Source organism: Cavia porcellus, unplaced genomic scaffold (genome assembly GCF_034190915.1).
Source record: "Cavia porcellus strain 051 isolate PalLab524CR breed Dunkin Hartley unplaced genomic scaffold, mCavPor4.1 scaffold_7, whole genome shotgun sequence".
In the NCBI taxonomy this organism is placed as follows: Eukaryota; Metazoa; Chordata; class Mammalia; order Rodentia; family Caviidae; genus Cavia; species Cavia porcellus.
The window spans coordinates 75,395,498-75,517,393 of NW_026947490.1; the positions used below are offsets into that span (position 1 = coordinate 75,395,498).

The 121,896-nt window shown below is 41.8% G+C and overlaps 1 protein-coding gene, 1 long non-coding RNA gene and 1 other non-coding gene across 9 annotated transcripts; 2 read left to right on the top strand and 1 right to left on the bottom strand.

Annotated features, from left to right (window-relative positions):
- Nucleotides 1-51,719: 51,719 nt before the first annotated feature.
- On the bottom strand, nt 51,720-115,649 carry Dse (dermatan sulfate epimerase). 7 transcript variants are annotated; one of them, XM_063253868.1, is made up of 7 exons: nt 114,923-115,053; nt 106,847-106,993; nt 87,845-88,313; nt 61,160-61,413; nt 58,622-58,861; nt 56,331-56,538; nt 51,720-54,271 (listed from the first exon to the last, which is right to left on the bottom strand). In XM_063253868.1, exons 3-7 carry the CDS (start codon nt 88,258-88,260, stop codon nt 52,516-52,518), a joined length of 2,874 nt encoding a protein of 957 aa, XP_063109938.1. In that variant the 5' UTR covers nt 88,261-88,313; nt 106,847-106,993; nt 114,923-115,053; the 3' UTR covers nt 51,720-52,515. The 7 variants fall into 7 exon arrangements, with proteins under 7 accessions (XP_063109938.1, XP_063109939.1, XP_063109937.1 ...); XM_063253869.1 differs by lacking the exon at nt 114,923-115,053 and adding an exon at nt 114,591-114,728; XM_063253867.1 differs by lacking the exons at nt 106,847-106,993; nt 114,923-115,053 and adding an exon at nt 115,514-115,649.
- Nucleotides 81,622-86,751, top strand: LOC106026922 (uncharacterized). The gene is made up of 3 exons (XR_001200522.3): nt 81,622-81,859; nt 82,718-82,798; nt 84,173-86,751. It is a non-coding gene; the product is annotated as an uncharacterized LOC106026922 (long non-coding RNA).
- Nucleotides 115,650-119,398: 3,749 nt separating the features above from the next.
- On the top strand, nt 119,399-119,535 carry LOC111755830 (small nucleolar RNA SNORA2/SNORA34 family). The gene has a single exon (XR_002790384.1). It is a non-coding gene; the product is annotated as a small nucleolar RNA SNORA2/SNORA34 family (small nucleolar RNA).
- Nucleotides 119,536-121,896: the final 2,361 nt, after the last annotated feature.

Here is a 121,896-nt window from a genome sequence, read left to right on the forward strand (position 1 = left end):
GGTACAGATGCTGTCGCAAACTTTATGGTAATTCCTCAAATATTTTTTAAAAGTAAAATTACCATATAACTCAGCAACTTCACTTTGGTTAAATACATCCCTAAAAAATTTGAAAGCAATCTCAAAGAAATATGTACACACCCATGTCCGTATCAGCATGATTTGTAATTCTAGAATATCAAAGCAACCCAAGAGTCCATCAGTGGACAAGTAGAAAAATGTAAGTAATGTAAATAAAATGAAATCACCCTTCTGATGCTTATTGTAACACGAATGGATCTTGAGCACATTATGCTTCATGAAGTGTGGCAGTCACATGTAATACCACTTGTACACGTAAGACCACTTGTACACGTAAGGCCACTTGCATGCAGGACCCAGTAGCCCCACCTGAGGAAGTGGAGGGTGGGCAGGTGGGTGCCTGGCATCGGGGAGTGGGAAATGGGGGATTAACATTCCATGAGTACAGAACTTCAGATCTCCAAGATGGGAAGAATTCTGGAGACAGATGATGCTGATGGCTGCACAATGGGAATGAACTTGGCGCTGCTGAAATACACACTTCCAGATAAAACATTAAAGAATGTGTATGTTAATAGCAGTTCATTATGCTCATTTTTCTCTGTATGTATAATAATCGTAATATAATAGGAAGTAGAAAAGCAATCCTTCACTGGAATAATTGATCCATATCCGATGGTATCACCAATTTCCATACTGTCTTCCCGTGGTCTACAAGGGAGAATAAGTCCCCTATGATGACAAATAAGGCCTCCTGTGACCTGCCCGCTGCCTTTCTCTCCAGCCCTGGCCTCCCGTGGCAGGACAATGCTGAGCTGGTTTGGTTCCTGAGATCCAATGCTGTTCATGCCTCTGGGCTTTTCATATGCTGGTTCTTTTTTTCTGAAATGCTCTTCTATTTCTTTACACCTGGTAAACAATCTACAGTCCAAGAACCTCTTCAGGAGCCATGTTCTATAAAACCTTCCCCATCACCCTTCTCCTACTTTTTAGTTAGTGGATGTATACCTTCCCTCAACCCATAGGGGCCTGATGCAATGCCCAGGGAAATTACTGCTCAATTATTTTTCTGGCATGTGCATGTATTCCTTTTAACACAATCTCACCGCCTTATAATTACTCAGTTGCAGGCCTTTCCTGGCCTCTAGACACTGATCATGTTATGAATATTTGGTAAGTCAAACTAATTCTCACTTTAAGTTTTTTGAGTGACACTGCAAATGGAAGAAAAGACAATGAAAGAAATTATCAGGCTGGGGGTGTACCAAAAAAAAAAAGATTATCAGTGTCTAGGATACTTTTGCACATTTTAAATCAATAGAGAAAACAAAACAGCCCCCAGAACTGACTTCTGGAGTCCTGAGAGATTCTGCCTCATCTCTGAACACTAACAGGTTCCTGTCAATGAGCCCAAACTGTGGCTCTGAAGTATATTTTGCATCCTATCAGACAGCATGGTAAGATCTTACGTGGAGGTTAATGTCATGTAGATATTCTCTTCTTCAGATGTAGTGATCATGTTTGGAGCCCTCTTTATGATAACTGGGCATTGCAAAAGTTGCAAGGTACTGATTAGGAACCCGGCAACATTGGTAACAGCTTTTCCACACCTTTCTGGAATTATTTTAGTAGTACTCTTGTTTTTCTTTTCTTTTCTTTTTCTTTTTTTTTAAATTTTTTACTTTTTTATTTTTTTAATTCAATTTACTTTTTTACAATGAATTCATGGGAATAGTTTGAGGAATAAAATCAGACTGCGAGCCTGCACTCCCTCCCCACCCCCGAGCTCTGCTACCTCCTGCTGGCCCTTCCTGTGTGTACCAGCACCTCCTTTCACACTCGCGACCAGCTCTTCCTGTGTTTGTTGCAGTTCTGTCAGAAGTCTGCTCCTGCTCCTGCAGCCTTTCCTTGGTATTTGGTGGCAGATTCTAGTTTCTGACTTCTGCTAAGGAAGATGAGGCCTTCTCACCCACAGCCTCCACCCCAACCACACACAGGAAACCTTCCAGCCTCTCATTTCCCATTAGGCTTTCACTCTTGTCTTCTCCTTTTAAGTGAGTTGCACAGCCTAGCACAAACAGAAGGAAGGGATTAACCTCCACCTCTTGAAGGAAATAATTTCAAAGACTGTCTTAAAATTACCACACACCCTTTACGAGATCTCAGTCAGTTTCCAGTAGAACCTTGGGGACTCACAATTTGTGAACACTGCAAATGTCTTCCTCTCTAAACCTTGACCTCTACAGCTGGTCTTGTCAGGGAACAGCTGGTTCTGTCATCGCTTGGTAGAGTGATTTCCTTTACCTATTATCTTCATGATTTCTTTCTCTTCTGTCTACCTAGGTCCCTACATCCTTGATTCCAGAACGTCCCATTCTCGGCATGTTCTTTTTTCCAGGAAAATACATACTCCATAGGTTTCTTCAATGTACAGGAATTAGAGCCTATGAAAGTATAATCATCCAACTTGCAGTTATCTTCCGGGTATTTACTGCCATTTGATTCTTTATTTTTGATCTGTTTCTTTTATCAGATAAACTATGAGATTTTCTCCCTAAATTTACTCTTCTAAAAATGCATCTCAGTGTGGATCTGTATTCTTCCACCATACTGATCGCCTGATGGAACCTTGCAGTCTGGAAATTCATACCTTTCCACTTGGGGAAAACTTACAGAATTATTTCTTTAAAGAGTCATTATCACATCCTGCCTACTTACCCTCCAGCAGTGACCACCACTCCCAAAACTCTATGTTAAAAGAGCACATACCTAAAAGAAGTTATTCACAAAAAGTATATATTGTAGAATAATGTATATCCATATACATGTACATTTATATATACACATTTATAACATGGTATATATGCAATGAAATGTTCATTGAAGAACATGAAATGTTCAGGTGAGCTAAATTTCAAGCACCAGAAAGTAGGTGGCTGTGTCCTAAGATGGATATTTCAGATTGAGAGGAACCGGGAAGTGACTCCTAATTAGTAGTGAGTCTCTTTGTTGTTACTGACCTACACTGAATAAGGAGGAAACAGACAGGCAAACAGACCAATAATGAACACAGACAATGAATCCGCATTCAAAACTACATAATGCAAACAGTAAAAGGGAACACAAAGTCCAGGATAAGATAGATGCGTGTAGGAAGCTGTGGAAGCCGGAGATTGATCCTGCGTGGGTGTGGGAGTGGAGCAAGCTCTGTGGGAGCAATGAGCACTCTCCAACAAGTTGCTCCAGCCCAGAGAACACTGAGCCCTAAGGAGATCCAGGAAATGGGTTGCTAAGCAAAGGGTTATTATGTTACTTTATCTTGCTAAATGTATAAATATTCCTACTGTGGTTGAGCAGTTTCTTTCCTCCCATGAGGGGAGAGGGCTCCCCTGACCTCAGCTTTTGTATCTTTTCTTTATTCCCCCATCCTCTCAGTGTCCTTCTGTCCAGGAGCACCTAGAGCTTCAGCCGGATGCAACAGAGTCCTTGAGGAATTCTATCAAGTGTTGAATAAAGAATAAATGCCTGTCACTTTGCAAGTTCTCCAGAAAATGGGAGAGAAAGAATCACTTTCAAACTCATTTCAGAGGACAAAAATCACCCTGAGAATACAGAAGACAAAGATGTGTTAAAAAACAAACTGAAAACACCTTGCAGGCCAATATTCCTAATGAACACAAACAGGAAAATGCTTACATGAGCAAATTCTCCAGCACGTTCAAAGGCTCCACCGCCACCATCTATATCAGGATTGACCTCAGCTGTGCCAGAATGCTTGTCATGCACAAACCATTGTGGAATGTGAAAAACCACGCTCTTAGAATCAAGTGTAAAACCCATAACACCTCCGTACATTTGGAAAAAAGCATTTGAAAAACTTCAACGTAGCATCACTGTTTCACAATAAAACCTGTTCATGCTGTGTACAGAAGGAATGGACCTCAGCATAGTAAAGGTCCTGCATGACAGACGCACACCTGATCATGTGCTCAGGGGTAAAAGCTGAAAGCTTTTCTGTTAAGGTCAGGACTGAGACAAGGATGTCCACCTGGCATCTTCTATTCAATGCAGCACTATTAGCTATTGAAATTACCCAGGAGAAAGAAATTAAAGACATGCAGTCAGGAAGCAGAGAAATTTATCTCTATTTCCCAAGGACACGTACTTATACAGAAAACCTAAGACTGCAGTAAACATCTGTTAGAAGTAACAAATTGAGTGAAGTTTCAGGGTACAAATTCTGCATGGAAAAATAGATTTCATTTCTATGTACTTTAATCTATCCTCCTCAAGGCAAAGAAAACAACTGAATATTTAATCACCTCAACAAGAATGAACACACAGGAAAATTTAACCAAACTCATCTGTTGCCTGAAAATTAGGGGACACTGACCAATGAGTGAAAGGTGAAGTGTTGTCATTCTGGACTGAAAGAATTAATACTGTCATGATGTCCATGCTACACAAAGCAACCACCAGAATCAATGCCGTTCCATTCAAATAACCATGACATTTTCTTATAACTAGAAAAAGCAATCTGAGTATTCATAGGGAGTTACCAAACACTACAAAGTATGTTTCTTTATCTACAAAAGACCAATGGTAGATACTCGATTTCGAAGTACATTATAAAATGAGAACAATCAAAACAGTCTCATTGTACGACAACAGACACACAGATAAACCCAATAGGCCAGATACCAATATAAATCAAATCCTGCTTTCACTGATAGAGTGTTTTGTTGTTGTTGTTGTTTAACAAATATATTTTATTTTGTCTTTACAGAGTCTTCCTTTATATCTGGCTGGACTTAACTCTGTAGTTTAGCTTTTATCAGGAGGCTCACTTTTCTTCTAGACTTTTCCTGTGGTTCTTCAGGTAAGAACGTCAAAGGACACCTTAGAGTTGATCAAGGCTTAATCCTCAAAACTTCCTGTTAAGTGAACAGTAGGACACTAACTCCACATCCCTCCACTGTCCTGTCACAGAGAGTCCAGCAGGGGTACAGTGAGGATGGAGCAGGAAGGCACACGGCTCACCCTGACAGAGCCCCAGAGCAGGACTTCCTGGACAGCTGCCCCAGCATCCTCAGGGCCTCCTCCTGCACCTCTTGAAGACCAACACTTCCTCCCCACAGTGGGGGATGGTGGGAAGGTGAGTTCTGCTCTCAGAGCACAGTGTCTTTAGCCATGTAAGGGTCCACGTCTTGGACAGGCAAGACTTGCCCTTGCTCAGCCTCAGTCCGATGCTAAGAAAATCAAGCTCATGTCATGGCTGCAGGGTGGAATGGGGTCTCTGTCGTAAGTGTCCGCCCTGGCCAGGAGATTTCAGAATCACTCTGTGGGCTTCAGCATGATCCTAAAGCCGGAATCCAGCGGTGCCCAGGGCACTGCAGAATGCTCTTCACTGCGACACTTCACAAATCAGTATTTGCTTCTCAGTCGTGGGGATTGAATCAAGACCTTCTCACTGAGCTACATCACCAGGCCATTTAATTTGTTTTTAATTTTGTCACAATCTCACTGAGCAGTTACATTACCCAGCCTAGCCTCAAATGTGTGATCCTCTTGCCTCAGCCTCCCAGAATACTGAGGTTACATAAATGTACCACCTCACCCAGCTTCACTAAGCAGTTTGGAAAGACAGACTTCAAAATCTACTGCTATACCTAGGTGACCACCTGTGACTTGTGTCAGTTTGGATTCTCTGACAAGATCAGGGTGGTTTTCCCAGACTGTCCAGCTACTTGCTGCCCTTGGGCCAGAGTGACCTTCATTCCAAGGCTGCCTACCTCTAGGTGGTGACCTCAGGCTCTGCACTGACCCCCTCCCTACCCTGGCCCTGATGTACAGAGACCCCACGTGCTTTCCCACCTTTCAGCAAGGTGAGCTGGAGAGTGAGCAGGACGGGCCCATCCCAGGGAGACTCAGCCCCTTCTAGTCCAAAATTCCTGCATGAGGGTTAGGAGCTGCCCACAGCCCCATGCCTGAGCCTGTGCCCATGAATGCTGCAGGAACCATCTGATCAGTCCCTGCACACAGCCTGCAGCTCATGACCTGCATGGGGCTGTCACAGGCTCCCTCTATGACTGTGTACAAATTCCCCAGCCTTGCAGTTAGCTTATGGGCTGAGCACCCCAGACTCTGAGCATCATGTGGGCTGGGTGATGAGAAGGGATGTGGCTGAGTTGGGGTCCCAGTGGTCTTACAGGTCAGAGTACTGGTCTCCATGAGCAAAGGCTTAGAGAGTGGCCTTGAGACACAAGCCCAAACACAAGTTCCATCTGCATAGTGCCCCCTCTGGTCTTTAGAGGCCCTGATAGGTGGTCACCAGGGGAACTGGTGTCAGGGCCACTCAATAAAGGGTTCACTGCTCAGCTGAATTCTGCAATTACAGCAGGAATTCCTGAGGAAATGTGAGTCCCAAATGCATTGGCAGAGATGCACCATCCAGCCTTTTGGCCTGGGTCTGAACTGCACGGTGGTCAGCACAAAACTAGAGGACAACCTGCTGCTTTTGTTAAGAAGCTTCCTGAGCACACAAGGAACCCAGCTGCCTGCAAGTCCTAACCAGGGCCATGACTCTAGTTCCCAGCAGAAAACAAGAGTAGAGGTGGGGGTCGTCTCAGGCCTCAGAATGAAGAGCCGGGGCTGGGCACCCCAGGTTAGGGGAGCCCAGGGTTCCAGGAACCACAGGTGAGAATCAATTCCACCTAGGGAGCCTGGGGCTCATGACACCAGTTCCCAGGAGGGCCAGCTTGGCTTCCCCATCAAACCTGCAAACGCTAGGTGCTGTTCTGAAAACTCTGGGAGACCTGCATCATGCTCAGCCCTTGGCAGGTGGGTCTTGTTCTACTCTCAGGCGATCCCAGAAGACAGGGGCTTAGGAATCACAAAGGTGGGAAGGTGAGGCCTTGTCCCAGTCCATCCATTCCAGCAGGCTGTGGCTTTGGGGCACCCGTGGCTCATCAGAGAGGCCATGAAGACCCCTCGGTGACTGGCTGCATCTGGGCCTGGGAGTCCCTGACCAAGGGTGCTATGGGCAAGGCTGTGAGCAGGAGCGTGACCCTGCCCAGCCCTCTGGGCAGAGCCCACCCTGCAGCTCAGGGCACCGCCTGTGCTTCCAGAGGCCAGTGTGTCCCTGCACTGCACTCATCTCTACCAGGCCTTAGGGGAGTCCTGATGGTTCCCTCTGTGGCAGCCTGACAGCCCAGCACCTCTGCCTTAGGACTCGCTTGTTGCCTGGTTTGACCAAGCACACAGCCATCTAGAGGGCAGACCCAGGATCCCCTGCACACAGAACGGACAGTCCAGTCCTTCTCATCATGCTCCAGACAACACCCCACAGAGTCCCTCCCAAGATGCCGTCTTAGGGTCACAGCAGCTCGTTCTGCCCTGATCCATCAGTAAGAAGTTGTTTACTGTGCTGAATATGTCCGAGCTCTTAGCGTGTTGATTTTCTCACTCTGACGGGGAAAGTAAATTAGGTTTGTCGTGCTGATCCCTTCATGGAGAGGAGATGGTAAGTGGGACAGATTCCTTCTTGCTTTTCTTTCCCCTTTGTCCCTTAAGGATGTTTTAGGGTCATTTCCCTCACATACACATCACCCTCCCAGTGAGCCTTATGCCAAACCACCTTCAGGACAGTACCATGAATCTGAAATTAGTAGGCTGCTTAATACGCAGGTTTTATTTGTACCAGGAATCAGACTCAGGACCTAGGCTTGCCAGCAAGGCAGCAAGGTACTGTGCTGCTGAGCTGTATCCCTAGCCCATACACAGGTTTTAGATCTCAATATTATCAGCATTGTGTTAGGAGGTAATCTCAGTTTTGTCCTAGATACATTGATTTATAAAATGAATTTCAGTTATATTTAGATAAAACAGTGATAAAACAGTGAAGCCATAATGCAGTTACCCAACTTACATAAGCAACATAGGGTGGTTATGGATGGTTTTTCATATTCAAGAAACAGGCATGGAATGTCAAAGGAGCAGAATAGACATCCTATAGAGCCACACGTATATGGAAGATTGAGTTTTAAGAAACGTGAAAGGCAAGCCAGAGGAAAGGGATAATCTTTATTACAAGTATGCTTGGACACATGTCATATATAGGTGTGGTTCAGGAACAGCCATACAAAATGTGTGATATTTGATCTTTAACGCTTATGTCAAGGTTAACTGATTAACTCCAAATTGGTCAAAGACCAAGTATGTTATTGTTTATGCCCAGATGTCCTCCCAGACCCTCATGCAGTGTTAGGTGTAGACTGCATGACGCTGGGATTAAGGGTGGGCGATTACTAAATCAGTCCACTGACTGGTTTTTCCGCTGCCCTAATCCCAGTAGCCTAGATAGAGTGTAAGAGAGGCAGAAAGATGCTGTTAAGGTCCCTTGTTGCTTTTGCTATCTTTTGGGTGCCACGAACTGTTGTTCTCTGTGACCTCCCTCTGCCAGGTGCCACCCTGCCTTGGAGCCAGATGAACTAAAACCTCTACAAACCATGAGTTAAATAAATTTCCCTCCTTTAACTTTGGGTGTTGGGTATTTTGTCTTAGAAAAGAGAAAAGTAACTGACACAATATGAAACCTGAACATCTAGCGCCATTTTGTTAGAGCTTAAACGTAAAACTACCCCAAAACTCTTAGGTGTTTGGAAAGTAATTAGCTTATGTGGGTCCTATACTTATCAACAAGTTCACCACTGATGAGTTTCCTGGATGAATATGTTAGGAGGTAGGGCTTTGATGGAGGTGGGTCCTGGGGTTGGGATCTAGAAGCTTATGTGTTTGTCCCTGGCTCCTCTCTTCTTGTGTGCTTCTGGCCACCATGAGGTCAGAAATCTTCACCACCACTTCTGCCATGTGGGCATTTAGACTCACTCCACTGAATCTGAGAGCTAACATAAACCTCTCCACCTTTGAAATGCAGTGTCTGGTATGCTGTCCTAGCAACTGAAAAATAACTAATACACTCTCTGAGTGACAAAATCATTTTTCTCAAGGATTAGAGATTTCCCACAGACAACATCATAAAGAGTATCCATAACAGAACAAAACGGATTAGCTTTTATCAGAGTTCAGAACTGCCCCTTCAAAGACATTGCTACAAGAATGAAAGGATGAGGCAACGGTTGGGCTAAAAGATTTGAAAGGAGTATATCTGAGAAAAACTTCTTTCTGTACCAGAAAAGAAATAGGAAGCACCACAATGAGGAAATTTTTAATAATTGAAAGCAGAGGCATCGGGACTTAATAAGATAGTTCAGCAAGGAACACACCTACATTTATGTATTTATGTATTTATTTATTTATTCATTCATTTATTTATTTCCTTCTTTCTTTTTACATTTGGGTGAAGCAAAGATTACTTCCACTACACTTTTTTATTTTTTATTTTTTATAATTTCATTTAAAGAAAGACTGAACAAAACAGAAAAGAGGTAGAAATAATACTTACTTTCAAAGAAAAAAATAGTAAGAAATCACTAGTTGATGATTACAGATTGTCCCCTTACAAATAGTTATTCAAGATACTAAAGTGGAGCATATAAAGTGGGGATTCAAACAGTGAGACTGCAACCAGTTCTGTTCAAAAACTTAGAAATATGGTTATCAATCCTATACACTTAAGCATATATGCAGTTATCCATATCTTCAATTATGTTGAGACTGAACAAACCCAAGCAGGCTAATATCACTCTGAACAAAGAATAAAACCATTGCTGGGTTTCACATTACAGCACTCCAGGATCAGCACGGGATACTTTAGTGTCTCTTTTTCTTCAAAGTATTTGTTCATTTCATCATGTATCAAAGTATCAGTTCTCATAAACTGTTTATAGATTCTACACATGCATGAGTCTTAACATGTATTTCTATCCTTTCTGTATTAGAGGGAGAAACAAAACAAAGCAAGACAAAACAAAACGTATTCCTATAAACACATGAAACAAAAAAAGACATAAAACCACAGTACACGGAGTTATACCATGTTTACTGTGTTGTCTCTTGTTATCTTCAATAGAATTGGCTATATCATCAGACATGTAATTGAATATTCAGTACATAACAGCATTAATAAAAACACAACTTTGTATATAGTATAAAATTTCAAATACAGGTAGTAATCAAACCAGAATGGGTATCGTAGTGAATCTTGTCATCTTCAGTGTAGTTGCCTATACTCTCAGACTCAATACTATCAATCTTATCAGTTTTGAATAAAATCTTCTTCACTCTGTTTTCTGCTCCATTTATTGAGGCCTCTCTGCCACTGTTCATGGAATCCTAGTACTTTTCACTCTCTCTAGAATGCCCTGCAGTATTTTCTGTAGAATTGGATTGGTGGATGTGAATTTCCCAAGTTCCTCTTTGTCTTGGAAGCATCTTGTTTCTCTATTAATTTCTAGAGACAGTTTATCAGAGTATATCAATCTGGGTTGGAGGTTATTTTCTTTCAGGGCTTGGAATATTTCACTCCAGGCTCTTCTTGACTTGATGGTTTGTATCGAGAAGTCTGCCATTATGCTGATGGGCCTTCATTTATAGGTGATCTGTTTCTTGTCTCTAACAGCTTTTAATATTCTGTTCTTATATTGAATTTCTGGGATCTTGATTACTATATGCCTGGGTGTAGGTCTGTTTTGGTTGTAGGTGGCTGGAGTTCTGTATGCTTCATACATCAGAATATCATTTCCTTTTCCTATATTTGGGAAGATTTCTGTGAATAACCTTTGTAGTTCCTTTGTTTGTACCCCTGCTTCTTCATTCACAGTCTTTATTCTCAAGTTATAGATCCTCTTGTCGTCTTCGCCTTTGTATTGTTACTGTTTGTTTCCTTGTTATTTTTAAAAAGTTTTTCCTTTCATAATCCCACATTGCAAAATTGCCCTCCAGTTTGGATAATCTATCCTTAGTTTCTTTCAGGCAGATTTGCCATGTTTCCATAGAGTTTTTAATTTCCTGTTAATCTCTTTGAATCTGCTTCATGTATTCTATATATTTTTAAATTCTTCATCAAATGGTTCGCTCTTTTGTTTGGTTCCTCCCTTCTTCCAACTGTGTCTGCTTGAGGGGTGCTTAGTATCTCTTTTATTAATCTTCTTATATCTTGCTTTACTTGACTAAATATTTCACTTTTGAACTTGTCTATGAGGTCCTGAAGATATCTCTTTATGTCCACTGGTGCCGTGTCTGATATTGCATGTTTGCTGTTCTCATTCTCCTTTATATTTACCTGTCCTAGGTCAATGTTCTCAGGATTGGGACTGGGGGACTTTTTGTTGTTACTTCCTCTTCCCATCTTTTTTGTTTCTTCCAGGAGGCCTCAGTTTCTTTCTTTGTTGGTTACAATTCTTCTAAAGCACTCTGGCTGGGTGATCCTTCCCACTGCAGTTTGCTAGTGAGTTGCAAACAGGGGCAGCATATGCTGGTCCCTCCCCTCCAGATCAGTCAAGCTGCTGAGGCCTGCACTGTATTACTTTGTGCTGCCTCCCTTCTGGGTCAGTCAAACTTCTGAGGCTTCACTGCTTTAGTGTGCACCACCCATAGGGAATTGATTTCGGGTAACCTATTGGGTCTCAACCAAGTCACGTGACCCAGGCCTAGCTCACTCCACCAATCTCATTCAGGAAGGGAACAACTGACTGAATTCACTGTTGCCCCTTGTACTTGCCAGGCCCGCCTGGTCCCAGAATGTGGTCCACCGCAGCACCCCTTTCTGTGGAATGGCTCCACTCCCATTACTCACCACAGGTTGATGCAGGCTCTGGCCACCTCAGCTCTCTGTTCAGCTTGCCAAGCCCCTGACCTCAGTGTAACTGCGCCTCCAGTGAGTCGAAGCTGTGGGACCTTGGATGGCTCAGCAAGTCGCCTGCTGTGGTGGGAGCACTGAATAGTGTTTGATTGGTTCTTCTCATCTTAGTTTCTTCTTGGGATGAAAGAATTCGTCTCCCTCTGTTTGGGACTCTGTATTATGTTGAATTCTAAGTTGACTATCTCAGGGCGCCTCTGTAGCCAGCTGTTATCTATCTGCCATCTTTGGCCCCCCACACCTAGATTTCAAATAACCATATAAATGTTTGTTATCATAATCAGTTATCAGTTAAGTGGAAATGAAGTCTACATGGAAATATCACCCTTTACCTTTCGAGAAGGTAAAATTACAGTGGTCACATGGGTCTTGGTGAGGAATGAGAACCCTTCAAACTTGCTAGTGGTACAATCACCTCAGAAAGTATTTTTAAGGTTTATTTAAGAGTTAACCCTTATCCATCTTATGATTCTGCTCATCCAATCCTCAGAGTGATCACACAGAGACTTTACAAGGTCACATGCATCAGCTTCGTCTTCATTAAGTGAACCCTAAAACACAAACATCAGCAAATAGCTGAAGGAATAAACAAACTGTAGAACCTGTGCAATGAATTTCTATACAAGTAAATATAAAAATGCATCACAGAGTTGAAAGAGTTTTTGGCATGGTTAGAAAACAGAATATAAAGTAAAGTGGCCTTTATTTTAAGAATGCGGAGAGAGAACTCCCCGACCACTGAGGTCTGGCATTCTCTCTGCTGGACACATGGTGTGGGGACATACATATAGGTTAGGTCTGGGGTGAAGCCTAAGGGGCATTGCTGATGCACAAGTAGCTCATTGGAATTTATTTCATCCATAGGTAAATTGCTTAGGGACAGGGAAGGTGACCTTTCACCTCCCACCTCTGCAGAGTCCCCTTTAGGGAAAAATCCTTTCAGGGGTGACCTCAAAATAATTTTGCTTCTTTAAAAAATCAGAGAAGCCACATAATACCCTCACACAATATATACATTTTGTTTTGAAAACTATGCAACAAATGTGTGTGCAGAAATCAAGTTAGTTTTTGGCTGGGCACATAGTGGAACGTGATGTGAAAATATGGGTGACCATAACCTTGACAGTCAGCTTTGACAATTCATATATATATCTAGGAATCTGTCTATGGCTTCTGTGTTTTCTGTCTTATTGGTGCACAGTTCTTAAGTAGATATTGATGACCTCCTGGATTTTTTAAGAATCCAGATTTTACCCTTTTTATTCATCATTGCATCTATTTGAATCTTTATGCTTTTTTGATAAGGTTGGCTAAGGGCTTGTCTATTTTATTCAGTCTTCCAAAGAGCCAATTCTTCAATTTATGGACTCTTTGCATTGCTTTCTCACTCTTGATTGCATTGACTTCTGCTCTGATTTTGATAATTTCTTCCTTCAGACATGCTTTGGGTTTAGCTTGCTCTTCGTTTTCTAGAAGCTTGAAGTTCAACATTAGGTTATTTCTTTCACTCACTCTTTCTGATGTGGGAATTCATTGCTAAAATCTTCCCTCACAGGACTGCTTTCAATGTGGCCCATAAGTTCTAGTACATTGTATTGGCATTATCTTTTAATTCTAGAAACTACCTAATGTCTTCTTTAATTTCACCTGGTTGTTTAAAAGAGCATTAGTTAATTTCCATGTAGTTTCTTTTTCCATTTATTTTCAACTTCATTGCACTATGTTCTGATAATATGCCTGATAATAATTTCAATTCTTTTGCATTTACTTAAACATATTCTATAAACTAGTATGTGATCTATTTTGGAGAAAGTTCCCTGTGGTGCTGAGAATTCTGTTGTTGGATGGAACACTCTGTATATATCTATTAAGTCCATTTTTTCAAAGGTTTGGCTCAACCTTGATATTTCTTTGTTCATATTTTTATCTTTTTGGTCTATCTATTTATGACAGTGGTATATTAAGATTCCCCATTACAATCATATTAGTGTGTATTTGATTTTTTCATATCTGTTCATGTTTATGTAGTTGGATATGCCGGTAATTGGTGCATATATATATTTTGCCTGTGTCTCTTTCCCTTGAATTATTCTTTTCAAAAATATGTAGTGATGTTTTTCGTATCTTATGGAAGGTCACATATTGAAATCCACTGCTTTTGCAATTAGGATAGCTACCCCTGCTTTTTCCCAGGTTCTAGTCACATAGACTATTGTTTTCCATCCTTTGATTTTCGGTCTATGAATTTCTTTTTTAATTAAATGTGTTTCTTTTATGGATCGTATTGTTGGATCTTGTTTCTTGATCCATTCTTCCAACCTGTTTTTTTGTGATTGATGAGATCATTCATATTGATGGTGGTAGGTTTTTATTTACCTTGACATTATACTATTTTCCTGTTGTTGGTTTCCTTTCTTTTCCTTCAGTTCAATTGTTCACCTTGCCTGGCAGATTCATTTTATTGAGATTCTTGGAATTGTTGTCTTCATTGTCTTTTTCTAGAATGTCATTCAGAAAGTTTCAGAGGGCTGGTTTGGTGGTTATGAATTTCTCTAGGTATTCTTTATCATGGAAGTGTCTTATTTCTCCATCAGTTTTCAAAGATAATTTTGTAGGATAAATCAGTGTAGGTAGAAGATTATTTTAGGGCTTGAAATATTTTATCCCAAGCTGTCCTTAATGTAAGCATTTGTGTTGAGAAGTCAGCTGTGATTCTGATGAGTTTTCCTTTATAGGAAATTTGTTTCTTTTCTTTCATGGTTTTTAGTATTCTGTTCTTGTGTTGAGTTTCTGTAATCTTGACTATTTATATGACTTGGTATAGTTTTTTTATTTCTGATCATGACTATCCGGAGTTCTATATGCCTCATGTATCTGTATGTCAAATTATTTTTCCATGCTTGGAAAGTTTTCTGTTATTACTCCTGTGATGAGGTGATTTTTTAAAATACCCTTTGAGCTATCTTCTGATTTTTCCTTTATTCCAATTAATCTTATATTTGTCTGCTTTGCTTTGCCTAGCAGCTGTTAGACTGATTGTGTGTGTGTGTGTGTGTGTGTGTGTGTGTGTGTGTGTGTGTGCCTTGCTATAGGAGACAATTTGAGCAACTCCCTTGAATGTAGAACAATTGCTGTAATGTTGGTTCTGTGGAGACTGATCTCCTTATACTGATATGTACAGAGCTGGCTCTGCTATTTCCTTCTGTCTTCAATTGGCTCTAAGCTTGGCAAATAAGGCTAGCTGGGTAGAGGAATGTAATCTCTAAAGCCATTAGATAGTCTCCTCTTTCCTTGCATAAGGCTCTCTGTAAAAGATATGAGCCCAGCAGGATGGCAGAACCACTCAACTCCAGGAATGTCAACAACTGGGTATGAGCCTCAAAATTAAGAGATTATGAGTCCCCAGGGGACAAAAGCCTACGTATTAGAAATTGAAGCCACAGCCTCCAAAAACCATTCAATTGCTACCTTAATTGAATTATGCAAATTGACCTTCTGCATATCTTTATCTATGCATTTTGCAGAGATGCTTTTCTCCCTCCATGGCCAGCCAGCTGAAGTTACTCACATAATTCCCACCATCCTCACTGTCACTCATCCCTGAGCCACCTCCCTTCTTCACAAGATAATAAATTCTGGGAGAGACCTAGGATCAGGGCCTTTGTCTGCTCATCCTCACGGGGATTGGATTTAGGACCCCTTGGCTGCCCTTAATTTTGAATATGCCTTGGCATCTTTACTCTGGAGGTGAGTTGCTTTGGAGGTGGTAGACTGAAATTAGCTTGCCAGGATTACAATAACATCACAATAGGATTATAAGTACAACTTTTTGGGTTGTGAGGAAGACTGGAAAAGAGATTACAGTACTTAGATTACCATACTCCGCATTTAGGGTTACATTACCTTGCCTCTTTTAAAGAAATCTTTCATTTGATGATCACCAACTCTGTCTCCTACATTTTGATATTCCTTCTTTACCTGGTTTACTCTACTGTCTTTACTTTTAATCTTTTTAATCTCCTGGGTTTCAGTTTGAATCATTTTTTGGAATCTAGTTCTTTTCTATGTTGGACTTTCAGGGTTTCCACGTTTTTCCTAAGCGCCTCTATTTTTTAAACCTTTATCTACTCTAGACTCACTAACCATTTCCTTCATTACTATTATCATTATTATTTAATTATTTGCATTATGATTTCTGGTTGGAATTTATCAAACATCTTACTCCACCAGTTAGTTCCACTGCTATCTTTCCAGAACATTCAGCTGGGTGGTTTTTATTTTCTTCCACCTCAGTACCCTATGGATTTGCTTTGGGAAAGTTGGGAACTTGGGGTGCATTTTGCTTCTATGTTTTCTTGTTTGCTTGTTTTCTATCTCTTGTTTGTTTGTTTACTGTATTGAGGCTTGTAAATTGCTTATGATGGGTAGATTTTGTTTTACTAGTATCTGGAGCTCTGTAGGTGATGAGTGCTTTTTACAGATGGCTTCTAGGTATAACTGGCTTTTGTCCTTTGAGTCTGTTGCAAGAGCCTACCATTTCCACTTAAGGGATGAAAGTTTGCAGCTTGTTTGGTCTAGCGCCCAGTTCTTTGGAACTAAACTAGAGTATTATTTATGATCGCCAGAAAATCTAGGTATTAGCATTCAAGGAAGATCAATTGATCACAACTGTGCTGCCTTGGTTAAAGTAGTGTAATCAGTAATATTAATAGTATCAAACATGAATTGTATGACGACAAACTAGAAAAACAATTCTTGCCACCTTTAACCATAGATGCAAGATCAGTAGTTAAAAAAGAAAATCTAACACAAATCCCAAAATTATACACAGTAAATATGTACCCAACACAGCAGTTGTACCCCCTTTTACCACAGAGGGAATTGTAAGGTATAATTAACTACCCACAGGTTCACAGGGTGAATGGTAGCAGTACGGATGCCTAGGGAAAAAGAAAAATGAAATCATTATGCAAACCAAAGCAATGACAGATATGAAGACTCGGGTAGTATTGATGTAAGGGGTCTGGTTAGGAAGTAAAAGGAAATAAGCAGAATTAGACAAAGTACCAGTGAAGACCGAAGAGGAAAAGGCTAAATAACAGAGAGTGGTGCTTAAGCTAGAGGAAAAGAAAATAAGAAAAAATAGTAAGGGAACAAACTGAACAAAAGAAAGTGAGAAAAGAAGGGAGCGAGAGATAATAAAAGGAGAACCAATTCAAACAATTAAAACAAAGTAATGTTAAACAAGTTCGGGAACAAGAAAACACACAGTAAAACTCCAACCTCTACCAAAACAGAAGAAAATCTTAAAAACCAAAATGCACCAATAGAAGAACAAAAAACGAAACAAAGCAAAATTGAGTTACATGAATGGAGAAGAAGAAAATAGTTCCTGTGTATTTCCAGAAGAGTGTTTTCTTCCAAGGCCAGCATTCTTGAATCACATAAGTCGCATCTCTCTTTGACCCTCTTAGTCCATGAGCCTGTGTGGGGGTCACTCCGGCAAGGGGAACCCCCCTGTAATTGACTTTGCCAGCTGTTTTGCGCCAGGGAAGGTGTGGAGCCTTGACTTCTGAGGCTCCTGTCCTGGATTTCTTATGGCTGGGGACCAGTCCTCACAACCCTATTGTATATTCTGTGTCCCTAGAACCAGCTCCAGACACCCCACAATGCCCAGAAGAGATCCAGGGCCACCCAAGACTAAGGTGGGGAGAGTCTAGCAAGGCCCAGTGTGGGTGCAGGGGACTGGGTAGTGTCTGGCGGGCATCTGGATACTGAGCAAAGCAGGCAGATTCTTAATTCTTGCAGCTAACCAGGCCGAGGACTGACCTACTGTGCCAGGCAGGGACTGTGTCCAGGATGCTGGCCAAATGCACAGTGGCCAAGGTGGAGGCAGTGTGCTTGTGTTGATGGGTGCTGCCACAGTGCAGGGAACCAGGCAGAGATTAGAGCACCGCAGGCGAACCCAGCTGCCCAGGACTGGTGCTGGGTGTCAGACAGTCCCTGCGGGTCTAAGATCAGAGCTGGGCAGTAAAAGCTGAGTGTAGGCTCAAGCAAGCCGAGGGAGGGGGATCTGGAGACTCAGACTAGAACAGTGTTAGGTCTGAGTGCAAGTTCAGTGTCTCCCTTGGTGTGGGTGTGTCTGGGGGCCAATTCCAAAGACTCCAAAAGCTAGCAGTGGTCACTGTTCACCCCGCAGAGTCTGAGATGAGCAGGTGACAGGGGAGCCTCTCCAGTCATCCCTGACCACTCCCCGTGGTGTGTATCAGTGTAAGTGCTGTCAGCACCCTCCATGGCTGATGGGACCGAGGAAGCCTCTCCAGCCTGTGCCGTGAGGCTAGTGCTGGCCTCTGCTCAGGGTCCCCCAGCTATGCATGAAGCTCCGGGCTGTCCCCGCATGGGTGGTGTTGGAGGCCCTGCAGGATGTCCTGCTGGCTGTATCCCCTATGATTTGATCTACACATCTCTTCTTAAAACTGATTTTTTGTACCAAGGTGCACGTCCTTTCCCTCGGCCCAGTTACCTGTCAGTCTCTCAGATGTGACTCCTCCTGGAACTGTGTTGGTCATCCAGGCACTTCACCTTTGATCCCCTGAGAGACTCCCCAAGATCATCTTCCAAACCTTCCAGTGCATTTTAAATTCCTGCAACCATCTTGTTAACTTTTTTAGTATCATTCTTTCCTGGCTTCTTAATATAATGTCTCTTCTTCTATCTCTAAAATCATTAACGTAGATTCTACAGCACTGGTTTTCATATTTTGTTCAAATCTGGATATCTTTGTCTACTTACATTGTATATAATATAAGCTTTGGTGAGTGTGTAGATTATGACCTTTGACATAAGATAAATTGGAGAATACAGATGTGAGTCTCAGAATATGTCATTTTATTGATGTCTCTTCTTTAGAGGTGATGCAGTTTATTAGAAATGGCTCTTTTGACACATTGCCTGGAAAACCCAGGCCTAATAATGCTGACATTCTTCAAGCCAGATTGGGGGAAAGAGACAGAGAAGTAAAACCTCAGTGCGTACAATTTAACTTACTCTATTTGTTCACACAATTCTTTTGCTTCCAGCTAGTACCAATATTCCTCAGGTCAGAGCTGTTTTTGAAAAAAATCCTAACTAAAGATTAAACTCTGTCAAGGTGTGGAGATGCAGTTCTCAGCTCAGTGAGTGGGGCAGAGAACTGCAGGACAATTCTTTTTAAACTCCCAGCCAACTCTTTTACACTACACTCCACTCCCCTTCCAGAGATGCCCGGTGCTGCTAATTCCCGAGCATTTTGCAAGTTCCATGGTAAGAACAATGCAGCTCTTTATCACTGTCTATTTCTGACTTTGGTTTCAAACTCTCTGGGGCTTATTCTCTGCTTTCCAGATCCCAAAAGCTATGCTGCTTTTCCTTCTTATTTTTTCTGCTTGCCTTGTGCCAATAAAAAGCACGGTTTATAATTTTTGTTGTGGCTGCTTATGTACTTTTAAATCAATAACTTTAACATGAAGTATCTCTTGTCTTTCATGGTCAATAGTTATATAACGAAGTGTCATAAGCAGCTAAGTTAGATACAGTATCATAGGCAGTCAGATAGGGCTGGGCTGTCAAAGGAGCCAGTGCAGAAGACCAGTTACCTTGCAATTATGGGGGAGATGCACCTCCCATTAAAGACCAGACCTCAAGACAAAAGATAAATCAGTGCACCCACATCCTAAGGATAAACAGCAGGGATTGGTGTTCTAAATAGGTATCAATCAGCTTCAGGAAGCCAGAAGGAGCCACTAACCCAACCCTCTAAAGGAAAAGGTCCTGTTCTGCATTCATGCCTACTTGCTATACCACTCGCTTCCCCATTTGTCCCCAATTTAGTCAATTTTACCTAAGCAACTATACTAGTAATCTTATTGGTTGACCATAGTTCTGTCCCACCTCACACCCACCTTGCAATTTCCCATTTTTCCCAACCTTGGACTCACCTTGTGGTTTTGCTCTATAAAGTCCCCAGAAAAGACAGAGTCTTTCACAACCCGCTCAGGACACTTTGTGTCTCTCTTTCAGACAGAAGCTTGCTTTCTTTCAATAAATATATTCTGCTCTTAACTTCCATCGTTCCTAAAATTCATTCTGTGATTTTGGAGAACATGAACTCATACTAGATATCTAGCAGGTTGGGAGTTTCCTTCCCCTGTATCACAAGCATTGTTTGTAATAAATGTAAATTGCTAGTTCTCAAATTGGAGTGAGAATATAAAGAATCTAGAAAAAAATTAGGGCTTATTGTTGTTTTGTTTTCTTTTGTTTTGAAACAGGGTCTCACTATGTAGCCCAGGTAAGCCTCAAACTCACAATGCTTTTTCTGTCTCAGCTTCCTGAGTGCTGGCCTAAATACATGCTCCACCACACCCAGCTCAAGAGCTTAGGTTTAAAAACAATAAAACTATCATTTTAAAAGGCAAGCTCTACCGTACATCTGCAAGGAATTTAGGCAGCTTATAGCTGGGATGTGTGCGCCTTACAGCCCTGGAAAGACTGTGAAAATTCTGTTTGGTTTGAACAATAGCAAACACATTTAAAAATTCAAAACTGTGACCTTGTAAAATTCAGTCCTCTTAAATTGCATATGAATTGAATAGAACAGTTGGATCATTAAGAAATCTTGAGCAGAGCTGGAAGCCCAGAGAGGAGTTGGGGGGATTTTTTGTGGAGGACCACCTGACCAATACTCTTTGAATAAAGAGCAGTTAGCCCCACCTTGGCTAAACCTGACCCTGTCTCCAGTACTGATATGTTCAGAGCTGGCTGAGCTACCTCCTTTCTCCTCCCATTGGCTCTAACAATGTAAATAGGGCTGGATGAAATACTAATGTGTAATTTTTAAAGCTAGGAGACACTGGACAGTGCCTGTGTCTCTGCCCTTTAGCTCCCATCAAACCACGGTTGAGCCCAGAAGGATACAAAGCCACTGCTCCAGGGCTGTCAGCTGGGTTCCATTCTTAAGAGGCTATGGCTTCCCAGAGCAGCGAAGTTTGCACATCAGACACCAAAGCACCAGCCCCAAGACATAAATGCTACCCCAACTGTGACGTGTCTTTCTGCATACCCTTGTCTCTGCATATTGCAGAGATCCTTTCTGACTTCCTAGTAGCCTAGCTCACAGTACTCACGTATTTCCGCCATTCTCACAGCCACTGGTCCAGAGGACTAGAAGCCACTCCCTTCCTCAGAATTAATAAAATTTGGGTTAGGCTCTGAGGCAAGGCCTTGTTCCTCTGGGCCAGACTCAGGACCCCTTGATCCTGCATAGTTATAAATATGTGTTAGCATGTTTGCACTAGGGTGGTAGCATGCAATTTACTTGCTAGAATTCCAATACTGTTTCCATAGGATTACAAATGTCAACTTCCCAGACTGTGACAAGGACAGGCATGGGATATCTAGCTTCGATTTTATGCACTGCCCTTTCTCAAAGTGCTTCTAAGTATCTTTAAAGATGCCTAGACATGTGATGACCTAGTCTCCAAGAAACAACAAGAGTTTAATGTATCCCCGTCTACTTGTGTGGCCATTGAAGTAAGTTGTCCTATAACTTTACCATGTCTTTGAGTATATTCACATTGCCCTTTTAGAATTACACTATGTGATTTTAAAAGGTCGTGAAATAAAACAAACAACTGGTGTCAGTCTGAGGGTCATTATCTGAAATAGTTTCCCAAACAGTGGTCTTTGAAATATTAAACCTTACATTTTGGCAGGCATGCTATGAAAAAAGTTTTAAAAATTAATTGCCTCTTTTAAATTTTTCTCTTTTTTATAGGTAAGTAGGATATTTAGTCTATTTCTATAATTGTTTTTATTATGCCATAATCTGCCTGTAACAAATACAGTGGTATAGACCAGAGACCAACGAACATAAGAAGTAACCTGATTTATGAATATGTGGTCTTCAAGTAGGATTGATGATGCTTCTATCAAATTGCAGAAGCTGAGTTAGTTAGAAATATTATAGGCAGTGAGCAGGGCTAGGTCCCCAATGGAGCCATACAGAAGCCCAGATACCTTGCAATTGTGAGGGAAACAGACACCTCCTGCTGTGAGCCAGGCCTCAAGACAAAAGATCAAACAAATGCATCAGTATCCTAAGGACTGATATTCTAATTAGTTCCCTAACACCCCGAGGATACTGGGAGTCACCATCCCATCCCTCTAGGGAAGAGTCACTGCTTTCTAAGAATGCCCGCTTTCTACATGACTGGCTTCCCCATTTGTCCCCAGTTTAATCAACTTTACCTGAGCTATTAATCTTATCGGCTAACCACAGTTCTGTCCCATCTTATGCCCATCTGCCTTGTGAGTTCCCAGTTTTCCCCACCTTGAACCCGTCTCGCCCCATGATTTTGCTCTATAAAAGTCCCTGGAAAAGACAGAGCCCTTGGCAACCCACGCAGACCCTTCAGACAGAAGCTTTCTTTCTCTCAATAAATATATTCTACTCTTAACCTCTGTTGTTCCTAAAATTCGTTCTTCAATTTTAGAGAACATGAACTTTCAGACCTATAGTAGGTTGAAGTTTCATTCCCCTATATCAATAATCTGCCTAAAACAAATACAGTGTCATAGGCCAGAGGCCAACAAACCTAAGAAATCACCTGATTTATGAACGTGTGGTTTTCTGTAGGATTGATGATGCTTCCACCAAATTGCAGAATCTGTGATGATACTTTGCATATTAAACTTTCAAAGAAGTATTTGTGATACATCAAATTTTTCTTAATAAAATTCATGAAACTGGGCTGGAGATTTAGCTCAGCGGCATAAGCACCTGCCTTGCAAGCAGGCAGTCGTGAGTTCGATCCCCGGTACCGATAAAAAGGAAAAAGACCGAAAAAAAAAAAAAATTCATGAAACTTTGTTTTCCTCACCTGTTTGTGTCAGTTTTACTGCTCTCTTGTGGGAGACACTAAATAATTTTTAAATCTTCAGGAGGCATGAAATCACACTGGGAAGACAAAGCATGCAGCTCTGCTAGGACACGAGGTAGCATACCATCAAATGAGTTTGAGAAGTGAAGTCAGGATTGAAGTTGCGGAAAGCACGGAGGAAGAAGTGATTGGAAAGGGGGCTTGGAGATGGAGAACACTGTGGCTTTCACACATCTGTCATCACTCAATGCTCTGACTATTTTTGGTCTAAGCCATTTCTCAGGTTGTTTGTGGCTAGCAACCTTGAGAGGCGAGGAAAGATGTCCTTGGACCAGCAGCAAATTTAACCTCTACCTGCTATAACATGATGGCGTCCCAAGCCCAGTGTGTTCTCCAGGAGTCCAACTGTACGTGTACAAGGACCCTCACCCTTCCAAGTCATCCCCATAGAGCATACAGGCAGGGGAAACCTCCACAAACTTGAAGTGTATCTAGTTGCTCTGCTGCAAATAATAATCCAGAAGCTTTTGTCATGAGCCCCAAATTGTGTATCTTAGCCAGCTTTCATGACACAGTTACAGACTATTACCTTGCAGATAAAAGTAAAATCACTCCCAGTTGGGCATAGGGATCACGAGAGTAAACAGAATCAATGGAGTGGAGGTATGCGTCTGCACCTTGTCTGCTTCGAGCTGGAAATGGGTATGTAGAATGGTCAGAAGTCCTAAGTCAGAGGTTACACATTAGAGAAGAATGGAAAAATGAGGATGGGTAGTAGAATTTGATGTAGCTAGAAGGTAGATTTAAAGTCTTTGAACAACAGGCAAAAGAATTACAGATCTGCTTAGTAAGCCAAGAACCACCTTAAGCATTGGGCATACATGACAGCAAAATAGAGGTGGTCTTTCAACTTAAATGAACATACTTAGCTTCAAAATTCAAGAGAAGAATTTGGACAATAAAAAAAAAAAGCCATACATCAAGTTTTAAATAGGAAACAATGCAACCAAACCCCAACCTGTCACCACCACCAACCACTTCCCTTTGGTGACAGATTCTGAAAGCGATAATAACTCGTTAGCCCACAATAATTCTTTCATCGGGCACTTAGGTCCACCATGCTCAGGTTCATTTGCTCACTGCTGATCAAATCATTTATTTGCAGTATAAAAGGCTTTCTTCAAAGCCAGCTCTAAGGAGGTGGAGGGGCCCATCTGCCTCAAACCACCTGCTCACCTTGTGCAGGTGGGCAAGGGTCCTTTACAGTAAGGAGCACAGGAGGGGAGCACAGAGAGATGGCGCAGCTCCCCACACGTGCTTTATCATCCCCAGTCATCTTTAGTTCTTCCTGGAAGGGAAGCTGGGCCCTGGGCTTCCCGGGGTCAACATCTGCATAAACTATGCGTTCATCTGGGCTGAGGAGAGGGGTGGGGAGGCTGTCTAGACCCTAAGCCCAGGAAACTGTTTGTCTCTGGAGGACAAAAACAACTCAGCTTCTGAAACCCCATTTGGTGGTGTGGTTACAGTCTCATTTCCTGTTGATTTAACCAATCAGTGGTAGTTTCATATGCTGAATGCTGACTAATCAGCGTGTCTTTAACTTTATGAATTATACTTACATGCTTAAAATGGGACCAATTCACAATTCCTGCTTCTCAAATCCGCAAATTTCCTGAAAGCTACCACTTTTTAAAACTATACAAAATCAGCGTTTTTGTTATTGGTGGTGGTGCTTATTCACCAAGCCCAGCACCTTTTTTTGGCTAACTAAGCATCATTTCTCTAGTTGCAGGACAAGGGCCACTATAGTCTAGAAGGACCCCATCACTTCCTCATTGTTAATCAAACACGCTCTTGCCTTCTGTGAATTGCCCAAGAGGGTGAGATGGACCCAGTCATCAGATGACTTGGGCATTGTTGGGAATTTGTGAAGCAATTATTCTTTTCATTTACAGTAAAAGCCCATGTCTTTATAATGGCCCAAAGACCTCACATAATCTCTTCCCTCCACACCCTTCCTTCCCACTCTGACCCTGTGGAGCGCTTTTGTCTTCTAACTTACTATTCTCAGGACACAGGGACAAACCCTGGGTCCCTTCAAGACACTGCTCATGAAGCACTGAGAACAGTGAGTGCCACACCTCTCTCCACACTTCTAGTGTTTATTAGCATGCTTTCCTTTTTTTTTTTTTTTTTTTTTTTTTCCTTTCAGAGTGGATTCTTCTTTACGGCTCCGGATATTCACTTGCTTACTGTGCTTTACTGTACCCTTGCTTTCTCTCTCCCCAACTGCAGTGCAAGTGTCAGAGATGTCAGGAGCACAGCATCTCTTCTGTTGGTTCACTGATGTTTACCAAGTAACAGGAACGTGTCCAGAACATAGCAGGTCCTCAAATGTTTGTTGGTTTAAGTAAATGAAATCTGATGAACCCGTAGGAAAAAGACACACAACTAAAATATTAAACATAGACAAAAGGCTTAAATAAGTATCTCATAGAAGGGAATATTCAATTATTAGTCAATGTATGAAAAGAGGTCTACAGCCTTTGATGACTAGGGAAATGCCAGTTAAAATCACAGTGAGAGGTGTTACCCTATTATATGTTTACTGGGTTGACAATAAGTAAACAATTAGAAATATCAAAGATTGCAGAAGCAAAAAGCAGTGAGAACTCCCATGTAAATGGATAAACCACGTCTGACAATTATCTAACAAAGTGCAAAGTCTCCATGCACTTGTGCAACTGTCTATTCTTTGGAACAAATGCTGAAACAACACTTGTGCATGTGTGCCAGAGTGAGTGTTCACTCCATCCTTGCTTGTCAGAGCCAGAATCTGACGATAACCCAAGTCAGTAGTTAAATGGAAGACTAACTTGGGGTAACACACACACACACAGAAATACTACAGTCAGAACAAACTGTCCTAGGCAAACTATGGATGAATCCTTCAAACAAAAACAAACACAAAAGATTGCAAAGCAATCTTAGAGGATAATTTCTTCCTCAGAAAGATTAAACAACATGCAAAACTAAACACTAACAGTCTGGAAATGCACATGTAGGTGGTACAAATATAAATCAGATTAAAGAAATTATCATGTTCCATTTCTAGAGAAGAGAGCTGGAATTATCAGAGGTATGTGGAACAGAGGTTTTGGAGTGCTACTAACATTATTTCTTTCCTTTCCACGGTGATTTCACAGGTGTTTGCCTTGTAATTACTTTTTCAATTATATATAAATGTTTCATGTACTCTTTTCTGAGCTGAACACCCCACAATTTTTGAAATGACAATAAATTACCTGATTTTTTTCTTTCATGTGGAGCTTCTTAATATTTGGTTCTCATAGTGAAGCATTTAATGGGATACATCCCTTTCTTACTCAAGCCTCTCTCATTAGGTAGGAATATGAGATTATCAGTTCCACGGTCTATATTGCCATCCACAACAGATATTTGATAAATAAGCAATAAAGAGGCAGAGATAAAAATTAGATCAACCAAAGGCTTCACTCTTCAGGGAGGCCAAGATTTGACACACAGCAAGCACCGTGGGAACTCCATGTATTGGTGAGTTCTGAGATGTTTTCAGCTACACGTGGGCACATTGTTAATTCTACTTTTTTGGTGCTATCCTCAGAATTTGCATTTTTAATAAATTAATAGAGCATTGAAATGTCTGGCTGTGGCTTCAGATGGAACAAAGAGACCATGCTTAATCTCAGGCCCTCTGGGTGGAATTATCTTGTACTCAGTACAATGTAGAATCACCTCTCATAACAATATTTTTGTTGTTCTGCAAATATTAGTGGCTAATACTGTCTGACTAACTTTTAAGATTAGAATTTCAGGGCAGCACAAAGCAAAGAATGATTCTGAAGAGTTATTTGGTAAACCAGCAAGTAAATGCACACAGAGCATAGAAATTCCACTTGAACCAGTCCACTCTTCAGCCCATTTGGGTGCAGGTCCCAAGCATTAGTAAGCACTAGGGATCACATTCCCACCACGAACCCACCCTGCTTTCACAGTGATCTTAGCCACCAGCAGCTTCCAAGTTTTGAGATGAAATGTGACGTGTTGGGGGTAACTGAGAACATCTCTATTGCTTCTGCTCACAAAAGCACACGGACTAAGAAGGAAAAAGTTTGACCCAATAATAAAATCAGCGATGTGGCCATATTTAACCACATACGTCAGAGAGGAACATCTTGCTAGCTTTAGCTTTGTCATAGTGGACCACATGGTCTCAGACTAGCCATGTGACCTCTCCACCTTTAGATTTCTTACTCCTAAACCTGAGTGATATGTTTCAAGGGCAGCATATGAACTCATGAAAATGAAATAAGGTCACATATGCAAAAGAGTTTTCTGAACTTTAAATATCCACACTACTATAAGGGCTCCTTTGAATCTTTTCTAATTACATCATTAATATATATTATTCATTTGCCCCAAATCTGAAGATCAACGGTACATGTGATTTTGGAAAAAAGACCCATCTGCCAATATTAGACTCCAGAAGTGACCACATTTACATGCTTCACAAATGTATGTGTGTAGGTGTGGATAGCTCTGCGTGTGTGCACAAAAAGAATCATATCCTACCGACCAACAGAATCCTATGTGGTGAGTTCTTAACAGTGCATTAATTATATGCTGACACAGAACCCTTCTTGGAATATTTTATTCATATATTATGTGGAAATTGGGGCTGAGGATTTAGCTCAGCGGCATAAGCGCCTGCCTTGCAAGCAGGCAGTTGTGAGTTTGATCCCTGGTACCGATAAAAACAAAAAAGACAAAAAAAACATATATTATGTGGAAATTATGCAACATTTTGTAACCAATTTTTTTTTTTTATTAAGGAGAAAAAGGAAAAAAAAACAGAAAAAGGGTACAAGTAATACAAAATTTAAAAAATAAATAGTAGAAATCACTAGTTAATAGATTACATATTCTCATCTTAGAAATAGTTGTTCAAGTTACAAAATTGAAGCATATAAAGTGGACTTTCAAACAGTGAGAGTGCAAACAGTTTTGTTTTGTTTTTGTTTTTGTTTTGTCTTTTTCCTGGTATTGGGGATCGAACTCACGACTTGCCTGCTTGCAAGGCAGGCACTTATGCCGCTGAGCTAAATCCCCAGCCCTAGTGCAAACAGTTTTGTTCAATGATCCAAAAAACACTCAGTAATATGGTTATCTATCTTATACACTTAAACATATATGCAGTTATAACCTTTAGAGCACTTTCTTTTCTTTTCTTTTCTTTTCTTTTGTACAATGACAATTACACATTTTGGGTTTTATTACTCCCACAGTTCTTATTACTTTTTTTGAAGAGAGTAAAACCACATGCGACATATCAGAACAGAGTCAGTCAAATCAAAAGGATGGACATAATAGATAATGTAAAAACAAAATATAAGGTGATCAACAATGGTTACCATACTGCCTCTTGCTACTTTAAGAAGAATTGGCAGTTATAATAAAATTGAACTAAACAGTAAAGAATAAAACCAAAGCATTGGAGCGATTACAGGATTTAAAAAAAAAAATAATAGTCAACTGGAATGGGCACCATAATAATTCTTATTGTCTTTATAGTTATGCTTATACTTTCGAACTTGGTACTATCAAGCAAAGCAGAATAGAGGAAAATCAGTCAAAACAAGATGGTGAGGGCAATACAGGATTTCAAATCAAATTAATAGGAAATCAAAGTAGGTTACTATAATGTATCCTGCTATTTTTATTTATTTTTCCCTTAATTAAAAAAAGAAAAAGAAAAAAGTAAATAATTTTTAAAAAGGGGTATTGAAATAAAAGAGGGCATAACAACAGAACAGCACAGGTCAAATCATACCATCTGAGCAAAATAGTGTTTCACCACAAGATATCCTGACATAAAAATAGTTACCATAGTATCTCTTTCCTTGAAATCTTTGAGTATAACTTGGTATACTATAGCACAAACATATCAAGACATTATAAAACCAATCAAGAGAATGACATTATTACATGGTATTTAGAACCAATTAACAGAAAATGAACAATGGTTTCTATATAAACTCCTTGTCTATAAAAGTTTTTGCTTATATTATCATATATAATAAAGTCCAATAAGATACAACCTTTTAAGACCGATGGAGACAGAAGAATACAAGTTTGATGAGACTTCAAAACAAGATGATACTAAATCAGCACTAGCTATTATGATGTTTTGTTTTCTACAAAATAGCTGTTCCTACCATCCAATCTTCTCTGCCTCATTTCTGTTGAGCTCTTTTTCTGTTGTTTGTTGTCAGTTTGTCTTCTTCATTTCACTTTCTGCTCCATTCATTGTGGCCTCTCTGCCACTATTTCTGGAATCTTGGTATTTTCCTTTTTTAGACTATCCTGTAGTAAGTATTCTCTGTAAAGTTGAATTAGTGGTTACGAATTCCCCTAGTTCCTCTTTATCCTGGAAGCACCTTGTTTTTCTATCAATTTCTGGGGACAGTTGTGCAGGATATATCAATCTTGGCTGGAGGTTATTATCTTTCAAAGCTTGAATTATTTCCCCCCACGCTCTTCGTGATTTGATGCTTGTGCCAAGAAGTCTGCTGTAATTCTGGTGGGTGTTCCCTTGTAAGTGATCTGTTTTTTGCCTCTGATGGCTTTTAATATTCTATTCTTATATTGGATTTCTGGAATTTTGATTATTATATGCCTGGGTGTAACTCTTTGGGTTGTAGGTGGCTGGAGTCCTGTATGCCTCATATATCTGAATATCTTTACCATTTGTTAAATTAGGGAAATTCTCTTGGATTATTTCTGTGAATAGCTTTTGTAGTCCCTTTGTTTGTGTCCCAACTTCTTCTCTTACATTCTTAATTCTTAAGTTATAGATCCTCTTATCATCTTCTAACTTTTGTATTGTTGCTGTTTGATTTTTTGTTATTTTTAAGAAGTTTTTCATTTCATGCTCCCATATTACAAATCTGCCCTCCAGTTCAGATAATCTATCCTTAGTTTCTTTCAAGCTGTTATGCCAGTTTTCAATAGAGTTTTTAGTTTCCTGGTAATCTCTTTGAACCTACTTCATGTATTCTATGCTTTCTCTATTTTCTCCATCAAACAATTCTCCCCTTTTTTTCTGTTCTTCCATTCCACCATCTGTCTTTTCTTGGGCGGTGCTTAGCATTTCTCTAACTATTCTGCTTATGTCTTGCTTCAGGTCATTAATAACTTCATTCCTGAACTTGTCTATAAGGCTCTGGATATAGCGCTTTATGTCTATTGGTGCCATGTCTGCTATTGCATGTTTCTCAGGATTGGGGGCCGAGGACCCTTTCTTGTTGCTCCCTCTTCCCATATTCTTTGTTCCTTATATATAAGCGTATATAGGAGGCCAGCTTCCTTTCCTGTCAGCCACAGTCTGTTTGAATTGTGCCGGCTAGATGTTCCCACCCACTGCAGCGCACCAGGGAGACACAGACCTGGGCAGTCTATGCCGGGCCCACCCCTCCAGGTCAACCTACCAAAGACTTCACTGCTAGGGTGTACCTCCAGGCGCTGGGACCTGGGTTGGGCTAGCCTACTGGATCTCAGCTAGCAGCGTCTCACAGGCCAGGCACTCCCACCAATCCCACTTGAGAGGGGAATATGTGACTCAAGTCACTGCAGCATCTTGTTCCGGGTAGTCTACCCGGTCTGAGTATGAAGACCTTGCTGAAGCCTCCTTCTCTATGGAGAATCTGCTCACTCACTGCAGGTCGATGCAGGGCACGTGGCCAGCCCCGTTCCCAACTTCATTCAATGCTTCCCACTCTCCAAGCTTTCACGCCTGTCTCCCCGCTGTGCTGACCTGGATGCAACAGCAGCTGCAGGAAATTCAAATCGCAGTTTCCAGTGGCACGGGGTCTGGCTTCCATGCTGAGACCTTATCTGTTCCTGCTGTATCACCGGGATTGCATTTCTAGTTGGTTTCTCTTAACTTAGTTCGTTCCTGGGTCAGCAAAGAATATCCCCCCTTGCCTAGGACTTCCTGCCCGGCACCATTTCTGGATTTCAAGTGCGGTTTCTCAGAGAGCCTCCAAGGCTGCTGCCATCTATCCGCCATGTTCTTCCGGACCCCTGTAACCAATTTTCTCCCTCTGGGCTCTAGACCTGAAGACAGTGGGGAATGACCAGGTGTCGTTTATTAGAACAACAACAAAAAAAAGCATTCACTTGTTAATAGGGGTTTTCAGGGAGGACGCCAAGCAGTACCTACACCCCGGGGCTTAATCTAACTTCTGGCATGTGAACAGACAGTTGTCATCAGCAGGTGTCATGGGTGCTGTTTTTAAACCTGACAGGTATGTGAAGATTAGGATGTGTCCTTGTCACTGTGCCTAGATTTTGTCATTGGCACATTTTGTTAGTTCTTTGTTGTTTTGTTCCAATTAGTCAGTGCTCCAATTTCCTGAGTCTTTATCTTTGTGTATAAGGCAGTGTCCTTAGTTTACCTGAGCACTTGCCATTTGTCCCTTTATCACCTGGTCCCAGTTTATAGTAAATATTTTTCCATACACACACCACCACTGGGAAGCATATATTACAAAGAATGTGGTAATTTTATTTTTTTATTTCCAATTTTTTTTTTTTTATCGGTACTGGGGATCGAACTCACGACTGCCTGCTTGCAAGACAGGTTCTTATGCCGCTTAGCTAAATCCCCAGCCCCTCATTTTTTACTTCACAATTTTCTGTTATAATCTGTTAATCTGAAGCATACATATTTTTATAATAATTACTAAAGACTGTGCCAGAAAAGGGAGCATAAACAAACAAAAGGGAGAGAATACAATTCTATGAAGATCTAGGTATGACTAGTAAATCAGAACAAAGACTCTGAAAGCCAAGAATACACACAAGAAATACTAGCAGTTGAAATAATAAAAAGCATAAACGACAGTAGAACGGATGTGATTTTTCAAAAGAATTCTTTTAGGGAATGGAAAAACTGATTGTGGAGATCCTTCTGCACGTTTCTCGTTACACATAATCCTCAACAACAGGATACTTGGTCCTGCAGATGAGTTCCTTTGAATGGCTCCCTGCAAAAAAAAGGTCAAAGAAAAGAGAAGCAGGTGCAAAAGTCTGCCAAGAGAGGGAGATGTGCTAAACAGGGCCAGTGCTCAGCTGTGTTATGGTTTTGAGCTTAGCTGCCTATTTTTAAAAGTGCAGAAAGCAACCTCATATTTGAGGAATGGGCAGGAATGACAAACCAAAGAAAGACAAGTGTGTGGGGCTGGGGATTTAGCTCAGCGGCATAAGTGCCTGCCTTGCAAGCAGGCAGTCATGAGTTGGATCCCTGGTACTGATAAAAATGAAAAAAAAAAAAAAAAGACAAGTGTTCATGGTCATAATTTGCAGTTTTAATTAGTTTAAATTTTTTTATTTGTATATATTTGTATATATACTATTTACATTTATAATTATTTGTATAGCAGGGTCTTATTTGACTTCCGTATATTCTAGTAAAGCTGCATATGGACTGAAGTGGGGGTTCCCTAATAGTATCTTTTTAGACTATTTTAAATTTACTATAGCTTTAGAGTGTTTCCTCTAATTTTACAAACTAAAAACAAAAGTTACTGTCTATGGCTGTCCTTAAGTACTTCTCAGTTTTTGTATTTAAAGAAGCCTACCTTCCTTTTCATGATTACTCTTCTATAGTAACCATATCAGACCCATAACATGTAATATTTGATGGGGGACAGCACACTTGAATGAAAGTCCCCATGATTTCCATTTTGGCACAGCGCCCGGGCTGCAATGGGTAATGTTTAGGTTCTTAATGAGCGGTGGTTGCCAAGAATATGAATTTGAAATTAACATCAGATCATCAAGAAAGATCTGAAGTTCAATTGTTCTGTTACCATTTTGATACTTACATCTTCTATTTGAAAGAAAACTCTGAAAGACTGAAGTCTTGTTATTTAAGAAGGACGCCAGAATAGGGACATGAGACTTCTAGCCCACTTGTCACTTTACAGGCCTTGTTTTTGCATGGTGCTATTTGTTCAAAACTGAAATAAAGGGCTTAAGCTTTATATTTCACTTTCAGAGATGAAATCCCTTGTTCTGTCCAGGTGCAAGGCAGGACAGGGACCGAGTACAAGGGAAGTACTGACTCTTGACTCAGTCCTGGACTTTATTCTCTTATGAAACCTAAAACACCTGTCTTTGAAAGTTTCCGTAAGGGGACAGCAGTTCCAGGATCAGGAGTTGATGGAGACACTAGCCTTGTCCCAACAGCAGTGTAACCAGTGTTTCCCGGGTTTGCTCGGTGGCCGCTGTAGGTCAGCAAAGGCAGCCAAAGGCTCTGGTTTGCTTTCAGACTGGAAGAAACAAAGTAACAACAGAGTTCTTCACCCGGCAGAAAGGGAAACTGAGCCAGGGTTTAAGAAACTAGGAGGGTGGAGGCGGTCTAGGACAAGGCTGAGAACCAGTTTCAGTGAGAAAGTGAAAGCCTGGGGCCTGAGGAGCCCCAACCCCAGGCTATTCAACCCCTCGGTGAGGGCGAGCAGGGCAGCAGAGGCAGAGATTTCCATTCCCAGAGCGAGAGGTCCCGGGCTGATGAGGCCCAGGGACCCAGCTGTCACCGCTCAGACGCCCTGCAGCCAGTAGCCCTGCCCTTGCTCTGGCTCCTCAGTGTTACTACTTCCTGAGTGACAGCTTTCCTCCCCTACTCTCTAGGAACCTCAAAGACTATAAGAAAGTGGCCCTTCCGGTCCCTTCCACCAGACTGGTCCCTCTCTGGCCTCAAATGAGACCTGTCTTTGGCAGTGGGGCTTCCTTTTCCTCTTTTCCTAACAGTGCTGAGTCTTCACTCTGTGGCTACCGAGGCTGGGCGGACTGGAAAGAACTTGGCCTTGAAGTTGGGTACGTTTTTGTGTTTAACAAGTTAACTCCTCTGAGACTGGGTATCCTCACTTATCAGAGGACAGTAAAGCCCACTTTTCAATACAGAGATGAGGGCACTGAGTAGCCTTTTCTTACAGATTGAGTCCTTAAACAAATGTTCTTATCCTACACCTTTGGGACAGCCCCAAAATACCTACACTGTACAAAAAAAAAGGGCTCCAAAGCAATGCTCAGTTTTAGACCAAGGACTGGATTCATTTACTCATGACCTTTTCCTGCCTTAAGATCCAGAGCCAGCCTAGCAGGACAGTTCTTAATGCATTGCTTGCTGCTAGGGATTATCCACTAGGCTTATTTGGGGAAAGTAAGTAGCCTGTGGAACTAGCCAGTTGTCAGGGAAGTCAAGCAGCTTAGTATGCTTTCTGAGTTCCACTTCCCTTCTTAACCACTGATGCTCCCTCCAGCATTGCCTGCCACAGTACCTAACACACAGCACCGCCATAGTGATAAGCAGCTGCTTTTCTGTGTGAATAGAGGGCAGCGGTCATGAGGACAATTGGGGCACTTTCTCCGTGTGTAGTCCACACAATGCCAGGCACCCTGTTATCTCTCTGCAGGTCACAGATTTGAGCAAATAACTTCTGCTAGGACCATTATCTGAGAAACTCCATCTTCAAAGAAAATAATCTTTTCCCCTCCTATCACTAGACCTTTCTCATCCAAGATGTCTCTGTTCCCCCAAGATGTCCAAGATATTTTCTTTGGTCTGCAAACTTCCCCAACTCCACCAGGAACAAATTTCACTATTTCTACCACCATTGTGTGGACCACTTTATCCAAATCTTCCTTGGAACTGAGCCCTAATGAAAGGCTTTCTGTCCCCCTCCAAGTATTTATTCTCTTTATTTCTTAAAGTAAGGGTGGCTTGCATTTTCCCGAGTACCATCTACAGTGTACAAATCAGGGCTTTAACTCCTTGTAAAAGCTTATTCTTCACCTCTTCACTCCTCATATTTGTGTTCATTCTCTTTCTTTCTTCATGCTTTGAGAAAGTGACAACTTTCTTCTCTCTGGCTCCTGTTTCTTAGTCAAGGATTTGGTTTCAAATGGTTTTAGCTACAGAAAATTGTATCTATCTATTCATTCCTTCAACTGAATGAATTCACATGTTAGCCAGTTTATTAATGGGTTCATATTCATTAAGTGTTTACTCAACACCTAGGCTAAGCCAGCTGTCTATAAAAGGTGGCTGGTATTGCTGGAAACCCATACAAGCAGGTGTCCTGCTGTCCTTACATGTATAGCTGAGAAGATCTAGAATCTAGGGCAGAGGGAGTTCTAAAACCTATGCAGAGAATGGAAAGGGGTTGACATCAGAGTCCCGAGGAAGCATGAGCAGATGGCATGTAACATACATAACGAGGAGCCTGGAGGACAAATGAGCTTGGTCCCAAAGGCCAGGGAACATGAAGAGTGAAGCCAAGTGTCATATCGTGAGGACAATGCTGCAGGCAGAAGGTGGAGTGTAAAGGCTTCAAAATATGTCAGCTGCAGTTCACTCCCTGAAACTCTTCCAGACAGAGCTGCACCCCGAGATCATGTCCTGTCACCTCGTGTCTCTCAACACCACTTGTTGGGTTTCCTACTTCTGCACTCCCTCAACCACAGATTTCCCAGGGACTGAAGATCAGTCTGTCCTTATTATAGACCTTTATAAACTGAGAGTTTGGGTTCTGCCCACTAGGCTGAATTTTCCCCCAGGACCCGCATCATGCACCTACCTCGGGCCAGTGACTTATTCTAGTTCCGGGTCTATCAAAATTGTCCAGCCCTCAATACCCAGCTGTGTTCCAAGAGGATATGGTCAGTTCAGCCCCAGAGGAAACAGGCTAACACATGAATGGTATCGGAGAAGTCACAAATTCTCGTGAAAGTGGAATAATCCTGTTTAAGGGAATCTAACATGTAAAAGGACTTTTGAAAATTTGACTCTGATACTTTCATGATAGTTAACTGTTGTGTCAGTTTGAGTAAGAAACATCCAACTACCTACACTAGGCACAGTTCTGGGTGTAGCTGAAGGGAGAGCCTGAAGGCAGAGGACTCGACCTGGGTGCGAGTGGCACCAACCAAAGCCTGCGTGGGATGGAAGGGAAAGACAAAGGCTCACTTGTGTCTCTACAGAGGAGCTCCCATCTGCACCTTCATCTTGGATGCTGACTTCCAGCTCCTACCGCAGATCCTTCAGTCTCCTGATGTGGACACATGTGGGACTCGGCAATGGGCTTCAGGCCTCGCACCTCTGGCTGGATCCTTTGCAGCTCCAGCACACAGAGAGGCCTTTTGCACCCTTACACACGTGATTCTGCAAGTAGCCAATGGAAGCCTTGCAGATCCTTAGATAGTCATATATTTTATATTAAATCTGCTTCCCTAGCAAGCACTGACACGACTTTCTTCAGCCTTGTAAAAATGAGTGGGTTTTGCGCCTCAAGCACACTGGAAAACCAGTGGTTATGGGATGTTTGGTTTTCTTTAGAATACTTCTCTTCTCCACACTGTCATTATCAACGTCAGGAAGGGGTTTCAGAAACCACAAACCATTTCTCGGAAATGAAAGCAAGAAAAGTGTGGAGAGAGAGGTTCTCTGGATCAGAAAGTTCACTCCAAATGTCTTCCAATGAGTACTTCTCAAGCATCCTTCCCATTAGCTCAGATGGGAACTCTTGTGGTATTGTCCTCAGAATAGGATTCCTATAGTACTCCTAATTTTTTTTATTTAAAGAAAAAACAAAACCAAAACAGAAAAAGGGGTAGAATACAGAACTTCAAAAGAAATTAACGCTAAGAAATCACTAGTTGATAAATTACATATTGTCATCTTAGAAATAGTTGTTCAAGTCCCAAAAAGAGATTACCTTCCCACAGATTAAAAATTGCAGATAAACTGTTTATGTTAAGTAATGTATTTGAAAAATCAGTAACATGTTATCTTAATTTTTTAAAACAGCTATATTGAAATATAATTCATGTCTAAAACTCACCCACATAATGCATACAGCCTAATATTTTCATATGTTATTATTTTCATATGTTCTGAGAAGTAAACGTATGAAATCACGACATGCAGCCATCATGAAGTTTTAGAGCATTTTAATCATGTAAAAATGAAAGTTGATAGCAATTACCGGTTGTATTTGTCAGCTTCCCCATCCCTGGGATATGGTATCCATCACCTACAACCTAAAAAAAGGTAGGTTTAATTTGGCTCAAGTTTTGCAAGGATTCAGTGCATAATCAGCTGGCTTCATCATGGTGGACAAACCTGATTAATTCACAGCAGCCAGGAAGCCGGAAGTAGAGCACCAGGGAAGAGCACCCAAAAGTGCACCCCCAGGGATCTACACCCAACTGGGCCCTATCTCTTAACAGCACCTTCAGCTTCGAATATTGGGGCATTAATTTCAGATGAGTATAGTGCCCCGTGATCCATGCAACCACCTCTTCAGGAGTCTCTTAGTCCAATCAAGTTGACAAGTAAGATTGCCTACCACATAGCAGGTTGTGGTGGTGCATACCTGTAATCCCAGCACTGGGGAGGCTGAGGCAAGAGGATCATTGTGAGTTCTTAACCAGCCTGGACTAAAAAATGAGCCCAAGCCCAGCCTGAATGGCATAGTGAGACCCTGTCTCAAAAAGAAAGGTTGACTGGCAGATAAGCCATTCTGATTTCCCTCTCTGCCCCACCCATCCTCTTCCCCAGGCCCTCCCCAAGAATTCATTCACCTTATTTCTCTATACGTATGAAAAATTCCCCCTATCCAACTGTTATTAAACATTTTTGACCCACTTCTTTCTGTTTCCCATTCCCTCTAACCAACCACGCCCCTGATAATCATGATTCTACTTTCTATATCAGTGCCTACCCAAATTCCTTGCACATAAAGCTGCCATCACCTGGAATGTTCTCTCTGGTAGCTCTGTCTCATTCTTTAAGCTTCATTTTAAATGTTGCACCCTCAAAAAGGCCTTCTGTCTTAGACAGCTTAGGCTAGGTTGTGTAGCATAATAACCCTCAATCTGGGTGGTTCAATACAAAGTATTTATTTCTCACTTCAAAGCATATGCTTCAGGGCACCTGTTTTCCATATTACTTTGAAATTTAACATTTCTATCCCAACCCAAGCGCTCCTCACACTGTGCATTGTCAGAGTCCTCCAAAGAAACAGAATCAATAGAACATATAAAATTATGAAATGTGCTTAGTAGATTGGCTTACTGGGAGCAGAGGCTGACTCTTCCCCCAGTGACTGTCTGCAGAATGTGTGTGTGTGTGTGTGTGTGTGTGTGTGTGTGTACAAGAATTTGAGGCCTAGGGGCTGGGGATTTAGCTCAGAGGCATAAGCGCCTGCCCGGCAAGCAGGCAGTTGTGAGTTCGATCCCTGGTACCGATAAAAATGAAAAAGACCAAAACAAAAAACAAAAAACAAAAAAAAAAAACCAAGAATTTGAGGCCTTCCAAAGCCTGAATGCCTGAGGCTAAGAGCCCGAAGGCCTCCCAGAGAGTTGCTGGTGCAAGTCTGCGTTCAATGACTGAAGAATCCAGAGTCTGATGTGCACATGTGTTAGCATCAGCACGAAGTGCACCTGCTGAGGAAGGATGGAACATGAGCCCAGGATGCTCCCCCTTCTTCTGCCTTTTGATTTCTTTGTGTCTCCCCGCCTTTTGATGGCGTTGCCCACACACAGGAAGGCTCTTCCTACTCCCTTTGCTGACCCACATACAACTTCTCTGAAAACACCCTCACAGACCCACTCAGCAGTGGACCTTACCAATTTTCGGGACATCCCTCAATCCAGTTAACCTACATCATTCGAGATGGTAGGAAGAACACGAGACGGATGCAATTTTTAATTCCCTGCACTCATTAAACGCTTCAGCACAAGATGCGGTCCACCTTACTGCAAGGGGACAATGACAGAATCTTGCCATGTGCCACAAGGAAAGGAGTGACCTTGGGGCTGCTTTAGTAGATGCTTGCTGTTACCTTCTCTGCCACTGCCCCCAGCCCCGCCACACATGACACAGATACCTCTTCAGTAAAGACAAGAGTCCAAACTAGCCAGAGTGTATTGTTCACAGCCCAGGTTTTCATGTGGCTCCTCTTGGTTGATAGATCTATGAGCTAATAGTGACAGACTAATCCATTGTGCACAAAGACACACAGTGGAGGAACAGGGCTGGGACAACCATGAGAAATATTCAGAAAGGGGAAATGGAAGAGGTACCAGGCATTGACTGTTAGCAAGAAATATTTCCAAGGGTTTGTATTAATGGGCTTTAAATTGTAAAGCTTTATCAATTTTTGCCTTAGTGTTTTAAGTCTCAAGCCAGTCAGGATCTGCAATTTTGCAAGGCCCCATTTTCTGAAATATCCTTTTTACATTTGCTCACAAATTAACCAGTTCTTTTGGAGTTTACAGAGCTATATGAAAACAAAGTCAGTAGTAGCCAACATACACGAGGAACCTTTGCACCATCTTTACCCCAGAGTCACATTTTCTTTAGCTATATAATCTTCTTTTCAATCTCACACGGCGACTGGCTTCACCAACCTCTGTATTATACAAGGATTGTCATTTCTCTGGCCTCCACTGTTCATTTTCATGCTGCTTATCACTAGCTGCCAAATGCATGCGAAGATTTTAGGGTTTTTGTCATGGAAGTACCACACTTTGAATACCCTGGTCAGAATTAACCCCGAGGCTGCAGGCAGCTGCAAGAAAGGATGGCTTTCTCTTGTGCCTTGATGGCACAAGAAAGTAGGTGCGTGAGCACGGGGAGTCGAGCCTGCTGTGATGGTCTTTTGCACAGTGCACCACACTGTCCTTGATCTTTTTAACTATAGTGAGCAGTTTTATAATCTTTTATTTGCTGATTATGTTTCATTGTTATAAATCCCAAAAGGGCAAAAATCATGCCTGCTCAAATCCCTTTTGATTCGTCCCACATAATCGCACTTAGCACCTGAGCCTGAAGTCCTGTCACAGTTTTATGTGTTGGGAATAATGAGCAAAATGATGAAAGCGAACCTCAATTTTCTCTTCTCTTACTGAAGGCGGCAGTTACCTATTTCATATGGCTCAGCACTCCAGTCGGTTTGCAGGGGTCATGCCTGCCTGAGTGTGTTACACCGTGGCTCAGAACAGAAGGCATCCCAAAGCCAGCCTGTGACAAGCAGTAAACAGCCAACCTAGAGACCCAGGGCAAGACCAGGAGGAAGTCAGAGCCCTGCGGAAGGTCCCTGGTGCAAAGGAAGAGCCACACCTATGCCACCCACTTTCATCAGTCACAAAGCCAGGGTGGGGATGCTGGCGGGCAGGTGAGGCCAGCACAGGGAGGAGGCTCCGGCTTCCTCCTCCCTCCTTCCTGCACAGCCAGCTGCTTCTGACTTGTTTACTCAGCACGGTTGTCTCCTCTGCCTCCCCCGCTTCTCCACCGTCTTCCCATGCCCACACATAACTGATGACTTGAGAATTTAATTTTTTCACTTCAGCTGCCAAAAGCAATGAAAGGGCAATAAATATTTTTTTCTGTTTTATTTTTAAGTTCACTGAAGAGGTTTCACTTCCTTTCTGGGAAGCAGCGAACCAAGCCTGAATGCAGAGCTTGACTACTTGAACTCTACTTTGGGACTCTACCTGACCTCCTCCAGTGAAACCAGGCACCTGCCGTCTTCGCCTTAGTGAGCTTATCCAAGTTTTGCTACTTAATTACCACACCCTCAGTCCTCTCCCAGCTCCAGAGCTGTCCATGCAAGTCTTCCCAGGCTTTCCTGCCTCCCCTGACCATGAGTACTGGTACTCACTAAGGTTCAGTCCTTCCCACCTTCATTCCTTGGATAATCTCGATCCCACCATTAACTAAACGTGAGAATTTGGCAGGCAAATTGACATCTTCATCTTCAGCCCTTCCAGCAGTAATCTTGAACACAAAACAGAACTCCTTTTACCCCCAGCTTAATTTTTCCCCCCAAAATTACAGAGCCTGTTAAGGACAGTAGTTTTTCAAGCTAGAAAGCTTAGGGTCAGTAGCAGGACCCACTCTATTTTCTGTGCTGTATAGTTCTGCCTCAGGATGGCCCCTCAGTCTGGGTATCTCCCCACATGGGGCCAGGGCTTTAAATGTCTCTTTTCATTGTAGTTTTCTGCCAGCTAGTCCTCTCAGAATGAACTGCCAGAGATCTGACGGTGGGTCACTGCTGGTAAGAGTGCAAAATGGTGTGGCCCATGTGGAAGACCACTTGGCAGCTTCCTACAAAACTAAAATGATCTTACTTTATGACCCTGTGAATGCAATTCTAGGTCACTCCACAGTCGTCAAAAGCTTATGTTCACTAAAAAACTTGTAAAAGGATACTTACAGCAGCTTTAATGACAATTGCCTAAACTTGGAAGGAACAAAGTTATTCATCAGTAGGCAAATGGGTAAACAGACATGAACACACAGACAATGGACTACGATTCATCCTGAAAAGGACGTGGTATCCAGACATGAAAGGACATGAAGAAACTGCCTGCATATTACTAAGTGGAAAAAAAGACCCAATGTGAAAAGGCTGTATTCTATATAATCCCAAATACAGGGCATTCCGAGAAAGGCACAACAGAGACAGAGGGAGAAAGGAATGAATCGCTTAAGCATGGAAAAACATGTAGGGCACGCGTGCTCTGCATGACAGGGACTCGGAACCCAGCACAGTGGTAGATGGGATATCTAAGATGCTGAGGCCTGGGTTCACTCCTTAGGATGCAGACACAGAAGAAAAAAACAAAGAGAAAGAGGCAGAGAGGGAGAAAGAAAGGGGAAGGAGAGAGGGGGAGAGAGAGAGAGAGAGAGAGAAGGAAAAAAAGAGAGAAATTCTGGATGATACAACAATGCTGCAGCTTCCACTGTACATTCGTTGGACCCCAGGTCTGCCTAGGTTAATTGACTGGGACAACAGGGCCTTTCTGGTGGCCAGTATGGCCAACAGGGCAGGGCATACATTGTGGAGCACAGGGAGTCTATAGGAGAGCTCTGCTTTTCTCTGAATGTTGCTACAAAAACTGCTACAAAAAGTCCTTTAAAAAAAAAAAAACAATGTGCACCTATATTCACAGAAGCACAATTTGTAATAGCTAAATCTTGGAAACAACCAAAATGCCCATCGACTGCAGAGTGGATGAAAAAGATGTGGTATTTTTATATAATGGAATATTACTCAGCTATAAAAAGGATGATCTTGAGGTCTTCATATTGAAATGGAGGCAACTTGAGACTATCCTCATAAGTGAAATAAATAAGAATCATATTTATAAATATCACATCATGTCTCTAGTGTAAAAAGTAATAAGAACTGTAGGAGTAATAAAACCCAAAATGTGTAATTGCTATTGTAAAAAAGAAAGTGCTCTAAAAGATATAACTGCATGTATGTTTAAGTGTGTAGGATTGATAACCATATTACTAAGTTTTTGTTGGATCATTGAGTAGAACTGTTTGCAGTCTCGCAGTTTGAATGTCCACTTAGAATGCTTTAATTTTGTAACTTGAACAACTATTTCTAAGATGAAAATATGCAATTTATCAACTAGTGATTTCTTAGTGTTTGTTTTGGAATTCTGTATTGTTGCTTTTTTTCTCTTTAAAATTAAAAAAAAAATGAGTCTGCCTACACTGGAGGTATTGTCATGTGCATCAGGACAATATACAAACCATAGAAGGATTGCTCATAACAGTGGTAAAAAAATAACTAGTAATGGAGCGAGAGATGATAAAGAAACGTAACAAAATATCCAACAGCAGCAGACAGGCTAAGCTGTAACCTTAAACAAAAGAACACTATCCAGCAATGTCAATAAATACATATTGCTGCAGTGACAAATCTTTAAAGTATAATGTTGAGCAATGAAAACAGAACACAAAGAATATATTGTGTGAGTTCATTTATAAACAAGCAGCACACTAAACTCTTGAGGATGTGAGTGAACGAGCAGGCTGCAGAGGAAAGCCAGGGGAGGGCGGGAGACAGGAGTGCCGCCGATTCCTACTTTCAGGGCAGTGCAAGGGTACGGGCTTTCTTCATAATGCAGCTCCACACAGAGTATTTTAGCGTTTGTTCTGACTCTGGGTGGCAGTTCTCGGTGCTCTGGGTTGAAGTGGGTCACATGTGAGCTCTTTATCAAAGTGATCCGCCATACTCCCAGCATCAGAAGTTTAAAAAGAAGTCACAGTGTAATGGTTCTTCGGACGCCCACTGCTGTCCAGGCTCTGTCTCCTCACGACCTCTTCCTTTGCACTGCTGCACCTCGCAGCGCTCCATCGCCCTGTTCAGAGCTCAGCTCTCTTCTCAAACCCGGCAGCACTCACCACACTGCGTCACCCTCATTGCTCAGAGCTGTCTCAATCTAGGCTGCACGATCTTGGTGAGAATTATAATAAGATACAATAAAGAGTCCTGCACAGTATTAAGACTGTTTTCAGTTAAATTTCCCAAAAGATTTTTTTTGTTTTTAATTAGTCGACGTTTGTGATACTTATCCACTATATCCATGGTGGGCATCTGGTTCTCTTGTCACATTTTCTTCCTTCTTTTTTAAGGTCCCTTCCCCTCCTCTGTCCTCGGAGACATGCTAGAGGGCGCTGCTGACTCACTGGTCTTTAATGAGCTGCTGCATCTCCAGAACTAAACTTGTTATTCCTAATCTCACGGGGAATCAAAATGAATCAGATGGTAAGGAAACAAATGTCAGCCTTTTTAAGTTTAATAAAACAAAATAGTACAACTCAACCGTTTAATTGTGTAATTTGAAAATATTTTGGGGGAAATAATCCAGCAGCCAGATAGAGGGCTGATGATTTCACATCAGCCGTGTTAGCTCCTATGTTTCTGTTTCCCCATCCACACAAACACACACCTAGGAGGGGTCTAACAAGTGGTGAGAAAAGTCGATTTCAGGGATGCATTAAACTGCCCTGGAGCAGCTGTAAAGTGGGAAGGCTTCCTCTTTAGCATTCCTTTTGAATCTAGCCATCTGTAATCTAGCATTATGCATACATAAGAAAGAATGAAACTTGGTCACTTGTGGAGACATGGATGAGCCTGGAGGATACCTTGCTACACGAAGCACATCTCAGGTCCCCACTTTATGGGTGGAAGATGAACAGAGTTAGAAAGTAGAATCGATGTCAGGAGGGCGCATAGAAAGAGGATGGATACTGGGTACCAAGATACAGTTTCAAGTTCTAGTACGTGACAGCACAGGAGGGTGACTATACCTAGTAAAATTTTATTGTGTATGTCAAAAAAGCTATGAGGGGATTTTACTGCTCCAAACCCACAGAAATGATTAATATTGATATGATGGAAACACTAATTACCCTGATTTGGTCATGACACGTTGTACGTGTGTATTGTCAAACCACACTTTACCCCACATAAGTGTACAACTACTACGTGTCAATTAAAAAGAAAAAAAGAGGTTTAACGTCTCATCACAATTTTTAAAACTACCTAAAAGTGGGAAAACCCAATCAAAAAGGGAACTGTTAAAAATCTGCCAAATGGGGGGGGGGTCCAAATTGTAATTCTGCTTCCTGTTACACAGTGCTGTGTTAAAGCATACGTACGTGACAGATGATGGGCTTTGTAAAAATGCGCTGATTGGATATATTTCTAGCCTCTTTTTATCCCTATTATCATATTAAAAATTATTCCAGCCGAACATTTTCTTCTTAAGGCGAAAGTGATAAAGTAAGTGTATTTGTGTTAAGCATTAGTCACCTAGTTGAAAACTGCTGTTTTTTATGGATTTGATTCACTGCAACCACCTGAAAAGCCACAAGCGTTTATTCTAAGAGCAAATGCTGGGAAACATAAATGCCAAGTTACAAGATGGAGACAAAGAAATGAGTATATAATTTGATTTTACCTTTATGAAGGGCAAGCTGACCCTCAGTTTTGGCGCAAGGTGAAACTACAAACAGCAGCATCTAATATGCTTTCTGTAGGCTGTGGAGTGGTGCTCTAAGGCATTTCTAAATGTGAAGAAGCCCCTCAGGCTATCTTCAGTAAAGTTAAACTACTTTGATTAAACGAAACAAAACAAAACAAAACAGGGCTATTTTGTGAGAGAGAAGCTAAAAAACTGCAGCATTTAGTAATTTTAACATCATTATGCTTATAACCCAGTATTTTAAATGCTTATAGTTTGGCATCTTGAATACTCCAAATAATTACATTTTCCAATACTGTGATATCGCTTATTTGGGGCCTTATGCAACAGCCCGCTGTGTTTCTGGCCACACTCCCCATTTAGGCCCAGCTTCCTGCTTATTAGGCAATGCTGAACCTAATACAGTCAATAGTTGTGCAGACTGGACAGTGGTCCTGGAACTCTGCTAGGCATCATTAAGATGGTCATTATTAGTAGTATTGTTGTTACTATTATTATTGCTATCCTGGGTGCTTACACAGGGACAACACTTAGAAGCAGAAAATCGTGCCTATAAGCATGCATGTGTGCACTCTGAGGTGCTACACCCCACGTGCAGGTGTGCCTGAAAGGTGAGCCAAATAACCAACCCTCTCCCCCACACCACCTGCTCATGCCCTCACACCCACAGCACAGCGTCCTGTGCTCTCCGTGAAGCTGACTCACCAGCTTTCCAGTTTGTACAACATGAAGAGCTTGAAAGGTGTCTTTTTGGACCACTGCAGAAGCCTAGCAATAGCTGATAAGTGGTATTTTACAACACCCTGCATGAATGATACATTATTTTACTTGTACTTCAGTATCTGGGCTCTCTATCCCACCCAGGGCCACATAGCCGCTGTGGCACAGGTTCCAGAGGTGGCTCTGTGTGATGTTTGCAGAGCTCACAGGTGGCAATGATGAAACAGAGATCCTAAGCTTTCTCTGGGCCAAGGCTCACAGCTAGATGGGAGATTAGTGTGGTTAGATCTCTGTAATGGACAGAACTCTTAGTTCATGCAGGGTCTTATAACAAAAATATCAGACTAGGTGTTTTACAAATAATAGAAATTTACTTCTCACAGTTCTGGAGGCTGGAAGTCCAGGACCAAGAAGCTGGCAGATTAGGGTGAGTTCCCTGCTTTACCAGAGGCTGTATTTTCACTGTAACCCACACGGCAGAGGAAATGAGGGGCCTTGCTGGGGACTTTTCTGGTCTTTTTAAAAATCAGACTGCCAATCTCACTCCGGAGGGCTTCACCCTCAGAACTTAAACACTTTCCCAAGGTCCCGCTTCTATAATAGGAACTAGATTCCAACCCATGAATTGGGGGGAAGCAAACCATCAGTCTACAATGAGTTCAGAACTAAAGTCTTGGAGCACCCCTGAATCTGTACTTCCTTCATTTGGTTGGTTAATTCATTAAGCATTTCTGAACGCTGAATACAGTATGCTGTAGGTACAATCTAAGAGCCATGTATACAGCATGAGCTAGAAATGTGATCCTTTCCTCAAAAGAATGCAGTCAGTGGGGACAGACAGGGCAATTATTTTCACGATGTCTTTGTCTCCCGAGTGTGGGCCCCCCAGCAGCAGGAGTAGTAACAAGTGGTATTAACAAGTTTTACACTGTTTTTTTCAACTGACATTTCAACTTTGATAAAAATACTATGAATTCATCTTTCAAAATAACCACATTGTCCTTTCTTCTGTATTTCTGGATTGAAAATACAGAACTTTAAATATATATAGTGCTCCAAAAATTCTCCCCAGAACGCTAATAAATGACATGGATTCTTTCTTCTACCAGCAAAATAAATTCTACAGGGACTGGGGTGAAGGAGTTTAATCAAGAGAGACAATTAGAAAATCTCTTTTTACTTTAGGAGAGGGCTGTGATTCTGGATAAAAAAAAGGGGCCTCTAGTTATGAACAATGTAATTTTAGTATTCTGAGGTTTCCATTTTTTTAAAGGAAAAAGTGCCAAAATCAATGAAAATATTTTGTTCAGAAAATAATTTACAAATAGATAAAAAACTTATTTAATCTGGAACTAATCTAGGCAGGGTGAACAAACACACTGGAAACAAATTTCAGCAAGGCTTTGAGGATTTCCTGGCTTTACAATGGGATCGCCAGAGTTCCTGGAGAAGCCAAGGCTGACAGCCATGCACCTCCATAACAAACAGGATTCACAGACATATACATCTTAGGTTCCCTTGAACTGTACTCTTTCTGGTAAGGATTTTACACAGCATTCATTCCTTTGGTCATACATTTCACCTGCGGAATTGGCCTTAAATATTCTTTCTCCAAATGTAACCAAAGAGCTAATTAGCTTCTAATTTGACTGCTGAAATGGCCCCCAAGCCCGTTCCCCAATGTGTCCATCTTCTACAGAAACTAATTATTTTCCTTCAGTGATGCAGACATGAGTAAAGAGACCTTCCTTACTGGCTCATTACTTAGTGTCTCCAATGAGAGACAAACCCTGCCCTAAGGTAGGTATGGAACACAGGGTGCTATGTTTTGATTGTCTCCTCCAAATCTTATTTGGAAACTTTACTGCTGATATGACAGTCCTAAGAGGTAGATCCTCTAACAAGTGACAAGTCTCATTATCTCACAGGTGGGTTAGCTATGGAGGGGACTCTGGCTCCCTTCCTCCCTGTCTTGTCTCTTTCTTATCGTATGATGCTTTCTGATCTGTTATGGTACAGCAAGAAGGTCTCACATGGTCCCTAGATCTTGGGCTTCCCAGCACTTTTGACTGGGGAACCAAATATACTTAATATTGCTTATAATTTACCTAGGCTCTCATAGTCCTTAGAGCAAAAAAAACAGATGTGGGGAAACAGCAGAACTAATTCAAGGATGTTTCAAAACATGGAGATATGTGAGATCATCATCCCCTGCTTGGTCACTGGGACATATACCTGACACCAGCAACTGCATGGGGAGATTTAATTTGGCTCATGGTTTCAGTTCATGGTCAGCCAGCTCCAAGGCAGGAGCATCACTGGCACAGAACAGTTGCTCACTTCATGGTGGTCGAGAAGCAGAGTAGGTAAGGAGTAAAGAACCACATATGGACCTCCAAAGTCACAGCTCTATGGCCCATCCAGAAATGTGCTTCACTAACCCCCTAGGCTGCTCCCAAGCCACTCAGGTTGACTGTTGGAGACCACTATGAAGCAGCACTGAGCAGGATTAACTAATTGGCTTTCTATGTTTATCTGTGAGTCTGTCCTAGGCCTTGGCCCCTTGCCTGGTGAGGGGAGCTGATTCATAGTAAGTGAACCTCTATGCAGCACTGGTTCTGGCTGAGGCCTGGAGTGGCCTGTGAGGCCAGAGATGCCTCAAAGGGCAAGAAAAGGCCACAGCTGAAGACACCTTGGCTCCAGCACTAATTAAGTAAATAGAGACTGCAGCTGCAGGCATCTCACGCCTGCTGTCAGAATCCTTCCATAAATGTTATCTTGGAGATAAGATGAATTCTACTAAATTAGCATAATTTACTATTTGGGGAAGTCTTTGAAGTGACTCTCAACGTCCTGCTCATTTCCTGTGCTTTCCTCAGTTTCCCCACCTTTTGTCTTTGGTTCTAAAAAAGTGGGTTGATCCAGAGAACTGTGTCTTAGCCCTCAGAGTTGTGAGCTCAACTAAAGGCCTAAAAGAAAAATCATACAATTTGTCTCTTTTTATTTAGCCTCTGCCGTACACTCGTTTGGAAGACTGAAAGCTAGCAGGGCAAACAGGAAGGAAGCCCTCCAGCTCCCCATCTGGTACCCAGGGCACACGGTAGTGGGAAGGGAACTCCACAGGATTGGGCAGCCCCACGCCGTGGCATTGCTGGTTGCAGGCCACATGGCCACTTCCTCGGCTGGCTCTATTCAGACTTCCTAGAGGCTCCACTGCCTCCTCCCCTTAATGCATTCCCATCTCCCGGGCATACTGCCTGGCTTCTACGCCTTTCTTGAAACTCTGAGTGGAAGCCTCCTTGACCCCTAATCCTGAGGGAAACTGGGAGAGAGGTTCCTTAGGAAACTCTTGTCAAGCAGGGGTCCCTGAGCTTCTTGATGAGAAGTTTACACTTTTGACCCCTTGAACCTGTGATGGGGAGCATCTTGTTGATTCCTGAGATGCCCTCAAGTCCTCTTTCTTCTTATTCCTGGACAAATTACCTAGTTTCTTTGTAATGATGATAATCTCCTCATCAACTCCACCTCCTTTGGCTCCAATTTTACACATGGTTCTTTTGGGGTTAAAATTCAAAGTTTTCAATTTGTTTTGCTCTGCTTTTTACCCTTCATTCTCACTCTGGCTAACAGCAGCCAGCAGTACCCACACCATAGCCTGAGTACTGGGCTACTTCAGAGCCTTGATTAGGTAGCCCATCACCCCTAATCTCATCTGCCAGAAAGTGAAAATTTCTTTTAACACACGTTAGTCAGTGGGCAAATAATGAGTTAAAACATTCTTTCTAGTAACTTTAGGACACATGGTACTTAAACAAATGAGTAAAACCTTAATTACAAAAACAGTCCCTGAATAACATCTTCCATCTGACTTTACAAACAATTATTATAATGATCTCAGAAGAGTGTTCCTTCAGATCATGATCAGTCTCATAAACCACTGTGGCCGTTAATAAGATAATCAGCTACAAACTAGACAATTGCTTCTTACTGCACAGACAAGTTCTGTATGTTAATGATGCTAAAAACCAGGACCCAAAGTCTTGCCAACTCCCTGAATAACAGCTCCTATACTCACCAATGAGCTTGAAATGCTCCTTTCATGCAAAGCTACACTGAAACAGATCCCATAATTGATTACTCTGTTTCAAGGGAAATACGACACTGTTTTGACTCTCTTGCAGATACAAAGAATTCCTTAGTCTTATTCAAATATGCACAACTTTGATATAAAACACATCTCTTTATGAAAGCTATGATTTGTTTCAGCTTTATTTTTCACTTAACCATTTAAAATCACTGAACTTGAATTCAGCCTCGGCAATTTAGCAAGACTGTTTCCAAAAAAAGGGCCGGGGATGTCACTCAGTGTAAAGACCTAGAGAAATCTCCCCTCTCTCCCTCCCCTTCCCAAACTTCCTCCCTCTCTATATCAGATCTTTAAAAAAAATTACTTTTAAGACATGGTCTTACTAAGTTGTTAAGCTGTTCAGGCTGGGTTCAAACTTGATATACTCCTGCCTCAGCTTCCCAGAGTGCTGGGATTACAGGCATGTGCCACCACACCCAGCTAGAAATTTCTTTTTAAATGAAAAAAAACCCCACCATGTTCACTAGAAAGGGGGAAAACTCATGTAATTTTAATTCATTGTGTTTCAAGATTGATGATGACTATACAGTGGTACCTCAATTCACGAACCCCATCTGCTTTACCATTTGGGGGAAGATGGTCGTGTTTGTGTTTGTGTGGGGACGATGGCCCTGGTTCTGTTTGTCACCCAATACAAAGTTTGTGAACAGAAGCAAAATTTTGTTGAATACTTTTTGAGGTGGTTCGTGAACAACAATATAGGAATCCAAGCAGCCAAATCAATAAATTTGAAATTTAATTAGCTGAGCTCAGGACCACTCATGTACAGACGCCCGTTTCAAGAGTCCAAACAAGTGGTCCCGATCTGTAAAGCTACAGAGCTTTTAAACAGAGAACCACAAAAAGACATCCTGCTGGAAACAATTTAGCTAACATCTTACATTAATTTTTGGTTGACACCTGTATCCTGCTTCTTTGGTTGAGCAGATTAATTTTTCTCTTCTGGGTACAGCTCATTCTGCTTTTCTCATGAGACTTATACTGAGTAATTTCCCATTTTCCTGGGTCAAATACAGGGTATAGTCAAATGCAGGACTCAAGATGGGGTCAGTTATGCCAAGCTACAACACTTTTGAGAGCTGAATTGTTTGTGAACAGAAGCATTTGTGAACTGCACTATTACTGTGCTTTGAAAAGTTATTTCTAACATGAGGCAGTGCGTTAAGCCAAACTGTGCCATGGTGACCCGCAGTGGCCAGCCCTCACCTAAGCAAAACAAAGAGAAAGCTGCTCTGGACATTCACGCCCACTTTTCATCTCCACTCCAAAAATGCCTGAATTCAGGTTTGATCAGGTTTGCCTAGTAGCCTTAAGTAATTTTCCCTTTATTTTTCAACATTTCCTTTTGATCACTTCAGACAATTTTTCTTTTGGAATGAGCAAGAGTAGAAGAGAGGAATGTTGAATCAGGTTAAGTAAACAAAGAATCTGTCACATAAAGCAACTTTAAATCCTACTCAGAGCATCCGCGCAGGACAAACGGAAGCATTATTCTCTGGAAAACATTATTCTTTCCAACAGTGTGTAATGACATCCTCCCGAGGGACTGAGAGGAACCTTCTTCAGAAGTCATTTTCTGGATTCCAAGAATAATGAGTGCCGTCCAGTTAAAAGCCAGACTTGTGTCTTTTTAAAGTTAAAGAGGTTCAAAATTAGAACTGCAAAAAGGTGCTCACAGGAATCTGAGCTCTTGTTTTTTAATTACGTATGGATATTTCTGTGAATAAAGACAAACAGCAAGCCAGGTTTTTACACTAAACTTATAAATGAATGGATGTCTCTAACAGTGAGGCCAAATACACTTTCTATTCTTGAAGGACAATTATATCAGAACTAATATCCTAGATGTAAGATAACTTGTTCCGTCAGCTCCTTTGAAGCATATCAATTTCTTATGCTTAATTGTAAATGTGGATTTTGTTTTTAGTACTGTGTTTCTGTAACCTCCCAAGGACCTGACTCCAAATAACTCTGGAAAGTCAGTTTTTAAAAAAGTATGGTGTGACTTAAGAAATAAAGTTGGCTTTTTTAAAGTTGATGTTTAAAATGTTTAAACAATAAAAAGGTAAGGGTAGAGAAATTACTTCTTTTGAATCAAACACCACTTATAAGCTTATGCTTATGCAATCGGTCTTCAAAGATCTTGGAAAATGTGTTACATCTTGAATATAACAGAACACAGAAGAAGCACACTAGAAAAAATTATGCTCTATTTATTTAGCAAAATAAACTTGAAGAAAGTTTTCTATTAAAAAAACATAAGAATCATAGCCAGATTAGATTCCCCATATTCTTTGGTATAGAAATTCAGGATATAAAAATTTTATTTTGAAAAGTTTAGTCACTACATCTATAACAGTTTTCTATCTATAATTGTCTTGCTTATTGAAATACCAATGAATGCATTAAACCAACCAATTAGATGCCCGCAGAGACAAACATCCCCAAGCAAATACTCATTTGCATACTTGTTTGCTACTGACAACAAAGAAGTTTTTAATGATCATCTGCCATCCTTTTTATTAGATTATATGAATAATCACTCAGGTCCTGTATTAACAAAAGCTGTCATTCATTCTTTAAAAGTCTATATTTCTTACAACTGTGTGCTTCAGTCTTTTCCATAAAATAGTATCTGGAAATTACCAATAGCATTAAATTAATCATAATAAAACCCAGTTTTATCTAAATCTTTCTTTCTTTCAAGAAAAAAAAAAAAAAAACAGACTTCTTTTATCTTTCTAAAAGTAGTACCACCAGGACTGCTGAACTCCAGAAACTCCAGGGGACAATCAAGTTACTTTCCTAGCTTTGATACATTCTTGGCTTGCTCCAGTTCTGATTTCTCCAAGCCCTTTCTCATGCAAAAATATCTGCCCTTAATTTGTGAAAACAAATCTGAGAAAAAATTTCAGTAACTGGAGCAAGGATTTTTTTTTTTTTGCACAGACTCTTGGGATCACAGAAGGATCAAGCAGGTCACAGCTTCAGTGCTAACACTGCGACTGAGAGCAGGAGGAATACAGCCACAGTAAGATGCAACTGTCTATCAGGAGCACTGCGTAAAGACATCGTTGGCCTTGCAGACTCTGGGCTCTCTGGAAGTAAGTCAGCTGCATTGCCAACATGACAAAGAAAATTGCAATGTTCAGGATTAAGAACAGTCTCGTGTATGAAGCGGACAGAGACGGGGCTCTGCCATGAGTCGTGGCCGCCATCTGTGCCTGCCCAAACTGACCCCTGATCGAGCCCCCGTTTTTATGCTTTTCGTATGTTACATCTGCAAAATCTAAAAGGTCTTTCATTTCCTCATCTTCATCTATGGGGAGTTCTTTCTGGGCCAAAATCTGAGCTTTCTGTCGAATCTTTTTCTCATTGACTTCAATCTGTGCAAAAATATCAGGGACGGCATCCACGAATTTATAGCGTTTGCCTCCCCTTCGGCTTTTCTTTGCCTTGCTTTGCTGCTGCTGCTGCGATATTGCAAAAATCCTGTCAATGGCCTCCTCCGTCTGTCTCTTATCCGAAAACCTCAGCAGGCGCTCTGCAGTCTTCCGAAAGCTCGCTGTGTTCCGGACTCGGGACAGGATCTGTTTCTCCAGCAGCTGAAACACTGGCTTAAAATGCTGCAGGTTCTGCTCCACGATGGCAGCGTAGTCCTTCACCTCAGGGACACTGGCGCTCTTGAGGGCACAACTCTGGTCAAACAGGATTTTCCGGTGGTCTGCGATGACATGTGCAAAGGCAGAGGGCCCCGTGGCCTCCGCCGTCCACAGGTAAGTGGTGTAGGCATGTTCGCTGGTGGCGATGAACACATCGAGCCGCTGCCGGTCCCCATGGATGCTGAAGCTCTGCACCTCCACTGACGGCCCTATGAAGAGGTAAGCTGCCCTGGTGACGGGCCTGCGGAGCCGCATGGTGACATTGACGTAGTTTGTCCCATTGTAGGGATAGCCCCGAGGATAAGTCACTGAGGCAAGTGTTGCTTTCTCACTGTAGCCAGTATCGTCCATCCAGTACATTTTATACAGACCATCGTGCTGCCTGATGAACGCCCCGTGGACCCCATCTACCACCGTCTCCTCGAAAGGAACGTCCACATTGTGGAAGAAACTCGCTGCCGTCTCTAGGGTGCTCTCCTCCCCTAGGTGGATCTGGTCCACCAGCAGGAGAAGCTGAGGGTGGAGGAGGATCAGATTCCTCTGAATGTTCTTCAGCTTCAGCTGGGGGTTGTAAGCTCGCACGGCCTCTCCCCGGATGAACACCACCCCATCTTTTTCCACCGCTGCGACCACTCTCCCCTGACAGCTAGCTGCCAGGTCATGCTTGTATTTAGACCATTTGGATGAGCAGTCTTCAGTGACCTGACCTTCCCAGGGAGAAAAGCAGCTCTTGGACACCGCCGGAGCAAACATCAGAACGTTGTTGAAGAAGGTGTACTTGGGCCCGTAGAGCGCCTCAGTGATAAAAGGCACACCATTGGGGGCAAACGTAAAGGAGTTCTGGTCAGGATGCTCATGCCCCGCATTAAAATTCCTCCAGCCTCTGATCCAATCTTTGTATTTGTTTCTGTGGACAATGTCAAATATTGCACGTCCCCCAAGTTTCCCTGACTTGAAGGAAAGGAAAGACCGATTGATTTCTGCGGGCAGCGCACTTCCGTAAGTAACAACACCCCAGTCTTCGAAATAATGCAATGTGGGGGTGCCAAAATCTGGAGGAGGAACTGATTTCAGGCTGGCGTCATACCTATAGGGGTTAATTTTTAAAAATTAAATGACTTTCTGATGGAAGCAGAAATAACTTGCCAGAACTGTGATAATAAAAGCCGGAAGAAACAACACAGATGCTATGCAGAACCACCATCAGGCAGACAGTATCATGGGCATTTCTGAAAACACGCCAGGATTTGGTACACACAGAGAAAACCAGTGGTGAGCGGAAAGGAGCGGAGATTTACAACTATGGCCCTTGGGTTTGACACTGGACTGACTTTTGCTGAGAATCTCTGCCTGGACCTTCTTTACTCGGGAATTTCAGAGCTGACACCCAAAGTAGTGGGGCTCATGGATGTAACCACTTCATCTCCGTTTCTAGCTGAAAGTCTCCTATTCTGGTAAGCCTCATGCTAAGATGTGCACTCTAATGAGCCTGGAGTTACAATGAAGACTTGTTCTGTTTAAACTGATATCACTGAATGTTTGATTTGAAATCAGTTCTTTCTGGAAAAAGTCATAAATTAAAACAGGGTAGAACTTCATAGGTGAGATAGAATTTACAGCCAATTTCTCACCTAAGAATATAAACAAGTGAAATTCCAGAAAACTAATCCTGGAGGGGTCACAATGGTAGCTACCACTGCCTCGGTCAGATCCAAAGGTTCTGTGTTACTTTGTATATTATGCCATACTGTGTAGGTAACATTTTACTTATGGTACATGTTTAATGTTAAAATAATACAATAATCAATAATTAAATTTTTGTGCTAGGAATATACTTTTTTAATTGAGAAAATCTCCAAAAAAATAAAAATGTAAATGATTGTTTATTTTTGATTTGGGGTAACTGCTTTGAACTATCATATGATTTGCTGCTCAAAGGGAAGGTCGGTAGACTTGTGTTACTAACTCTTACACATTTTTGCTTTCCGAGTCAATCGCCTGCAGTATAGATAGTCTTGCATGTGTTTGATTTTAGCCGTTTGATCTGTTGTTCCAGAGTCTCAGTTTCAGAACATCAGAAATCCTATTTCTATTGAGGTACTGTGTAATGCTGGTATCACTAATGTGATTTAATAATCACAGACACAAACTGAACTGAACATCCTTCTCTTCATTTTGGTTGGTTTCATAGACTTCTGTAAGGGAAGATCTGTAACTACATTAGCCTTAGCATTAACTTGACTCCTCTAGTGAGCATTAAGTCTGGTTCTTTATTAGGAGAAATTAACACACCATTATGTAATTCCACTGTATCCTGGGAAGGAGCTGTTAACACAAGTAGTTCTTTGTTTGTTTTTTGTAAAAGCAATATTTAAACTGCTAGTTAAACCACAGACCATTTCTGCTTTGCTAATATTTTTAATTGTTTAAACTTTGAAAAAAAAGAAGAATGAAAAGCAAACTATGGAGAATTCATTTTGGAGTTGCTATAAATTTCGATATCTTGAAAAGACACCAAGGATTAAAACTTAACTGGTTCCCTATAATCTTGATTTTCAACTTATTGGATGCCAACAATGTATTTGGCAATACTTTCAAAGGAAACCCAAGCTTCTCCTTCTAGGCTTAAAAGATTATAGCAAAAAAAAAAATTATACGCTCCTTTGGTTATCAAAGTGAAGTTGTCAAACACTTTTAAAGACTCTCCAAAGTTTAGGAACAGCTTTGCTGCTTGAAGATTATAATTCTCCACTTACCAGAACAAAACAAAATATTTTGCTACTTTTTCTTTTTGATATGCTTATCAGAATAATTTGGTCTAAGTTTTGTGGGGGGAGTTCTTATGTGCTTTTAAAAATGATGTACCATCTAATCGTGCTAATTTATGAAAAAGTACAAGCCTACGACACTTCTAATATGAAAGAACCAAGAACCAAGCACAGCAATTAGATCTTAGATGAAATATTTTGAGCAGAGGTTCAAACACTGATAAAAGTTGCATTGAAGCTGTACATACATAGGTGATATGGGAAGGGATTGAAAAAGGCTTTAGATTAATTTTTCTTCTGAAACACAGAAAAGTTAGTGCCCTGCATGGATAGTTTTCCAGGTAGGATCTCTCTGGAGAGCGGCCCGAGGTGTCATACCAGAGAAACTCCGTGTGCAGAGTACACCAGCGCTGCCCTTTGGATGCGGTTCCCGGGCCCTCCAGCACCCGCTGCCTTCTGATTTGGTCGGCCAGCCAGTTCCCGCTGCCATTGCGCATGACAAATTTATCCAAGAACACCAGCTGGCTTTCTGGACCGTAAAACCAGTTGTAGTTTGAGTCTGCAATCGCCACAGTTCTTTGAAACCCTGGAGAAGGAAGTTAGAACAAATAAACAAGTTTAAAACTGAATACGCCTATAAAGATCTAAATAATGATTTCCAACTTACTTGCAAATTATGATCAAGTGTGTCTCCTGCATAACAGTAAACGAAAGCACAATGTCCACATTCTATACGTGCCATTCATTGTAATTCCCTGTGCATAAGTTTGTATTTGTGATACAACCGCTTGCTAGCAGTAACAAATATGCCACACCATTAAGGTGTATGCACACCGCCCTCCTTCCTCACTTTCCGGTGTGCACAATAGGTAGCATTCCATTTGCATCTATGCATGGATATCTTCTCATGGTCAGCAGCTCAACTCGCACTGCAGGCTAAGACCGTAACCTAAGGTGCTTCAGTGGGACCTCCACTAAACTGGGTAGTACACGGTGTATACAATTCCAGGTAGAAGCCTAATGCCCAGAACAGAGTCTGACAGCATGTGCTGCTGGAAGGCAGAGAAAATGCAAGGATCCTAAAGTCAGGCATCGCTACTGGAATAAGCAAGACTGGACATGCTCTGGGTACCCTTCAAAGGAAGATGCAAGAAAACTGTGAGCCAGAAATAATCATTACCAAAACATCTACCGGAGCAACACATGCATAAATACAAATAGAGAATGTAGTTGAAAATGGATTAATAAAACCGATAATTTATTTTAAAATGCTACCATGATTGTATTTACATTTAAATTAGTTAATGATTCTACTTTCGAATAGCTTAGTAAATGCCCTTCTAAGTAAATCTTATTATAAACTGTGAGATCCAAAAATCGCATTTTAGGTCTATGAATTCCTTGAAAGCAGAAGATGTTTTATTTCACTTTAAATCCCCTGCCTAGTACAATGACTGGTTTGTGCTCCAGTCATTCAATATAAGTTTGTTGAACTGATATGAGCAAATATCCTTACATATGCTCTTGTTAGAGCATATACGCAGTTTCCAGCTTAGGAAGTAGCCCACACGCAGCGCCTAGCAAAACTAAGCCTGAGACAGCTGGCTGTTAGATCTTAGCTCACATCATCAGGCACTAGAACTATAAAGCTTCCTTGCTTCACAGGTATGGCATTTGTTTATCAAAGACGTGCTACAAGACAGGCTTCTCCTACAGTCTATTAAGCAATAAAGTAACATGGTTCTTAACGTAAGTCTAAACTAAATCTGAAAAGTTTGCTCTGCACTATTTTTTATAACTAATCTAATAGAGGAAATTTTATCTAATCTATGTGCTACCAGCATGAAAAGATTTAAATGCTGGATTCTTTGTTGTAGGCCTACAATGACAAAATAAAAATTGTGTTTCCTGGGGGGGAAAATCTATCCTGGTGGAAACTGACCTCCTAAACTTATCTAATATTTCAATCTTGTTTTAGAAATGAGAGCTTCAAGGGTTTTTTAAAGAAAGAAATAAATAAATCCAGTTCTCTCCGAAGGCTAAACTACAACAGCAATATAAGTTAGAAGTTTTATAGCAACTCTTTTTTTTTTTTTGCTTTTTATATCCTGTACTACTTCAATCAGATAAAGAAAATATTAAAATTTGTGCATTTTATCTTTGATTTTTTTGGGTCATTCCTGCAGTGTTTGGGTTCAAAGCTAAAAATTACAACAGAATTGATCAAGAATCACTGAAAAAGGAAAACGGACAAATATTGTTTATATTTTATTTAGATGAATTAAAGTGACTTTATGAGCCTTTTATATATAAAAGAGAGAGAGAGTGTGTGTGTGTGTATTTTACCATTAAGGTTGTATGTATATAGATATATATACACACATATACTTTATATACATATACTTATACACGTACATAAAAAATGTAGTACTGTGGGGAATAGAAATTATATTTGATTATTTTCCAAGTTTTATAATACTTAAATCACAAACCTTCACGTTCCAAAATGTTCCAGCTATGTGGAGCTCTTGAATTCAATTTTCCTCTGTGTCATATGTATAGTAAAAAACAAACCTTTTAAACTCAGTATGACAAATCTCACCGACTTCCTTCTCTTAACTTAAAAACCGTAATTGTGTAACACTTTCCCCCTTCTGACGCTTACATACCTGGCAAGACAGTTCGATACATAAATGCAAAGTGGCGTTTAAGCCAAGGGTGGCCGAAGTGGTTGATACCGAAGTGCCTCTGCACGAGGAACAGGTACTGGAACAGAGACCTGGTGGTGTAGCTGCCATAGGCCACTCCTTCATAAAGGGAGCCATCAGTCACCTCTCGGAGCAAGACCAGGGATTTCTCCATGATGGTCAGGACTTGTTTGGTCCATAAATATGCTTCCTGTAGATACCCTGGGGGTAAAACACACGCAAACAGTGGCTAAGGGCACCCACCACACCGCCAAATGCAGCCCCGGACATTATCTGATCCGTTTACACTGTTACAAATAGCATTTTGTAAACCCTCACTTGCTAACACTGTAAATAATACCCTGTGAACAGAGGTCGGTAGACATTAAGAAGTTTCTGTATATAGGTTACTTATTAATTGACAATAAATCCATAAGTGGTAACAAGTCATTTCTCAAGTTTAAACAAAACTAGATCACCTATAAGATCACAAATCAAAGGTAACTTTGTAAGGCAGGATTTAGATCTTAAGACTATTTATTGTTCCTGAAATCTTAAAAGTTCTTTTTGAAGCCTCTTTGCCACACTGTTGCTGTTATTTTATAGGGTTGCAGTTATCTAAGAAATACTGTCAGTGCTAGCTGAGTCTTCTGTTCCTACTACCACTGTACCTTGTACCTTTCACGTTTTATATGCTTTTAGAGTCTCAGGGTCTGAAGAGGCAGCACAGTAGGGTTCAGAGTCCACTGAAATGGAGGGGTGGGACCATCAGCCAGGATGCCTGGCCTGCCAAAATGTCACTCTCTTCAGTCTCCCTAAAGAAACTTCAAAGTTCAAAAAGCTTGGTAAAATCTTCTGGACTTAGAAGTTTAAGCACGAAGGCCATAGCAACAATGCACATTTCCATAATATTTATGATGCCCACAGCTCTGAACGGAATCTTAACCCTTTAACAACCTGATTATGCTACGTGAACCCCCAAGTTACAGAACGGTTGATTTGTCCCAGATCTCAGGCAGACTATCCAAAAGGAACGAAACTTTGATCTAAACCTAGGACTTCAGATTTAAGGTTTGGCTGGTTTTCTCTGATTGTTTTTAAAACACACAATGCTTGCGGATAAAATAAAGCTCACTGCCTCCAATCTAGAGACAGCCCCATTGCTTCACTCCTAGAAAGGCGTGACCTCTACCAGAGCCTACATGGTGTGGGAAGTTTCAGGGTGCCTGGATCCCAGGTACCACAAGCTCACAGGACAGCTGTGTCCTCAGGTACAGCTGTACAGAGGTGACCATTAACTGCACTTGGGCTCCTTCCACCACCCAGCTCTACACTGGACATGGCCAGCCTAGGTCATGGCTTTCCATTTCCATTTTCTGTCATTTGGAGTTAACATGTCAGTCATCTCACTATCCCTCTGCCCTCCATCTCCAACGAGATTCCAGTGTGTCCAAGGCTGCTGTTCCCTGGATATCATATTACCCAAGGTTCCTTCTTCTTTTCGATTTCCTCGTTAGGTAGAATCTCCTAAAATACTGCAAACTCCTGTCAGTGCAAGGGACTGACACTGCTAACTGACGTCCTTTGAAGGTTTTATTAAGCACGGTGGCTGATATGACAAAGGACAAAGTTAGCTCTGAATAACATCTGTTGCTGAATAACCTACCAAATGCTAGTTTTATGGGGATATTAACAAGAGTTAAATGCCTTTAATTTCCAAACTCCAATTACGTATTTAATATTCTAATAATTCACTGTGATCTTAGAAGTGCTTCTCTTAAATATCTTAGTTGTTTGTGGATTTCCACAGGAACTGAAATTGAATTGCAAGGAAAAAAAGCAGTGTTGACAATTATGTAATATGTTAATACAAAGTAGTCACACAACCCACGAAGGCTGCTTTTATTTTCACTTAAATGATCTAGCCTGGTTGTTTTAAGTCTTTAATATTCTTTTCAAATAACAAACCACCCATGTAGCTTTCTATTTTTATGAGTACGTTCTACAGTCCATTTTGATCCCAACCTCATGGGGAGCTGGTGCACACAGACTAAATCCTAATTCATTTCTTTCCCTTTGCAGATTTTATTAAGAGTGGTGGCTGATACAGCAAAGGACAGAGCTGGTCTGAGTAACATCTACTGTTGAATAATTTATAAAATCCTTTCATTTCTCGATCCCCTTCACTTTTGTAAAAGACCTATTTTCCTACTTCCTAGTAGCTTTCTTTTATTTTGCTCCTTATTTATATTTTGGATTTTTCATATTCCGACCTTGTGCTGCTAGTTTATGGCCTGGACCGTCTAGGCCATAAGTAAGCAAGCTGCAGGTTGATAGAAAAAGAAATTGAGAAAGCAATATCCCTTAATTAGCTAAGAGGCACTCTGGTCGCACTTCATCTCATGGCCTTAGTTAGGATCCCAATGTGAACACATACCTAAGAACAGTCATGAAATGCTTTTGCACACGACATGCCATGACTGATACGGTGCTGCCCTGAATGCAATATGACCCACGCACCTTTGTTCATCAGAATGAGACTTCCTGTGAGCAGAGCCATGCAGTTGGTGGGCTGGTGATTGTGCAGGTACTGAAAGCCCCATCCTCTCCTGTAGGAGGTCTCATACATATATCCCGAGGCATTGGCAATCACTTCAAGAAACCGTTCCTGCTGCATCGTGCTCAGGTAGTTGTATAAGAAGTCATAGGCAGTGGCAAAGCCCACCAGGGAGTGTGCCAGCGGGACTTCATCCCAAGGAGCATCTTTCACCAACCTGCGGAGATGAATAAACCACTCAGCAACTGCACCAAGACTCTCAGCTTTCTCAGCCTTCTGACACACCAACTCCTCAGAACTACAGGGCACAAAGGATGACACCACCAACAGGACCCCAAAGCACCATTTTTCCCCACGAGACCCAAACAAAAGCTGGCCTCCTGTGAAAATTACACTCAGCGCTTTTCTCATCTAGGCTTTGGGCAACAGTAAGATTTTAAGAATTTTTACTTTTCAATTGCACTCTTATGAAAGGTAGTAGAAAATATTCAAAGCAATTTACAGCACAGGGCACATAATGGCGAAATTCCCTGGAGTCTTCCCCCAGTGCCCAACCCTCCCTGTGCATGTCAGTTTCCCATCCTATCTATGGTCAGTGGGACATCTAAGTCTGTGCATTCTCCATGTGGACAGACCACTGGTCGACACCAGGGTCAATAAGGTTGATTTAAGTGAGCAGAATCTGATTCTACCTCAGAATTCCTCTACCTCATTCTTTACCATAAAATGAACTGCACACGCTTGAAGATTCTTCAAACACCTTCCGGAGACTCCTGCAAGCTGATCCTCTGAGATGTACTGTATCATCATTTCCTAGGAAGCCTAATCTGTTTGACTCCCTACATTAATCTGCAAATATTTTAATAGTATGTGGCCTGTACTAAACAGGAAGAGAAAAAGGATCTTGCACAATCAGAACTGTAAAGAATTATCTGGAAAACCCTGCTCATCTGTTCAGGATGTTTTTTTGAGTGATTCCTAAGACAGAGAAACAAAGAAAGGATGGGCAGTGCCGGGGAGCCGGAAGAAACCCATCAGCTAGGGATTAAGCTCCACGTCCTAAGCTTTGGCAATCAGAGAGCCCTCACCCTCTTTCTCAGAATGTTTTACAATTCACAAGACAAAAAACAGAGGCATACAGGGGAAGCCCATACTTTGAAATATAATTATCAACATATATATTTTTTTAAAAAAATAATGTAGGTCCTGTATTTAGGTATTGAATACTAATATTTTGCAGTGAGGATACTATCATAATTTATAAATTTTGAGATGTTTGTAACAACTGTAATGCAACATGGAAATATCTGTGCTGTGACCTGTCTGTAACAAAGTTACAGGTTCTCTCAATATTACTGATGTTGTTTGTTTCTATTCCTGATAGGAAGGCATGCTAAGTGTTAGTTGGAATTAGTGAAAATTAAAATGAAGCATTTCTTCCCCAAATGAACCTCACAGACCCAAGGCACAGAATAGTTTTAAAATATTCTGAGCTCCTCTTCCAGACTACATTTTTCCTTTAGACGTTTATACTACTAACACCATCTTGGTGGGAGCATCCCTAGACGCCCTGTGAGAATTTCAACAAATCTTCCAACAATATTTTAGCATCTTCCTTGCCTTTCTGATCCCTTTAGTAAGTACATGTGCATGAATATACCTACGTGCATATATGGACTTACATATGTATCCCCTACTGGAATCTGTTTTACCAGGAACACAAGGAGAGTCTCTTTAACGGGTGTGTGCAGGGGTGATCAGCACACAGGAGGGACCCTGCCTACACTAAACCTGACAATGGCAGAGACTGATGCATTATTAGAATTTAAATCCTACAAGGACAGGAGGGGTCTTTCTTCTGCTGCATGCAAAACTAGATTTCCCACTGAGAACAGTTTCTATACATATTTTTGGAAAGAAAGAAAAAATGAAGAGACAACCCTATAAAACCAGGCAATACTATGGACAATGATTACATGGTCGTAATGAAGGCAGGAATGTGGAGGGAGACCTTTCCATTTAGAAATAATTACAGTACTCAGACCCGGCCCGCTATTAAAAAGACTGAGACTGATGAATTTCTAGTCCATTTTGTGACCTTGCTGGGGTACATACTGTGTGTAAACTGACAGTAAGAATGTGTATTAATTCCCTACTTCTGAGGGAGAAGCAACTCATATGCCCTGGGCTGGGGAATTGGGAATGCATTTTTCACAGATTTGTGCCTAGCCCTGTGTCACTATACTGTGTCATGGTTACCTAAGGGTGACAATCTATATACCTAGTCATAGCTGCTATCAATGATGTGAGATACACTGATCTGAATATAGAAAATGACTATTAATTTCTTGGCTTAGAGGCTAGGATGTTGGCAGGGAAAGCCATAAAGAAGTGCAATTTCCATGAACTAAACTGTAACCATAAAAGGAAGAAGAGGCATAAATATCTTTCCAAAAATCAGCAGTCCTATAAACCCAAAACTTTACAACAATATTATATAGATAGACTTCTTCCATTATTATAAATGCTTCCTGATCTATTACAGAATAAAACAGTAGACAGCTGTCTTGGTTACTTTTCTCTCATTGCTGAGACAAAATACTTGACACCCAAAATTAGGGAAGGAAATATCTATTTAGCTTACAGTTTTTGGAAGTTTCAGTTCATACTCAGCTGGTTCCAAGGCAGGGTGGCGTGGCTGAGGAGCAGCCATGAACGGCAGCCACAAGCAACAAGTGAACAGGGTAAAAAGACAAGGCATGGCTCCTTCCCTCCCTTACATTGTATGCTGCCTACCTGCCCCTCAGCAGGTACAGCACTCACACAGCCAATCCCAGCACTAGACAATAAACCAATCATGAATGCTAGATTCAGCTGCTTCCATGACTGCATGAGGCTTTGGGTAGACATTTAAACAAACCACAACATTCCAACCCTGGCCCCCAAAGACTCATGTACATCTTTTATACAAAAGGCATATAGTCCATCTGCAAGAATTGCCAAAGTCATTACAATTTCAGCATTGCTAAAAAGTCCAACTCCCAAGACTTCTCCAAGATCTAAGGTAACCTCTTAGTTGTGAGCCCCTGTACAAATGAAAACAAAGTTAAACATTTCCAGCATTTAATGGCACAAGATAGATATTACCATTCCAAACAGTACAAATGAGAACACAAAGGAATGGGACCAAAGCAAGTCCAAAATCCAGCAGGGCAAACATTAAGTCCTGGATTTCCATCCCAGCATCTGAAGCAATCTGGCTATGAACTCCAAAAGGCTTGAGTGACTCCACCCCATGACATTTCTGGTGTTATAGCTCCCATGGCTTCTGCCTTAGGCCTACTCTATTCACTCTTTGCAGCTTTCCTTAGATAATCTATAGTCCTGGCTTTTCCAAACTTGTGGGTTCTCCATTACACCTTTAGCTTCACTCACAGCTTCACACACTGCCCTCTGAGGGGCACACAGCCTGGCCTCCCCGGCTCTCTGAAACTGGGGTGGAAGCTGCCTTAACCTCTGAACTTGTGTATTCTGCATGAGCTTAAAACCAGCACCACATGGATGCTGCCAAGATCCACTGCCAGCTGGAGTAGTAGCCAGGATTTTCTCTCCTGGCTGTAGGGTCAAGTGCCTGAGGACCACTGAGCTCTCTGAACCTGATTGTGAGGAACAGCTTCTCTATGTCACCTCCATTCAGGAATCTGGTGCAGCCGCCACCATTTTGGAACCTCATGTGGCCTCCACTACTATTCTGGAACATGACGCTCTGTGACTTTTTCCTCAAACCAAAGTCTTTTCCTTTTGCAGTTTTGAGGCTGCAAAGTACAGAGGCCTGCCACTTTCCATGGTGCTCTCAGGCTTTTTTATTTTTATTTTTATCTTCTTTTTCAGCAATAGAGACCTCAGCTCTAACTTTGTAAGCTCACAACTTTATTGGAGCCTCCTTTCTGGCCAAACTCACAATATTTTAAATCACCCTGCTGGGCTCTGTGCTCTTGATTCCCAACAAAAATCTAGCTAAAAGCCCCCAACAATAGACATGTCAGTACTTCAACATTTGACTGTCTAGAAATTTCTTCTGCCAGATTAATTAATCTGCCACCCTTAATCTCAGTCTCAGGCAAAGTCTCTGGACACAAGAAAAATGCAGACAAACTTTCTGCTAAGCCATAATACACATTGTCTACAGTCTAACAACCAGTGCAGTGCTTTTTCCCAGAAGAAACCACCTGACCCTGGTCTTTACTGGTCTTCTGAGCTCTGACCAGAACCCCCTACACAGTCTAAGGTGTTCCAGCACCACTCTTTGAGGCAACATCTCCAAACCTTTCCAAACTCTTCCATTAGCTATTCCCAAAGGTTCCTGAACCACATGATCAGATACAATCTCAGCAACGACCCCACTCCACTGGTACCAAATTCTGTCTTGGTTACTCTTCTCTCATTGCTGAGGCAAAATACCTCATGCCCAACATGAAGAAAGGAAAGGTTTATTTAGTTTACAGTTTTTGGAGATTTCAGCCCATACTCAGTGGATCCAAGGCAGGGTGATATGACGTAGATGCAGCTGTTTACGGTGGCCACAAACAACAAAAGTCAACAATTGTAAAGAGGGCAAAATATACCTCTTTTATGAAGTGCAATTTCCATGAACTAAAGTATAACCATAAAAGGAAGCAAAAAAGCATACATATCTTTCCAAAAATTAGCAGTTTTACAAACCTAAAGCCTTATATCAATATTATATTGATAGACTTTCTTCCATTTTTATAAATCCTTCCTGATCTATTATGTACAGAATACAATAGCAGGCAACCCAAGAAATATATGTTACTAAAACTTCCCAGCTTATTTGGCTAAAAAGCCAATAAAACGAAGTCTACTAACAATGTATCTATTTTTATGTTGACCTGAATTTAAAATGTTTAAATGATTCCATTTAAAAACTTTTCAAACAGTTTTGATAGTCTGTAGAAAATTATCTATAAATTAATATTTAGTGTTACAAGAATAGTATTGTTACAATGGTGCTAATGCTGTCTTAGCTTGGGCTTCTGGAATAGAATATCACAGAGTAGGGGCTTGTAGGGGCTTAAACAACAGAAACCCATGCTGTCCTATTTCTGCCAGGCAGAGGTCTGAGTTCAGGCAGCTGGCTCAGGCTGGGTGACAGTTCTCTTCCTGGCTAGTAGGTGGCTGGCCTCCTCTCACTGTGTGCTCACCAGCCTTTCACAACTGCAGGAGGTTTCTTACAAGGACAGGAATCCCACCATGAGGGCCCCTCTCTAATGAGCTTATCTAAACCTAATTCCTAAAGCCCCTATTTTGAGATACATTCTCAGTAGAGGGTTAGGTCAAAAGTAAGCCAGTTCTATCTGTGAAATCTTTCCAACAAAGCAGCAAAATTAAGCTAAAATGATCCCTCTTCTTTTTCTCACTTCAGAATAATAAATTTAAATTTAAGACACAATACTGAACTCCTTAGAAATGCCTGTGTATGAACTGAAAAGCACAGAGCAGACCATTTCAGGTCTGCCAGCCCCACCGCAGCTGTGTTCACAGGACAGCTCTGCACCCTGTGCTTGGGCACACCACCAAGCCTCGCGGAAGTAAAGTACATTCTACTTCTAAATCTAAATTAGTCTACCAATCCCGAAGGTCATCTCCCCAAGACAGTAACACGAGAGAAAATTATTCAACTTTCAACTGAGTGCCTTCTAATGCTTGGAAAAATCTCTAATAAATGAGACCCGTGTTACTCCTCCTTTTAAAAACACAAGTAGGACAGCAGTGATTCATCTTTTCCCCCTCATTTGAAGTGTGAATCATAACTGTGAATGCTAAATGTCAAAGCAATATATTAGACTCTGTAATTGCTGTACAATGTAGGCAAATAAAGAAGTGGGTTTCTCACCTGTATGGCCTTGCCTACGGGGGCCTTGGTAGTGATTTGCCACGAAGAACAAAGTAAGCCTGAGGTGCGGAAAGACTTGACTCAAACAGCTTGGAATGGGAAGCCGGGAACTCACAGAGCTAATTCAGCTAAACTGTGGCCCAGCTTTTTGTCTATATTCATATGGTTTGATCAAGTGACAAAGGCTGGTATCCCCATTATCAAGAAAAATACAGTATTTATAATTTGAAAGAGAGAGGTGTACTTCATATTAGTAAGTACACAGTGATGTGCCAACCCCTTTACATACCTTACCTTCCCAATTCAATTACATTTTACACCCCCATTTTACAGATTTGGAGAAAGAATTTGGGTGGAAAGTAATGTGCTTAAGAGCATATGGTTACATTAAATGGTGAAGCCAACAACGGAGTCCAGAACAATCTTCACTGAGAATCACTTTTATTTCTTACTGGTGAGGAGAAGCACTACCATTCAAAGAAGGTTATCAAATTTGCTGATAAGAACCTAGGAGAAGAACGTGGCAGGACCCACAGACCTCCTAAGAGAGCTCCTGCTGTAACACAAGAGGGTTCCGAGCTCTGCCACTGTCTCAAAATCGAGACGTGAGCTCTGCGAAAGAGGCAGGTATTAGAGACACTACGATTCTGTCGTCTCACGGCTCCTCAAGATCCAGCAAGCACCAGATACCAGTGGCACCAAATTCCTAAGCAAGTCTTCCCTCCCTGCCAGCCATGTGATGGCTGGACTCTGGAGCAGCCGGTCTGGTCTGCGTACTTAGAACCTCCTGCCCCTTACGCTGTTAAGCGCCCATCTCCTTAACTAGACCATAGCCAGGTTCCTCTGAGCCCTGTTCTCCTCCAGTTTTGTCTAACTAAAGAGTGGAACAAACACAATAATACAGAGTTTTTAAGAGCTCAAGCTCACATCCCAAATGGTCCTCTCATCCCTCAAAGTGCCCACCACAGAAGTCAAGTTTGTAAGACACTGTATAGTATTTGAGGACAGCGTCTCTGTCTTAGGGTTCTGTGGGAGGAAGAATCCTACTTTCCATAACTTGGTAGCAGACAAAATCAAAGTTCAGTTTAGTTCTCGCTGAACTCCTTTCCTCACTAAAATAGTTATTACTGATTAAATCTGTCCTTCCCATTACGGGTCTGGTTTTATTTAGAGTACACAGACATGGATAATGAACTTTCTTTTTTAGAATTTACTTTGGGAACAAAAGTACTTTTTATATACGACAACAGCTGCTAGAAAGATAACAATATGACAAATGGAAGCTGATTATATATTTAGTTTTTTGTTGTTGTTGGTACTGGAAATCAAACTCAGGACCTTGAGCTTGCCAGGCAGGTACTGTGCCACTGAGCTAAACCCCTGGCCCATCTAATTCCACATTAGGACATCTTCAGGGAAAATAATTTATCAGCCCTGAAATGTAAAAGATCATTTTGTCCCACAACTTGTATTTCTATATTCATTAAATCACTTGATTTAGTATAGCAGAACATTACCACTTAATTTAATTCAATATAAAATATACACAGTAAAAGCAGTATTTTTTATTTAAATGAAAAATATTCCAGATGATTTGCAGATAATTATGAGTTAATCTTAGGGTCAAAATACATCAAGTTAATGAGAATAAAGTGCAGAGTACAGCTATGAAGTGGAAAAGGCATTGTTATACCAATTACTCCAGGGTTTAATCTTCTGAAATGAAATCTCATTTTCCAAATATTTAAGAATGCTACCCAAACCCAAGAATGATCTATCTACCTGGCACCAAACAGCATTCATAATTATAATTCCTTTTAACTGACTGAATGTGTCACGGGCTGGTGTTCACTTTGAGGTTTCAACAGAAGGGAAAAACATGATAAAAGTATTCAAGCTTGGTAATAAGACTGCTGTTTAAAAGGATAGCAGAGTTCAGAGGACCAGAACCAAAAGCAGGCTCACATGTCAACTTCTAGTGCCAAACTTTGAAAGCACCTGTCACACACTTAAACCTATACTGCTCACACGAGCATAACCAAATGACTGTTTTCTATTGAAAAAGTAGCTTAGTATTTTATATGCTCGATGTGTTTTTACATTTTTATGTGTGAAACTTAAAATATGTTTCAGAGTGTTCAGCTGCTTTACTGATGCTACATCTCAGCCAAGACTGTGCAAGCATCCAGGGAGCACATGAGAAACCCAGCCTGGAAGCAGTCTATGTGAATGTCAGAAAAACCCAACCCACAACGATAGCCAGGGGAATGAAATGTGGTGGCTATTCCAGGATAGCTACCACAAGAAACAATGAGTTATTATGCTAGGAACTTACAGTAATTCATCAATTATAATAGCTGGCTGAATTTGAGTTTAGTAATCTGTCAATATTCAAGACAAATTTTGTAACACGCAACATCAAAAACATGCCATCCATTTCAGACCTAGCATGACCAAGAGTTAAGATCAAATATTCTGACATCGTGTTTCCTAAAGGTTGGGCCCAATTGTTACCCATCTTACAGTACAATTGAAAAGTTCCCTCCCCCACACAGTGGACAATCAGACATTCAGAGCACGTGGTACGCAGAGTAATGTCCACAGTCTCGTCCCAGCACATCTGTGTGTGTGTGTGTGTGTGTGTGTGTTATCTTCCACAGCAGCAAGGATTTTACACATGTAATTAAGGGCCTTGTGATGGGAGGCTATCCTGGGCTATCTACAGCTAGGACCAAACTTAGTATATACACAGGGCCTCAAATGCAAAGAATCCTTTGTTGATGTGGTCAGAGAAAGAGGTGACCATGCAGAAGTAAGCAGAGATGCAACATTTTGGCTCTGAAGATGGAGGAAAGAGTCCACAAGCAAAGGAATGATCTCGGCTGCAAGGAAAACACTTCTGCCTGCAGCCTCCAGAAAGGAACGCAGCCCTGCTAACATCGTGATTTTAGACCAACCAGACTTACATCAGGCTTCCATAGAAGTTCAATCAGTGAAGTCTGTGGCAATTTGTTACATTAATAAACAAAGAACTGAACATAAACCCCATTCTTATACAACAGTAGTTAATAACTATCAGAGATTTGAGGAAATTCCAGACAGAAAAGACACAAATAAACAAAATGATTAATGTATCTTGGAAAAAAACAAATTCCATGCGTAGAAGAAAATTTCAAAGCAAGCAAAAATGGGCCATTGAAGGAAGATAACAAAGTAAGCTTAATGTTAGAGGAAAGCTTAAAAAAATCCTAAAATACAGAAAAGTGAGGAACGGAAGAGATAACTAAAGAGGAAAGAAAACAGGACTGGGCTGAGAGGCTGAACACTGGAACAAAAACCAAATGGAAAGAAAAAGGGAAGAATTCCAAATTCAGCAGGAAAGCTTCCTAGAACTGTAAGGCATGAGACTGCAGGAGAGAAGAAGCCACAAGCACCAAACATGTGAAAGAAAACAGATCCATCCCAGACTAACATTCAGCCTGTAACTCCCTAAGAGCTTCAGAGTGAAACACCAGGTTTCATGCAAAGCATCAGGAAACAGGATGGGATCAGACATCTCAATGGCAACACTGGATCATCTGAGCAATATTTCAAAAATAAAATCAAAAAATATACACAGCATACATGGAACTTTAAAAATCAGATTTTTCCCTTGGAGACAACTGGCTTTGAGATAGGATAGAAAAAAATAAAAGGCAAATAGAGGACAAAGAAGCCATAACGAAAAGTTGCACTTTTAAGAAGACTACAACTTCTGGGACCCCATCAAAGGTCCCCAAGGCCATCTGTATCATTTGGATAAATTAGGTTCCTTTCCTTCCAGAGCCATCACATCCAAAATTCCTAAAAACAGGCTGAAAGTTCACAAATGAGCCCAGTACCCTTGTGAGGGGTAGGTCACCTTTTCCTGAGATTTCCAACCCTCTCAAGAGAAGCAAAAATGTTCTCAGTTCTAGGAAGTAACATGCATCTCCTTAGGTAAGAAAGGGAGAGAGCTGGGTCCAGGAAAGGACATCATGTCTACTGTCCCACTGTCCCTCAGACACCTACTGTTCCTTGTTGTAAAGGATTCTAAGGCAGCTGAGAAAGTAAGACTGTCCTGAGGCCAACAGGCCCCATTTCCTTGGAGTCAACTTTTTCCCACCAAAAGAGGAGGTCACCTATCACTGGGTCCACAGAAAGCAAATGAACCTAAGCGTATGAACCTGTAGGCCAAGTTACCATTTAAACATGGGAACAGAACAAATATACCTTCAACGTTTCTCACTTAAGAAATTTTTTTTAGAAACCACCGTGAAATTTCCCTACCCAAACTAGGACGCATAGTATGTATACTGGCATAATGAACCCCCAGCCCCAACAGAAGAGAGGGGAGAACTAGGTCAAAGTAACCCAGCAGAGCCAGCACTAAGCAATCTGGACCACAGCACATTCCAAAGGGCACGGCAGTTACTTTAAGATGACTATTAAAAACGTCTTGCTAAGAGTGTCTTGTTTGAAAGCACTCAGAGCAGACTGGCATCACTGGGTTAAGTCTGGTTGGTAAAATCAGTGATATCAGAACCTCCAGATACAACATAGGGGAAACACTATAACTTGTAACTTGTCAGATACCTGATACACTGAGTTTATGTTCTCTAAAAATTAAAGAATGAATTCTAAGAACCACGGAGGTTATTTAGCTCAGCGGCATAAGCGCCTGCCTTGCAAGCAGGCAGTCGTGAGTTCGATCCCTGGCACCAATAAAAAGGAAAAAGACAAAAAAAAAAAAAAAATACGAAGTATTTGTTGAGAGATAGATAGAACAGGAGGGGGCCCGAATGAGTCACCTGGGGACCCACTTTTTGGAGAAGTTCTACAGAGCAATACCTCCATGGGCACGATGTGGTTTAAAGCTATGATAACCAATAAGAACACACGTACAGTCGTTGAGGTAATAGTGACCCAATTGGGAAACAGGTCATGTAACAAGAGTGTGTGGAGGGAACAAAGATTTTTTGTAGGAAATGATGGCTCTGGAGGTCTTGGTCACCCGCTGGTGGCTGATGTCTGTCTAGGTTTCATCAGGCCTGGAGTTTGTCCTTGGAGGAACTATTCAGGCCTGGTCATCTCATCTTTCTCTCGAGGCCTGGTCTCTAATAGATGTTGCCTCCAGCCACAGTGGAAATGTTTAGACAAGTCACTAAGTCTTTCTGCTCTCATGGTAAGAAACTTAACGCAGGTGAGGCGTTCCTGAAAGTGCAGGAACACTGGAAACAAATGATATTTTACCTCCTTTTAGCCCCCGCAGGTTACCTTTTCTCCAATATTCCTGTTTCACAATGCATTAGCAAAAGTTTTCTTTTAAAGTATGATTTTTAAAGACTCTGCTTAAGTTGCATGTACAACTTCATAAAAGCTGTTCATGGGCTGGGGATGTGGCTCAGTGGCACAGCACCTGCCTGGCAAGTGCAAGGTCCTGAGTTCAGATCCCAGTAGCAAAAACAAAAAAATCCAGTCACTTAAGTAATAGTTACTGGGTCTTTTAAACAGTGAAAGGAGTAGGGCTGATTTTATTCTGGGTGCCCAGAGGAAATAATGCACTGTAGACTTGATTCTATTCAATCCTGGAAACTCAAAATGTAAACATGAATCACAGAACCACACTGTTTCAGGATGCTTTCCAATGGATTTGAGGAACAAACACCCTAAAAACTAGAATTATAGAATAAAGAATGGTACTGTTACAGAACACAGAAATAGAATTCTAAATAAATAGTACGATCCTCTCCCAGCAGATCAAGGAGAAGTAGAGGAGGAAGGATTCTCACTAAGGATAAGCAGGGTTTTCAAAGTACAGACTGTGAAATGAATATATGGCCTGAAACCACCATATTTTAATGGAATTTAACTAAAATGGAATGAAATAATGAACAGCAAGAGTGCAAAACAGTGCACTGATTGAAATGCAAGCGCTATTTTATTAAATTACTATTCACATAAGGGCTCTGTATGTTGGGCTATGATGCAAACTTTATTTCTTAATATGAGTCACAGTCACAAGATTCAACAGAGTCAAAACAAAGATACCCACTCTCATCACTCCTGTTCAGTGTTAAAACATTAGCTGGAGCAATCAGCAAGAGAAAGAAACAAGAAAATAGGAAAAGAAGGCAAACTATCCTTGTTCACACACAACATGGTCCTCTGCACAGAAGAGCCCCACACTCCTAAAGCTAATGTCAGCAAGGTAAGAGGATACAAAATAAACACACTAAAATGAGTAACATTCTTATACACCAACAATGAACCCACCTGGGAAAGATACAAGGAAAACAATACTATTCCAGTATACAATACAATTCACAAAAAATTAAATACTTAGGCATTAACCTAGCCAAGCAAGTGAGAAGTGTCTACAATGAAAACCACAGAACTCTGAAACAGGAGATGGAAGAATCTATCAGAAAATAGATAAGCAGAAAATGCTTCTTGGATAAGCAGAATTAATGCAGTTAAAATGGTCAAAACTGTTGCAAAGACTTAAAACAATGCCAACCACAGTATCAGCATGCCTCAAAGAGCTAGAAAAAAAAAGCCTAAAATTCATGTGATGAGAGCCAGAATAGCAAATGGGATCCCAGGCAACAAGAGCAAAGTAGGAGATGTAACAATAGTGGGTTTCTACAAATCCAAGCTACAGAGATTAAAAACAACATGGCACTAGCACAAAAGCAGACACAGAGTTCCATGAAACAGAACAGAGGATGTGGAAACACCACCAAGCACATTCAGCTTCAACAGAGAGACCAAAACACACCCTGAAGAAAGCTTCTTTAACAAGTGGTGCTGGGAACACTTGTGATCTCCATGCAGAAGACTGGGTCTAGATTCAGTATCTATCACCATATGCTAAATTAAAATCAAAATGCAGCACAGATCTAAATGTTAAAACAGACACACTGAACTCGATGGGGGGAAAATCAATAACACTCTTGAAGACACAGGCACAGGCAAGGACTTTCTGAACAGAACCCCAGTTGCCCAAGAAATAGCCTCAAGAATCAACAAATGGAATTACATCAAATTTAAAAGCTTCTCACAGCAAAGGAGACAAGAGACACCTTGTAGAATAGAAAAAGTTTTTTGCTATCCATCCCCTGGACAGAGATTAATATCTAGAATATATGACGAGCTCAAAAACATTCTATCTTCCCAAATAAAAGACTCAACCAAAATTGAACAACTGAAATGAACTAACACTGCTCAGAAGTACAAAAGATATACTAGTAAGCTATACAGAACAAACATGAATCATTTGTAGGAAAATAAAGACACTTTAAGAACATATTGTTAAGTGCAGTAAATCAGACATACAATTTCAGTATCACATGGTTTGTCTTATATGGAAAACCCAAAGTATAATTAAGCTAAAAAGCAAAAAAGAGGGAGGGGCAGACAATAGGAAACAGGAAACTAGATCTTTTGCAAATGGGGAGGGGACCAAGAGGTGGGGGGAAGGGAAGGAGAAGTACAGACTTAAGACGCATGATGTGCATGTATGAACTTCCCAAGATGCATGTACTTATTATACACCACAACCATGTACTAAGAGACACCTAAAAAATAAAATCAACTCTTCAAATAAAATGACAACTAATACAGATTCTCAAGGCGATGAGAGTATTGTTCTGGTTAATTTATATTTGGAATTTCTGGCATGCAGTAGCCAAAAAATAAATAAATAAATAAATAAATAAATAAAATCAATACTGAAATTTAAACCAAAAAGATCTGAATGCTACTGTCTCCAGGGGTAAATATGACACCCCTCTAAGTACCTGTGTCCTGCAGGCAGAGAGGACCACGGCCACACCTGCTTTGCTGGAAAGATCCAGGCTGCAACTTGGGCTGCCCAGGGGCTCAACAGAATGGAATAAAGGATGCCCCTTTCTGCAGAGAGGCACTAAGGGAGGATCCCCCTGGTGGGCCAGCAGGAAGAGCCCCAGGAAACCAGGGAAGCCCACAATCCTCAAAACAGGGCAGAAGGTGCGGAAAGAGGGCAACAGATGTGGGGGTCTGAAAAGAGCCCCAAGAGCCAGTTTAGGAATCTGAAATAATTTATCACTGTGGAATTAACAGAAGCATCCCTTTTTCTCAAAAACAATTTTTGGGGGTAAAGTAAAGAGAAAAAATAAAATAATGCCATTGGAAGCACCCTGTCCCAGTAATATTTGTTATATGTCCTGGAACACAATTCCGAAGAGTATCTTAAAACATGACCTAGCAATAGAATAATGGGAATATCTGTGAATCATTTAAAACTATTGTGCATTGTGGTATTTCACATGCTGCCACACACACAACAGGATAAACTAAATCTAAATTAAATCACCAGCCAAATTTGTGAACTGACTTTAAAATGCATTGAATAGTTTCCCAAGCCATAGTTCTAGAGGGATCTAAGTTTTAGGTTTAATTTTCTGACATACTAAAAATAAAAGCCAACAGCAAAGGCTGAATGAAATCGCATTCCCGCCATCTCCTCTGACCTCACAGCAGCTCAGAATAAAGCAGCAGAGTGCAAAGACCAGAATTGGAGCCAGTCATAACTTAAAATCGTTCCGGTGCCATAGGCTCTCCAAAGAAGTTAAGACAGTCCGTGAGCTCCACGTGATTTTTAAAATTTATAGCCAACAGGTTAGGGTGGAAGAGATGGAAGTTATCATAAAATCTCAGCCATACGGACACCTTTTTTATTTTTCTCTCTTCCTTCCGTACAGAATTTTCTCTGTAATAGTAAATCACAGAGATAAACTGGAAACTGTTCACAGTGTTATTCCAAGGTGAAGTCACTGTCTGTACTTCAAGAATCTGTTCCCCTTTTTAGCTGCAGAAGCAGCAGCAGCATTCTGCCCATCTGATGCTCCCTGCCCTGGGCACCACTGCAGGAGATTTCTTTTTGGTTGCAGCTCCAGAAAGGAATCTGTGGAAACTCACAGTGCTGTATTGACTCTCGGTGTGTTCTTTGATTTTTCTGCCTGTTACATATTGACTTATTGTGGTAGAATTTTTAATTAAACTTTCTTTTTAACTTCCCTTGTACATTTTTGTATCATCAACAGAAATTATGAATACTGTATTTCAAGGCATACTGTATTACATATTCAGTTGACAAATGCGTGTGTGGTGCATGTTGGAGTGTGTGTATAAATCACAATGTCCCCACTGGCAAACAGGAAGTAGCTAGAAATAAAGCTTGAGCAATATGAACCAGGTATCTTCTGTGGGTCCACAGGCACTTCACACTCATTAGACAGCCCCTCTAGAGCCCTTTATTAGCATCCCCAAGCAGCTGCAAGTGTTACAAGCTCATGGAGAGATCCTACCATCTCCCCGGAGCCCCAGTAAGAAAATGCTTTGCTACTTTGGTCCACAGACACGAATGTCAAGTCTAACAAATGCTGTTTATCACTGGAACCGAACACTGCTTTCCTAGTTTAGGCTCTCATCTGGATAAACACAGAAGCCTAAATCATTTTCCTCGCTGATCTCTGCAAGTGACTTTCACAAAGAGTCATTCTTCCTACAGATCTATGACACAAAACCAAACCAGCCACTGTATGTCTCTGCATGAGGGGACAATCAGTAAGTCCGTGTCAGAGTGATCAGAGCTAAGCTGGATCAGACCTTAGAATCCAGCTGCCATTTTGCAGGAAAATCCAAGCTTGGACTTACTCTTTAAATGGCAGGAACGGCACGCCATCAGCGGCAAATTGTGGGAAGTCATGCAGGCAAAGGGCCCAGGTTCTTCTGTAAACGGTAAAGGTAGGCGGAAGCCAGGGGAACTGATCACTTAAATGACATTCAGATGGAGCCGGAGTGACAGCTCTGTGATAATGTGCTTGGCCAGTATGTGCACAGCCCTGGCTCTAATCACAGCACAATCAAACCCACCAATCAATAAAATAAAGCAAAATAAAATAAGTGTGAAGGCTGAAGTGGCAGCACAGGCCTGTAATGCTAGGACTAGTGAGGTGAAGGAGGAAGATGACCTGAAGTCAGGAGTCTGAGAACAGCCTGGGTAATGTCTCAAAACACACACACACACACACACACACACACACACACACACACACACGAGCAAAGGATAAACTACACTGCAAAGGCATACAACCTGAGAGATATGAAGTCTGTGTGTGTGTGCGTGCACGCACATGTGTTAGGACGATCAGAGTGTGCCACAGTTGTGCTGGGGCCTATGGAGTGATTTTGGGGGACGGCTAGCAGAGTTGTACTTTCTGTGGCTGTCAGAAGGTTTGCTTTAGAATTCCAGGCCACACGTTCATTCCTTTAGTGTCCTATTATTTTTACAATAAAAATTTTAACACGCAAATCTGATCATGTCATATTTCATGTGGCTTCGTGGTGCTGGTAAGTCAGGTCTGAGCTCCTCTGCAGGGCAGTCAAGACCTCGGGGCAGCAGGCTCTGCCCGCCCCTCAGGGCTGCAGGTCTTCCCCTACACTAAAGTTTTAGTTCCTCAGAACCACTATTCTTTTACATGATCAGGTCTTTGCATGTCACTTATTTCTGTTTGAAACGGTCCAACAGCCCCCTCCTCCACCTCCGGGCTCACTGTCTTTGTTCTTCAGACCTCTGCCATCTTTTCCAGTGCTTCAGTGTGGGGCATACAAAGTTCTGCTTCCAAGAATGCCCACGTCTTCCCGTTACACACTGCTCACTTGCTGATCACAGCATTTATTGCCTGCACTGATACTGGGCAGTAGGTTCTATCTTCACAGGCCAAAGCCCTTGACAACAAAAATGCCTGCCCTCAAATTCATGTATACCCAGTATTTAGCAAAATGTCCAAAACAGAGTAAGTTAATAATAAATATATGCATACATAATATACCTGCATTTACTTAAAAATGATAATTGCCTTTCTTGGTATTGAGTTATAAGAAGGCAAAATACAGGCAAAGTGATACAGATGACCTCACCTAAGACTTTATGCCACTGGTATTTTATTAGCTCACTTAACCCTCTGAACAACTCCAGGAGGTGAGTATATTTCTGTCCAATTTTCAGATGAAGAAACTGAGCCACAGGCCACAACAGGCTCAGTGCCACACAGCTTGAGCATGGAGTCAGAACCCGGGCAGGCTGGTTCCACAGCCTTTGCCTTTAAAATCCCATTGCATAGTGCTTCCTACTGCCTGATGCCACTGCCAGTCACTTCAGGCTGGAGGCAGGCGGCCTTAACATGAATAAAACTGCAGCTCTTCGTGTGAATCTGATTGGGAACACTTAGGGACATTCCTTGTAATTGGACAGCTGCCAGAGTCCAAGGGATCAGGGGTGAGGACACGGAGTATGAGGGTACCACTGAGAGTGGGGAGCTGGAGATGCTTCGGGGAGTTGTGCAGAGATGTCAACCCTAACGTCCCTCCTACGGGACTCCAAGGGTCACAAGAGAATGTCTCTGTGACTATGCCAACTGACAAAAGGCTGACCACAGGCAGGCAGGTCTTTAGAGTGAAAGCCAGGTTAATAAAGGCACAGCCACAGTGTGCAGGGCAGAAGTCAGGTGGAAACTTGTGTGAGTTGTGTGAGGAGTCAGGATTCTTGTTCTCAGCACGCTTAAAATATGTCAAAAGGACCATGCATTCAGTACCAAGAATTCGTGTCCTGTGGCAGGTGCACCATGTTAACTCCTAGGACTCAAAGATGAAAATGTTGATGCCACCCTCAAGATGCTTATGTACAAGTGAGGGAGGGGAATGACCCAAAACTAACAGACAGTGCAGGCACAGCACACTTTTGAAATTTACACGGGTGCTTTAGAGCAGCTGAATCCCACAGGTAGGGCAGGGGTAGGGAGCAGAAGGTTTCTTTGGGACTGCATCTCAAAGACACAGTCAGATCAGATCAGATGGGCAGCCCACTGACTACTAAACACCAATGAGTTGAATAAAAAATGTCACTGGGTTACGGAAAATGCAAAGGAAGGAGAAGTTAGTATAAATGAGGAAGTCTGGATGGTGCACGCGCTGCTGCGGAAGGAAAGGCCAGCTCAGGGTGGGTCCGACTCAAGATGGAACTGAAAATGCCAGGGCAAGAAGTCTAAGTGGACCCCGCCAATCTGAGGGTGATGGCCCTGAAAACAATAATGTCACAAACCTTCTAGAAAAAAAGACTCAGAAAATCCGTAAGCTCTGGATGAGGGCATGTTTTGCGGTGAACGTTACAACAGGCTGATTTTTTTTTACCTCTTGGCAACACATTTTCCTGAAATGCTCAGCCTTATTCAACAGTGAAAGAACCACCAAGAGTAAAATGCATTCAGAGTAGCAGGGGTAGAGAGAAAAAGGGGGAGGGGGGAGAACAATGCAGCAACGCCAAAGCTCCAGAACACATCAGAATGGAAGATGGTGAGCTTGTAAGATGCCGTGGATATGGTCAGCAGGTCCTAAAACTCATAAACATTTAGTATCTGTGCCAGGGATGCCCACGAGCCCTCGGAATCCTAACAGGGGCAGAAGGTTCTAAAAGTCACCTGTCCACACATTTGGTAATAACAACAAAGATACAATGCACAGGATAATAGTGAGACACAAAGATGCAAACTATTCTTCACACAAGCCAGTGATCTGTCTCATTGTCTATCTCTTCTGGGCATCAGCATGCAGCCAGTCGTCAGGTCACCCTTCATCCTGTCCTCCTTTTTCTTTTTGTACTGGTAATCAATTGTACAACCTTGCACTTGCCAGGCAGACAATTATGCCATCCAGCTGTATCCCCAGGCACCCTTGTTCTTGTAATTTAAGTTCCAGTATACCTCACACTCACCCAGGAAACTTGTTAAAAGTCCCTAGGATTCCTTTAAGAGGTCGGGATTCAGCGAGTCTGTAGGAAGGAGGATCCCTGGAATCTGTCTTTTAAGAACACCCTAGGGGCTGAAAGACCATCCTTGCAGACAGTGTCCTGTAGCCTGTAACCTTTATCCACTTCCTGGCCTAGGTGTCTCCTAGATTCATTCCTCTCCTCTCCACCCTCACTGCTTTAAATGTAGTCTTTCAATTCCATCCTAGACTCAGACTGTCAGCTTCTAACCAGTTTCTCTTTTCCCCATGCATCCCTCTGGGCCATCCCAAAGCTTTCTAAACCAGGGCTCAAGAGGCTCAAGAAATGATCTGGTTCTCTGTCTCCTCCTCAGACTGTGCAAACCCCGTGTGCTCACATTAGAAAGGAAGCAGAGATAAGATAGGCGGAGTAAGTATGATTACAGTTATGTCCCCGCAACTGACATGGTAGAAGGACACAAGAGAAAGGCAACCTGAGGTCAAATGCACTAGCTGGCTTTAGAAGGGAGTCTACGCTCAGATTCATGCCATGATTATTCTCGATTGCCGTAAATATTTACACAGCATTTCAAGAATTCGATGTCAACAAGACTCTCTAAGTAGCTTTTAAAAAGGCAGCTTTTAAAAATTATTATAAAGCGACCAGGAAATGGATTATAAATATACCTCGTGCAGCACTTGCCAGCTAACATTTTCCCTCAAGACACAGAACTAGGAATGCACAAAATCCACACCTCATACTTGCCAGGTTATAAAGCCTGTGTGGAACTTTGCATTTGCACTACCTGGGTTTGTTATGTAGCAGGTGAGGGGCAAGGACTTGGACCCTGTTAAGAGAGAGAGGAGGAGGGTCCTCAGGCCTTGAGCACAGCTCCCTCTGGCACCCCTGCAAGGCTGTGCTGCATGTTAAAAGGCAACAACTGGGCAAGTCACTCAGAAGCAAGGTGGCACTGAATCCTAGGATCAAACCACAGAGTCTACCAAAACAAGTTAATTTTGAATTTTTTCAGTTGTGTATGAGTACAGCTGCCATTAAAATATCTTAAAGCACTTGTTGAAAAAGCATTATTAGAACAACTTTACTGTCCCTTACCTTTGAAATAGATGCAGATGGATTAGCTGTTGGTTAGCTGAGCGTGCTGTGCACTGTGCACTGATTTATGACACAGCTGTTCACTAATACTCTAGATGCACACACAGCTCACCTGCACGCCTGCCTTCACCTGGCCCTCAGCTCTCTCCACAGGCTTCCTCCTGCCACAGGTCTGCTCACCTCAATTCTTGCCCAAAAATCCACTTGTAGTGACCCAGCAACCTGCCTTTGAAATGGCCTGGAAGAATTGAATTCCCAATGGCCCCGTTTCTGTAATGTGCACATCTCTATAAACTGCTACGAACCTGACCAGTGTCCAAGGGCTTGCAGTCATCAGCAATTTTACTGTTTTGTTTGTAAGGATTACTAAAGCCAGGTAAAAGAGGAGAGCTTTCTGTAGGTCACAGAATGAAGGAAAAGAGGAAAACAGGAAGAGAGGGTGAGAGGGAGGGATAAAAGAAAGGAAAACTATGAATGAGAGAAAACTAGAGGAACTGGGGGCGGGGTCTCCCCAGCCTGGAGTTCCCCTTAATGGCTTCCTCCTGCTGTCTGGGCTCAGCCCCCCACCCCCACCCCTCACCACAGGTCACGAGAGGAAAATCTGATCTCTATACTGGGCTCCAAGTGGTGAGGCCGGGCTACATCCTTCCCTTTTGATTCTCAGCTTTAACTTGCAGCTTAGAGAAGCAAAAAGCCTGAGAAACAGCTGCTGAGAACTACAGTGAAGCCTGACAGACAAGCTGAGAAAGGCAGGCCCACCGTGCACTTCCGGACCTGCAAAAATGAAACCAACCAGTTCATTTCAGTCTAGTAAGTTTGCTCTTTTTCCCTCTTACTATTATTTTACTTTCTTTTGCAATATACCCTCAGATGTCACCACAGGCAAGGATTTAATACTCAGTCTGTTGCAGGAAAAAAGAAACACAATTGCTTCTCTGTCCCAAAGTTCCACTTTGTTTCCCTCCCCAGTTCTCTTGATTTCCTGTAGCCAACTGGCTCGGATGCAAAAGTGAAGTAATTTCTTTCCTCTTGTGATTTATTGTCTGTCTGATGATAACCAAAAATACTATGAAGAAGAGGAGAAAGAATGATTCACAGCGAATACTTCTGAAAAATACCCAGCTGAAAGGGATCCGTAGGAAAAATGGAATATTGTGTATCAAAAAAAACGTAAAATAATAAAACTGCACCTTCACACCTCTTTCTGTGTACTGATAATAAACATTTTAGAAAAACTGCTAAGAGTTTTACACGCATGCTCTATTTCCCTCCATACTTGGGACAACTTTGGAATCTTCTGCATCTTACAGATCAAGGACCATCCTTACACCAAACATGCTTGGCGGACGGAGGGACCGGCCAAAAGACTTGTGGTTAACTAAAGGGAGCTCAGCCCGTACAGACAGACAGGCTTCCAGAGACGCTGAGGCAAGCTTGCTCGCCCAGGTTTAAGAGCAAAGCCCTTAAGGATGAAAGCTTGTTGCTTAGAAATAGGCACAGGGTAACTCTGTCAACTTAGGGCTTTGACAAATCTTGTTAAAAGCCACTCATCACCCCACAAGATTAAGTGAAATATGGTAAACTTAATTACATCTTTCTTAACTGATTACAGATTTGCAGTTTTTCCCATAACTGACTGGGTCTTTTTTGTTGTTTTGTTTTGGTTAGCTCTAGGAGATCACCAGAAAAATCTGCTGAGAGGTATGATGCTAAGCCTACAGTGGACCAGCAGCCAAGGACGCAGCAGAGGTACACGATGGACAGGGCACTGCCCGATGCACCTGCAGTCACTTACCCGGCTTTTTCACATATCCAAAATTCTAGTGAAGAATCAAGCTAGGCTAGATCTTTTAAAGAGTGCCTTGGGCTAACCTAAGTCCATCTCTTCCATTCCCAGCCTTGCCTCATACGGTTAGTGGACTTTGCTGGCAAGGCCCCCTTGGGGATGGGTGCATGCTCAAACAGGCCCCGCAGGACTCTCAGGCTGAGGTACCCTGGTGCAGTTCATCACTGCAATGGCATTGGCAAGAACACTGAGGGATCTTCATGAAAACCCCAGGAGAAAATTCTCTGGGATCACACGCCAACAGTAGTATTTCTTTCACAGAGTAAGTGACCTGTTTGTTAATCACATGGGTATTGTTAAACTTCAAAACTGAGGAAGTTTACCTTTCTTTGTCGTAAACAGAACAAAACAAAACAAAACACCAAAAGACAAACAACCCCTACCAAACAAAAACAAACAAAAAGTATCTCAGAGCCAACTGGTAACCATCCTGATATGTAACAGGCATTTAGCAGCTATTTCACTCTGGTTGATTTCTTCAGTCTCTTTTCTATTTCCGATTCAAATTTTGCACTCTGTGTTTCCCTCCTCTGTGGTGGAGGACAGTAGAAAGAAAATAAAAATGAATGCATATTATGACATTTTTAGGAAATCAGAAAGTAGAATAACAATAATGATGCTGATTCCAAAAACTCATTCTAAAAACTTTAAAAAAATCTCTACTAAACATTATTTTTATTATTTTCCTACCTTAATGCTTAAGCTCTTGAGGGAAAAAAACTGATGGAGAATTTTATTTATCTACAGCACATTACTATGTAAGACTTAAATATTTTATGAATGAAGGCAGTCCCATGGGCTGATTGCCATACACAGAACCTGCTCTAGTGACCCCTTTAGTCGGCTGTAACCACACCTGTAACGGCACCTCTCCACGGTTCCCAGCCCTAGATTCATGCTCTAATTACGCCTTCTAAGAATGATGGGATATTAAGTTCTAATAAAGCCCTTACATTAACACCACGCTAACTGGGACCCCAGATCCTAGCTCTTCTTTAGAATATAAGAGCTACAGGGAGAAAAAAGAATGGAAACAAAAATATAGGTGATACGAAAATAATTCATTACATTGGGTTAAAAAATATTGTTAAGGGGCTGGGGTTTTAGCTCAGTGACATAAGCGCCTGCCTTGCAAGCAAGCAGTTGTGAGTTCAATCCCTGGTACTGATAAAAACGAAAAAGACCAAAAAAAAAATTGTTAAATTTGATTTTTAGAATTGAAAGTTCTAAACTGAAAGTTTAAGACACACTTAAATAACTCTTGTTAACTCTTTCAGAGATGAACAATGTGACAGTACCAGCAGAAACAAGAGAGAAACAGAAGAGACTTTCCAGGAGAGCTCCCGCGGGGAGCCTCTGCAAAGACAGACGCGGCTCACAGCGAAGTCTCATCTTTCTGTGGTCTCCAGTCATCTGGTGCTCACAGATACACACAGTGATAAGACAGCTATTACTTCTCAACCGCCACTGCCACTATCCAGGTTTTCAATTACTTTCCTACTTTATAGTACACAAGTGAAAACAATACAATTACATGGTATTTTCCACTTAACTTTTGTTTTTACAATGGCCCAAACTGTTAAGTAAATCTGTAGCTATGACCTTTGAAAATCCTCACTTATACTACTCAATGAAATGAATCACATTAAGGAATCTGTGTGCATGCATACTGAATACCAGGCTTCCTTTCTGGTGTTTCTATTGGATTCTTGTGTGGCTTAAAAAAGGGCAGACAGGGGCACATTGCTCATAGTTTTGATGGAACAAAGCCCAAAGGAACATTTCTGAGTTAAACATACGTTCTAGTTTTGAGAGCTATTTGACTAAAAGTGACAAAATCTCCAAATAAACACCATTTCCTTAGAACTGCCATATACCCAGTCATAAGCCAAATAGTAAGATGAAAATACTGTCATCACTGCCACTCTACTGTGTGACTGGACTTTGTTGAATACACTGATTACCGCACTTAATCGTCAATCCACGCTATCAAGTAAATTCAATTATCACCACATTATACATCCAGACACCAAAACTCGGACAAACTAAGAAAATAAATCGAGGTAACACAGCTAAGAGGGGAGACACAAATGCAGGTAGTGTAACTCCAGCGTTAGAAATCTGCCACCACATCAGAGTAAGGTACAACTGTTTGTATCGTGAATAAAAATAACAAAATTTCTCACTGAATTATTTTTGTACTCAATTGTGAACAAAAGCAATATCCCTAGCTTAGGTTTGCAGTATCCAACGTGTACATTCTTTACCCTGGGTACAAATTCTAAAATTACTGAGCCAATTCTTCATTAAATCCCTGGGATGTAAATGAACACAATTTAATCGCCATCTCTGGTTTTCACAAGAATAAAACTGTTCTTCAAGGGAAACAGCAAATATAGTCAGGCTGATGAAGGGACTGTAGGTTTTTAATTTCGGTATAAATTATTGATCTCTTTTATAAATAGGAATCAGTCTTCTTTTCTGAAATGAATTATAGGTGAATGATAGCCTGACATGACAATTCTCACAATACACTTTTTTGCAGAGTGAAGACACATGATTTAATGGAACAATTTAAATGGGGAGCTGAACTGTAAAACTCTTTAATCATTTGTCAAAAAGTGATTATCTTCAACCACAAATCTAAAATGAATGCTTAAGAGTCGAGGAATTGTGGCTGTTTTTCGAAAGTTAAAATTCCCGTAGAATCACTAAAAAGTACTACCTAAAATGTTCAAGTGGATCAATTGTTTATTCCTGTTCGTTTCTGGAACTAGAATCAGATGTAACAGCAAACCTCAATTTCTAACTTCAGCTTTTTGGAAGTCAAAAAAAGAAGCCAATTGATAAGCCATAGAGCTGGACCACTATACACAGCTGGGCTGAATTTTATCTGGACAGCTCTTGTCCCTAGTAAATGTCTGCATACCTCTAATGACTACTCAATCTGAACTTTTAAGAATTACATGAAAATTAAAATTTTATTCACAATTATCTATTTTTGTCAGAGATGCCTAATCTTCTCTAACGAAAGGAGTTATTCATTAACATTCATCACCTGAATGTTTTACATCATAATTGCACTGGTCTCAAGTAATTCTTAATACAACTGTATTTGTGTCCAGATCACCATTATTTAAAAAGGCATCTCATAGTCTTATGTGACAGATAGCTTTTCATAGTATCTCTGAGCACTTTTCCATCAGTATGTTAATGCACCAAAATCCACTTACATAAAACAAAAATGGAAAGAGAAAGTACATGAGGTTATAAACCATGAGGTTTCTTCTCCCTAAATAATGTAAATATATTTTCCATTTTGAATTATTGGAACCTTTGGTAATATAGTCTTGTTCAAATATTGTATGAGCTTCCACCATCTTTAATTTTCTTTCTTGGCATCAGGAATCAGATCAATTAACATGAGTCGGAGTCAAACTACATACATATCTACACCTTGTATTTGCAGAAAACCAAATAAAAGGTTCTTTTCAGCCTAATATATTGTAAGCTTCTAAATAACTACACACACTTAAAAATAATCCTAATTCATTGCTGATTCATCTATGTTCTTTTTCATTAAGAAATTGCAGATATTTATCAGAGGACTGGTAAATCATCATTCTTCACATCTGTGATATGCAAGACATAATTTATGTAAGAAGCAATTCATCAAAGAATTCAATGCATCCACTGATTTTTTCTTAACAATGAGATCTCTCCACTCCTACGAAAAGTGGCAGCTTACACAATTTTAAAACTGAAACTCCTGTAGAATCCCCAGTTTAGTCAATTTACCCCATATCTTTAGGGAAGCATTAATTATAAATAAATAAAACAAACCAAAGGTAACCAAAAGGGGACAGGAAGTTTGTTCTTGAATCTTTCTACAAATAAAATATATCATAATTAGCTGCCTTCACACAATCACAGTGCAACACTGGTTTTCCTATTGGATTGGACAGTCTACTGGTTAACTAGATAGAGTCTTGTATATAAACCACTAGTCAATCCTACCTATCACATCAGCTTTTGGTGCCTTAGTGTCACAGAGGGCAAATAAATCTTAATGGGGTGAAATTTCTTGCTGGCAAAACTTTTAACCCCTGAAGGGGGTCAGTCAAAATGGGAATAGAGTTATGTGCTGCATAATGGTTTACGGTCAGCACAGGACCACATACATTTGGTGACGTTGGTCCTATGGAACTGTAGCTGGGGTGAAGAGTTCCTTACAACATAATCATGGCTCATGTTGCAACCGACTCCACTTCCAGCCATATAAAAGCACAGCACATAAAATTATGTATGTTACACAACACTTGATAATGACAGCACTTTACTAATTTGTTTTTTTACACTATGCTTTTTAACGTTACCTTAGAGCACATTCCTTCTACTTGTTAAAAATAGGTACTATAGAACACTGCATCACATTATGCCAGCAGTAGCTCATGTTTCCTGTTATTTCCTGTCTTTTGACTTATTAATGCCAAGTGTAATAGGCTACGCTCTCTAGGTTAGCGTAAGTACACTTCATGACATATGCCCAAAGGTGAAGTCATCCTCAGATATGTTTCTCAGCACATGTCTCCATCAGTAAGCGACACACAACTGTACACACTGTGCACGTCACTTAAAGCTGGAAAGAATTCTCAACAGTCAGCGTGTGCTGCTGCTGACTACTTCTGCGGATTATTTCCTCTTTCGGTAAACTGCATGCAAACATCCTTATTCTTCCAAAACGTGGAAATGATCAGGTCTTCTGACCCTGTGGGCCATTCTCAAGCCACAGGCAACACGAGTAACAGGGCCCCTCCCCGCTCCCCGGCCACAGAGGGACACACAAAGCCCTATGCCAACACCTGATTCTCTGGGGTTTCATCTGCCTGTGACCTTATTTCTTTCAACACCAAAGTGAATACAGGAAGAAAAAAAAGACAAAAATCTACCAACTAGGCTGTGCCGCCATCCTCTCCATGTAGTCTCTAGCCATGTCCCGGGCTTCCAGGTTGTCCGGGTACAGCACACAGAACATTGCCAGGGCGCCCAGGTTGTTCCCGTAGATTTCATTCCAGCGGGCGCTGTAGTCCTTGGGGTCCCAGGGAGGGAGGTACTCCAGGGGGCTGGACAGCATGGTGTGCACAGCCTCCGTGAGCCTGGCCGCGATGTGCTCGTGGGAGCCCTGGGCCTGGAGCCGCAGCCCCGCCACCTCCGACCTGGAGAAGTACAGCATGGGGTGGCTGTCGTAGTTGGCGTTGGTAAAGGGGATCATGACTTCAGGGTTCTCGTCTGTGGTGCGGGCTGCCGCCAAGCAAAGCAGACATATGAAAAACACACTGGGAGCCCCCCGTGTGTGAGTCCTCATTGTGACATCAGATCTCCAAGTCTCCAGGGCAGCCAGATCATCTTTGAAAGATCCTAGAGGAGATGGAAGACAAAGTCCAAAAGCACACGTCAGCCTAGGGAACATAGCACAGGAACAAATTTACAGGAGACACAGTTCTTATAGAAAATGCCTCAATCTTGAAAAATAAGGGTTACGAATTTAGATTTTTTAAATTCAAAAAAATTTTGAGTTACGAAGAAACTTGCTAAAACCTATCCTGATTTTACAGAATGAATCACACTACATCAGAATTGTATTCATAAAAATAATTATATTCATTATGGAAAACACAACTTGGAACATAGGAAAATAATGTATTTGTTCAAGTAGGGAAGAAAAAGCCTTTTTGGTGTTTTCCTCACATATTACCATACAGAAAAGTTTAGATCTTACGGTATTTTTTTTAGCTATTAAGACATAAACCACAATAACCAAAAACTGGTGGTGACATATTGTCTGGGAATCCCAATAGGCATTGCAACATGAACTAAAAAATCCTGCATTTATTAACATTGCCTCGTTTGTTCTAATTTCTCCCTCTTCCTAGCAATTTACATTCGGAACCAGGGATTAGAATCGATGTATCTATGAGAATGTAAGCAGATACAATATTATGAATAAGACTAAACATCCTCTTTGTGTGAATAGAAGGTGGAGACAGAAAAAGATAAAGACAGAACAAACATGTGCCAAGCCCCTGAGATCGCGAGCAAGCCCAAGTGAAGACCAGACTGCCGGAATAGAAAGTGACACGCTCTCACTCAGGATTAAAAAGGTGAAGTAACACATGCCCTCTGATTATTTGAAACTGTCTACTTTTTCATTCTGCATATGGAATTTTGGTGATTTAATTAAGTCAGAAATTTAAACCACACTCACATACTTTCTTAACTACCTGACTTTACTTTTTGCAGTCAGGGGCAGATTTGTACACTGGTTAAAAGAATATCTCTCAAATGTATGAACACTCAGAGAAAGCCAAAGAAACCTCTGCCTCATCTATGTCCCACATCTGGGATAAAGCAGCCATAAAATCCCCCAGAGGAAAGTCAGGGAATTCTTAAAATTCTTAAGAGGGGAAAGGTTATAGGAAGCAGACCAGAAAAAGACAGTCTTGTGTAAATAATGAGCAGTGGTTTCCAATTATTAAAGGGAAAAGCCGATGGTGAAAACTCAGCCTCCCAAGCTGAACGCAAACTTTTTCCAAGGAAAATCTGCCTCATCACATTCAGAGGAGAAAAACTGAATTTTAACACACACTGGAGGTCAAGCCACACTCTTGCTCTGTCTCCAAAAGACAATATGGCACCTGAGGGTGCTGCCTTACACTGGTAGTCTGTGAAGTCTCAAATGTGTTTTAGACTGTAAACACACACATGCAAAAACCCAATGCAGTAGTTTTGGGAGCACTTCAGTCCCAGAGCAGAACTTCCAGTGGGTAAAAACTTAATACAGCTATGCTAAATAGAACTTAAAAGCCAGAAATAATGCTTAGACCCTGCTAGTATTATGTCTAGCACCCCAAAGTTTCAAGGTGGCTGTCAGATGATCCTCCAAGGGCCTCAGCCAAAAGCAACAGTCTTTTGAGGTTAAGCCTGAGGAGGGCGGGGCCTCTGGCAACACAGAAAGTGACTGTCTCCAATTAGGTTCCATTCCTCCAGGGGACTATTTCTTGCTACTTTCAGAGAATACTACTAACACTTTTTTTTTTTAAGCCTTTATGTGTATATTTAATCTCTAATGGATGCTGACATCAATGCAATTCATAGTGGGGGTATTTATGCCCCCAGAGAGAGGCTAATTTGGAAGACTTGGTTCCCCTTTACTTGGCTCCCCCATGCATGCAGCTGAGGTTCTCTCACAACTATTTTTTTTTTTAATGGAGGTGAGGTGAGGGAGACTTGAAGTACAGGGAGTAGGTAAAAAGATACGCAGAGACCAGAACTTTCCATCTCAAATTCTGTACATTCCCCGAGGTTTTGCCACAGCAAAGGCTGTGTTGTTTCTCTCTTTCTCCTCCCCTACGCATACCTCCTTCCTACCCAGCCATGGAGTCACTGCAACAGTAAGGGCCGCCCCAGTCCATACACTGGAGTTCGTGAGCTAAACCCGAGAAATTGCACCCTCCTATACCAGTTCCAGCTCCTTCTGCCTTACTCTGGTAGCATTCCAGGTATAGGACAAGCCTGAGTACATTTACGAGAAGAGTTGACCTTGAATCACAGAACCCGATGGAGAGGTAGCTTCAGAGATGACATTGTCCACGTTACAAGTATTTCTGATGATTCCCTGCTCACTGCTCCAAATTCTCGTGACAGTATTGCAACAGGAGGATGAATGACTGCACATTTAAAACATTAACAGCTGTGGGAAAAATCATGTAGGACAATGCGGAATCCTGCAGGAAACTGCAGAACACTCATCCACCAGGGTCACCTACACAGAAAGGACCCAGCAATGGCAGGGTCCCAAATTGTGTGCTCCCTGCCTTTTATCCCACTCAATGTCCCCAGTCCTCAATGTTCTCCAAGTTATGAAGATCTATTCAAGTTATGTTGATCTGTGTGAGGAGTTAGCCTCTCTGGCATCTGGCACACACCCTATCACAGTGGAGGAGACTGTTTACATGCCACGCCTCCCAGGAGGCGGAGCCACAGCTTCCTGGAACATCACAGAGCACACACTGAGCCTGACAGAGGAAAGGCAGAGAGCGCACCACTCTGCCATACAGATGGATAAACTTACATCATTTGTGGAAAATGGATGCACCTTTAAACCATAATGTTAAGTGAAGTAAATCAGACACACTTATATATCCCGTAGTTTCTCTTACATGAGTAAATATGTAAATAAAGTACAAAATAAATACAGACAACATGAAAAAAAGAGAAAAAAAGTTACTGTTACCTATCATGTACCATGTATCTAAAACTATACCTTGATTTAGTGTAATAATCTTATTGTTTCATGTTTTTGGCCCATTAGTCTGGCTGTTAACTGTGTATGATAATTAACTTTATAAGAACTTACAAATAAATGAATCAGATGCTGGCAAATGAGATGTGTTCTGCCCATGTACCAATTCTCCACAATGAGTGTATTACAAACATGTAATAATAAACACATACATTAGTAAATAAATACTGATCAATGGGTTTTTGAAAGGCAGCACAGAGGCTGGCTCAGAAATGAATTCTGGGGCTTAGCAGTGTTGAGTAGATCTCATCATGAAAATGAACAAGATGACATTCTGCTCCCCTTTTTAAAGCCCAGACAAGTTTGAAACTTTCCAGAAAATAATTTCTGCCAAGAAAGTAATAGGCAAAAGCATCAAAGCCTAGAAACAAGTAGCCTAAATGGTATTCAACAGCTTTATTGTTGTTGTTTAAAAATAATAAATTTAAACTTAGGTCTAATCCAAACTTGCTTTAGTCTAATAATCTACAAGAATACCAGTTCCCACCCAAAGCTGTGAATCTTTCTAGAAATCCTACCCACAATGCCCATTTCCAGTCTGTGGATTTGCCCTCGGACTACCAACCTTTGGCACTCTGCCACCTACTCTGGAAAGCTGTACATACACTTGAAGGACAGGAGTATGCCTTAAGATAATTTAACGGGACCACAAATAGACAGCTTTTATACTAATTCTGTATGCTGATTTCAATGGACATTAGGAAAAACTGGAATTATCACATCAAGACTTAGCACACAACAGATGTATAAAGTTCTTGTTTAAAATACATTCAAGTTTAAAAATAAAGAAGAAATTCTTTATTTTTTGCATGGCAAAATGTCTCGAGTGTGGTGCCTGAACCAGCATTCACGAAACGCTGAAAACTCTACAGCAGCCTTAAGACTAACGGTTCTATCAGAAAGTTCAGCCCTGACCCTTGCTTTCTATCTACCACAACGTAATCGCACACTCTCCTGCCCTGTTCACTTCTCTCCTGCACAGGGCATCTTGGGGAAATAAGTCTGAGCTCACCGACTACTCGCCCGCTGCCTCTCTGTGTTTCACAAATAGCAGAGCACGGCTGATCTGCTCATACACAGGTCACCCAAAATTCAAGTCTCAGGACGCTTCTGAATGGTCCTGGTGAGCCTCGTTCCCCTTGAAAAAGTCCTTCCTCTTCCCTCCTAATCCGGTACTCTAACTTTCATAAGCCACGTTCCCTTCCTATTCCTTGGTCTTACTCTCCACAACTCAGACAATCAAACATATCTAGGTTTTCACACACTCCGCGGACACAGTACAGCCCCTGGTACTACAAGATGATTTCCATAGCAACTGCACCACGCTCTGCCTGTGTGCCCTACACAGATCTCCAGAAGCCCAAGTCTGGCACCGTACCTAGGCCAAATCAATCGAGATGTAATTACCTTAAGTCTAGCTTCACAATGTCACAAGATGCCCAAAATTATTTTGCTTTAATTCAGTTCCAGTAATCCCCTGCAGCTAGAAACTTTGTTTCTATGAGCCTGAATTTTCTCATGTTTGATCTTTTATTTTATAATAACTTAAATGTGGCAAACAAGGATATTTTGTGCCATGACAGACTAAATTTCAGAGACAGAACTAATGCCTTAATCTCTACATCCTAAACCAAGATTCTTTCCTGTAACCAAACTAATTTTTAATAATAGTCCACAATATTAGAAGTTCCATTTTGGCCATGTTCACATGAAGAAACCACAGAAAGAGTGTGTTAAAAGAACTGGACACTTTCCTGCTGAGTTTTTAAAAGAATGGAGGATTTCAAATCAGCAGGGATTTCAAATCATCTGCTTAGCGAGTAAAGCTCGGGGTGGTACAGAGGTTCTTTTAGTCCCTCAAGCTTCAGAAAATATAAGGGTGGAAGAGAAAACTCATCCACTAGAAAGCAATAAATTCCCAAATTAAGATGGATTGAAAGTTCTCTTCTGTGCCAAACTTGGAAAGCACAGTATATGATGTATTTTAACTCAGATCTCTCATGGACTCAGAGCTCAATACATACTTATTTTTAATAAAAGAGAAGAAGCTTCAGACATGTAAGGCTACATTAACCAACCCATAGAACATTTGATTTGAAAGAAACCAAATTTTTATACTTTACATGAAAGGCTTAAGGGCTAAAGGCAGCAAATGACCAGGGAAAGGCCACATGCTTGTAAGGTGAACCTGGAAAGCTGTGTTCTCTGGACCCTTCACCACAATGATAAAAATTTCGTCACCCACTGGAAAGGAAGGGCTTTGCCCTAAAGAAAATAAACTACTACTTACTTTGAGGCTTCTTAAAGTAAATAATCGAGCCTTTGGCTACCACTGTTAACCTCAGCGCAGGACCTAGTTCTGGCTCAGCCATCAGTAAAGGAACTGATCATCTAGAGAGGACACGTTACCTATCGCTCTTCTCCCATAAGGTAAATCCCAGTGTCAGCACATTCACTGACCCTAAATACAACTATTAAGCACATGGGAGATCTTTTCTAGCTTCCCAGGAAACCAACACAGAAGGTAAAATTAGATATTTGTCCAGAGAACAAGGAAAAAGAATCAGAACAAAGACAACAGGAAGAGCCTGGGCTCCAGTTTACTTCATCTGTGAAGACTGCCACCTTCACTGCCCCCGAAAGGAGGGTCCCCTGCCTGCATCTGCAAGGTGCCCTTTGATCATGAGAAACAATCTGTGTAACTGAACTGCACTGATATTTAGGAAGGAGGAATAAAATGTGTGTCCCCTCTGGGTTTACCCAAGTGCAGAGGTGACCAGTGGTCAGCGGCATGGTTCGCACTAGTGATGACACCCTCCACTGATGTGTTGTCTTTAGGAAAACTGACGGGCCCTTCCCTATCCATAAAAGTGTCAGCACAGGCAGGGCAGGGGTGACTGCCCCATGACACCCAGCTCCCCGTGACACATGTTTGCCTTCCCTTCTTCCGTTAGGGCTCCAGTACAGTTCAGTTCCCATGGCGGAGTCACACATTTCCTTCTCTGATCCATTTTAGGCTTTTACCCTCAGAAAAACCCATTTCTTATTATCTGGGGACATTCTGGCACAGTCTCCTTTACATATACTATTTTGCATGGTTTCCACATATTTTATTTAACAATATATTTAAATTTCTCCTTGCTTTTTTGCTTCAGGTTTATTAGATGCATAGTTAAAACTGAGATGAGTTTTGGAAAAAAAAACTGTCCTCAAAGAAAACCAACCCTTATTATGACTTGGGTAAATTTTTTTAGTGAAATGAATCTAAACTTACACTTAAGCATGTCAAATCCTAAGGAAACATATGGTTTTGGTACCATATAATTATTCTCTAAAACTGTAGTCCCTGATGTGTAAATCCTGTGGATTCAGACAAAAAGACAAACTTAAAAAAAAAAAATGAGACCTCTTAACCAAAGAAAAATAAAATTCTTTTTATTAGGAGCTTATTGCTTCTTTTTTTTCAGGATGAAAAATGAAAAATATCTCCCAAAAAGGTCACTTCCAAACAATATTAACACTAGGGTGGCACCTGGAACCCTCCTGAATTTACATATACTGCTGAAGGGGTGAGTCCACACCTGCGTACACAACATCAGTAGGTGCTAAGCGCAGCTCTGCCTAACAAAGCAGCTTTCCAGTCCTGTCCCTGCAAGATTTTCAGAAAGATGCCACTTTTCTCACAACATAACTGAACTCCACTCTCTTTCCTACACTGACTACGGATACTTTAACTTTATATGACTTCCCGAATGAAAAGAATGAGTCATCTCAATTATGTTCAAAACAGCCACAGAGATTTCTGCTGTCAGATCTGAACATCCCAGCCCTCCCTCATGAGAGCCTGGCAGAGCAGTTTAGTGGTTATCAAACCCGTGGCCATCAAGACAAAGGGAATATCCTTTCTAAGTGTAAATTTTAGTGTATCGAGGAGGCTAACAGCTGAACATCTTCTGCCTGGTATTCATTTTAATTACTTTTTCTTAATGTAGTTCTTAGTTTTAGACTCTTTAAATCTTATATTATTCTCAGATTGTTAATGTTGAATATAATTAAATGTGTATCTTTTGTCTTGAGTGTTTAAAAAGTAATAGTCTAAGGATGTTATGATTTTCTTTGCATTGTTATCCATAATTGGAATATCAATTGTAGAGCACAATTTGAGTGATTCCCTTTGAATGCAAAACAATTACTATAACTTTGATTATATGGAGACTTATTTCCTTATACATATCCTTCTGATATGTACAGAGCTGAGTATGGTATTTCCTTCTCTTCAATTGGCTCTAAGCACGGTAAACAAGGCCAGCTGAGATACTAAGCTCCAAAGCCATCAGTCTCCTATTTCTTCCTTTGTGCTCTCTCTAAAATATGTAAGCACAGTGGGATGTTATGAGCCATCAGCTCCAGGAACATCAACTGGGTATGAGCCTCAAGATTAAGAGGCTATGACTCCCCAGGGCACAAAAGTTTGCGTATCAGAAACCAAAGCAACAGCCTCCTAACAATTCAGTTGCTACCTTAATTGAATTATGCAAATTGATCCTTCTGCATATCCTTTTCTCTGCATTTTGCAGAGCTGCTTTTCTCCCCACCTGGCCAGCCAGCTGATGTTACTCACATAATTCCCCCCCCCATCCTCACTGTCACTTATCCCTGAGCTATCCCCCTCTTCACAAGATAATAAATTCTGGGAGAGGCCTAGGATCAGGCCTTTGTGGCACATCCTCATGGGGACTGGACTTAGTACCCCTTGGCTACCTTTCACTTGGAGTATGTCTTGGTGCCTTTACTCTCGGTGTGGGTTGCACTGGACGTGGTAGATTCCAATAATGTCTCAATGGGATTACAAATATAACTTTTTGGACTGTGAAGAAAACTGGAAAAGGGATTACGATACTTAGATAACTATACTCAATATTTGGAATTACAATAAATTATTCATGTTGATTAATTTCTTATAAATATCAATTAAGTCTTCTATGTATTGAGTTGCTATTAAGTCCAGCAACTATGCTAGGCATCAAAGACATAAAGTACAGAAGAAAAATGATTCCTTCCCTAAACAACAACAGAATAAAAACAGAAAAAAAATGGTGTTTTAGAGGTTTTATAAAACTTTAGTACTTGTATTTCTCGTTGGCAATACACATGAATAAGCAGTTTATTTAACCCAGTATTCCTGGCCCCAGCAGAAAACTCACAATCTCTTTTTCAAAGTTCCTCTAAAGATAAGTAACCAAAGATTTCCTGGGAAAAGGCAAAGGGCCAGCTCTAGCTCTCTCAGCAATAGCTAGCCACGTAAACAAACATTTGTGGTTATTACGGGCTCAAAAAATACTCCTGAAGGAAAGAAAAGAAAGGATGAGTAAATAAAGATAGAGATGCTAACAGCTACTTTCAGCCTTACACCATTTGACGTAACAGTTAAAGCAAACCACGAAATGCTCATGGAAAAAACTAAAGTAAAAGTTTTCTTCCTGCCATAAATGATGAAAGCAGACAGGTGTCAGGGAGAGGACGGGCGTGGGGGTCAGCAAGGTCTGCCCACCACTGCAGACCTTGCAGAAAGGAGCTATGTAAATCTAGGTCTTCATTTAAGATGAGACTCAAACGCCATTTGTTTCACAGACTTGTTGGGAAGTGAACAGCTATAAAGTATTTGCCACTTCATGCCTTCTTGTTTAACGCTAGTTATGATTCATCTCAGAACCTGATTAGCAGTCGAAGGCCCAGGTGGGTTTGAATGGGATGCTGCCACATCCTTTGCTATATTCCTGTATCTTCCCACTGTAACCTGGATAAAACAGAACTTCCACACAGGGTATCTGTGCAACTTAATTTAGTGGATATACATTAAAAAGGGTACCTAGCATTTGCAAAGTGCTCGAGGAACACCAGCAAATATCACGAACTTCCGAGTCCAACCAAGAGTAAATCTCTAGGGCCCCAGGAGGAAGAACTCATAAATCATATTCTGACAACTTTACTCCCAAAATAGGTACCGTGTATTGTGTACTAAAAATCTCGAAATCTCTTAAACAGCCTAAAAACACGAAAATTTTCACAAATATAAAAATGTGATGCCCTGGAGCTTTTTCCGTTCTGCACACATATAACTTCATCTGGGGTGCATATTCCAAGTAACTGAGTTCGCCTGAGGCAAAAAGAAGACTTGGGATCTAACATTATTTCTTTATCAACGAAAAGTTTATAAAGCTCACGGATACCATCAATGGTCCATAATAAACATCAGTCCTGATGAAACAAAACAGATGACATTTCTTCTGAACTTAAATTATTTCCCATCTGACAGTCTTAACCCAAACTCATTTTCCATTTCCTACAAATGACAACACATGTTAATTTTTAGTTGGCAATGTAGCTCTTTCAATCTGCGGACAAAACTGTCTTTAATGCTGTACCACCAATGCTCTCCCCTTGATTTTTAGATATGTGACTTTTTCTTCCCAGTTGCCATGGCTCATTTTAGTGTAGACATAGCGGGGTTGAGGATACAGGGATATTTAGTCAATTATTTCTGGCTGTGGTGGTGGAGAGGTTTCCAGAAAAGATGAGCACTTCAGTTGGTAAACCAAAGCAGACTGCCCTCCCTATTGAGGGTGGGTGTCCTCCAATACTTCTGGGGCCTAGATAGACCACAAAGGCAGAGACAGAACTCCCTCTCTGCCTGTCTGCTCCTGATCTGGTTGGAACTGGTTGGAACACCACCAGCGTTCCTAGGCCTGTGGACTCAAGTGGAAACCACACTATCCAGCATGCAAAAGGCACATGGTGGGGTTTCTAAGCTTCCTCTGCAGGAGCCAATGCCTGTGAAGTTTCTTCTAGATAAAACAGTGGGGAGGAGGACAGATATTGTTGGCTCTCTTTCTCTAGAGAACCCTAACAGCTAAAGCTACTCAGGCCAAAGCCCCTTTCAGAAATCCATTAAAGAAACTCAGTGGGTCTTTCGTGGTGCACACACTCCAAAATCCTCACTCCCTCCATACAAGGTGGTCTAAAAATACAGTGAACGTGTACCATTTTTCCTGCCATGAGTCCCTTATCGTGCACCCGCTTTGAATACGTCTCGTTCGTGCCACTTTCTGTACTGGTGGGAGTCTCTTTTGAGGAAGGTGTTTCATTGTGCTGTCATGTCTGCCTCGATGTCCTGATTCAATTCCCAACACTTATCTTTTGTGGTCACTTTGCCTTGTGGGAAGAGCCAGGAGTTGCAGGGGGCCAGTTCCAGTGCATCAGGAGGATGGGGACACGGCACAGGTTGCGATGAGCCTGCCTCTGTTGTACAGCACTCAGAAGCAACATCCAGCATCTTTTTCATTACAACTTATAAAGACTCCCATGAAAAAGGGCTTCCAGAACTACTCCGGAAAGTGGCAAGAATACTGGGTGTGTTCAAAATGCGAGAAGTATTGCAAGAAGGACTAGTGGCAGTTTCCTTAGCATAATACATTTCATTTACACATTCAGCAAACTTGTCTATTGCACCTTGTATTATACAGCATTTTGCCTCTTCTCTGACTTTGAGGACTTAATTACACCCCCATACTCTCCTTCTTCTCCTAATAATTCTCAGGCAAATTCTTCTTAGGCTTCTTTCCCAGAAAGTAGTTATTGCAGTGTGCAAAGCACACTTTTTTGTTAGCATATTTAATCCCCAAAGTCATTTTGCAGGATAGTTTTACTTAGGTAGATAAGGAAAGTGAGATTGAGAACCCTAAAGTAACATCTAGACACCAGGTTTGACTCCAGGTGTGTCAGATGTCAGAGCCAAAACGTTCACCACTCTGCTTCACTCGCTGACTCCCCGGGAACACCCTCCAGTGCCCTGCTCCTGGGATTTCTCCTGGGATGTCTCCCATAGTTATATAATTGAATTCAACAAAATACTGTATTAATAAAGCCTTAGAAGGTGCAGAGTGCCTTGGCAGCATCTCAGAACTTTAACAACAAAACCGAGAGCACTAGGCAGCTGCATGCGGTCCAGCACTATAGAATGTGTGATGCTGGTGCATCTGCCCTAGATGGGCTATAGGGTGGCAGCCAATCAACAGCAAGGAGCACTGAATAACACTCTCGAAACACCTACTTGCAAACCTCCCACACAAAAAAATTGCAGAGGATACAGGATTTACAGTTTCTGTGAAACTGCGGGGGTATCCATGAACAATTATTAGTTAGGTTCTAAGGAAAAATCAGCAAACAACTGAGGTTGAAAATGCTGAACTGTATTTTCACGGGGGTATACTGTATACTTGAGGGTCAGTTTTTCTGTCCTTTTAGCCTAGCAGTTGCAAAATTCCACGGGTGAATCATAGTATCGTCAATTACAGATTTTCAGAGAAAATACTACAAAACACATCTAACCTCCCTTACGTAATCTCCTCTGGTTCACACATTTATGAAATTAGCTAGGCCCTTTGGAAATGATATATATTTTGGATTTGTCCTTATATCACCTCTTTCAGGATCCACCCTTATAGGATATTCTGTAACAACAGTCTATTCTCATGTTCAAGGCCCTGCCATTCTATGCCATGCAGGATAACATTAGCAGGCCTGAGTTGTCCAAACCGAATGCATTTTTAACAAATCCTGCCTTTAAGACTAACCCTTGGCCAGGTTTTGGGAGACGAGCTCTGAGTTGTTTTTGCTGTACCTGAGGTTTTGGGACAAGTGGAACTAGTTTGATCATGCTTCATGATGAACTTGTGTCTTTATGTTGGTGGAACTAGAGACAGAGCAGCTAAAATCAGCCGCTAGGGTCTGCACACCTCTGTGAGTGAGCTCTGGTAGGTGCCCTGCACACCCAGGGTCAGGTGCGGCCCCTGGGCAGCAAACCTTTCCACACACTGTGTGGGGAGTGCAGCTCCTCCAGGAGACAAGGCCTGGAAGTCACCGCCTGGTTTCTCCCTGTGGTGTTTCCATCTGTGTCCCATAGCTCTATCAAACCCTAACTACAACTGTAATAAATTCCTATCATCTTGTTTTGAAATCCTGTATCAATACTGTTTTTTCTTTTTTTCTCCTGTTGCTATTCTTGTCATTTTGCTTTTGTTCTTGTTTTTTGTTTGTTTGCTTCTAGATTTTTCCGGGGTTTTTTTTTTCAATTTTAAAATCTAAAAAATGATACTGATGAAGTAAAGGATACAGCAGAATATCATGGACTTACACTTTTTTCCCAAAACTTTCGAACCTGCCTAAAAATGTAATATTAGATCTTAAGCAAAGGCTTAAGGGAAACTGATGAGAAAGTAATCTGCTGGCATTACATCCATGACTTTAGTTAATTTGATTAAAATGAAAGTTGCATTTATTGGGTAAGTCCATGCAGAGTGACACTTTGGGCATCGGACATGAAGCTCTTTTTCATTGGTATATTCAAGCATTCCTCCAGTTTTCAAATAATCATCAACAATAAAATTTACCTCTTTAGGGAGATGATCTTTTATTCTGAAGCACTGTTTGTCTGTTTTCTTGTTTTGGGACAAGGTCTCACTAGATAGTACAGATCGGCCTTGAACTTGTTTATGTAGCCTGTGCTGGCCTCAAACTCTGACAATCCTCCTGCCTCAGCCTCCCAAATTCTGGGATCACAGGCATATGCCACCACATGCAGCTTGAAACATTTTTATACACAGGTTTTCTGATTTTCATTTTTGTCTTACGGATCATAACTCTTCTGCTTCAAGATCACTGTTCATTTTCCAAATGTCTTCCTATGAATCATCATCAAACTCAGAACACCACAAACTTGGTTTGTAAGACAATGATGCATACTTGTAATTAGTCCAGAGAGGCCAGCACTGCATTCAGCCTTCCCCATCTCAGTTCCTGGCAACCAACCCCGCCAGGAACTCACGTCCAAACTTGTTTCTCTCTCCATTCCTCCTTCCTTTTCTTTCAATATCTAAATCTTTGGCAAATTCTGACTTTTCCCCCAAAACCCATCACTACTGACACCACGCTAATGACCTACGCCACACCATGCCTTTCCCCCAAACCAATCTCCCTGCCTTCTGTCTTACCTCCCAAGGCTGTGTTCAACTTAAGAGCCAAAGTGACCTTGGAAAGCCCCAATACAGATCACAAACTGGTCTTCTCAGCCTTCCCCAGGTTTCCACATCACTACGAGAAGCACCACGTCCCTTCTGATGGCTGTCCAGACACCACATGGTCTGGCTGTGTCACCTGCTTCCGCATGCTCCCTGCTGCCCTCCCTTCTCTCCCAGTTGATCTCTCTCTCCTCCTTCAGAGGAGCTTACATTTTAGAGAGAGAAGCTAGGTGCACAAAAGAAATCAGTAAATGTGACGAGAAGAAAAATAAAAATAAAAATAAAACCAGAACGGAGTTAAAGCATGGCGTTGCTGGTCATCACTGGTGCTCCAGGCAAAAAGACCAAGTGTAGGGGCCCTGAGGGAACCACTGCTCACAGAAACAGCACGGAGACCAGTGTGGCTGGAAGGGGAGAGAGCCCAGCACTTAGGAGACACTCAGAAAACAACTTATTAAGGATGTGGTCCTTTAGACGCTCCTAGATAATCATGTAGCTCTACAAATACATAAAAATAAAAGTCATGGTGTACCAAGGGAAACCATTTGGAGGCAAAGTGTACTACAGTGTTTGAACTTTCAGGGCTTCAGAGTGGTCAGTAGTTTCCTGAGAGCCTCAAGTGCCTCCTAAGTCACCCAGAGTGCCCCACCTCTCCAGGGGCCTGCTGTGCCTGCATCCTCAATCCATGTCCTGAATGTCCTGTCTTGCCTCCTGATACTCCACAGACAGTTCTCTGGGTCACCCTGAAACACATCCCATCCTGCCCAAAACTGGGCATTCCATCACTCTTCCTCAGGACCAGTGGGTTCTGCCTTCCTGCACAGGGGCGGGGTGCTAAGACATGTTTAATGTTCTGTTTTGAAGTTTAAAAAGATTCTGTCATGTATCCACTTCTAACCACATTTGCAAGGATATTTATTACTATTTAACAGCTTGGTGTAAAGTCTTATTACCATTATTTGCAAGCTTTAAAAAATACTTCTATACTGTTTATTTTTCTCATCTAGGGAATTCAGGAGTCCCTCTATTATTTCTCCTATATTCTGCAGATATATTCCAAATTAGTTCCATATCTGTAAATTAACTACAGACACCCGCACATCAACAGACTACAAGAAAGATTAATGATCATACAGCAAGGTTCCTAGTGCCCTGGCTGACATATGAAAGTTATTTCATAAATAATTCTGATTTTTAAAAAGAAGGCAGAAGTCTTCTAATGCAGGGCCTGAAACACAACCATACTGAATGTCTGTGTTGGTGGGCACTGACATGGTCCTAAATGTTTAACTTGGTGTTTGCATCTTCCTGGATGAACTGTCCGTCTGTTTTTCAGAGTAGCAACCTACTCCGAATCACCTGTGTATCTTCTCACTTCTGCTGTATTCTGCTCTACCCACACTTTCATACTCACCCCACCCAACAAGATCACATCTCTCTGCTCACAGCTGGATCCCCCCCCCACCCCGCCCAGCGACTTCTTTAGATCACACCTGATGGGCTGCTGCTGTGCTCATGTTGGAGAAAACTCTTTCTGCACTTATTTCTTTTCATTCCTTGTCCCAAATGCCTGCAGAGCCTGGCTATTTCTGAGGTAACTTCTAAATTAAAGGGGGGCAACTGACACTCGGGATCCTTTCAAAACAAAGATTTTGGAAAGTAACATTCTTTCAGTGACACCTTTCCTCTGACTGCGCTCAGCAGCAAGGCAGAGCCAGTCTCTCTGGTCCCTGAGGCCGTCTTAATTCTCCAGTGACTCTCAGAGTGCCTCTTACAGCACTTTCATCATCTGAAATCACCATCTGTCTGGGTTTTGTCTTAATCTCCACGAACAGTTTCTACTACTTTGAGAACATTTCCAACTTTCCCAGTGACTGAAGGGACCACGACCATCCTGGTCCACTTAGCTCCATTTCTACCCTAAGTCTGGGTGGCATGAATTCCACCTTACAGGACAGCTGTGCACACCAACTGACTTCTTCAGTTCGCAATCGTTAGTAAAATTCATACCATTGATGCTTACAGCTTTGCCTCGTTCCAGAAGTAGTCTGTTCTTTCTCTATTGCCTATATACTGGGAAAGCAATATATCTTTTAAGCTCAGAGGGAAAATAAAAACCTTTGCATGCAGGCACAATGTCTCTAAAGTCATCTTAACATCCTTCTCTGCAATGCCAAATAGTAAAAAGTCACAGAATGACTTTGCTGGAAAGAAAAAAAGGAAGGTCCAAGATGCTCTCAGGAAATGGGGAACACACCAGCATCCCAAGACCCTCTGTGGCCGGTCCATAGCTGTGCGGCTGAGGGAAATGGTGCAGGTGATGGAAGAACCAGGAACACCTCATTCACTGACTACAAAACAAACCTACAGACTCCTTTATTTTATAACCCTTTCGGCACACCATGGTCCTATTATAACAGACCGGAAAGGTGTGGATTGTAATCTACAATAGGATGTATTCCCCAAACCACAACAATTTCCTATGCTGACGTCCTAACCTTCAGTACCTCCAAATGCGACCTTATTTGGAAACAGGTTACCGATTAACACGAGCTCACACTAGAGTACCACCGGCCTCTAATCCAGAGCACCTGTTGTCTTTAAGGGCCAGGAAAATGTGGAGACTGCATGCAAAGAAGCCACATCACAAGGAGGTCTCAAAGACTTGGAAAGGGGTTTGGGGATGTAACTCTGTGACACGGTGCTCAATTAGCATATGGGAGGCCCTGCGTCCAACTTCCACTGCCACCAAAAAAGAAAGAAGAAAAAAGTGCAGGAGAAGGGAGGGAAGAGAGTCTCCCTCCCAGCCCCAGAAGAAATTAGCCTTCCAGAGCCTTGATTTTGGAGGTGTACTGTGAGACAATAAATTTCTGCTGTTTAAGCCACCCGGTTGTTTTGGTAATCCTGGCAAATTAATAGTCTTAGGTCTACAATTTTCATATTGCTGAAGTAGAAGTTGTAGTCACTATTATATCCACACCCTTAAACAATAAACAAGCCATGTTTATGGTTATGTGCAATCCACTAACTACACACCTACTTTCTTACAGTACCCTAAATATGGCTGGGGAGGTAGCTCAGGGGCAGAGCACTTGCCTGGCATGCAGAAGGACCTGAGTTCAATCCCCAGTACCACACATACACACACACACACACACACACACACACACACACACACACACACACACACACTAGTGAGTACACATAGACTCACTCATCCAATCCTCTCCCACCATAACATAGACACTATTATCATCCCCTTTTTCACAGCTGAAGAAACTGATGCATAAACCAACTAAGTAACCTGTGTGACCCAGCTTTCCCAGTGATGAACAAAATACTGACACTTGCAACCAAAAAGCAGGGTCTGACTTGTTTATGGTTTCAGAGGTTTCTGCCCATGGTTGCCCGGCTCCCGGGGAGAAACTTCATAGCAAAGGGGCCAGCAGAGCAAAGCTGCTTAGCTCAGGGCAGCTCGGAAACAGGGTTGGAAAAGGAGCAAGGGACCAGAGTTCGCCTTTCCAGGTCACACCACCAGTAACCCACCTCCTCCATCCACACCCCACCTTCTACAGCACACTCAACTGCGGCCTGCCAAGGGGTTAACCCGTTAGGGCCCCTACATGACCCAATCATTTTCCAAAAGCCCACAAAACTTTTAGGGACATTTTACATCTAAACCATATCATTATTTAAAGTCAAAAAGAAAGTGAAGGAGACAATATATAAGCCCAGGCAGCCTGACCAATGAGATAACTACTCTTGCAAACTATAAACTTCCTTCCCAAGTAAAGAAGTTACCTGTCACTTCCCCCCCGAAAGGGCCTTTGTTCCCCTCAGTAAAATGAACAACTCTCCCTTGTTTGTGTGTCTACCCGATCTAACTCCTGCGACCTTTTTGATCTTATCAATCATTTTGTTTATCCACAAATTCTCCCTTCAGACTTAGCTTCGCATCTTTGCTTAGATACAGCATTAGATACCATCCTTGATCTTTATTCTCAGGGCTACTTGCTTGATAGGATTTCATCTCTATATGTGTTCCTTTCTCACTGAAAGAACACAAGTTTTTCAGTGAATCCTTAAATCCATTCAGAAGTCATCTTTCTGTGAATCCATACATGCACTGCTCAATATCATTTGAGAATTCCAGAATGATGCCAGTTATGAAGGTGGTTATTCCATCTTACACTATCAAAAAAGAAATGAAGTACTTACACAGATCAATACAACAAAAGGAAGTAACTTTGCATGACAAGGACAGAGTACTCTTGGAACTTAACAGAAGACAGAGAAAGGGAATAAACTGAGACTGACGTATCTGAATTGGGCCTTAAAAGAAGATAGTAATATAAACCAAAAGTCATTAACCTGCCAGAAGACAAGATAGGTGAGACTCCTGAATCACAGGCACAGACAAGGACTTTTGAATACAAGACCAGCTGCACAGCAAACAGTTCAAAAGTGAACAAATGCGATCATAGAAAATTAAAACGCTTTCCCACAGCAAAAGAAACAACGGAGTGAAGAGACAATTTACAGAATGGGAAAAAAATTTTTGCTAGCGATTCTTCAGATAGAAGACTAGTATCTACAATATACAAAGAACTCCAAAAAAAGAGATACCCCCAAAATAGAAGACTCAATCAAAAAATGACATGAAGGCACTTCACACAAGTGCAAACAGTCAATAACTCCATCAGAAATGCTCAACATCACTGGCTATTAGAGAAATGCAAATTAAAACAACACGAGATTCCATCTACTCCAAAAAGAATGGCCATCATCAAGAAATCAACCAATAACAAATGCTGGCAGGGCTGAGCGTGGGGGCGGAGGAAGCCTTTTACACAGTTGATAGGAATGGAACTAGCACAACCACTATGGAAATCAGCATGGAGTTTCCAAAAAATAAATGCTGAAACTAGAAATTCCACTTGACCAGCTAGTCCCATTCTAGTGTCTTTCCCCATGAGTTAAAGACATGATATTGCGGTGACACATGCACACCCATGCTTATAGCAGCACAATTCATAATAGCTAAATCTTGGAAGTGACCTATCAAAACACAGATAGGTACAGAAAATGTGATATTTGCAGAGCATGGAGTACTATTCTGCCATGAAGAACAATAAATGAGCCATTTGTAGAAAAACAGATGCACCTTGAGACCATATTAATGAAATCAATTAGACACAAAGCTAAAATATCACAGGTTTTCACTTATGTGAGAAAACCAGAGCAAAATAAAAAACAACAGGAAGCAGGAAAATCTCTCTCAAAGTGGGAGGCGATTAAGAGAAGGAGGGAAGGAAGGAGATGGGAAAGAATTGGGATGTGTTACATACATGTACTAACTACACACAAGAAATGTAAATATTGTGCCCTGCCTGTATACAGGCACTAACAAACTGACTTTTTGATTATAAAGGGGTCAGTAGGGATGTACACAGTTTACTGCACACTTTTTACTACTTACATGCCCACTGAGTTATCTTAGGGTACATGATTACCTTTCTTACAACTTATTTTGTTCCTCTGAGGATCCACAAGGGGTGTGAGGTGGAGCCCATGTGCTCATGGAGACGCTAAGTTACTCCTGTCTTTTCTGTAGTGCAAAGCACCACTGATTACATGCAACAGAGGTCTTCAAAAGCTACCTGTGGAGACAATGAAAGAAAATATGAAGGGAAGAGAAGAGAGAGAAGCTGTAAAAGGATGAAGTGCATTCTCAATGCTCCAGAATCCAGCAGTCTCTCCTTTCCGCTTCTCCCTCCTCCTACACTACTGATCTGCAGTCTATCTGCTTCAATGCTTTTCCCCTACATTTCTTTTTTTGCATAAAATGCTCTGCAAGCCAATCCATTTTCTCCTCACCGCTGAGGATTTTCTGCCTTGCAATCTCTGTTCGTCCCCTTCCATACGTTTTTTTTCTCTTTAGCACTTCAGTGATCTCGCAAAGCTTCGTGCTCGCTATCTTTCTCCTGCCAGATTTTAGAGCTCCTCAAGGTTGAAAAACATGTCATATTTATTTTGCACGCCTCCCGTGCCTGCTCCCAGACAGCCCCTTAAACCCAAAAGTACCTGGCAAACAGTCCCTACATGACTAAATATTTTCAGGATCCTACCACTCAACCAGTGTTCTTTCATCTGACACTCCAAGTTCAAAAGTACATTGGAAAAAATTATACATCAAAGCATTCATTCCCAAATAATTCAGATTTATCTTTTCTAAAGCGTCCAATCGCTGAATCAAGTCAGGAGTTTCACCAAGAAAAAAAAGAGGTAAGCACACAAAGAAAGCTCTGTAACATAACCACCTTCACATTGCTGGCTCAACTCGGCTTTTTCAGGCACAGGATTTATCGTTTGAAGCCCACTCCGGAGCATAAAAGCCGACTTGCATACCTTTCCCAAGAAAGAGGAATTAGAAGGGGCCCAGTTCTCTCAAGTATGCACAAGACAAAACTCAACAAGCTGAGGTGTCTTCGCACTGTTAAGGTTTCCACAGCACTCTTAATGTCTTCTTACAGAATCCTTCTCTGCAAGTCACATTAAGTTCTAAAATTGTCATGGTAAAAATCTTAGGACTCTAACATAACACACTGATAATGGGATGAGCTCAGTGAAAATCACTTTCTTGGGGGGGGGGCAGATCTTAAAATTTCAAACTAGTGTTTAAGAAGAAATAAACCGAACAGTGAGTAAAAGGGACCGGCTGGTTTTTACTCGGCTGTCTGTTCCTCCTGGGTTCTCATCAGAACCAACAGACTCCAAGTTGCAGAGGACATTAGGGAAGGACAGAAGGGGGGAGAGACGGGCATCAAAAGACACTAACCTAAGACAACCGTGCAGGTCTTCAGTGAGTCCAAGAATCAGGGCCCCTGACAAAAGTGTGGAAAGTATTTCAAAGCTCCTGATAAACCACAGGGTATAAAGCTAAGTTTAAACCCAGGGCCCTTACACTCAGCTACATTCATAACCCGCTTCTATTTATGTATTTATTCACTGTTAAATTTTGCAGTAAGATTTCTCTGAGTCAGGCTGCAGTCAAACTTGGATCATCGTGCCTCAGCCTCACAGTGTAAACGAATTAAAGAGCAAAATAAAAGCTAGCTAGGAAAGAGAGATCTTTGATGAATTAGGAAGAGGATCAAGACACAGAGGGGGAAAGAAATGGGACAGAAAAAGACTTTTGATGTGTCGCAGATGTGCACCCATTACCCACAAGGAATGTGTTCATTTTGTATTGCAAACATGCACGAATAAATTTTTAAAAATCTGACTATAAAGCTATAATAACACTGTATAGACTTTCTATGAGGTCGAGTATATGAATAAAATCCATAAACAGACTCACAAAGACACAAAAAATGCTAAGTATAAACTCTAAAGCTAATTTTTGTTTAAAAGGGACAACTACATTCGCAGAATCCAATCACTTTTAATTTTGAAAATTTCACTCTGGAAGAGTAGAAGTTAAAGAATTAAAGTCCCAGAAGACAGAGTTTAAGTTCTTTTCACGATAACCCCATTTAAACCTTTCTAAACAGAGAAGAACTCAAAGGTTTCCAGGTCATCTTCTGTAACCCATCCTGGAGGATAAAAACACTCAGAAAAATTCCCCAGTATCTAGCATAAATTCCTCTTAATGCTGGCTTTAAGTTGATGATTTCCCCTTCCTTTTCTTCAGGGCAGATGGAAAACAGCTGTCAAGATTCCCTTTCAGGCTCCTTCTTCCTTCTGTTAGCTCCTCTCCCTTGAGAGAAGGGAACCCTACAGGTGATCAAAACTCAGCTGTCCCTGCCTGCCCCCCTCCCCCGCCTCCTGGGAATGAAGTCATTCAATGGCTGAGGTCCCAGGAAAAGTTTTCCAGAATTTATGGAATTCTAGAAATCCACTGCTTACTGACTGTCCCCAGATATACTGGAACAAAAACGCGTTCCTCACCTTCAAGAACAGAAATGTCTAGAAGGCAGGCAGCGCAGCGGATTCCTTCCTGGCATCAAGGTCTTACCACCATGTGGTAGGTGTTCATGCACCCTGGCAGGGAATATTTTTAAACTGCTAGTGATTTTTATCACGCAGTTCTTGAGTTTCCTGACACTCCTGCGACTTTTTTGGATGCCACTTCAGAAATACAACAACCCTTTCCATAAACCAATCTAAATGAGTAGTCTGATAAGGGTCAATTTCCAGGCAGTGATTCCTCAAAGGCGTAATCTACACCGAATTAATGACATAACCTGCAGATGGCTGTATTTTATACTAAAATTTACATAACCAGTGATAATATCACCTTGTACTTCAAGAATTGCTGCTAACAAATATCCTTGTTTTCTTTGTAATCGCTTATTTGACAGCCACACAAAAGCCCAGGGAACTGCTGCATACCTCATCAATAAAAATAGTACCGATCTGCAAGTCTGCTGAGCCCACTTCCTTCACAAATTCCTCTGAAGAGTTAGGAAATGCTGATTCGGCACTGCTGTGGTGTAACTTCTGCATGTATTAAATGCCTACCGCTTCATAGCTGGGTTTGCTGCCCAGGAGAAAAATGCAAACGCCTAACTTAAGCACCCACTGTGCCACGCCGTGACCTGTGTGTGCAACGCACATTTCACATGGGAAGATTTAAATGACAGCTTTTTAAATCGACTGTGGGCTCTTGCTCAATTTCCACCGAAGAGGATGTGCTCTACCTCACACACAGGGGGCTTTGATTACTCTATGTCTTTCTCACTAGCTGGGGAGAAGACAGGGACTATGAACAATGCAAATAATATTCATTGCAAGCGTTTAGTTTTTAGGGGTTGGGAGCGGCTGTTTTCTGCACACAGAACATATATTCAATAGCAAACAGTCGCTATCTAGAGCAAAGCAGACGGACACACCCCATGATGGATACGTCGTGTGTGTAACTGAAAGCGATCTGTATTGATGCCTTTTGTTTTTAGAGTAAGATTACACTTATCTGATTATGATGACTATTTCCAAATACAAAAGGATAAAGCAAATCATGTTTATTATCAATATTGTCTATAGCTTCTATACGTTACTAAAGAGAGAAATTCTTTCAAGTATCTACTAATACTGGGTAACAATCACCAATTCATGTTTATAAAACACTTAAGGGAGTTCAAGTAGAAATAAACTCAGTTATAACACTATCAGAAGTTATACCCAGAAAGCTCCATGAGTGTCAGGAAACTCAAGAAAAGCATGCTAAAACTCACTAAGTAGTTTAAAACTCACCTTTCTATTCTGAATTAAGGAATAAAGGACTCCACTGAAAACATCAACAACCTTTGCCTCTTTCCAAATTGAGTCATTGCCTTTCTCCACTCTGATCTCTAAGAGCTCTCTAATTCTTTCTCCAGCAGGTTTATATGCCTCTGGGCATCTGACAGAGGACTGGCATCCTCCCTGTGAACAGGCCACAGCTTGCCTGCCTATGGCAAGTCCGCCACTTGTAAAGCACAAGGATGAAGCCAGCTCCAGAGGACTCTGCATCAGCCTGGGGCTCCAAGGGATCAGATCAGACGCTCCACGGAATCTTCACAGGGAGACCAAGGCAGCGAGGAGAATAAACCCCGCTGCAGAACAGAGTCCGAAAACAGCCCAGAACAGGAGCCCAAAGCACAGGAGTGTTTTAGGGAACCCCAAGTTCACAACAATAGTGAGTAATAAAAATGAAATAGAAGCCATTAATAATATGAATTTCAAGTCACAAAGGAGAAAACAACCACTAAATATGCAATTTACATTAATCTCAGATTGAAGGAATGCTACTAATTACTGCTAAAATGACAGACAAGTGTCTCACCCCCAGTATTTCCATTTCTACAATACTGAAATAATGGAAAGCTCACCACCCGCTCTGCATCACACTCTATTTACAACAGGCTTAAATATGAAAATCTTAGGATTGTTTGAAAAAATGCAACTTGAAAATGCAAGAATTCATGTATCTGTATGCACCACCCAGCAGGGACTTTTCCGTTCTTTCCATTGTCTGGATGCATACAAATTTAATAGGTAAGCATTTAACACTAATGTTCCTCCCAACATTAATTCTTTTCTCTAAAACACTTCATGATCAGCTAACTAATCATTCCTTTTCATACCATACATTAAAAGTTGTGAAACACTGAACTTAGAGAATCTGAGTTTGCAATTACATTATAGGCACAGAAAAGTTTTCTTTAGAGAACATTATTTCAATTAAAATTAAATATGAAAACTTCCACTTAATGTAAAGTTTAATTTTTAAAAGGGAATTTCTAACTATAATTGTATGGTAGAATTGAGAAGCCATTTTCCTAACATCCTCTAATTAGAAATAATCATTTCTAGCCAGGCATGGTAGCACATACCTGTAACCCCAGTATTCGGGAAGCAGGAGGGGTGCCGTGAGTTCAAGGCCAGCCTTGAGCTACACAGTGTGTTGGGGCCAGGCTGAACCACACAGCAAGACCCTGTCCCCCTGCCCCCCAAAAAGGAAAAGAAACGATCACTTCTAATTACTGCTATCACTAAATGGAAGCGGGCTCAGTAAGTACCTCAGGAGCCTGGGATTCTAATCTCCATTTCCCATCCTATTTGACCATACAAATTTCATAGGAAAATAATTTCCCTTTCACTACTCTGGGATCTGGCACTTGCCTCATCCCTACACTGGGGCACCAACTCTAGGTCTGCAGAATTTTTCTTGTGCTGTCCAAACATCTGCAAGTAATTTTGTGGCCCATGAAAGTGTTTTATTCTACAAATCGCTTATAGAGATTCAGGAATAGTGATGCATATCTGTAATCCCAGCTCTCTGGGAGGCTGAGGCAAGATTACAAATTCAAGCCCAAATTGGGCAACTTCGTGTCTTAAGGAAAAACTTGCTTAAATAAATAAGTGAATAAAGAATCAACCAACAAATTATTTAAATAAACACATAATCTGGGAAAATTGCTCTGCTCAAAGGCCCTGAACCCAATCCCCAGTAATCCCACCCCATCCAAGAAAAAATAGAAGATAATGCAATTCCTAAATGAGAAAAATATGGCATCTAACAGATTTGCCCTGTTCTCTGATGGACCACATTTTTTTTCTTTTCAATAGGATTAGTGGAAATTCTTTGGGTGCCTTACTTGCAAGGTCTGAGTCTCCTTACAGACCAGAAGTAACAGGGATGGAGAATATTTTCTATATTCAAGAGTCCAACATCCTAAAGGCCAAGTAATATTCAGTGTATGTTTGCAACCACAAAGCACTAATCTTTTGCTAATTTCTTTGCCCTTTTTGAAACCAAAGTAACTGATACATTAAAACTCAATTATTGGGCCAGGGATTTAGCTCAGTGGCACAGTGCCTACCTGGCAAGCACAAGGTCATGAATTTGATCCTGGGTACAAAAAAAAAGATAAAACTTAATTATCTTTTTTTTTTTTTTTTTTTTTGGTCTTTTTCGTTTTTATCGGTACCGGGGATCGAACTCACGACTGCCTGCTTGCAAGGCAGGTGCTTATGCCGCTGAGCTAAACCCCTAGCCCCAAAACTTAATTATCTTATCTTGTTTTTAATCCTCTCTAGTCATCTACTAAAATCATAATATTGAGCAAGAATACTGTAATTTCTTTCATACAGCACAGCCTGACCCACAGCAAGCAGACATAAATTGGAAAATATTCTATCATAAGTAACATTAAGAAATGTTTAAATAACTTTTTCATCTATGACTCCAAAACACGGGGATTTTAAAAAAGTTATAATGAAGCACTAGGAAACATCTGTCATGTTAGGAATGTCACCCAAGGACAATTCCTGGGGCCAGGCACAAGGCACATGCCCCTGAACACACCGTCCTAGCGTGGTTACGAACCAATTTTATAAATTCTGCAGCAGATGTACACATCTGTATTGCCTCCTAGAGGATATGTGACCCAGCCTGGCAAACCAAAGCTGTTTTCCCTCAGTCAGGCCCCAAACTCTGAGGATGGAACTTGAGCCAGCCTTCACCCGCAAGAGGAGGAGTAGGACCTCAAATCTCCATCCTGCAAAGGCCTGGATCAGGCTCTGCTGCAAAACCTTCTTTGGTTGAAGCTGTTTGGTTTTGTTTTTCAAAATTCGCCTCTCTTGGGGAACTGCACTGTTGGTTTTTGATCTGAATGCTAAAATCTACTGTGCAAGGCCCCTGTTTTTATGGACGCAAAATTGGCTGAAACTGATTCTGACATCATACACCAGTCAGGGTAAGTAACTCTTCCAAGTTCACCGAGAGGCTCATTTCTGTTTCCTCCCCTCCAGAACCAGCTCTGTCTGGCACTTTCTGCTGGACCCACAGAGGAGTCGCTAAGTGACAGAGAAATCAAATTCAGTCCTTCCTTTCCATTCTTACTAAGACAGATCTTAGCGACAGATTCACAAAAGGGCTTATAGCCCAGTGATCACGCAAATGCTCAGATAAGTAATTCTATATCTTACTTCTTCCATGCCCGTTACATTTTTGTGATCCCATTTAGTTATCCAGTCTGGGTATTTGATAACTTATTTCATCTCACTGTTTAATTTCATAGATTATCGTTTCTTGAGAAATCAAACACTGAAGAAAAAAATTCTTGCAAAGGTCAGCGCTCTAAATACTAAAAATGCTGAAAATATTTCTAAGAAAGAAAATTCATTTTCACATTTCATGTACCATTACATCATGACTAACATTTTTAACAAGAACTTTATTCCATGAAGATGCTGGGAAACTTCTCGTGTCCCTGAGCTGAAGAACTCCAGGTGGCCGAGGGTCACCTTAAGTCTCCAAAGCCACGCGCGAGGTTCCCTCCCCGCGCCAGCCGCCTCACCGCACCCGCAAGCTCTCCAGCGGCAGCTGCGCTCCGGCTCGGGCGCGACAGAACTGGACCGAGTGGCACCGCTCGGGCGCTTCCCGTCTAAAGGGGCTGCCCCGCCCGCCGGGTTAGCGACCGCCCGGGACGGCTGCGGAGCTCGGGACGCGCAGCGTCGCCGCGGCCCGGCCCAGGAGCAGCGCCCGCGGGCCGCCCGAACACGCAGGGGGCCCGCCGGCCCGACGCCCTGGGGGTGCGCTCGGATCTTCGGGGGTGCCCCGGCCCCAAGCCCCATCTCTCCGCCGCCGGGAAGCCCCGCACGGCGCCTCCCGGGTCTCGCGGGGCTCCTCGATCCGCCGGCCGTGAGCCCGGCAGACGGCGCCCCGAGGTTCGGGAAGGGTCCCGCGCCCCGCGCCCCGCCTCCGCTTACCGCTCCCGCCGCCGCCCGCTCGGCTCGCGCCCGCCACGCGTCCCCGCAGGACGCCCGGTCCCCGCGCTCCGCCCGGCCTCAGCGCGCCCGCCGCGCCACGGTGCCGGGACCCGCGCCCCGAGACGCGCGGCAGCCTCCGGGCGCCGGCGGGGCGAGGCAGGCGGCGGAGGGCGGGACGCGGCGGGCCGGGGCTCCGCGAGGGAGGAGGAGACCGCGACGTCAGCGGGCGGAGGGGGAAGGGGACCCCGACCTCCCGCCCCGCGCGCGGCTCCGCCCGCGCCCCAACTCGGGCCGGGGGCCGCGCTCCGCCTTCCCGCCGCGGGCGCACGCACCCTGCCGGGCCAGGCCGCCGCCTGCAGCCGGCTCTGGCTTCTCGGGACCGCAGGCTGCAGGTTCGCTCCGGAATCCCAGCCGGAGGGAAGACGACTTCGGTAGGCCCCGGGGGCGGAGCCGGCGCTTCCGCACCGCCCGCGAGTGAGGAATCTCAGCGGGTAGCAGAGGCCCGCGCCCTGCGCCCTCTCCGGAGCGGGGACTCCCTCTCTCCCGTGGCCCAGGGCCCTGCTCTGAAAGAGGAGCGGTTCTAGCCTCGCAGGACCAACGGAATGCACGAGATTCAAAAGCAGCGGACTCCGTAGGCGCTGCAGGTTTGATCACAGGAGATAAGGGCTCCGGAGCTGAGCGTTTGACGTTTGCAGCTCTAAGAGGAAACTTCTATTTTATCTCCGAGGCCCGCCTGAGGCAGGAGGGCAGCCCTCCTCCACAAAGGGAGCCTCTGAGTTTTCCTCTCCTCTGCTCAGAGGCCACCCTGAGTGTTAACTAAGGTCCAAGCCAGCCAGACCCATGACAGGTATGACCAGGGTCATCCACGCATCACCCCCTCCGAGCCAGGCTGTGCAGATGTGACCATTGCGTGGGTTACTTGCCTTGCCTGGTCTTTAGGATGTGGGACGTTTGATCTAACGCTGTGCCTCCCTCGATGTTGGCCTCTGAGGTTGTCCAGTTCCAAAGGGGCCTCTTCTGCCCCTTTTCCCGTTCGCAAAGCCTAAAAGAGCTTCCCTCCGGCCACACTGATAGGACAAAGTGTGAATATCTACTTGCGTGCTTCCCTTTTTCAAACATGGCATAGAAGAGAGACTGGTCACAAACAAGTCAGGAGGAAATGATATTGTGAAATTTTAATGTTTATTCAGGTAAACCACTGATTTGTATAAACTTCCTGATGTTTGTATGTGGGTATTGCCTGGGAAGGAAAGAAGGGGTTCTGTAATTTAGAGCTAGTTTTAATTTGACTCAGACCCTAACTTTGTAATTTGCTGCAGGCCTTGGAAAGCTAGATCACATTCAGTGCTGCGGTTTTCTTATCTGTAATGTAGAGCTCAAATGCTGAACAGGTATAGAAAGCATGCAATAAAAATGGCTAATCCTGGCGTCTTGGAGCCTCTATTACATACCGAGCTCTGTGCTGAAAGTTGCAGATATTATTAGAATCAATTGTGCAGGTATCTAGCAGTACTATGGAGTCCATGTCGATCTCCATGTGTCTTCCTAGATTCAGAAGAAACCCTGACAAAAATGGCCCATTTACTTTATTTCATTTTCCACCAAGTACAGCAATCTTCTGGTCTGTGATTCTCCAACCCTGGACTCATGAAGGGAGCTTTTAATGACTTCTTTTTAATGGGAGCCCCCACACCAGCTCAACTGATCCTAAGCACTGAATTCAAGGTTGCATCTAAATAAGAGTAGAAGGATGTTTAATGGCTTTTTTCTAGCTACTGTATTTCCCTAAGTCTGTCCTTGATGCTTGAAAGGCAGCATCATTACCCTTTGACATATAAATGTTATGGTTTGTTTTACATACTATATTACCACCACCTAAACCCTAGAGTGGGGAAGTTTTTTCCCCAGCTGCTGTTACAGCCCGCTGTCCCCACCCACACTCAGTGCAGTTGGTGTTCAGTGCCTCAGTGTGATTCTGGGAAGTTTTACTGTGTGAAGTTAGGCCTCTTCTTTGGGCATTACTGATAGAACTGCTGTTCTGCCTCTCAATTGGCATCTTCTGCAAATCCAGGCTGTAGTCCAAGTCCCAAAGTTCTCAAGCCCTGCCCCTGCCACTTCACACTAACTCACCTGCTGTTAATGAGTGAGGACTCATGGTAGCAAATCACCTTTTCTTTTCTTGTCCAAGGGGAACAAACTACTGTTCCTGGGCAGGTGGCCCAGTTAGAGGAATTAGAAAATGGCAGCTGGAGGGTTAGGAATAGGCAGCCCCTTTCCCCCAGATTCGGGTGCGGCCAGCACAGTGGGTGAGCTGTCTGCTTTACTGGTATAGTCACGTCAAAAAAAAAGGAAGCAATTACTTAATGAATTCTTGTTAACATCTACTAAATTTCTTCTTCCTTTTCCAAGATGTTGCTTTAATAATAGATGTATTAATTTTGCTCAGCATCTGTGAAAGGGCGTTTGGGTTTCAGAAGCCAGGCTTCCCTGTGACAAGCTCGTCCTCCCTGTGTCCATAGCTTGGCCCGCTGTGTCTGCCCCCTGCAGTGCAGAGCTGGGCTCAAGGCCTTAATGGTGCACTCTGCTTGCTGAGATGCATGAATCAATTTGCTAGGAAAGAATTTAAGCTCTAAAGAGCTACATTCTTTTCCTACAAAGTCTTCATCTTCTAATTTTCAGTGAACTATTCTTGCAAAGTTCACTTTACCCTTTCAGTTCAGTGTGGTCTTTTGTTTTTCATGGTAGAGATGATGAAAAATGGGAATTTGTCTTTCCTGACATCCATTTATATCAAGTAGAGGCAGTCCTTCTATGGCATTGTCTGAATAAGGAAGTTTAAATATATATTTTGTTGTCCTTAGTCCATTCTTGGCTGTAGCCTAAAAAAGCCTAATACCACACAACTATTACAAGGTATGAGGTTTCTATTTACTGCTTGAGTTTATCACTCAGTTAAATTCACTCAGAAATCATCCTCTAAGCTTTACTAACTAGTCAGTTGGTCCATGATTGCTTCAACCCTTGAAAGCCTTCTTTTTATTCCTTAGGTCAAAATGACTTTTTGTAAATGGCCTTAACCTATGTAAGTCTTCAGGTTCCTTCGGCCTTAGTGGTTAAACAGGTATGCTGCTTTTAGTTTTTGCCTCTCGTTTTGATTATTTATTCAGTGCTCATCTTCTTGTGCTTCCCCTTCCATTTCTAAGCATTTGGCCCTTGCCAGGCACCACGGGAGGCTGCTCTGGCCTCCGGGTTTCCAGCAGCTCCCCAGCTGTTCCAGTCTGAACCTGCTCTCCATTCCTGAACCCGTTCTACGGCTGCTACTCCGTCAGATGACTCAGGCTTCCTGGACCTGGTTTTCATCATTAAAACCAAGCAAAGCCCTTACCTACATTCCCAGGCATAGCTGAGTTCCACCTTCACCCTGAAACACAATCTGAGATTTTTAAAAATAGAAATGTACCTCTTTTAGGTACATATTTCCTGGCCCCACAGTCCTCGGGTCCAGGTGCCTTGCTTTATCCTCACAGGCACTGATGGGGACCATGTGCATCCTGAGCCGGGAAAGAGAGGCTCAGGGAACAGCAGCCAATAGCAAGGACCACATCCCATTCAAGCTCCTGAAACCAAATCCAGCCTCTTCTCACTAAGCCACTCATATATAAAACCCTGTTTACTGTTTGAGTGTTGGCCTCACTGGAAAGCTATTCTTCAATGATTCACGATTAGCTTTTGAAATGGATGATTTTATATCAATTCATAGTTTATTATAAATTACCAAATATATCCCAGGCACGATCCAAGTTACAATACCATTCTCTGAATTTACAAAAATGATCACTGATACTTATCATAAGAGTGAATGAAATTCAGTGTTTGCTTTTGCCCTCAGGGTTCCTAATGGACTGAAAGGAGGTTTAAGAATTTGATATTTAAGCAGATCTGCTTGGAACTTTACTGTGGCCTCACTGAGGAAGTTAGGGTGGTACTGGTTGAGGCTGGCTAGGTTTCAGTTAGTGATCTTTTTATGACAGGCCTTTGGGTAGTACTTAATCCTTGTTTATCATACCCCGACCTTTTCCAGAAAAGTACAGATAAGGCAGATGGCATACGAATCTGATCGTTTTGTGTGTAGGTGCGAAATTACATTCATTATTTCAGAAATAGCTCAGCTTCTCTCCTTGTGAGCTGACTCCTGTGACCCACTGAATTTGTCCTCAGCCTAATTATGATGATTCTTCCGTTCTCCTTAAATCAGTGTTCAGGGAAGTTTACTCAGTATTGTCCTCAGTGAGCTGATTATGCAAGGCAGAGCACCCTTGCAAATAATTTAAGCTCAAGTGGATCCAAGAGCAACACAGTTGCAAGAGAGATTAATCCTGCCTTTCAGGGTGCTGGTCTAATTTTACTATCCCAAGAGAGTTTTATTTTTCAGTTTTGTTTTAATTTTACCTCCTTTTCTAAGTAATAAGCTCACCATGCTAGAGACTGTCTTCTTCATTACTCCTTCCTTTCCTCATTTCCCAGCGTGGTGCATGTTTGTTAAATGAGAATGTATTTTGGGACTGTGCCTCGGGAGTCTAGATACAATGGCAGAGAATTTCATATGTCCAAAAATTAAGAGCATGAACTTTGAGATTGTACGAAACTAGGCTCAAGTCCAGACTCACTGTCACAACTGTGTGGCTTCAGGCAGGTTTCAGTTCCACTTTTCTGCCCAGGGGTGTAGCTCAGTGGCATAAGCACCTGCTTGGCAAGCAGGGGGTCATGAGTTTGATCCCTGGTACCAAAAAGCATAAAAATAAAAATGGCTGGCCCTGAATCAAGGCCTGCAGCTTCCTGATGCTGTTGGTTTCAAGCAGGAGCCTAAAGAGATGTCTTTATATGGTCTGTTGACCATTTCAGAACTTGGGCAGTGAAATGGTCAATTCATTAGAAAGAAACATATAAATTTCAAAGCTAGATGACCTGAGATCTTCACTATCTATCATATTTTTGTTTTCTTCCAAATAGTTGTCCACATCTTTACATTCAGAGAATTCATACAAAATAACACAGCCTAAAACTGATCCGAACAGAATGAGAAAGGTGTTTTAAGTCTTCAAAACCAGACAATAGGGAAGTCACTAATGGCTGTCTTTGTGTCTCTCGTTCTCTTCAAAATAGCTGTCCATAGGGCTGATTTGAGTCATCTAGGCTGAAGCTCATGCTTTGGAAGGCACCTGATTCTTTCTAATGTGCAGCCAGGGTCTCAACTAATACTGCACAGCAGTGGGTCCCAAACTTGGCTTCAAATGAAAGCCATTTGGAGAACATTTAGGATTTTTGAGCCTGCTGCCAACCTGTATTAATCAAATCATAATGTGCAAGGTGTTCCCAGCCCTGTCACATTGTGACATTTAGGCTGTGTTATTTTGTATGAATTCTCTGAATGTAAAAATGTGGACAACTATTTGGAAGAAAACAAAAATATGATAGGTAGTAAAGATCTCAGGTCATCTAGCTTTGAAATTTATATGTCTTACATTGCTTTCTTGTATCCTATTTTGTTCTGTTTTGTTGTTTAATTTTACCCCCTTTAAAATAAAAAATAAAAATGGAATTTCCACTTTGCTCATCATTGTCAGTTTTTGATAGTTATACTTAGTCTCTGAGAGGAGTTAATAAAATATTACATATAAAGTGCCTGGCCAGGTATAGTGTCACATGCCTGTGATACTAGCACTCCAAAGGCTGAGTCAGGAAGATCTTTGTGAGTTCGTGGCTAGCCTGGAATACAATTCGAAGCCAGCTTAAATCTGAGTACATAGTGAGACCCTGTCTCAAAAAACAAAGTGCCAACAAAGAGTGAGAACCAAAGAAATATTTATTATCATGATTTAAGGTAGTTCTAGGAGCTTTCTGCAAAAAAAAAAAAAATCAGTTTCTAGAATCACTCTTGTGGGATATACCTGGGGTTTTATTGGGCTGAATCTGAGCCGGTTAAAGGGAGTTATACCCCACCTGGTCCTGCCAAGATAGTTTTGGCTATGCCAGTTTTGCAATAGTTTGGAAGCCATCTCTCAGAGGATTTTGTGCTAAAGTACTTGGGAGGAGATAAGGGGTTGCCAGCACTATTCTGTACCAGTAATTATAACCCCTGGTCACCTCACTATGTCAACTAACAGTCCCTAAACACACGGATGCCCAGTCTCTCTGCTTTGGCTTTCTTGTTGCTGGAAAAAATTCCCAACACCTACAAAAACTTAAAGGAGGTGGAGTTTGATTTGGTTTCAGAGGATCCTGCCTATGCCAGCTCTGTCCATGGCAAGGACATCATGGCAGAAAGGTGTAAGGGAAAAAAGCTGCTTAGCTCATGGAGGCCAGGAAGTGCAGTGAGCAAACATACCAGCAATGAAGGGGCCAGGACCAAGGAGGAGCCCGCAGTCACACTCACATGACCTGCTCAGACATAGAGGAAGTGTGCGTTCCTGATCCCCAGGTGACTGCCTTAATACCCAGACTTAAGCTTTAAGCAACACACTCACCCGGAAGGGCTGACTTGAGTCATCTAGGCTGAAGCTCATGCTTTGGAAGGCACCTGATTCTTTCTAATGTGCAGCCAGGGTCTCAACTAATACTGCACAGCAGTGGGTCCCAAACTTGGCTTCAAATGAAAGCCATTTGGAGAGCATTTAGGATTTCTGAGCCTGCTGCCAACCTGTATTAATCAAATCATAATGTGCAAGGTGTTCCCAGCCCTGTCACATTGGTTCTGGCTCCATAATCATGTAGAATGTTATGAGTGATTTTCAATCTAATTTACTTCCAATCTATACTTACAAATAGATTTCTTTCTAAATACTCTGGTTGGATATACAATTTAGGAAACATAGTTGATTTCTTATTGACTGGAGTAGTGAAGTTGATTTCACCTTGCAGTTAATGTTTGATTTGATGTCTTTGCTACTTGAGTGTTATACCTAATGAATTTCAAAAAGACAGCCGAGCCATTTGAACCTTTTCTTCCACTGATGAGGTGAATTTTGTATGTCGACTGTTTTACATTGACAATATAGTCTTCTTAGAGAAGGAATAGTTGACATTTTACTAAGGTCAAATTTGAGTATGTAGTCCAGCGATGTTTCTGTACCCTTTCCTCACCTAACTGCAAAAATAGAGTTTCTTTTTTTCACCTTTATGTCTTTCCATTTCAGTGTTTTCTCATCTTTATGATTTTTTAATAGTGCCTATTTGCCAGGTGTGGTGGCACACACCTGTAATCCCACCGTTTGGGAGGCTGAAGCAGGATTGCTGGAAATTCGAGGCC

Bases quoted from the DNA above. Each gene is read 5' to 3' on its own strand.
- Dse (XM_063253867.1), bottom strand. From the start codon at position 88,260: ATGAGGACTCACACACGGGGGGCTCCCAGTGTGTTTTTCATATGTCTG. The intron at 56,539-58,621 runs GTATGTAAGCGT...TTCCTTCTCCAG, and splicing joins GTATCGAACTGTCTTGCCAG to GGTTTCAAAGAACTGTGGCG. The intron at 54,272-56,330 runs GTATGACACCTC...TAACCCCTATAG, and splicing joins CTGCACACGGAGTTTCTCTG to GTATGACGCCAGCCTGAAAT.